Source organism: Lissotriton vulgaris, chromosome 3_1 (assembly GCF_964263255.1).
Source record: "Lissotriton vulgaris chromosome 3_1, aLisVul1.2, whole genome shotgun sequence".
Classification (NCBI taxonomy): domain Eukaryota; kingdom Metazoa; phylum Chordata; class Amphibia; order Caudata; family Salamandridae; genus Lissotriton; species Lissotriton vulgaris.
The window spans coordinates 1,049,434,306-1,049,578,484 of NC_141689.1; positions in this window are offsets into that span (position 1 = coordinate 1,049,434,306).

Genomic DNA, 144,179 nt, shown 5'->3' on the forward strand with positions numbered 1-144,179 from the left:
ATAGTCAGCAGGTCGTGCACTATTTTCATTATAAATCTGCTAGAAAAGAGCATTGGCAAGTGAAGAGTTTGAAGAATGCAGCTTTTGCCGAAGGTGTGGGAAAAAATAGTGAAAGAAAATGATTACTTTGGCAAGCTGTAGTCAAACTTGGTGGCTAATAAATGCGGATTAGAGATTGGCGTGTGCGGGAGGATCCCACTTTAGGATACATCTCCTCTGGTCATGTGTGGAACATGTCTGCAAGAGGAAGGCAAAATGATGAACCACAATCCTAAGCAGGCACCATTTCAAGAGTGGGATGGAGAAACCTGCACGTGGACCTGAGCAAGCTCCTTCCTCCTTTTCTGCTTCGGTGCCTAGCAGGACCACATAACAAGATCACCTGATCCTTATAGGTTGGGTTTAAAACTGGTGTAAAATTACTGAACTGTGAACTGCGAACCCTTTATATATGGGGTGTCCAGGGATGCCGTGGAGCTTTGTGGCGTTCTTGCTTTTAAGGAAACTCCCACATAAAAATATGGCAGCTTAATACCTTGGCATAAGCCAGTAGGAACAATCCCCTATACGGCTACGCCAGGAATGAGAAAATAGCCAAGAAAGAACATTTGGTCACTCTTCAGTTACCTGTTAGTGCTGTATCGCACGTGCATCTTTTGATTTGTTTTTTTAATAAAGTGAACAAGGGAGAGGGGGAATTTAAACCTTCTTTCCTAGGATAATAGTTCTACTTCATTTGGCAGACACATTTGCTAACACATGAGACACCTGATAGTTTTACTAAAAGAGAAACAAAACAAATCAACTCTGCTTTGTGTCTCTATATTGCCATGGATTTCCTTGATGACCTGAAATACCTCTGCATGGGGGGCCTTGATCTACCCATCCTGATGTTGTAAAGTGGCCTGACATCCTTTATTTTGGGTCCTATTACTGGAAAGATGACATTCTGACCAATTTACCAATGATCCACCCTCCTTTGGATGCTAAATTTCAGAAAATGAAATTTTTGGGAAGTCCAAATAGTATCACCTTACATTTTCTCATTTTTCTTCCAAACCAGTTATCGCCTGTAGGACCTGTTTTCCAAGTCTTGGCATATTGAGTGCAAACCACATATTTGCATCTCTACTGCATCTAATTGTTCTTTGTTCTCAGATATTTTGCCATGTTTGGTAGTTTGCAATACTAGTTCCTCAGAGCTTGGAACCTTTGAGTATGCAAAGCTTGTACCAGGTCATGTTGTACCAGCCAGTTGGTATTAGCCCCTCTCCAGCTGAGCTCCATGAGTCCATGAAGCTTGCACCCAGTGGTGGCGTATTGGGTAAGCAGTTCTAGCGACTCTGCAGTCAACCTCACTGTGCTTGGCATGCACACTGGCACTTGGTCAAAACTTTCTAGCTCTTTATTTTAAGTTTTTTTTGATCTGTGGATCCAAAATGAGATTCACAAATGTGGGCCTCGCTAGGATCTGCAAATCCAGGGTCTCGGTCCTACTATAATTTTTTCTCTCACTTTGCATAGGGAGGGCAGTGCTTCCTCTACATAAGTCTTGGGGTTAGGGTTTGCTCACCCTGCCCCTTAAATCCTGATCAATATTTTTTCCAAACACGGGAATACAGGCCCCATGTCCTGTAATGGCTGCTGCAACATTTTCTTTTAATGTAGTGGCATCCAATCAGAACGGTGTGGATCCTTGGATACTTCTTGGGATCTTCAGATCCAAAATGGCTGATGGGAGAAAATGCTATCTTGGTCAAAAAGTTCTGTTTATTTTTATCCGTCGATCCTCAATTGTCAAGATATCTTTATTTAAAAAAAAAAATGTAGACCCTTTGCAGACATACTAGGCGTTTCTTTAAATGCTAATTTCTTGAAAAAAAACTGAACAGATTTACTCCAGACCAATAAAAGCACAATCTCTGAGTAACTTGAATAATTTTATGGGAAGTTGTGTGTAATTCCGTCTAGGAGTTTCTTCTGTATCAGTAAGCACAATTTCCTGTAGAAATTAAAAATACAAATCACACTTTTAAGAACTCTTTTTTTCTTTACCCCTGGCAGAGCCACATTTCTTATGAGAACAACAAATGCCTTTCTTATTGAAATTTGGACGAAACCATACCTACACTGGCACTATTGGAATCCAGTGCAATATGAAAGACTTAGAAGTTAGTAATTCAATCATCATAGAACACTCATTTACAGGAAAGTGTTATAGAAAGGTAAGACCAGTGGAGGGGAGACCTTATTTTACCTACATATATAAAGCATGTTTTCCTTTCTGCTAACCAATTTTAGGAAAAGCCAGAAACTCCATTGAGTCTACGATCCTTAGTTCTCAACTTGTCCATTCTTTTTCCAATGTGGACTGTCAGTTGTCCTAACTGAATTAGAGAGACAATCCACTTGCATGTTTTTAAAATAAATTGAATGCCATGATGAAGGATGTTTTGCCTCAGCAAAAAGCTGTATAAGTCCATCAATATCTTGCTCTACTTTCAAAATTTGGGATTCACCCTGAAGGAGTTCCTGTGTCCTTTTTGGCTTTCTTTACTCAGAAGCGTTTTATTCATTATCATGGTATTTTGCGGCCTTCTGAACATAAAGATCTTTAATTCCAGGTTTGAGACAGAGTTTTCAGTTGATAAATGAATGATTGGGTTTAGTGCAGCACTTTCCTTATATTTCAAGTGGTCCAGTTCCCCAGGCCCCATGGCTGCTTTTGCACAGGCTCATGTTCGACGACTTGATCTAAATCGCCCTGTAAGGTGGTAAACCTCTATAGCACAGAAGGCCTAAATTGTTTATTTTTTTGTTAATTCCTGCAAATGTTTATTAACTCACTACAGAACTCCTGTTAAGCATTCATCATTCAAATGGAACGCTGTGAATTACGCTGCATTGCCTTAGTCTAGATTTATGTGGCAACCCAAAGCCACGCATGGTGACCAATAATCTTTCACCAAGAAAGAATAGAAAAAAGAGATTAACAGTACAGAACTGTTTCAAATGGACTCAATCTGATCTGGTATTCTGTGAAATAGCAGCAGTCACAAAAGCAAAACACTCTAAAAGGATCAATTTACAACAGCATTGGAGGTGATGGGATCTGATAAAGATGGAATGTGCACAAGAAGTGTCTAGCTATGACATCAGGCTCCAAACACAAAGGCAATACTAAAGTAATTATTAAGTAAACACAGAAACACTCGCGCTGAAGGGAAATTGTTTGTGTGCAGATGTGCTACTTATGAGTGAGCAAAATGCAGTCACTCAAAGTGATGTTATCCAGTGGCTTAAGTAACTTAACCGACTGCCTCCTGCCATATGCTGCAGTGAAAGCAAAATGTGAATGACACAACAGACCAATGGCTGAAGGAAGGTGACTGAAAGTCCCTATATATAAGTATACTATACATATTTGAATAAAATCAAAAGGTCTTGTCTAACACCACAACTAAACAAGCATTTGCAATGCAACAGGTCTCGCATTTACGCGAGTTTGAGCTATTCGCATTATAAATGACAATGCCTTTTATTTATGTTTTGGTTTTTGAAACATAAATAAAACGCATTGTCATTTACAATGCCAATAGCTTATGGATATTCATTTGGGCTACCAGCAATGCCAGCCCACCTAAAATTATGCAATATTGACAGCTTATGAGGAACATCAAGACCTTCTAGTCTGCTACCATAATCTTGAGCACTTCAACCATCAATCACCACTCGTAAGCATTTTAGTAATGCTACAGATTCTCAAACACTACTCCTGCCGGAAGGAGATTCAATTTACCCCTTTTTGCACACAGTTAGTACTACCAAGCTTTCTTCATTACAACCTTGCCCCCCCTCACACACCCACCCAACATGGCTCATGATACTCATTTGATTTTTGCATTATACAAATTGATCAGGACCAGGGTTACTATAGCCTAAAATGCATACCTAAAGGCCAGGGAGAAGCCCATGTGTAAAATCCCAGCCACAACAGCAGATCCACAAATCAAAATCTCATCTACGAGGTAGCTTTTTCGGGGTTCAAATGGCAGAACTGAGTTTTGCAACAGACATGAAGTTATGGGACAGCTTCACCTTGCCGAGCCCCCTCAAAACCTGGCTACGCACTGCCACCACTTCATAAATTAACCAGTGCAGCACGGACCACCTCAGGATTCCCATGTGAGATCTTGCACGCTTCCACCATCCTCGGACTTAACTCAACGCAGTGATACAAAGGGCTGATTTTCCAGAAAACAGTAATGCAATATGCTCACAGTGTGCCTGTTCATGTTTGTTACAATAGAACGATGGTCAAAACAGCTCAAGAACACAACCTTTTGGCACAAAATAGGCCATCCCACACATAAGCCTACCAACTACTGATTTCGGCTGTGACCAGTTCCCAAATAACACAATAATACCCAACTGACAGCTGCCCACCCATGATATAAATAATAAATAACAGATGTTTAATTTCTTCCCTCTTTTCAGAATGCCCAGACAGCTTTCGGCTGAAAATCCGGCTCCCATAACTAGTTATGGGAGTAAAGTGTTAAGGAGTATTAAGTGATACCCTAATAATGAGTTGGAGAGTAAATAGCAATTCTTATTAAACCTCAGCATTACACCCCAGTGTCAACGCCCTATCTCGTCACAGTTTGTACCCTTGCGATTCTAGAACTGCAAGCTTGGATATACGTAACAGCCTTGAGTAACCCATACCAAACACTAATCTCAAATCACGTACTGCCCCACGGAGTTTCTGCCGGCCATTTGTCAATTCCTTTAAAAATTTCAACCATATTTCTTTTACCTGTCCACACATCAACTGCAAAGATGATCAAAAGTTCTAAGCAACACAATGATGCTGATAAAAGCATTCAGGAGTGTCACTACTTTTGTCCCATGTGGTTCATTTGTGCTAGTGGGTCCAAGTGGTGCATTCCTGCACTCACTTTGGGGAACAGACATTTTCATTGCAAAGCTCAGACCCAGAGCACGAGACAAATTATGCAAGTGGAAGATAAAGGTAATAAAAAACAGCGTCAAATGGAGAAAGCATGAAAGAAAAAATCATGGAGAGGCATTGCTATTCTACTGCAAACCGGTGGATTGCGTTATCCTGCGTACCTCCTTGCGTGAAAAAGGGACAGTATCTGTATACGCCAGGTTTTAATTACTCGAAAACCAACACTTTTAAACGCCATGAAGTTGGGTTAGTTCGCTGTTGTAAAACACGACAAAAATCAGCGATTAACTTTAAAGCTGATCTTGTAAACCATATAATTGTGTAGGCGTAAAACCAGCAAACAAAATAGTTTAAGGCCCACCATTTTCCATATAGGACGAGGCAATATTGGGCGGCAGCTCACTAGCCCTGCAAGAAAACCACTTTGGTCTCGTTTCCATAAAGAGAAGGCATGTCACTTCACACTGTATGATTTACCCCGACTTAGTAATTATGCTAGCCTCTTTCCTGCATTGTGGCTAAGACAAGACTGTAAAAACACGAACAATAACCATCAGCTGATTAAAAGAGTACAAGATCAAGCATTGCATATCAGCAGCAAAAGAAATTCAGAGGGGGGCCATCCGAGGTCACACAATATGTCAAGACAGGAACCTCATGTTAGCCCATCACCGAGTGCAGAAGCTGCAAAACATCTACTTGAACAGGCGGGCTCTGCATCGAGCCTGCTGCCATTATGGCGGTCCCGCTGACCTCCTGGTAGTCAGGGAAGGAAGGGGTTGGCGGCTGCGCACAACAGTGACGCGGCCGCTGACCTCCCCCAGGGGGTCACCCAATTCGCCTACGTGGCGGCCTGACCCGGAAGCAATTGAAAGGGCTTGCGGGTCGGTCGCAGCTTCACAACGCAGGGGGCAGACCGGTCTAAACTGGCTCAGGTCTCAGGCGTTAAAAGGGGGAGCGGAGCAGAGAGGCTTTCTCTTTGCACCGCTGCCTTTTTGCTGCAGGACATACACCTGTTTTTTGTTTGGTCCAGGCCATGGGGGAGGCCAGTTTTTATTATTTTTTTGTTTCCTTTTTCAGGTGACGAGATCGACGCTTTTGGAGAGAAGCGGCTGGTGTTGTGTCCCCCATGCAGGTTGGGCGTTGTGTCGGGACAGTGAACAGCACGAGTGCAGCGCGGGAAGAACTAGCGGCGGAGCAACAATGACCCATGAGCTGCTGTGGGTATTTGGCCCAGGTGGACGCTACAGTGGAGCCCGCATCGTGAGTAGGTGGCACTACGAGGGGTAACAGGACCACGGGCAACGGGTGCTGTTCCGAGACTGGAGCTTGGGCATGGGCATTCCTAGCGAGGAATGCGCATGCGCAGGCTCCCGCGCATGCGCAGCTCCAAGATGAAGGCTAGAGGGACAAGGATGACCCCGCGGTAAGGTACGTATTATTTAAATCATATTTTAGGCTTTTTAATCTTATTTAATATTGCGGGCAGGAGGCGGGCGGGAGGCGGGCAGGCATCGCATAACGGAAATATGCAGAGAGGCACGGAGATTGATTCAATCTCCGTGCCTCTCCGCGTAAGTCCCTTACGCGACTTTTACCCACCCCTACCCGTCACCTGTCCCATCCTTGGTGCCAGTCACACCCAATGATAATACTCTACCGCAGCCCGCCCCTGTCCCCCAAGGGGTAAATCCTGATGGGGTCAGCCCAGCCCAAACAGAGAAGGTGGCCAATTTGGCGGCATTACTCCCATGGTTGGAAAAAGTGGGGAACTGGGCTCCTGCTGCGGGAATTTCTGGGAGTGAAGGGGATGCGACTGAGAGAGCCAGAAGAATAATTGCGGAGCTCACCAAGGCTAAGCCAAGTGAAGGGCCGGCAGCACCGGCGGGGGTGGAGTTCCAGGGAGTGCAACCCCAGTGGGGAATGGTGGAGTTTCTCCAACTGTGACCCTGCCCACGGATCCCGGATCATCACAGTCAGAGGAGGTGACTCCATTAGGTAATTGAAAGTCCTTGCTACCACTGGGTTTGGGGGAAATACGGTCATCTAGGGAACACCTGGGGGGCATGTTTCACAAGAAACAAAGGAGAAAATTTGGAAGGGTGCTTATGTTAACATATTTTCGCTGTTGATAGACGAGGCTGAAAGGGAGGAGGCCAAGCGAAACAAAGAATGGACTCATCCCAGGGAATGGTCAAACATATTGTTAAAGTACAGGGTGGAAGAAAATCTGGTGAACTGGATAATGGGTTTTCTACCAATATGGCAGTTATGTGTGAGCGTTTTCCACAACGTGGTTCTGAGATGGCATGTTACCAGAAAAGGATCACGTGCGCCCATGATAAATATGGGGGTCAGGGGTGGAAAGGCTATGAGAAAGAGTTTAAGAGAGCTAAGGCTTCAGATTCCTCCTTGTGTTTGAACCAGCAGGACATGATAATTCACCTGAACCACGTCCAGGCCCGCAGAAAAACACACAGGGAAATTCACAGGACACATTTCGGGGGAAGTCCTTCTGGCAAGCCCACAGGGACAGACAGGGGGCGGAGACAGAAGGTGGGGGCTTGTTGGGACTTTAACAAATGCCCATTTAACAGGCCGGCAGGGACATGTAAATTCAGACCTGCATGTGTGTTCTGTGGGAACTCCTCCCACCCTGAAACAAAATGTTTCAAGAAGACAAGAGAGAAAGGGGGCAGGAAGCAGGGCTGAAAGCTTGTCTCTTACCAAGGCCAGATCTCCCGTGATAATGAGTGCCATGATACCCTGGCCAAGCAAATACCACTGGTCAGACATGGCAAAAACTCTTAGGGAAGGTTTGATGGAGTGTTTTTACGATCCCTGCTCCTGGGTACGCCGGGTGTCACACTGCAGGAACCAAGTATCAGTTAGGGACAACGAGGGAGTGGCAGCTTCATAAATTGAGAAGGAAGTAAGGCTGAGGAGGGTGGCTGGCCCATTCAAAGACCCACCAATGCACAATTGTGTCTGCTCCCCACTGGGAGTAGTCCCCAAAAAAGAACAGGGAGAGTATAGGTTGATTTATAATCTCTCGGCCCCCAGGGGGCAGTCCCTGAATGATTCCATTGACGGTGCCTTATGCAGTGTAATGTACTCCTCTTTTGACCAGGCGGTTGAGATCCTAAGGGATTTAGGACTGGGCTCACTATTGGCTAAATCTGACATTGAATCTGACATTGAATCAGTTTTCCGTTTGTTGCTAGTTCATCCCCTAGACTTCCATCTTTTAGGTTTTCAATTCAGAGGGGAGTATTATGTAACCAAGTGCATTCCCATGGGCTGCTCAGTGGCATGTGATACTTTGAAGAGTTTAGTACCTTTTTGGAGTGGGTTTTCAAATAAGCAACGGGGCACACCAAGGTGCTGCACTACCTAGATGACTTTCTGTTCCTGGGCCCACCAGACTCTAATACCTGCAGGGGGGCATTGCTATAGTTTTGTGCACTCATGCAGGAACTGGGAGTACCACTAGCAAAGTACAAAATGGTGGGGCCAAGCACAACACTAGAATTTCTGGGTATAGAATTGGACTCAGTACAAAGGGTGTCACGGCTGCCAGTGGGGAAGGTGGAGGCATTTGTGAAAGCATTATAGCTTTGCTTAAGAAAGGAGAAGGGCACTAGAGACATGTTTAATGAACACCTTGTACCTATCCATGTATTGGACTTTCTGCGTACTTGTATATATTGTAAATAATCATCATTTGTGAATGTTATTAATTTTGTAATAAATACGGCCGGGGTGTACGACCCCTAATCCAAAGGAGTTGTGGTGTCTAAAGTATGTAACATTTGGGGTGACAGGAATGGGAGGGTCCCCACCACACGTGGATTCTTGGGCAGATTGCGGGAGGGGGGGTTAGGCAGTACAGGCAGTAACCGTTCATATGCCTCTAGTGGGATTTAATGCAGTTTCCTCATTTGACAAAACAGGGTGACTTGCCCAAGATCACACATGCCCTTTGCCACTGTTTCCTTGGGAACGCTTAAAAATAGACTAGGCCATGCATCAAACACTACTGGTTGTTAACAGTTCGCACCACGGTTGTGTTTGAAAGTCCATCTGTTAAGGTAATGCAGGAAGCTTTAAATTAGTTTTACAAAATAAAAATAAACAGAGCGCGGTGGCCCGGAAGCGGGTGCCACACTAATCAAAGTTTTAAAAAAAACATGTAAGCTGAGTACGGTCTTCCTACAGCGGACGCCGTGCTCAGCACACAATTTAGAGCGCATAGCGCTGTAACAGGTTGACTCCCCCAAGATCACACACTCCCTTTGCCACTGTTTCCTTGGGAACACTTAAATAGACCAGGCCATGCATCAAACAGTACTGGTTGTTAACAAGTTGCACCACAGTTGTGTCTGAAAGCGCAACTCTTAACGTAATGCAGGAAGCTTTAAATTAGTTTGACAAAATAAAAAACCAGAAGGAACATTGCGACATAGGTGCCAACTCCGCATCTGGCCTTCATGTAATCCCCAAGATGATGGCTGGGGTCGGGAAGCTCAGTCTGGTCACGCGTCGGAGGCGGGAAGGGTCTCTGATGGGAGAGTCAGTTTGTGGACTCTGAGCATTTGACACAAACACAACCCGTCCGGAGTCCGTCTGCGGCACAAGTTCCCTTCAGTCTCTCTGAGCGCTTCACTTCAGGCTACCAGAGCGCTTCACTTCCCCTTTCCTCTTTCAGAAACATAGCCACTTCCTTGTGTGGGCTGACGGAGGCTGCAGACGGCCCTCTGGCAGCTGGCCACCGATGGGGGAAGCAGCGGCGCTGCTAAGCAGTGTGCGCCTGAAAAAAAATAGTGCTCACTGCCTACACATTGGAGGACCGTGTAACTCCGCAAGTAAACGATCCAGTCCGGATGGGCCGTCCCAAAAGGAGACAGGGCGGTAACAAGGAGGGACTAAGAAGCCTCATTTACAATCAGAGGCCAGCTTTTATCATAGAAGATGACACCAGCCAATGGAAAAGAGGGGCGGGGCTTCCACCCCACTTCTAAAACCTACCCAATACCAATATGCCTCGCAGAGCGAGCAGCGCATGCGCACGCGCACTGCAAAGCTAGGTCTGAGACCAAAAAAGGAATAGGGTGTTTGACTTTCCATCTTATATTGGTCTGGCCCCACACTGCTACAGCTCAGACAGTCTCCCCCCAAGTAGGTGGGCAGGGATATTGTCGCCCAATCTACCTTATCCATGGAGCAGAAAGCACCGCTAGACATTACACATTTATAAAATATGATGTAGTGAGCCCTCCTGTATTAACATTGGGCTGCACCTCGCCTTCCAGGGGCCAAGACTTTCTGCTCCCCTGTGAGGCAGATTGAGGAGTTTAGCCATACTCTTTCTCCCAGAGGAACAGAAAGGCCCCCAGATATCAGAGTTTACTTGATTTAATATTTTTACTATATTGAGGTGGGAGGCTGGCCTATACTGGCATCAGGCTACCACCCACATAAAATAGTCCCCTGATAGGCAGGTTAGAGGTTTACCTCTATCCTGCTCTGTGATATGTGGGTGAAGGGTCATAAAGCGAATTTAAACACCAGCGTAACAATTTCTTAAAATGTGTCTGTGGAGTTGGCTTTTCCTGGCATTGGACTACCCCACACTAATGGGTCCTAGGCAGACTTTCTGCCCACTGGGGTGAGGCAGAATGATAATTTACCAGCAAAAATGTCAAACCTACACCCAAAGAAATCACACTTGCCGGAGGTCTGATTGCAGTATTTTGCACTTAAGGTCAGCTGCTACGCAGGGAACCTTACCAACCCTGTCCATTTCTGAAAACTAGAGACCTAGGCAAACTTAGGGGGCAGTGACTTGTATGGGTCCTAGCATTTTATCTCACAGAAAAAGCTCTGAGAACGTCAAAACTATGCCTAAATGCACCTAATTTCCTATCTTTCCATGGGTGATGGCTGCCACATTTGGGCCAGCGTATAATCAGAGACCCCTAACAACTCTGGGCACTCCTCAGAACTAGAGACCCATGGAAATCCAGGTTTGCATTGCTTGCATGCCAGCTTATTGCCTTACCTGAAATGTCCTACAAGTGGTACAATTGTGATTAAAAGTACCTAATTTCCACTAACTTGTCATGGGAAGTTGCTGCAGTATTTGAACAGTGGGTCAACCAGCTCCAGGGGAACCCTACTAACCCTGACCATTTCTGAAGCTTAGAGACGCAGGGAAATCCAGGATGGTGTGGCTTGCATGGATTCAATAATATTGTGTTATGCAGAATGCCCTGCAAGGCTCAAAATACATAAAACACAGAATTTCCTCTCTCTTTGCATAGCAGAAGGCAGCGACATTTGGACATAGAGTCAGCTGACACCCTGGGAAAGATCTCACGGCTTTCAGCCAGTGGCAAAAGTCCTACTATCCTGTATTTCCATAAGTATCCTGAGAAGAACGATACCCCACATGTGTGGTTGGGCCTAACATATGGTACGAATAGGCCAAAACTCTATCCATCTGAAGACCACATTGATACCACATTGACTTCGCAGGGTCCAATTTAAGCTGGTTACTATCAGGTACGATTGGCCCATCCGCAAATATAGGGAGATGTCTTTATTAGTAGAAGTGCAGCAAATTAGGAAAGTAGAACTCATTCCATTGGCTGCAAGTTTTGGTACTTTGTGTTACATAAATACCAGGAGCATGGTATTTTGTCACCCATATTTTCAAATTCACTGAGTATTCTGGATAAGCGAAAATGGTGGAACTCATGTGAACTCCCGTTCCAGTTTCTAGTTTTCAGAAATGTGTGGGGTTAATAGGTTTCCTAGAGTGCTGGTCCAAAACTGTAGACAGCCCTATTGACAGTGAGAGGAATCTGGGAAATTTTCAGTTTTTTTTTTTTTTTGCAAAGGTATTCTAGGTAAGAAAAAGTAGTAGAATCCATACAACCACACACTCTGGACTCTTCATCCTGTCTAAATTTCAGAAATGTCTGAAGTTAGTACTGGGTGTCGGCCCAAATCTAGCAGCTTTAAATTTAAAGTAAAAATCTTGAAATCTCAATATTGAATTTTGAGGTCTTTCCTGGACCGAGCAAAAGTGTTCACCCTCACCAGTGGGGTACCGTTTTATGAGGTAAGGTTGGGGAATGCAGGGTGATAGGACTTTTGTCGAGCACAGAAACGTGAGGAAATTCTGTGGTTTTAGCCAATGTTTGACGTGTGCAGGGCATTTTGAGTAAGAAAAGTTAGCAGGAACCATGCGGCACACCACTCTGGAATTCTGCAGGTGTCTAGTTCTCAGATACGTCTAAAGTTGGTAGGTTTCCCTGGATGCCTGTCGATCCTGGCTCCAAATATCCACATTATTTATTTATTCATTATGCGATTTATACTGCGCAAACTAAACCCGAAGGTGTCAAGGCGCCCACGTCTCCATAAAGACAGAAATTGGAAGGCAAAATCTTTATGGTTCTGCATTGCATTATGCAGTTTTTTGTCTTGTGTGAAAGAAGTCTACCCACACAAGTGCTGCATTCATTTTATCGAGACAAGTGAGGGAATGCGGCATTGTATGACATTTGTCTATCCCAGCACATTCTGGAATTTTCAGTCTCACCAATATAAGGAAAATGTGTTATTTGACTTGAAGATGGATGTTTGCAGGGCAATCTGTGTAGACAAAGCTAACGTGATCCAAACAAACCACACTATAGTGGACACCCCTGGGTGTCTAAATTTCTGAAATGTCTGTGTTTGATAGGTTTGATAGGTTTCCGAGTGTCAGCTGACCCCGGGCCCAAATACCACATCTACCTATATCCCCAGAATAATTAAAATCAAAGGAAGAATTCTGATTTTTCCATGTTGCATTTTTGGGCTTTCCTGTTCCCTGCTATACACCCATCCATGGAAGGAGGGCATCATGTTTCTGGTGAGAGAAATTTTGGGTGGTTGGACTTTTATGGCTCTCATCAGATTCCAGAATATTACCATATAGAAATGTGAGGAGGAACATCTCTGATTTTAGCCTGTGTATGACATTTGCAAGGCATTCTAGGTAGGAAAAAGTAATTCATTCAAGCCAAAGCTGCTGGTACTGCCCCAGGTGTCCAGTTTTAGAAAATTGTCTGGAGTTGGCAGGTGACTTAGAGTCCCAGACAATGCCAGGCCAAAATACTACAGCTACCCCACCATAAAAATGTACGTAATTCAAATGAATATCTTCCCATTGCTGCCATGGCCCATGTGGTAGGCCCCCACACACATGTGGGGTTTAGTTTTTATTAGGACAAGTGTAGGAACACAGAAGAAGAACATCTGTTCTACATTTATCTATGTTTTAGTCTTCCAAACTTAAGTCAGTGTGCACAAAAACATTTTTGTAAAACGCTCTAAAAATCATCAGCTAATATGGGTAACTCAGAGTAGTATGAAAACCGCCTATTCCTAAACTCGGATTCTTGGGCACATTTAAAAATACATAGCTTTCCTTCATAACCATTTTTCTTTCATTAGATTTTACCTTATGAATAGATGCAAGTGGAAACATGATGAAAAGTCAATATGAGGGGAGGTTTGCTTGTTTTTGGAACACCAACTTAGTAATGAAAAAGGGCAAACGAAGCATGGCAAGTTTTTATTTATGACATTTTTAGAATAAAAGCATACACTTTCTTCCACAGCACCTTTTCAATTTTTTTTTAAAATGCAACATTTCTGCTATTTTCTTAGTTTCCTCTGGGGGAAACCATAAGCCATAGAACCTTTTGAATCCTCAACATATGAGGGAAAAGGATATACTTTTGTCAAGGATATCTTTTGTAGAAAAAATTTATCAAGGCTTCAAAGTGAACTGTACCAACTTGCCATATGCCCATAAAAGGACAGAACTTCAAGGGTTATGGTATAACCCATAACATTTAAGTGGTCAGGATGATATGTTTGTAATGTCTTTTTTACTGAATGTGGGAGGAGGCGCTAGAGGGCGCACAGCGGATGGCTGCCTGAAACGACAGCTCCGCCGGGCAGACCGACGGGATAACAATCACGAAACAAACGCCAAACAGCGGACAATGTGCACCGGAGGGCATGGAAATGTAGAAAGTAGCTGAGGAGCGCTTCTGCCGTGTTGCTGGTGAGCGCGGAACGAAGATATTTGCGGATCGGCGGAACACGGTCGGCAGCGCAAAATGGCGGCTCGTGACGAGCTAGGATGTCACGGGCGGACACACGAGTAAACGCAGGCAGCGCAAGTGGCGACGGAGTGCTCTAGTGGCGAGGTACATGAAATAAGAGAGGGAACAGATGTGATGCTTGCATGAGAGATCACAAACCCATTACCATAGATGCAACGGGGGTCGGCGATCGCCGGGCAGTGAGAGACTTAAGATGGCGGCGCCCAAGACCGGTACCAGGTTGCTCAACCCAGCGCGGTGAGAGGACTGAAAGACATCGGATGATTGTGGATGTGCCCTGTGTGTGCTTGGACTGCACTGGACCTACAAATCAGCCATATCTCTGAATATATGAGCACTTCAGGCGCAATACACTTGGCGCTGTGGATATGAAAGTGGAAGGGTGACAAAAATGGCACGAAGAGACTCCCTATTGCCGATTGTGGCGTGAACCTGTGAAGTACTGCTGCCTATCTGACAGCGCAATTTTTTTCCAATTCCACCAGTTGGCTGCCCAATTGCGTGACAGGATGGACATGACACATACTATCCCTGAAAAACTATGTGCAGTATTATAACCTTGCTTTACACAGAAAATACATGTTGCAAGTAGTGCAAGAAGCTTCACCTCCGGGCTAAGTGCCCGGAGGTGTTATTGGCTTACTACTAATGGGCTGATATCAATCATTGCACATGTTAGCCTTTCCGAAAACTGCATCTATATGGCTATGAAGGGTCTGCCCCCATCCATTAAGTTGGGTGGTGTAGTGCACCCTCGGTGGACCTCCACATGGGTTATCCCCATTACGGATACGATATCTAGGGATGTTAAGTGGGGGATATGGCTTTGGCAGGATTGGGTTGCTGAAGTGGGTGGGGGTGGGTGGGGTTGGGGAGCTGTTCTAGTTCAAAGACCAACACATTTGAGATGCATTGCTGAAATTCATGATGTGCTAAACTGTTGTATTGAGGGTACTGTGCCAACGATGGTCAAAGTAGTCACTGGGAGCGGACACTACTGCTGTGAGATTGTTATGGAATTGTTTAATAGTGTATGATGCCTAATAGTGAGAAGCGTTTAGGTAAAACGAGTTTGAACCTCCTAACATGGAATGTTCGAGGTTTCACAAACCCAAAGAAAATAAGACAGATATTTTTCCATGTCTGGATCGGTGGGGAATAGACATAGCTTTATTGCAAGAGACCCACATAGCCCCGAACACGCACAAAAATGTAGCTACTAGATGGGCGGAAACGATACACGCCTCTAACTACTCCTCATACTCAAGGAGAGTCATGACACTGGTGAGGAAAGGAGTGAATTTTAAAGTGAGTCGTGCGATACTGGACCCGAATGGGAGGTTTGTTATACTCACAGGAACATTGCGAGGACAGAGATTGACACTGGCTAATATATATGGTCCCAATGTGGATGCACCTGAACTGTACCAAGAAATAAGGAATCATATGCATGAATTCCCGGATACACAAATATTATGGGGTGGGGATTTTAATATAGCTTTAAATGATCGAATAGACAGGTCGGGGGCCTCCACAGAATCACATAGGAAAGCGCGTGCGAAAGTGCTGGATTTAATGGCTGATTTACGCATGAGGAATCTCTGGAGGGAGAGACACCCAGAACTGGCAGGGGCTACACACATTAATGCGGCACATGGAAGCTGGTCACGCATAGATTATTAGTTGGGATCAGAGAACATATTGCTGTGGACAAGGGAATTGGGAACACTGCCCAGAACCCTCTCAGATCACAATCCTGTCCGATTATCCATCCAGATACCGCAGTATTAACCCCCTCCATTTAGCTGGAGATTTAATGCTAAAACACTTACAGACACATTATATGCAGATACCATAGCCAAGGCAATAAAGGATTATTTTCAATTAAATGTGTCCACAGTTACAGAATCGGCCATTCTGTGGGAGGCTTTTAAAGCCACCCTGAGAGGGGTTTACATCAGCACGACGGCAGGGATATTAAGAGACATTAGACAACAGATCGCACGCTGTGAAGCCAGGATGAAAGAGCTGGAGACACAATACGAGACTACACAGAATCCAGCCTTATTAGGGGACTTACGGCAGATACACAAAGAACATCAATCTTTCATCGAGGACAAGCTCAAATATATCTTCAAAAGGTCCACTGCTAGGCAATTTGGTGAAGGTGGAAGACCAGGTAGAGTTCTGGCATCTACGATATGTGAAGGGAAGGGTCTTCAAACGATTTTACAAATACGGGCGGAGGATGGTGAGTTGATCACACACCCGGAGGGTCTTCTACAGGGATTTGTGAGTAACTATAGCAAGTTGTATACATCCCAATCTACAGCACAGCCCACGGAAATCTTGAATTATCTGGAAGATGTGGCCATTGCATGGCTCTAGGGCAATCAAAGGGAGTACCTCTCGCAACCAATAACTGTGGAGGAAGTCACGGAAATCATAAAATCATTGCCAAATGGAAAAGCACCTGGCCCGGATAGGTTCACTTGCGAATTCTACAAACAATATGTAGATATATTGGCCCCACATCTGGTAGCTATGTATGGATGTGCTTTCGATCAGGCAGTACTCCCCCCAACGCTAAGGGAGGCGGTGATAGGGGCCCTTCTGAAACCAGCTAAGGATCCTGAAGTGTGTGAATCATACAGACCTTTATCGTTGATTAATTTCGACTTTTTTACTGAATGTGTGATTATACTGGATACTTGAATTTCATAATGATAGGTGCATGAATATTTTAATGTTGTTTATGGTTTTGTGACTTAACCCTAATAAATAAACAATTGATTGATTGGTTGATTGATATGGGGAAACAAAATGAGAAAAATAGAAATGTACCTTTTATTTAATTATGATATATGGGAGCCTGCCATCCCTGTATAAAAGTCTGTCTCTAATATTCTTATTACTGTTGAGCTGTGATGCCTTCCTTCACCTGTGGGAGAAAGTGCATCTTTTGACATGGTTAGCCCCATACTTTTTACATGGAAATAATGTGGTTTTGTGAGTGCACAGGGTCCCTGCCAAACAGGTTCCTTGTGCCTGAGCTCCTTCCCTAAAACTGTACCATGATTGGCACTTCAGACCCCCCTGTATGTCCCGAGTGAATGGTACCCTGGTGCCTAGTGTCTTGGGATTGAGATGGTCCCCTAGGGACGCCTCACCAAGGCCTTGCAAACTGCTACTGGATACTGCATGTCTTGGTGCAGACAGAAATGACAAAGTCTGTATGGTGCACTGCCTGTGCGGCATGCAAAGCAGCACTGCCTAAGGTATAGGTAAGTCACCCCTCTTGCAGGCCTCACAAGCCCTAAGCATTATATCTCAGGTGTGGGCACATCTGCATGAGAAGAAATGCTCCTACAATATTTGTGTATATTCTTAATATTGTAGGTGTCAGTGAAGCCATAGAGAGTACATGGGCTGGAAACTTGACAACTCAAGTTCCCCAGCACCATGATGGCTTAACAGAACCCGGTAGTGTTTGGTACCGAACAACTCCTCTCAATAAACCCACAGTGTTGCCAGTGCGGGATTTATTGAAAAATGTACCCAGAGGGCACCTCAGAGGTGCCCCTTCAAACCTATTAACCCTGGTGTGGTCTCTGACTAGCTATAGGCAGCGTGCCACTACCAGACATGTTCTGGACCCTTCGGTCGAGAGCCCCAGCACTCTGAGACCAGAAACAAAGAACATCCTGGGCGGAGGTGTCACACCTCCTCCCTTAGGATGAGCACAGTGCCTGAGAGGGAAACTTCAAAGGCCTTGCCACCTCTGTAATGCAACCCCAGCCTCTGCTGCTTGCTGTAGATTGCAGCCCCTGGTTCAATCCCTCCACTTTTGGTTGGCGAGAACGCTTAGTAAGAGTAGGACGTGAGCCCTCCTTCGCCAACTCCACCCTTCAGGTGCAGGAGGTGAAGTGAAGGTCATTTTTCAGTGCCCACCATCTTGGAGATGGTGGGACTTATCTAATCAGGGCTAGGGCTATGTCCCCGTCCCACAGGAGTGTGGCATAATAGTGGGTGTAGACATCCCAGGTAAGAGACCCATTGGTCCATACCTGTCAGTCCGCTGTGATGCTCCTAAATCTAGTATTTAGGTGCCACACCCAGACCCTGAAATCAGATTCTTGATGACTTACGAAGAGCCAGACACTACAGCATCGCACCAGTAGAGAACACTACTACACCACCTGACTTGACCCCAGCCCTACCGGTCTGTCTGCAGCCTTCAATGATCCTGTTCCAAAAGACGATCTGTCCTGTAGCCCAGAAACCTCCATAGCCTTGGGAGGACTGCCTGCCTTCGACAAAGACCAAGATCTCTTGTGAACAGCAACCTGACCGGAAGAAGCCAACTTCAAAGAACAAAGACCTGTGCCCTGACCCACCTCTACACCTGACGCCATTGTCCGAGTCCAAGTGGCCCACCAGACCTGTGAAAGTTCCCCAGTGCTTCTAAGCAAGAGTCCACCGTGGACTGATCCCTGCCGGACTCCACCTCGATGCTTGCAGCCTCCACTCGAACACTCCCCCTGACCACGACCTGCCAAGTAACACTTTCCTGACGCCTAAGGACACCTCTGCACCCGAAGCCCCTGGGCCTTGAGGAGCTTGCCCAACGATGTCCCTACGTCCTCTAGCATCTCTACTTACCTGGGCAGCTGTGGGCTTTGTTCGTCTGGCCTCCTGTCCTGAGCATGCAGCTTTCTTCAAGACCGATCTCCCCCATTGAATTGAATCAGGCGCCCGACACTGTGTTGGCACTCTGCAGCCAGCTGCTCCTGTTCTGCTGCGGGTGAAAGTTTGGTGTTGCCTTGTGGCCCCCTACTTACCTTAACTCCAGGAGATCGACCCCTGACACTGCTTTACTCACCTGTTACAGTGTGACTTCGATTACCCCTTGTCTCCATTGATTAACATTAGGTGCCTGACCCCGAATTTGACCTCTGCAACTGGCCGCCCCTGTGCCGCTGGTGGTGCAGTCTTGGTGCTGATTTGAATCTTGCCAGGTGTTGTCCCTAGAACCCGGAGACTGAATGTGTACATCGAGTACTTACCTACAAAACTACATTCTTGTTTTCCTACCATAGGTGAACATTGCAAAGACTGAAAATTGCAGTGTCCACTTTTTAAAGTGTAAAGTATTTTTCCTGAAAAACGTACCTACCTTTTTGTGTACATAGTCATCTTAAATTAAAACTTGAGAGAAGCTTATTTTTCTAAAATTGGTGTAGATCTCCTTTTTGACTTGTGAGTCATTTATTGGCCAATGTTTGTATAGCAAATGTCTTACACTCCTCTGTGTTATGACTAAGGCTGCTCTACCACACTAGCACAAATAAAGCACATTGGTTTTACATTGAGCCCTATACACTTCTGGGGAATCTCTGGACTCTTTGCACTATATAACCACCTAGTAGTGTATGATATAAAGAGGCAACTTCCTACAACCTGTAATAACAAAATGATATAGGTGCTCATCTGTAATAACTAATAACAGTTGAGTTGTGACGTCATAATGCCTGCTGTCAGTAGCCAAAGTGCAAGTCAGATTACAGAAGATAATTACAGTTGCAGTCTAAACATTGATATGTTTTTCTAAAATGAATGTGATCAGCAGAAAGCAAATATTTATGGAAACATATAGTTCATTACCGGAGAGATAGAGTTTCTCTGATTTCTGAGCACCATTTTTTAATTTGACTTAAATTCATTCTAATATATTTTATAACAAATTACTAACTGCTTTTCGGTATGTTTAATTTTGCACCAAAGATTTAGCTTTTATTCCTCATACATCAAACCATATCTCTTTGAAATGAAAGAGCAAGACACCAAGGGGCTCATTTATGGGAAAGTCACACTGTGTAGCGCCCCAAGTCACCTTGCTGTGCTGCACAGCATGACAGGAAAAGGGCAGAAATGTCCCATATCTAAGACAATATGGTGCATTTTGGCAGCCTAGTGCCAAAGGAGGCACCCTTGCACCATAGTGCAAGAGGGCCTGCATTTCATGCAGGATTGATTGTGTGAGGGAAAGGATGCCTTCCTGCACAAAAACTATCCTGGGAGGCATATTCCTCTTTCTATGTGTGCTGCAGAATGAAGCACACATAACAAGAGTGAGAAATAGAGATATTTCTCCTTGTTACGTCTCCCGTGGTAAGGTGTAAGATTTTAGTGCATCCACAGGTTTACAAGTGCTTGTAAATTTGGGGATGTGTCAAAATTCATGGGAGTTGCATGGAAGCACCCACGCAACACCCATGGAATGCCTTCCCAGGGCATATTAATACAACGCAGCAATTTGCACTGTGTTATGTTAGTCCAGATTTTTGGAATGTGATGCAAGCTGCCTCATAAATAGGCTTCTAAGAATTTAAGCAGTTAGGGGCAGATATACGAAGCATTTCACCACTCACAAATGGCCCATATGGCCATTTACGACTGCTAAGCTTTTTGGCATGTAGCAACCCTATTTTGCAGGTCTGCAACCTATTATCGACTCGCAAAATAGGGTTTGCGAGTCACTATTAGGATGGGGCATGTTAAGGGAGTCCCATCCTAATAGCTAGACCACAGACCACTGCCTACTTTTAAAAACTGAAAAGGTAACTTTTCATTTTTATTTTTAAAAATGCATTCCCTTTTTCATTAAGGAAAATGGGCTGCATTACAAAAACAAATAGCTTTATTTAAAAAGCAATCACAGACATGGTGGTCTGCTGACCCCAGCAGGCCACCATCCCTCTGAGTGCAGGTCATTCCCAATAGGTCTCTAAGCGAGACCTACCTCATGAATATCAATGAGGTAGGTCTATTTGTTACCCACTGGGAATTGCAAAATGTGTCGAAGACACATGTGTACATGGTTGTTTGAGATTTCCTAATTGCGAGTCGCAAAAATGTTCAATTAGGAAATCGCAAACTGACTTTTTTGTACATCTGGCCCAAAGTGGAAAGAGCAATGGTGTGACCATAAGGAATAAAGGAATAAGGAATAAAGGGTAAATGTAGGAAGGCTATTACCAGTCGGTAACGGCCGAAATGAACAGATTTCGGCCGTTACCGACCGGTAATAGGCTTTTGTGACGTAGGCGGCCTATTTACAGATTCGGTAAATACCGAATCGGTATTTACCGAATCATCATTTACCGATTCGGTATTTCCGAATCTGTAAATGACATGTAGGAAGCACTTTGAAGAGTGCTTCTGTGCTTTAAGGATTCGTTATTTACCACTAACTATTAGTTGGTGGTAAATAAGGAATACCTCTGTAAATGCAAATCTGTGCATTTACACCAGTGCCATGTGGCAGACATACATGCCCTTAGGGCATGTATGTGTGCCACATGTGCAAACAAGCACTATTCAGGGGTGCAACAGGGTGTCAAAGTGCCACCCTGCCACCTTTGACTCTTTCCCTATTTTACCGAATCGGTATTTACCGATTTCGTAATTTACATTCATTCCTATGGGCCTCCAGGCCCATAGGAATGAATGGCAATTACCGAATCGGTAAATACCGATTCCGTAAATACCGAATCTTAACGATTAGGTAATTTTTACAAATTTTTCATCTGCATAGCAGTTACCGATTCGAAAATACCGAATCGGTAAAATTTGGTATTTTTGAATCGGTAAATGCTATTTAACTACATCTGGCCAAATTACTTTCTCAGCCCTCAGACTTCCATCACCGTGTAATTGAACTGGTCAACAGTACTCCTCTGTGCCTTGCAATATCCTTCTAATCTATGATGGGGTACTTTATATCATATACTTTGCAGTTTTATATAATGCTTCTTCGCGATGAGGCATTAGAGAGGTTTGCATAGAAATCATGCAATAGATATGTCCCTGTCAAGCAAAGCAAGAGGGTTCGTTCGGATCAGCTCTCAAAAGTGAGGAAGTTACAAAGAGTTGAAGAGGCAGCAACAAATAATTGTTTGAGATCTTGAGGTTTTCAATGTTGATGTTGTCCAATTTTCTAGTGAAGGACAAGAGAGTAGTGGTGGCGTGTATAAGTGCTTGGATGGGGGCTAGAGAGGATTTCGGGGTGCCAGCTGGCGAAATTTTACAAGAGTCTATCTAGGTGAGATAGAATTAAATAAAAAACGATGACAGCAATGAAAATTATTTCTCATTGAAAACTTGCCTGAATAAAAGAAATGAACATAAACAGATGAGATTAGTGTGCTCTCAAAATGCAAAAGAACATAAAAATTCTCTATAATGAGCGGGTTCACTTGCACTATTAGAAAGAATCTTTTCTTTTTTTCTATCCAACCTTAAACATTAATACCCAAAGATGGTTAATGTAAGTGCTACTGCCTGCAATTAAGATATGTTAATATTGGTTACACAAGATGCTCTAATACGGACGAAGCATAAGTCCAAAGCACTTACAGGCATGAAATACAAAACACTATCGCAAGATTTTGCAATTTCCTAATTGAGACTTTTTGCGACTCTCAATTAGGAAGTCACAAACCGCGATGTACAACAGTGTCTCAGACACTGTTTACAATTCCCAATGAGGTCGCAATTGACCTGCCTCATTTATATTCATGAGGCACGTCACAGTTTGCGACCCATTGGCAATGGCCTGTAAACACAAGGGTGGTGGCCTGCTGGGGTCAGGAGACCACCATGTCTGTGACTAATTTTTAAATAAATCCTTTTTTTGTAATGCAGTCTATTTTCCTTAAACGAAAAAGAACTGCATTAAAAAAGAAAAATGGAAAGTTTCCTTTTCATTCCTGAAGAGTAGCAGTGGTCAGTGGGCCCACCCCCTGCTCTTAACAAACGTTTTTGCTGCCATTCACAAAGTGGAAGGGGTCCCCTAGGGGACCCCTTTTAATTTGGGACTAGCTTCTCACCTACATGAAGTAGGCGGTCAACTGTGCTTGTTTTGCGACTGCATTCTGGTTGCAAAACAATCGCACATGTCCCTGCGACTCGCTATTATGGAGGGATGTCCTTGGCACGCCCCTTCTTAATAGAGACTCGCAAACCCTATTTTGTGGCTCGGTAATTGGCTGTTGCCTCAAAAAATAGGGTTGGTACATGGCAAAAGTCATTTTAGCAGTCACAAACGCGCTAAGTCTCCGTTTGCAAGCACCAACAACGGTCGTACATGTGTCCCTTAATCTTTTGTAAGATGTTGTAGCCACGTTAAGCAATATAGACAAGGTATATCCAAAAAGACTGATGCTGAACATCTGCCTGGATGTTGCCTGCTGCCGCGTACCACTCATTGCATACAGTTGGTTGAAGGGGCTGGGTCCGATGCACCTGCATCTTGTGGCGACGAAGACCCATTAAACATTTCATAGGCCCAGGGAGGACTGTACTATACGAGGTACCATGCTGGCTTGCTAACTGCTGATGACTGAGAATGTTTAATGGGGTGTGAGTAACAGAAGGCAGATCCCCCCCGCTCGTCGCTTGTCTCAGGAGACCGGGGTTCAAATCCCGTCCTGGGCAAGGGCCAGGTCTGAAGGCCTGGTGGGCTTAACGTGGTCCCTTCTGGGCATTCCTTCACACCCACAAAAGTACTGACTTCTTTCAACAAGGTCACTCGTCTCAGCTGCGAGGTGGCGCGAGGCTAGATTGCCGCTGGGAAGGTGATGGGGTTCAGGGCTCTGGGACGTTGGACCCTTCACGAAATGTCTGCTTCAACAAGTGCTCCCAGTCCAACCCATACATAATCATAAAAGAAATCCTTCATTTATGGATTCACGTGTCTCAGTCAATTAAGGCACTTTGCTGAACCAGAAACATAACATTTAATGACAGATAAAAACCGTTTGGCCTTTGCGAGCAGCTCGTTTCCCTACTTACTTTCTGACACATTAGACATTGAGGGTTTCCAGGCTCAATATTGCCCAACACATTTGTGAATGTGTGGAGCTCACGTCAAGGTGTGGGGGGCAGCCATTTTGATCAACAGTTTTCCCTTGGTTACTCTATGTTTGTATTTGGTTCCACAGCTCTGCTAGAATCCACCTCAAGGGCACAGAATGGTGCAATAAAAGCGTGCACGTGATACATTATTATATAGTACAGTGCGTCTGATTGGCTTCATTTCTTGTGAGATAATATGTATTCCATAATTACACTTAAAGCAATATGAAATCTTTGATATAATTATTCTTGCACTAAGTATAATTTCACTCATGCACTCAATCTGCGAAATTATTTTACCATACATATTGTAACTCGAACCTGTTGGAACAAGTTGAATATTAGATCCATTTTATGTGAAAGTTCATTGTGGTTGGCACAAGAGATTTTCCTAATAAAAGTTAATCATTTGAGGAACGTCACATTGACAGTTGTTTTGCTCTGATGACTTGTTCTGTCTCTCTGTAAATTTTTGCTTTATCGTTTCAGGTATCATCTCGATGACGAGGTTATGGTGCTTACTTTAGAAATGGTTCCATCCGTTTGAATTCCCTCTGCCCGTGATCAATCATTCAATCAATGAATCATTTGTAAAGCGCACTACATACCCGCAAGGGTTTCGAGGCGTTGGGGGGGGGGGCGCTACTGCTCCCTCGGCCAGGTCTTGAGTATCCTCCTGAAGGTCAGCAGGTCTTGGGTCTGCCATAGGCTCAGTGAGAGGGTGTTCCCTGTCTTGGCGGCGAGGTGGGAGAAGGATCTCCCACCGGTGGTTGTTCTTCGGATGCGCGGGATGTTGGCGAGTGAGAGGTAGGTGGAGCATAGCTGCAAGTTGGGGATGTAGAAAGAGAGCCGTCTGTTGAGGTAGGCTGGGCCAGTCTTGTGGAGTGCCTTGTGTGCGTGGGTGAGGAGCTTGAAGGATATCCTAACTTCAAAAGTAATTTCCCCCGTAAAAACATTTCTTTTTTTTAATAGAGTTTTGTATAGCGCAAACTCGACCTGAAGATATCAGAGCGCTTTACATGAGCACCAGTTTCATTACACACAGGCACATTCATTTTTGTGTAGGCAGGGGGGGGATAAAGCGATTTGCCCAGAATCATAGGCTGTTGAGCGTCAAGTGGCATCTCGCCGAGAGAGTGCTGCGGGGCGGTGGGGTGGGGGAGGGGCAGGGTGGGCGGGTATTGGAGTCTGACATATACGACAGACAGGAGTAAGGTAAGTAATTAAATAAATACAATAATTTACCTTGCGCGTGCTGCATCGCAGAGTTGGTGGCAGAGTTGGTCCGGCCGAGCCCAGGGGCCAAAATCCCTGCCAGTTGGAGGTCCCAACAAAGGATTAGGTACTCTGCAGATGAGTTACACAATTTATCACAGCCTTTTTCAAAACTCTGTAAACAGAGATAGAAAGCCACTAAAATATGGGCTTTGCAACAAGAACTTAGCACCCACAATCGTTACTATGAAGCAGGCAGGAAATTTGCGACTGCTTCTACTAAACTGTAGGTCACTGACCAAACATAAATACAAGATTTGTGATATACTGAGGGAAAAAATGCCCGATGCCCTGTTCCTGAGACGTGGCTTAACGAGAGCTCTACCCCAGATGTTCTGGATGTGCTCCCAGAAGGCTATAATATGTTAAGACAAGACCGTCTGGGACAAAGAGGTGGTGGAATTGCAATTATTTACAAATCCATAATGAAGTGCAGCATAAAAGAGGCAAACGTAGAAAATTGCGAGGCATTCCTATTTAAACGCTCAGCAGTAGAAGACAATGCCATAGCAGGTTTCTTAATTTACCTCCCACCAGGTCAAGCAGCTCCATTTATGGCTAGTCTGGGGGAGAAAGTGATTCAACCAGCCTTAAGGCATAAAAACTTCTTTATCCTGGGTGACCTGAACATACATTTTGATAATAAACAGAATCCGGAAGCGCAATTGATATGCAAGGATCTTTTGACACTCAATCTAGTGCAAAAAGTGGGAACGCCAACGCATCAAGGGAGTCCTATTCTAGACCCATACTTACCAACTCAATGGAGACAGAGGTGGGGATACCATGGCCAGTTCCCTGGTCAGACCATCACTTAGCCCCTTTGACCATACCCTCTCACAGAGCGGCAGCAGAGAAGCCGACGCAGAAAGGCATTATCAGGAAATGGACCAGTTTCAATCCAAACGTATTTACACAGGCATTGCTGAAAAACAACCTTACATTAGAGAAGGATGTAAACTTAGCCAACAGCCAACTTGAGACATGGATTACGGATGCATTAGATGAGATAGCATCTTGGAGCACCAGGAGACATAAACCATCAGCACCTTGGTTTAATGGAGCACTGATGAGAGCCAAAAAAGAGTGTCAACAACATTCAACGAGCATAGCGTAAGGACTACTGTAGCGAGGCCAAAGAGAGCTATAAAAGAGAATTAAAAAAGTACCATGCACTAATCAAGAAAATAAGGTGTGAGTTTTACACGGAAAAGATAGAAAGTGCGAGTAACTCCTCTAAAGAAATGTTCTCCGTACTGAAGTCTCTTAAATTATGCGCAAATTTAAATAACAAAGCAATCTCCTCAAGGGAGAGCTGCAAAAAAGTGTTCGAATACTTTGCAGATAAAGTGGCGAAAATATATGACACCTTCCCAGCGGAAGCACACCAGGGGAAGAGCACAGCAGGCAGGTCAGACACTACATATGTAGGTGAGACCCTAAATGAATTTAAGGGATCACTGACATAATATAGAATGCCAAAACATCGACCTACCAAAATATCGAGGTAAAAATATAGAATGCCACAATATCAACCTCCTATCTCCAAACAGGTAAGCACAAAAATAACGAATCAAAAATATCGATGTAAAAAATATAGTTAGTCAAAATATCGAATTTTTAAAAATGCTTTAAATTAATTACAAATTAATGAAATAATAAATATAATGAACTTAAACATACTAAAAATATTTAAATAACCTTAAAATTAATAAATAATTAATGTAACAAAAAAAACATACAAATTGATTTGTTAATACATATATATATATAAAAGTAATATTAATAAAAAAATTACAATATTTTTACCGTAGGATAGCGGAAAGGGTAAAATTTAATATTACCACTCCAGTGAGTGCAACAGTAGGGAAAGCGTTGGATAGCGTAGGGGTAAAAATTACTATTCCCACTCCAGAGAGTGCAACAGTAGGGAAAGCATTGGATAGGATAGGGGTAAAAAATACTATTCCAACTCCAGAGAGTGCAGCAGTAGGGAAAGCGCTGGATAGCGTAGGGGTAAAAATTACTATTCCCACTCCAGAGAGTGCAACAGTAGGGAAAGTGTTGGATAGCGTAGTGGTAAAAATTACTATTCCCACTCCAGAGAGTGCAACAGTAGGGAAAGCGTTGGATAGCGTAGGGGTAAAAATTAATATTCCAACTCCAGACACTGCAACAGTAGGGAAAGCATTGGATAGCATAGGGATAAAAGTTACTATTCCAACTCCAGAGAGTGCAACAGTAGGGAAAGTGCTGGATAGCGTAGGGGTAAAAATTACTATTCCCACTCCAGCGAGTGCAACAGTAGGGAAAGTGTTGGATAGTGTAGGGGTAAAAATTACTATTCCCACTCCAGAGAGTGCAACAGTAGAGAAAGCGTTGGATAGCGTAGGGATAAAAATTACTATTCCAACTCCAGAGAGTGGAAAAGTAGGGAAAGCGTTGGATAGCGTAGGGGTAAAAATGACTATTCCCACTCCAGTGAGTGCAACAGTAGGGAAAGCATTGGATAGCAGGAGGGTAAAAATTACTATTCCCACTCCAGTGAGTGCAACAGTAGGGAAAGTAAATACTTCATGTATAAATAAAAATTAAATAAATAATAATACCAATTACAAATTAATTAAAATACTTAACAATTTTATATAATATATTAATCAATTAAAAATGCAAATAAAAATTAATTAATAAAAATAATTACCTACTAATACAAATTATTTACCAATTAACAATAAATTAATTAACAATTAGAAAATGATAAAAAATTTAATTAAAACAAATAGAATTACTTACAATTAAATTACTCCCCACCCTATTCCCCTATAAACCCACAACCAACTACATAAACTAAATTAATAAAATTAACATGATTATCAATTAATAAATTAATTAAAATTAATTACCCATTATATTTAAATTAATTACCAATTAATCATTAATTAACTATTATTTCACAATAAATACAAATAAATAAACATATTTAATTATTTATAATTAAATAACTTCCCACCCTATTCCCCTATAAACCCACAACCCGCTACTGAAAATAAATTACTAAAATTAACATATGTATCAAATAATCTATTAATTTTAATTAATTACCAATTATATTTTAATTAATTACCAAATCACAATTAATAATTAATTAATTCAATATAAATTCCCAAAAATAAATTAACATATTTAATTAATTATAATTAAATTACTTCCCACCCTATTCCCCTATAAACCCACAACCCGCTACAGAAAATAAATTACTAAAATTAACATAATTATCAATTAATCAATTAAATAAAAATAATTACCAATTATATTTTAATTAATTACCAATTAATAATTAATCAACAATTAATTCAGAATAAATACCAATAAATAAATTAACATATTTAATTAATTATAATTAAATTACTTCCCACCCTATTCCCCTATAAACCCACAACCCGCTACAGAATTATATTACGCAAAAATTAAATACCATAAAAATGATTAATTAATATAAATAATAAAATAAATATACACTTTTCAAACATATACTAACATAAAAAACACTTTATAAATTAACATTAACTCACCTCAAATTCGATATTTTTGTAGTCTATATTCTTTCCATTCTATATTTTTGTAGTCTATATTCTGTCCATTCTATATTTTTGTAGTCTATATTCTGTCCAGTCGATATTATGTCCATTCTATATTTTTTAATTTGATATTAATGCTATCCTATTCGATATTTTTGTAGTCTATATTCTGTCCAGTCTATATTCCGTCCATTCTATATTTTTTAATCGACATTAATGCAAATTGATAATAAAAACTTGATATCTTGACTGTATAGCGAATTTAAGATACAGGAGTTAGGGGGGGCCTGACCGAGCCGGTGGCGAAGATGGCCGCCAGTGAGTGAAGCTCCGGGACACAGCCGGCCTATGAAACAATTTCCCCCGGATTAGCACCCTCATTCTGCCCCCAAAATGGCTCACCAGACAGCGGATGCGAGGCTGCATGCGGCGACCTGTAGGCTGGGTGCCGGCATCCATTGGGAGCTGAGATCCGTCAACCATGTGGTGATATGGGTAGGGCGGCCTTGCCGTGACTAGCGTACCCGGGCTCAGTGTGCAACATCCGTCCAACGCTACTGGAGTTCTTTGTGGGACCGTGACTCTTCAGGAGGGGTGAGTCGGGCCCATGCTGGTGCGTTTCTACCCCCTCCCCTGCTGTTCTAGTCTGCTGCGGCTGCTGGGCTGGCTGCTCTGCCCCCGCCGCTTTGTTTCCCTGAGACCGTGAGGGGTCAGGGCCCTTCGGCTGCATCTGCTGGGGGTCGGGCGCTGTTCTGGTGCTGTGGCAGCCATGGCGGGGACAGGTCCGGGTGTGCGCGCGGCGGCCACCCGATACACAGCAGCGGCCTCATCTGCCTGCGGGGACTCCTGGGGATGCCTGGAGGACCATCGTGGCAGTCACCTGCATAAAAATAAAGCGTCCCGCCTGCATTGTGAGATCATGGCTAATCTGCCTGGAGTGAACAAAGGAGGCCTATTACACTGTGTGACCCCACCATCTACATGAGTGCCTTTTGCATTTACACCCCGCCTGCACTGAGTCGCCCTCATTCTGCAGCTGCGGCCTCCGTACCACCAGGGAGCAGTGCTGCCATTTTCCCTTGCCCTACCTATGGAGCTGCGCTCATATCCAGGATGTGAATTGGCTACGCACTGCTCCACTGAGCTTTGTGAAGCCTGTTGCCTACATAAATAGACCTCCATACCACTGACTGTGTGTATCACATCACTGCTCATTCGCATGAGTGACCTTCTCATTTGCGCCCCGCCTACACCGAGACACCCTCTGACTGCAGCTGCAGTCTCTGTGTCACCTGGGGGCGGTGCCGCCATTTTCCCTTGCCCTAACCTGTGGAGCTACGCTTATATCCAGGATTTGCATTGGCAACGTCCTGCTCCACTGCGCTCTGTGGGGCCTGTTGCCTGCATAAATAGAATTTATACGAAAAAGGGGTGACCTTGTGTCCCTCAGAACCTGGGTAAGTATATAGATATAGCAAGAATGGTTTTGCGTGTTACAGTGCCGGACGCTGTTTCCTAGCAACTTTCCAACGTGCGCGCGTCCACGTGGCTACTTTGGTCATTGTTCTTAACCGGGCACACAATACTGGCCTCCAACCTGACTTTATGCAGGACCTGGATGGGATGCCAGCCCTCCTTCTGATCATCTGGATTCATCACGTAATTCAAGGTAGGCGAACCCCTGGGGAAGCTGACCGCCACACCACCCACCACCCTTTTATAAAGCGCTACTAGCAACAAGAAATCGTAACACTGGTAACCTCCACAGAATGCCAATACTCAGGCCATAAGCCATCTGCATTCGTCGGCATAACCTCTAATAGCGGTAATCTTGTCCCACTTTTCATAGCACCGGCGGTTTTTATCTTCTAGCGCGGCTCTTTTCACCGGCACCACGTCTGCGGACATAAGCCCCTATCCACACTCACCCGCCTTTTAAATATCACAAAGCGGCACCTTTCACTAACGGTTACCACATCCTCTATGCCCGCAGTTGATATATAACTTCTCGCACAGCTTTTTCACCAGCACAAACTATTGCGGCCCCCGGGGGAATGCAGGTCGGTAGACTAGTCTTCCCCCGGGGTGTTCGCGCGAGGACACAGCAGGCGGAAGTTAGGTCAGGGGTTTAGGTCAGGGGTGGGAGGGGTTAGGTAGGAGGCTATTTTAGGGGGGACAGGAGAGGAACAACTTCCTTTTCCTGTCCCCGGTGCCTCAGGGAAGAGTTAGGTTTTGGGAGCTTAGGCGGAGTGCTATTTTAGGTAGGTGGTGTGTGAATTAGTGTTTGGTTCGTCGTTTTGGTGTCCCAGGACGACGATTAGGCTAGTTTATACGGCGCAATTAGGTTGGGTGTGATTTAGCAATTATCTACTTATATCGGAGCGGGAGCTCCGGGCGGCGAGCGAAGGGTGCTAAACGTCACGCATCTCGCGGACGTTATGAGCGGGTGCCGATCCTCACGCATCTCGCGGAGGGCAATTTTGTCGATTTTCACATGGCTGTCCCTGACGCTGAGGCGGTGAGGGCTGCATTGCTAGTACTTGGCCGGGCTGGGAGGGCAGAACTCCTCCAGCCCGGTGTCCTGGACCAGGCTTGGGTCGGCATGACCCGCCCGACCAGGTCTGCGTCAGCAGGGGTGGCGGCAGCTGTGGCTGCATGCAAGGATGAGCCCTCTGGGTCACGGGATGGGGGGCCCAGGAAGGGGAAAGCCAAGAAGACGCAGGAGCCCCCCAAGAAGGGGGGGAGGAGGTTGAGTCTCCCTGCCAAGGTGGGGGCAGGGGGGGAGGTGGTCCCGGAGGAGGATGGGGGGGCCGTGGGTGGGGGGCCTGAGGGCCCCGAGCTGGCAATTGAGGAGCACGTGCAGGGCCAGGCTCCACTGGCGTCACAGGCCAGACTGTCCAGGAGCTTGAGCCAGTTGGCGGGGTACGGGGAGAGCAGCGATGGTAGTGGGGGGGAGGACTCTGATGAGTGGGAGGTGGCGGCTGGGGAGGATTTTGCCCTCATGCTGTCGGGGAGGAGTCTGGGGGGGAGGCTAGTTTCACCGCCATTGAGCAGCCGGTCGACCTGTCTGGGGGCCGGAAGGGGGTGGTGAAGTCCCAGGGTTCCAAGGGCAAGGGCCCCATGAAGGCACAGCAGCGTGGAGGGGCAGGGCAGGGGGCGGGAGGTGATGCGGCACCCTTGCCCGGGAAAGGGGCCCCGGGGGGGCCTGGGCAGTCATCGATGTTCGACCAGTGGACGGCGGCGCTGCTTGGCGTATTTTCTTGTCATGCCTTGGTACTAATATCTTTTTCTTCGTAGGTTGTGTTCGTGGACCGGGGGCCAAGACGGTCACTTGGGTCGTGGGGCACTCTTTTGTGCATTGGCTTCGAAGTATGCTGACAGGCAGGTGTACGGTCGTAGCCTGGGCCTGAGGAGCAGCCATCATGAGGTTCAATGGTGGGGTAAGAGCGGAATGAGATGGGGTGAACTGTTGCCATGGCTGACAAAGAAAGTGTCGCAGCTGGGCTGCCCGGACATGATCATCGTCCACCTGGGGGAAAATGACTTAGTGAAGCAATCGGGGGTGTCACTGTTGCACTTGATGCAGAGGGACTTGGAGGTGATGAAGAACAATCTGGCTGGCGCCTGCATTGAATGGACTGAGTTTGTACCAAGGAGGATTTGGAGGGGTGCACTTAAGCCTGCGGCCGTGGAAAGGGCCCGCAGGAAACTGAACAGGGCTATGAGACTCTTTTGCGCGGATCGGGGGATTAAAGTGCTGGCTCATGTCGGGCTCCAGCTGGAACAACCTCTTCTTTTCAGGGACGCCAGCGTGCACCTTTCTCACATGGGAAATGCATTTTACCTCATGGAGCTGCGGGACTTGATTAGTTGTCTGTGGAACGAGTCAATTTGGTGTAGGCGAGTCTGAGTTCGAAAGGTGCACGCTTGGTGGGGCAGGTAACCGCCCTCCGGGGGTTCCCTGGGTGGCGGGAACTGGGAGGGGTGGGGAGTCCATGACGGGCAGAATCACCCTTACAGGGAGGGGGTTACAGGCGCAGGATGGGAGAGAGTGGTAGACGGGAGTGCGATGGATGGAAATGACCGAGGAGTCGGAAAGTGGAAAGGGGAAGTGAATGGGATGCAAAGAGGTTGTGGTGTGATTTGGGAATGGCTGGTGGAGCACGTGAGTGGATGACGGTTGAAAGGCAGGATGTTGGGGGGATTGTTAAAGTTGATAATGCTATGTTTTGTAAGCTGTCATGCCTGTCCTAATAAATGGCCTTTTACGCAAACTGATGCGTGGAGTGGTTATTGCGCGATGCGGCCCCCGGGGGAATGCAGGTCGGCAGACTAGTCTTCCCCCAGGGTGTTCGCGCGAGGACACGGCAGGCGGAAGTTAGGTCAGGGGTTTAGGTCAGGGGTGGGAGGGGTTAGGTAGGAGGCTATTTTAGGGGGGACAGGAGAGGAACAACTTCCTTTTCCTGTCCCCGGTGCCTCAGGGAAGAGTTAGGTTTTGCCACCCGCCCACCCTACATGAAAAGGGAGTTTTGGTGCGGTGTTGTTGTGGTTGCCATGTTGGGCAACATGCCAGTTTAGGACAGGATGGCAAGGGGGGATACGTTCCGGGAACTGGGAGGGGTGGGGAGTCCATGACGGGCAGAATCACCCTTACAGGGAGGGGGTTACAGGCGCAGGATGGGAGAGAGTTGTAGACGGGAGTGCGATGGATGGAAATGACCGAGGAGTCGGAAAGTGGAAAGGGGAAGTGAATGGGATGCAAAGAGGTTGTGGTGTGATTTGGGAATGGCTGGTGGAGCACGTGAGTGGATGACAGTTGAAAGGCAGGATGTTGGGGGGATTGTTAAAGTTGATAATGTTATGTTTTGTAAGCTGTCATGCCTGTCCTAATAAATGGCCTTTTACGCAAACTGATGCGTGGAGTGGTTATTGCGCGATCACCCTGATACACTTCGTTCGGTTTGCTCCGCTTTTAAAACAGTATTAGCTTCAATGGCATTGCGCTTCGGGCTTCGCAGTTTAACAGCACCAGGCATTTTGGCAGCCTCTTAAACTTCTCACGCAGCTTTATCACTCGCTCCTTGGTTCACCTTGACACTTTGATTGGAGGTCTCGGTGTTCACCTCTTTTTACTAAACCTTTACAGCACAAGGCGTTTGAAGTTGTTTCGCCTTCTATAGTCACGTTCACTCGATGACTCGGTGCATGCTATGACCAAAACGCCCCTTTAACAAGTACCCTTGACTCCTCAAGCTTCAGCAACTAATTTAGGAACCCTCCTCCTCCACAGATAATGGGCCATTGCGCCTTATTGTCTACTTCACCAGGCTGATTACCCGGCCTCCAGCAGGGTGAGTGATTCAATAAGTCCACAGGTGCATCTTTCTTTTAAATGCACCAAGCGCCTCTGTGACACACACTTTCCATTTGATTTTCAGACTGTCTTCCCTAAACAACCACTCCCTGACCTGTCTTGAGAAAGACCCGCCGTGACCACCCATTGGGGCACCATAGGGTCGAAACGTCGACGCTTTACTCTAGGTCCAGCATCAACAGGATTCTATACTGAAATAGATAGAAATCTTTGTTTTGAAAACAAGTCATCTGGCCTATCCTCATTATCACTTGAATATATGTATATGACTGCATTGTATATAATTAGGCTGTCCTGTTTTCAGTTTCTATTTTTGGTAAATTCTGGTGGGGTTTTTTCAGTGTTTTCAATATCTTAAAAAACAGTTGTTATCAGTGGTTACACATTTTCACGCCACTAAAAACAAAAGAAAAAGTGTTTTTCCGGTCTTTATGGAACTTTTTGCTTTTATCATTGCTTGATTTCTGCACTGAAAGAACATGGTATATAGACAGTGTACGTATAGTATATGAGGTCCAAAGAGATTTTTGCAAATTAATCTTATTGTAGTACACCATTCAATACTTCTTCAGTGAGTCTTTGGTCATGTGCGCTCGCGCTTTCCTTCCCATGTAAACTTCTGTGAAAAGGCCCTCTCAGCATTCATAGCCCCTTGGGCTGAGAACCGTCAGCTAAGGGACAAAGTGGGATGACTCTTTCTTTGATGCCACATAAAGCACGAAATGATAGATTTAGTTCCTGGGCATAAGAAAACAGTGCGCCAGAATGGACTAAAAAGTCAATAGCATCCCTCATTAACTCAGAATATTGTAAAGATGCTTTCAGCATACTATCTAACAAGTGGCAAGGATCTCCTACAGGGAATCACTTCAGCTTGGGTATCAATTTTGACAGGTCATCACACAAATTTTTTGTATACGTAGCTGAATCACTACAAATACAAGCAATATCACTCCAATCTTTGTTGAACTTGGAAATAACCTTTTTTTGCAGAGCATAACAAGTGACACTGCATTCCATGTTTTCCAAAAGTCTGGTGTCACGTTTTCACCACTATCCCAGATGCTTGGTGATATATATATTTGTCACTATACCTTGAATTTAACGTTTAAAGCCTGAGGTGTTGGCAATTCACCTACTATCAATACTGACCCACTAGAAACTATGGTCTGATGTATTAAGGGTTTTTACCCATTCTCTGTGGGTAAATGTGATGACACATGTTAGGAATGATTTTTATGAAACTAGCCATTTTACCGATCAGTGAAAGAATCAAATGCAGCCAAAATATCATATGTGAGTTTGATATGTCCTGATTCTCTACAGTTTATAAAATAATTAAACTAAACCTAAAACGTGAAACTAAACTTTGCATCTATAGACCAAGGCCATAAAACTGAAAAAAGTAAAAGGAAGAAGAAACAATATTCTAGTGGCATCCCTAAAGAACAAAACTCAAGCAGAATAATGTTAGCCAGTCTTTCTTACTGCTAGCTTGTATAACAAAGTTACACTTTATTGACCCTTTGGGTAAGAACAAAATGACTCTTTCACTTTCTTTTTCCTTTCTTTGAATGGCATTTAGTTTGTGGTTGTGCAGGTGTTTTTTCAGTGTTTATATGTTCTCACCGGTGAGGGCTATTTTTCTTTCAGTGGGGTTTTATCAGTTATTATAGGTTTAAACCTAAAACCCCACAGCCTATGTATAATGTTCACCACCTAAACACCTTGCACATATGTCACACCCCTTTGTTGTGTATCGATTTTGACAGTCCACAGTATTATACTGTATATATCATTGAATTAAGTAATTCTGATATAAATCTTCTTGTCCAAGCAATTGTTTTTTCCATGCCTTCTTCATTAATTATTATTGTTGTGTGTCAGAGGACCGCGGGGCATATTACCAAGGGCATTATCGCCGCTTTAGCGGGAATTTTTCCCGCTAAAGCGGCGATAATTTTATCGCCCTATTACCTAGCTGTCGCTAACACCAGTTAGCGACAGCTAGTAGGAGATAGCGGGCATTTAGGTGCCCACTTTGCATGTCAGCGATAATTATCGCTAATGACATGCAAAGTGGGCGTGCCAAGATGTTAGCGACTGGAAACAGTCGCTAACATCTTTATCTCCTATTACCAACTTTTGGAAATAATCACGCTAAGCGCGATTATCTCCAAAAGCTAACGCCTGGCCTGAGCTGTTCTTAGCCATGTTATCCAATGGTAGGTGGATAACATGGCTAAGAGCATTTGCTCGGTAATGCATGAATATCGCTGATTTTACAGCGATATTCATGCATTTCGGCCGATTTTTATCGGTTAGGAGATAAACCTTGATAATATCAAGGCTCCTAAGCGATAAAAATAGGCGAAGCTTGGCGATAATTTTTTGCCCGCTAACCAAGCTTAGCGATAATTATCGCTATAGCTTGGTAATATGCCCCCTAATTTTTCAGAAAGCCTTAATAGCAGCCTGCATAAATAGACCTCCATATCACTGATTGTGTGCACCACATTACTGCCTTGATCCCCCCTTCGCTCCCCGCTCCCTATTCACGGTATGGGAGGCAGGGACCCCAAACAGTGTACCTTGCCTTTTGAACCTGTGGGCATCAACAGTACATCACACGGTGCGAGCATGGCTTGTGAAGGGTCCTGTCACGGCGCCCCCCGAGGCCCCCGAGACCTCCGTCACCTCCTTGCTGCTGGAAATGAAAGCAGGTTTTAAGGCGCTAGACTCACAATTTGACTCTCTAGACCAGACAATCGCATCATTGGGCACCAAAGTGCAGGGTCACAACAGACGCCTAGACGTTGCAGAGGCACGTGTTTCCGACCTAGAGGATGGGACAGCGCAATCACTGAAGCGGTTGGAGAGGGAGGAACATCTACTCAAAGAAGTGGATATAAAAAATGAGTCCTTGGAGGTGCGTGTAAGTCGCAACAACGTCCGCATATTTGGGGTTTCAGAGACAACATCAGCAGGCCCAATGGACCTCTTTTTGTTGAGAAGCTACTCACGGATTTGTTCGTAAGTGAAGCATTTACACCGGACTTTGTTGTTGAGCGGGCCCACAGATCCTTGGGTCCTCTGCCAAATCTGGCCCTCCCCCCTAGGCCCATCATAGTGTGCCTCCTGAATTTTAGAGACCGAGACACGGCACTCCAGCTGACGCGAGAACGCGGCATGATTGAATGGCAGGGGTTTAAACTGGCATTCTACCCAGGCTTCACTCCAATGGTGCAAGAGGCACAGTGCAAATTCTTGGGAGTCAAGGCTACGTTGCGGAATCTTGGACTAAAATATAGCATGCTATACCCCGCAAGACTGAAAGTGGATGTGGGCGGCAGATCGAGGATATTTGACACCCCTACAGAGGACCAGGAATTTTGCTGCATGCACAAGTCAGGAAGCTCACAGAACTCGGTGGGAAGTGCACTTGCTTCCCGCAACATAGTGGCTCTGATGCTAGCGCTGACCTGTTTTCAAACACTGGCGCTGAATGAGGGTACCTTGCATTGTCATATGTGATTTACATTGTCTAATTGGGAAATTGTGTTGTTTGATTTGATGTTTCATATTGTTACGGCATAAGGCCGGCTAGATTCTGGGATGCCACCCCCCTCTGGAGTATCCGCATAGTTGTCCCTACGGCCCTAAAGCGCTTGGATGCCTGGTTTCACCTTGGGGGTGCCCAGTAGGGAGCATCTCACAGGGAAAGCCAGGACTGGTTCCACAGCGGTATACAGCGCCAAGATGCCTGTCAGATGATAGTGCGCTTTACAAGTATACACACATTTACATTTACATTTACATTTGGTTTCTTTTCATTTGAGGCCCACTTACTGGACCTCTACCAGTTGCCTGGCGATCGTTATGATTCCCTAATGGGTTATCTTGATAGGGGTGGGCCACCTTAGGGCTGATAGGTGGCTCGGTGGGGGCGGTGGGATCTGGGTGAGTTCACGTATCACAAATGTTCTAACTTACGCTTTACTTTCACATTGCTTGCTGAATTGATGTCACATTGCAGCTATGACAGGGCTATGTTCTCAAAGATTTTAGATGTCTCGATTAGGTAATGTGCAGGGGCCTTCAGCCCTTACCCTTATGACTTGGAATGTCCGGGGCATTAACAATACCCGCAAACTGTGTCAGGTAATTCATTATCTTCTCCGACACAAGGTCAACATAATATATCTGCAGGAGACTCACCTCCCCCCCCCACATACCCGGCTCAATTTGTGCTATATTGATACACAGGAGAATCCCTTTCACTCTTATTGACGTGACCCATGACCCTGTGGGTAGGTTTGTAATAGTCACGGGGACCCTGTACCGCCATTAAGTTACCCTGGTTAATATATACGCCCCTAACGTGAACGACCCAGACTTCTTTCATGACCTGAATGCCCGGATTGCGAAACATAATCCCCAGGCATTACTTCTATGGGGGGCCCGCATTTATTAATGGACCCGACTCTAGATAGTTCATTCAACGCCCCAGATGCTAAACCACGGGCGAGGCGAGCCCTCAAGGCTCTCGGCGCACATTACTCACTGCTTGACATTTGGCGACAGAGCAATCCCACTCTTACCAACTACACTCATTTCTCTGGCCCACATGGCACCTGGTCAAGTATAGATTACTGGCTCCTCTCCCCCTGCGTTATAGACTGGTACAGTTCCCTCACCACTCTCCCCAGCACTTATTCTGACCCCTCCCCAGTGACCCTGCACGTATTGCTCCCACGTCCTGAAGGTATTTGAAAGACAATGGTGGTTCCCCGGTAGGGCTCTCTTGGACGAAGTCATTAAGGCGGAGGTGCGTGAGGCGATAGAGGATTATTTCTAAATAAACACTGGCTCGGTGGACACAGGGGTTGTACTTTGGGAGGGCTTCAAAGCAGTCATTAGGGGGGTATGCATCTCTAAACAGGCCGGACTACTCCGAGATCTCCGTAACACATTGGCCCGCATTGAACAAGATATTTCAAGACTGGACGCGCGTCTCTCTTCCCTCCCGAATCCAAAAGACCAGGCGGGAAGATTCGCCCTTCTGACGGAATACAGAGACACAGCAGAAAGGGAGATACTATACATGAGGAAACACCAGGTAGCGCGTAGGTACGGCGAGGGCAAACTTCCTGGCACAAATGCTGAGACCACCCTACAGCAAGTCCTATATTACTGAATTATACTCGGCCTCCGGAGCCACGCTGTCCACTACCTTGGCCATTCGTGATGAGTTTCTGGACTACTACACCACATTATACTCCTCACGTGCAGATTCTGATGGTGCTGCCCAGACAGCTTATTTAGATGAGGTTACGCTGGTATTCCTGGAAAATTGCATCCTTGACTTCATGGCAGAGCCCATATCAGTCACGGATGTAGAGCTGGCCATTGACACCCTGCGTAGATCCTCTGCCCCCGGGCTTGATGGCTTTACTGGGGATTTCTATAAAGAATTTAAAGACATATTGGCCCCTAAATTAATCAAGGTTTATGCGGAAGCACTGGAGAAGCAAGTTCTCCCCCCACGTTGCGGGAAGCCGTAATCATACTCCTCCCGAAACACGGCAAAGACCACAAACAAGGCAGTTCCTATTGTCCGCTGTCCCTATTAAACCATGACTACAAAATCCTAGCCAAGGTACTAGCCAATATACTTTCACAACTAATGGAATATATAATTTCTCCAATGCAGTCTGGTTTCGTTCCCCTATGTTCCACATCCCTGAACCTCCGCACGTTGTTCGCCGTTCTGCACAGAATTCAACCTGAGGTCCCTGCGGCCGCGGTGTCATTGGATGCCAAAAAGGCCTTTGATTCTTTAGAGTGGCCTTTTCTCGTGACGGTGATGCAACGCATGGGCCTGCCTTATGGCTTCATCTCCACGGTAACCTTGTTATACAGTCAGCCATCGGCACGTCTTCGCCTCAACGGCAATCTGTCCAGGCCATTTCGGCTGTATCGTGGGACTAGACAGGGCTGCCCCCTTGTCCCTGCTTTTGTTCATCCTAGCCATGGACCCCCTGGTCAGACATCTCCAGGAACGCTATTTACATAGGGGTCTTCAGATCAATACGGGTCCCTTACTCACCTCTTTATATGCTGACGACACCATACTTTACGTCCGGGAGCCACACATCAACCTGTCCCCTCTTATCCGGGAAATCATCCGTTTTGGTCAGTTTTCGGGTCTTGGTATAAATTGGCACAAATCAATTATATTCCCACTTACATCAAGCACTACCCAATGGGAATGTGCCAGGATTCGGTAAAATATCGTGGTATACATATGCACCTATACACCACTCAAATCATTAGATTGAATTACGGGCAGACTTTTCAAAAATTGGAGGAACAGGTCGAATGATGGCTGCGGTTGCCATTGTCGCTGGCTGGCTGGGTAGCCATATTGAAAATGGTGGTGCTTCCCAAATTATTATACCTTTTCAATAACAACCCGATCCCCCTCTCTGAAGGATTCTTCCGCACCTTGCAGACACTCATGACCAGGCTGGTGTGGGGCGGGAGGAAACCGCGTGTCCGCTGGACTATAATGACATTACCATATACATGGGTGGGTTCAATGTGCGGGACTTTCATCTCTATTACCTGGTTGCGCAATGTCACTATGCGTTCGCTTGATTCCACCCTGATGCACGTATACCTTTCCTAAGACCAGAGGCAGACCTGGTACTCCCTGACAAATTATGCGAGGTACTTCCCATGGGCTTTCCGCGTGACAAACACGCCATACAGACGGTGTTCACAACTGCCTGGGCGTGGAGTAAGCTGAAAAAACGTACAGGCGGCCCATATTTATACTCCTCTGCCTTGCCGTTACCTAATGCCAGATGGTTCCCAATCACGGGGGAGAGAGTTGTACAGAACACGTTGACCACGTTAGATATTACAAAAAAGGGTGATTTATTCACAGGGGGCCATGTGTTCTCACTAGACGAGGACGCCCGGCTCACCGATTGCAACTTCATGACAAGATTCCTGCTGAGCCGCATGAAGTCTTCCCTGCGCGCTTCTTTCCCCACATACCCGACTGAGCCTGACTCTTTCCCCCCGCTTACACTGGTGTTGGAGAGCCCAGGCGGAACACACCTTATCTCTAAAATGTACAAGGCCTGCGCCAAAATTCGACCAGCGGACGACTCAAGCCTCAGATAGGCCTGGGAAGTGGACACGGGGTGCACCATCACGGATGAGCAGTGGGCCAAATGCTGCATGGCCACCAAGGAAATTTCACTTAATAGTTGCCATAAGCTGTTACATTTTAAATGTCTCCATCGCGCTTACTTTACCCCAGCTTTGGCACACAGGATAGACGCCGAACGCCCACACACTTGCATGAAATGCAATGCACCACACGCTGATTTTATACATTTGGCATGGTCGTGCCCCTGCTTGAAATCCTATTGGTTGGAGGTGCACATGACCCTGGGGAGGATAATCCGGCTTCCAATGGCTCCCATTCCTGAGGTGGCTCTGTTGGGGTACACTGTACAGATTCCGAAGAAAGCCAGGAAGCTTGCATCATTGGAGATGCTGGTAGCCAAGCGGGAGGTGGCCTTGCACTGGGGCAGGAAGTCTATTCCTAAACTGCAGGATTGGCTGAAAAGCCTGACACACTGCAACACCAACGCTGAAATGTACGCTGGTCTTATGCCGGCTACGTCGCGGCCATGTGACATGTGGGGGCCACTGAGGTCCTACTTTGAGAAGGCCAGACAGGCCTCGGCCTCACAGGTGGAGGTAGGGGTGGTACCTGAGGGGGTGGGCTGAGGGGATGGTATTTCCTTTATTTATGTCATGACTTCACTTCAGACTCCCTGGTTTTGCTTGTGTCATGTTACATTGCTACATATGGAAAGTGCCGCTAGTTTGGATTCTTATTCTGAGACGGTTGACAAAGGGTGGGGTGTAGAGGGTGGGGCTGGATTACCCCAACAACTGATTTGGACCATGATGCAGAGCCCTATAATGTCAACACTGTGTGTGTACCTGTCAGGCACGACTTGATTAATATGTAAGATGACTGTTTGCAATGGAATGTGACTATTCTTCTATATTTGCAAAATAAAGATTAAAAAAACGATACAGGAGTTAGAAGTACTAAAGATCACAGCAAAAGGAATTAAATCAGGTTCTCCATTAGATTCAGCACACCCTGAGATATTAATGTAGGGAGGTAATCTCATTATGCAATATGTCTTGGAGTTAATCACATGCTACTTTCAGAAGAGAGAAGGCTCATTAAAATGAAAGCAAGCGATAATACGGCCATTAAAAAAAAAACTGTCAATAGATCAAGCAGTACTAGAAAACCTACGCCCCATCTCATTACTACAGTTTGTGGCGAAGATAGCAGAGAAAGTAACAAACAAGCAGCTAATGGACCATATCAATAAGAATGATTTACTACACACTTCACAATCAGGTTTTAGAGCTGCCCACTCTACGGAGTCAGCACTACTCCTGACCACGGAAACAATGAGAGAATATGCGGATGAAGGGCAGACGGCTACAGCGATCCTGCTGGATCTCAGCACAGCTTTTGATACCGTCTCCCGCGGTCTACTCCTTCATAGACTAGAGGCATGTTGTATAAGGTGTAATGCTCTGCGCTGGACGAATCCTTTCTATCCGTGCGAAGCTTTCAAGTCTTACCTATTCAAGAGTATTCCCATACCTCAGCGTGTCCCACAGGGATCAATTCTGAGTCCCACCTTATTTAATCTGTATGTAGGTCCGCTGGCTGAGAGAGTGGAAGATCATAATGTAACCATAGTGTCATACGCTGACGACACTCAGCTGATTGTGATGCTTTCCCAAAACAGTGAACAGACAGCAACCCAATTCTCCAAGTGTCTGGAGGAGGTTTCAGCATGGATGTTCAATCACTACCTGAAGCTAAATGGAAACAAAACTGAGGTGATGATTGTGGACAAGGCCCCAGCCATCTTGTCATCAGCATGGTGGCCTGAGACGTTGGGCCAACTACCTACCCGGAAAACAGAAGTCAAAAACCTCGGAATGTGGTTTGACTCCAAACTGGCATTTGACAGCCAAACTCGGGAAGTAGCAGGGAAATGCTTCGGGACCCTGAAAATCCTGAGATAACTCCTCAACCTGCTAACACCTAATGCTAGGAAAACCATAGTACATGCCTTGGTAAACTCCCAACTGGACTATGGCAATGTCCTATATCTAGGTGCTTAAAAAAAAAGGGCTGACTAAGCTTCAGGCGGTGCAAAACGCGGCAGCCCAGCTGGTGCTGAGCCTCAACAGGAAAAACTCCACAAAGAAAGCACTGGCAGAACTGCACTGGCTGCCGGTGGAGAGGAGAATCCTGTTCAAGGCAATGTGCTACTGTCACATAATCCTATCAGAAAAAGGTCCACGGCATCTACAACCTCTTAATTATAGCACAATACACACCAAGCTGGAACCTAAAATCCAAAGGTAGGGCACTGGTGATTGAGCCGAGGGTATTCAAAGCTAGAACGGGTGCCCGCTCATTTAGATATCTTCCAGCCAAAACGTGGAACACACTACAGATGGACCTAAGAACAGATCCTTGCGAATCTAGTTTTTGCAAACATTTGAAAACATGGTTATTCTCAACAGCACACCAGAGTTAATATTAGGGAGCATGGGCTGCGAATTAAGATTTGTTCTTCGCTTCATTTCAGAGTATCTGCTTTTAGAGCGGGGACAAACCGGTGGTGTAACCATGATCTCTATAAATGGATAAATAAATAAATGACATGAAAGAGGTTAAAGGTACAAAACGATAACGGCAATATTTATCAAAGATATTGTATCTGATTCCAATAACATATCTGGAATGGATATATTAAAATAGATTAGGGTGCTCCAAACGCTATAACCACACAGAATATTGCCCCATTCGACTAATGATCAGAGGGATGTGTCTAACTGTTTCCTCTAGCTGTGGTAATTCAAGTACATTAGCTGTCCAATAATATCAATATGTAGATGCCTGACCACATTCAGTAAACTAACAGGATCATCATCAGGGCTTGTTTCAAAAGACCATGGGGCCGATTAGGTTGGCGGTGAATCCACATCCTCCGGGCCGGCGGAAGCCGCCACCGGCCTGGAGGATGCGGATTCACCGCCGCGGACATTGAAAACACGGCAAGTCCGTCCGCCGCAGATCCGCGGTGTATGCAAGCAAATATGATGGCGGTGTCTGCAAGACACAGCCAGCCATATTAGGATGCAGGCAGAAACATGCTTTTCCACTGCGGTTTTTCCGCTGTGGAAAAGCATGTGGTCGTTTGTGTTTGGGGGCCCGTTGCGGGCCTCTAGGGTGTTGGGGGGTGGGGGTTGCACATGGGTACCCCCCTGCTTTGGCACGCAAAAGGTGGTAGGCACCACGCTGTGCCTGGCAAGTTGTGCATGCCAAAGTTAAACATGCATATTTTACATTGCGGCGGGTGCTGCTCAAAGCAGCACTCGCCGCAATGTAAAATATACGGGATGTGACCTCCAGGGTGGCGGTCACATCCTAATTGCTACAGAGGGACCGCTGCTGCCCCTGTGTCGGTCCCTCTACCTCGGGGTGGCGGACGGACGCAAGTCCGTCCGCCATCCTAATCGATCACCATGTTAGGAGCAACCCTAATCCAAGATAAGTCTCTATACGGCACATATCCGTCCATGGTTGCCTTCTTGTAAGTAATATTATGATAAACTCTTCATTACTAGGAGACTTGTGCCCGGGGATGACAGTAATTCAGCCTTCGACCACATCCTATTTAGTAGGCTGTCCAGTTAGCTTTCTGCTGCTTCCTGGTGACCACATACCTGTCGTTTGACACATTGTTCTTCTCATCAGACGTATTCTCCATAAATCCTTGGTTAGAGTATATCCCTTTCTCCTTACTCCGCTACCAGTTAGGCCATCTGCCTTAAGGATTCTAATTTATGAATAAGGGTTACTTCACCACTCTCTTAACTACAGTCTCTCCGGTCGTCACACTTATGAGTTTGTGGATGTTCACTGCATTTTGCAAGGCCGCCCTCGAGAACACCCTTATTTCTGCCCCTAAACCTCAATTTGCAAGTATTGCAATTGCATCAAACTGGTGTTTCATTCATAAGTGCATTTACAGGTGCATATTTTACATTGTAAGTTTCACTTAGGTGGGCAACTCATTTGTGGATAAAGCCCAGCCAGAGGGAAGAGGAAACCCAGAGAATATCATGGTAGACATACCTCAAAGGGCTGTTTCAATGAGAGGTCATGCCAAACACAAAAGTAAAAAGAATCAGAAACCCAATTTAGAACACCAAATAAAATATACCCAGTATAATACTCAACCCTAAAAACAGGAAGGAAATCTATCAGGCATTCCTAAACCTTGATATGGTGTTTTCCTGTGCAGGTCCCAAGCAAATTTGACTGAACATGGGGCAGCAATAAGTACAATACAAAATGACATAACAGGGACTTCTGGGGACCTCAGAATGGTTCTAGGAGTTGCTAGATGAAGTATACTATCTTGTCCTGGAGGCAGGAGCCAACCATTGGCATCATGCTGTGCAGTTGCTTTTATCCTGTGTCCGTACAAGGCTTTTGCAGACTTTCAGACTTCATCCTGAAGCCACTCCAAGTACAACGTTTAAATAATTCTGAGTATTATCCAATTCGTTGAAGAATCTTGCACAGAGTTCAGAAAGTCAATGATCCTGAACAACAAAATGTTAAGTTGCTGAATCCTCAAATTCTAAGTTGAAGAATAAAGAGCTCAAGGGGTATCTGTCCTTCACACACTGATTTTTGCAGGCCATCTTGGAACTTTCTCAATAAGGTAGGCTGCAGGTATCAGACCTGACAGTATTCAAAAACGGACATTGAAATGGGTCCTTATTGGTTTCAATATTCTAGTCCTTAACTTTAATGGCAAAAACACGGAGTCATTTCGGAACAACAAATGTAAAAATCTTTAGGGCAATCTCTGTCAGTGATTTAGTTCCTCTTTGAATTTCACATGTTTTATTTAATCTTGCATTCCCTAAGAGTGTTAGCTATTTCCAAGATGTTGTGTTTATGTATTTTGTGTGTGTGGCATATTACTCTTGAATAGTGCATACTTTGAACTGAGTCACCTTCATGTGTTTACAATGGCCACGATTAAGAACTCTGGAGTTGAGGCTAAAGGCAGAGTGAGTTTCTCACAGTGCCTGTAAGTGGGTCTAAAAGGTGTTCAGAGTGCATGGCCATTCAGTCCTTGGGGTCTTTGCGGAGCACACAGAGCAATAGTCACCAATTGTAGTTGAAATTTCGAATCTATCCAAATATGTGCAATGGAGGTACACAGCTGTCAAAATATTGACAAGGCAAAAGTAAATGAAAATGCAGTTCTTACAAGTAAGTTGGTGTGTTGGGTATTTTGGGGGTGGTGCAGTGATGGAGATGTGAGGAAGTGCATTCAAGAAAGAGTGAAAAGAGTGTGCTGTAGAGGTATGTTGATTGGCAACATGTGGAGAGAAAAAGGACTAACATGTTTAATATAGAGTGAACCTCACAGAAGTGATTTGTACAATATGAAGACTCCTACCCTTTCCACAGTCTTCAATAATGTTCAATTCAATGTCTTACATTGTCAGTATTGATACAGTTTCAATATAAAGGGGCCCATTATGATGTCAGGCCGATTGCCTCCGCCAAGCTGGCGGTGGCCACCGCCGGCCTGGCGGAGGCAATCCTACCGACATGCATGTCCTGATTCCCCCCGCCAGATTAGGATGGCGGAGGGAACAGCGGCGGACGGAAAGACCGTCCGCCGCTTTACCTCCGCAGTCGCCCTTAGACCGCGGTGGTGATAGATTAATATGGTGGCGGTGTCCAATGGACACCGCCAGCCAGATTACGATGGCAAAATTTAGGGGCCTTTCCGCGGCGGCAATGCCGCCACGGAAAGGCAGGTGGTGATTGCTGTGGGGGCCCCCCGCGGGGCCCCCAGGTGATGCCAGTGTTGGGGGTGCACATCCACTGTGGTGGGCACATCCTAATTCCCCCTACGGGACCCCCGCCCTTATGGCAGGCGGTCCCGTTCTCCGTTAGGGTGGCGGGTGGACAAAGTCCGCCCGCCATCCTAATGTGCCCCAAAGTATTTACAATGTAATTATTGTTGTTTCTCGTTGACCTTAGGGTGACAAAAACAAAAGTCAAAAAAGTATGGACGGAATGCTGAACAATGCAAAATTCACCTTCAGTCACAAAGACCTGGGTTTAATTCATCGTAGTTTTGCTCACCATGCCACCCCAGTTTGGACCAGCCATATGCAGTTCTGTCTTGACCCTGTTCCTCATGGGATTAGTCTAGCCTGAACTGCTAAGCCAGGTCGTCCTTGGACCAGAAACAAGCATCCTGGGACAATTTTGGGGGCATCATACCTCATCAGCCAAGCTAGCTTGAATCCAATGACCCAGTGAGCATGGGACCTACGTCTGGGTATACTCTTCCAACTTAGGGCGACAAAAGCAAAAGTAACAAATGATGAATGGCATGCTGAACGATGCAAGCATTCACCCCCAGTCAAGGGAATGCCTAGACGTGGATGAGTGGCAAAACCCCGAAACCGGTCCTAGTATGCTGTATCTTAACACCCGGTCTATGGTGAAACACCAGCTTGAAATGTTTCATCTACTAGATGACAGTGCCGTGGATATCCTACTTCTATCTGAAACTTGGCTGACCGAGGATTCAGTTCCTGACATCCTCGCCGCTATTCCTACTAGTTACTATATTCTACAATCTAACCGTCCAGTGGGACAAGCTGGTGTGGGGGCTTCAGCTATCATCCGCACAGAGCACACCTTTTCCACCTTGGCCTGTACTGCGATCCCCAATACACAAATTCTTGTAATCAAATTCACCTCCATTAGATCTTCTTTCATCTGTGTTCTTGTGTACAGACCCCCTGATTACATGCCCTCCTTTCCACAACAGGTCGGTGTCCTTATCTCCCAACTAATCATTAATAATGCTAAAGTTATTATTATTGGTGACTTTAACTATTGGCCCTCCGACCCCCGGGAAAGTCGCTTATCAGAGGAATTCTCGGACCTCCTCTTAAGCATGAACTGTCGTCAATTCATCAAGACACCCACTCACTGTAAGGGTCACATTCTGGACCAGGTCTGGACGGCGAACCTTGAAATCTCGCCTCCCCTAGTGACTCCTTGCTCCTGGTCAGACCATTTTTTCATTTCTTTTTCTTTTGATTTATCTACCCCCTGTCGTCCCCCTCCTTCAACTAACGTTCTAGCCCGTAACTGGAAGAAAGCTAACTTGACCGAACTTCACTCCATGTTGGCATGTACAGCTCCCTTGCTCACCGGCTCAATTACTTATCAGGCCTCTGTCCTTGAACAATGGCTGCTGTCTGCATGTAACTCAGTAGCCCCATTGAAAACTATAAAATCTATGCGCCCTCATGACGTCCAGCGGTGATTCACCGATCAATTAAAGCTTGATAAACTTGCTCTTCGCCAGGCCGAGCGTCGATGGCGTCGCAACTATGATCCTCAACTTAAGTCTGAATTTGTGACCCGCCTAAAAACTTACAAATCTTCCATCCTCTCGGCCAAGACAACCTATTTTTCTCATAAAATAATGGAGTCTGCCTCTAAGGCAAAAGACATATTTTCCATAGTGAACGAGCTCTCCCTTCCAGACCGGGTCACCCCTCCCCCCTTGCCTACTCAGGCTCTATGTGACTCATTAAATACTTACTTTCTGGATAAAATCACCACTATTAAAAACAATATCCCTCTGCCCCCATCCCCTCTTCCGCCTCCCTTACCACCCAATAATCCACAGCATCTGGACGCTTTCCCCCCTATTTCTATTACTGAGTTTCATAGATTACTGCATAAAGTTAGTTCCGGTTCCCCTAACGACTGCTGCCCTCCCCGGATTCTCAAAGAAATCTTCTTGGCCTGTCCTGACCCTGCCCTGGCACTCCTTAACAACTCGTTGGCCACTGGAGTAGTTCCCGACTCCTTTAAACAGGCAGTGGTGATACCAATCTTAAAGAAATCTAATGCTGACCTCACGGTCCTAAGTAATTACAGGCCCATATCTACCCTACCTAGGAAAGATCTTGGAGACTCATGTCACGCGCTGTCTGAGCGCCTTCATCGAGAGCTCGTCCTTTTTAGATCCCCAGCAGGCCGGCTTCCGCCCTCTTCACTCTACTGAGGCGGTCATTGTGGCTGTCATGGACACTCTAAGAACAGGTGCTGATAATAACATCTCTCAAGCCCTCGTCCTGTTGGATTTGTCGGCGGCTTTTGACACGGTCGATCATTCTATATTGATCGACCGTGTCACTAACGCCGGCATTCAGGGCGTTGCCCTCGATTGGGTCAGATCTTTCCTTGACAAGCGCTCCCAAGCCGTACATCTCTCCACTTTCTCTGCTCCTCTCTCTTCTCTCTCTTGCGGAGTCCCCCAGGGCTCCGCTCTATCCCCTTTGCTTTTCAATCTGTATATGCAGCCCCTTATAGTTTCTCTTCGCAAATCCCCTGCAACAATTTTCAACTACGCGGATGATTTGCAGCTGATTTTCCCTATAGACACCTCTCCTTCCTCCCGCATTGGTTTTCAAACCACCATGTTAGACATCTTAGACTGGATGGCTCACAGCCAGCTCAAATTAAACCCTACAAACACTGAGCTTGTGCTGGTGGGTGGATCTGCCAACCCATGGAATGACAGCTTCTGGCCCCACTCACTCGGGATCCCCACTCGCCCTGTTGACTCTGTGAAAAGCCTCCGTGTAGTCATCTCTGGTGACCTCTCTATGAAGCCTCAGATTAGTGCTGTAACATCATCCTGCTTCTTCCACCTATGTAGGATACGCAAATTCTGTAGATTTCTCACCAGAGATGCACTTATCCTTGTCATCTTGGCCCTTGTAATGTCCAGAGTTGACTTCACTAACACCCTATATGCTGGGATCTCCGCCTACCAGCTCCCTAGGCTGCAGCTGATACAAAACCAGGCTGCTCGCTTAGTATATCATCAACCTAAGCACCAGCACGTTTCGCCGCTATTACGGAGCCTGCATTGGCTCCCAGTGGCCAAACGTTGCACTTTCAAACTTGGCTGCACAATATTCAAAGCCCTCTCCAATCTCGCGCCTGCTTTTAGTTCTTCCAGCTTGAAGCGGTATACACCCACGAGAAACCTTCGCTCTTCCGCTGATAACATCCTGCTCACTCCCCAAATCCGTCGCAAGAAACATGGTGGCCTCCGCTTCTCTTTTTTAGCCCCTAAATTTTGGAACTCCCTTCCTTCCTCTTTTCGCCACTGCTCTTCCTATGAGTGTTTTCGCAGGACACTGAAGACTTTTCTTTTTAAGTTGCCATTTGAATAAACCTCTGCCCTTGCCCTCCGCATCTGTTATGAGCGCCAAGAAACCGTTTCGGTGAACGTGCGCGGTATAAAACTCTTTAACATAACATAACATATGCTTGTTTCTGGTCCAGGGAGGACCTGGACTGGTAGTTTGGGCTGGACTAGACAGGGCTGGCCCCTGTCCCCGCTTTTGTTCAGAGGAACAGAGTAAAGACTGATTTGCATATGGCTGGGTCCAAACCGGGGTGGCATAGTGAGCATAAGAACAACTGTTTAAACCCAGATCTGTGACAGAGGGTAAGTGGTTGAAAAGTTTCAGCACTCAGTCCATCAGTTTGTTGATCTTATACAGCTATCATCCACTGACCAAGCCAGTAGTCCTTGCTAGTGTTATACGTCTGGATGCAATAACAGAAAGCCCAGAGAGGAACCAAAATACGGGTTGGTTGGCACAATATGGAAATAGTTTATGTGCTTAAGAAGCACCCTTAAATACACAGTCCACAGTGCTTTTGGAAACCCCCCACTTTTTAAATCTCATATAATACCCGATTAGACTGCCATTAGAATAATGAGTCGTGAGGTATAATATACATCTTTTCTCGGCTCAGGTGCTTATTTCTGCACAGATTTGAGTTGGGTCAGTGATTTGAGCTTTCCTCAGAAGGGTGCACTGTGCACAAGCTTACTTTCCTCAATAGGCCATGGAATATCCCCACACAGAAAGAAGTATGGCCATCAATTGTCAAAACACCAAGATTACTGATTTGTGACTGCTGCTGCCTCAGTCTTCATGACGCCTCAGACCAGGGGAAGCAAGGGCAGTACCAGGGATAACAAAAGACGAACGGGATGGCATTTATTGACTCTTCCTACCCCGAATTGACATTCATGAGAGGAAATACATATCACAATTATAATTTTACAAGCTCACAGATAAGTGTGATTCATACTTGCCAGACAACATGCATCAAGGGGTTCTTTTATATGCACAAAAATGTACTTTTCTTGAAATATTAGTAGTTCCTGGCCAGAACTCACCTTTAGATGAAAGACCTTTCAGTTTTTTTAAATGCTGCACTCCTGTAAGACAAGGTATTGATCAGGGAGTTTCTCAGCTGTGGCTTGTCCATAGGGGTGAGGGACACCTCACCTTTTGCCCCTCAAGAAAAGTGTCTGTCAGGCTGAGCAAAGGTCGGCCTGACAGTCAGTCTTCATTTTCAGGTCAGGCAGCCAGTAGCTAGACACGCACTAAATGCGCAGGCTCCTGGCTGCCTGAGCTGAACTTTGCTGGGTTGAGGATGTCACAACTCCTGAGGGCGTGACTGCCTCAGAGCCGCAAAGGTCCCTGGGACCCTCCCCTCAGTAACAAGGGGTAGCGTCACTGATTGCCTTGGACCTGGGCGCTTCAGCTTTAAGCCCTGAAGTGCCCAGGTCTCTATCAATGAATGACACCCTGTCACAGAGTGGGGTGGAGTCAGCAGTCTCACTGACCCCATCCAACTCTGTGATGAGGTTGGGGCTGCTGCCTTCTCTCATTGGTTGATCGGCAGGCAGCAGTCCAAAACCTCCTGGAACCTTCAAGGCAAAGCTACAGATGAGTGTGATTTTTAAAAAAATAATAATGTATCCAGAACTATTGTTCCAAAGCCTCCTCATTGCAAAGTCCTGCACTGCCGCTGCTAAGCGTGTTCATATATCAGAAAAGTAAGCTTAGCCTGCCTTTGTGTTAGATTCATGACGAGGCAGGTAGGCCAGTCCGCCAGTCAATGGCACCACTGGAAAATGAATTATCTGCTGCGCACATAAAAAAACAACACTCCTCTCAATAAAACTGTCAGTAGTTAATCTTGTTCAGCCTCATTTGACCCGTCTATCTCTCCACCTCTCATCACTCCTCTTCTTTCCAGTTTATTTGCCTCCGAGTTGTCATCACAGCCATGAGAATGTGACCACCGTGCTAACTCCCGGCTTATTTCTCCATACCTCCCAGGTGTGTGCGGAGCTCGAATAAGTGACGCACCCTAACGCATGACCTACTTCCGGAAGCGTGTGTGCGCGAGAACGTAAGTTGGCGTTTCAGTGCAGACGCAGTGGCATAGCCAGTTTAATGCCAGGCGGATGCAGCATGCTCTTTGAGAACGGTAAATTAAAAATTTGCAAACATTCGTGACAAGAATTTTCAATTCTATTAAGGACTAGGAGGCGAGGATTATGCTTAGTCTCATTTCTTTACTGACACATAGCAGCCAATCACATTACAGTAAAGAAAAACAGAAATAGGGCAACCATAGAGTACACCCATAGTATATAAACAGTCTCAGAGGTAACCACTTCCTCTTTCTTTGTCCAAAATCCAGTAGGAAGAACTAATTAAACATCAGAAACCAAGGAAAACATCATTCGAAAGGACCAAAATCCGAACGTGGAGGCGGAGGAACTTCCAAAAGCCACAGGAACAGAAGCAGGCCAACGAGGAGAAGAAACTCGCAGCAGAACGTCCACAAGGGCGGAGCCGGAGGAACCTCACTTGGGATCAGAGCCTGAAAAGAGACACAAAGCCGTAATACACATCCTGTGTAATCATGAGTAAATAAAGGGTGGGTAAAGAAAAAACCAAAGCATTCATCACATTTCATTAGGAAAGATCCATGAAGTATTGCATAGTAACAATATAATAGATACATGCATATACAACGGGTGGGATAATCCTCGCCTCCTAGTCCTTAATAGAATTGAAAATTCTTGTCACGAATGTTTGCAAATTTTTAATTCTATGTCAGGACAGGAGGCTCCGATTATGCTTTTTTAAAGCTGATCTACCACCACAGAAGCAACACTATCGATAGGCTTAAAGTAAAAAGTTTTAAACACAGAAGCAGATGACCAATCTGCAGCCTTCATGATATCAAACAGAGTAACACCCATGGAATAAGCTTTGGACGCCATCGCTCCACGTGCAGAGTGTGCGCCAAACACAGAAACATCAATTCCAGCTTCAGACATAAGCCCCCGCACCCAGCGCGCCAAGGTAGCTGGAGAAACAGGGCGAAAAGGCTTTTGTAATGCAATCAGCAGTTGACCCTGCTTGTCTGAGCGCAAAGAAGCAGTACTCACCTCATAATCCTTCAGGCATTGAACCACACAAAGGTTGGGGTGAGAAGGGAAAGAAGGATAAGAAATAGAAGGCGTATTAGATTTGGTACGTCTGGAGAGACGAAAGGAAACTCCTTCAGGAGTGAAGCTGCGACCCGCCAGATCCAAAGCGTGCACATCCGACACGCGCTTACAAGAGACCAAACATAGCAACATAGTCAGTTTTGCAGAAAGCTGCTTGCGAGATAAGGAAGCATTGGAAGGCCAGGCCTCCAAAAATCTGAGGACAACAGAAACATCCCACAAGGTAACATATTTAGGGGTGGGAGGTTTTGCAAAACGAACTCCTTTAAGCAACCTGGAAACAAAAGGATGTTCACCCGCGGGTTTCCCATCTATGTGGGCATGACCCGCCGAGATAGCAGACCGGAAACCGTTGATAGTCGAATAAGCCAGACCAGAGGTGGCTAAGGAGGCCAAGAAATTAACAATCATGCTGATATCTGCTGAAACGGGATCAACTTGTTGTTGTGAACACCAATCACACCAACGCTTCCAAGACCCCTTATACCGTTTGTGAGTATTGGGAGCCCAAGCTTCACTAAGGAGCTTGGAAGCGTCGCTTGAAAGGCCTGGGAGCGACCAGCGATCCCCGAGATCCTCCACGCGAGAAGAGGGAGGGAGCCTGAGAGGATCAGGGGATGAGGACCTCCGAGAGGGTCCAACAGGAGATTCCACAATGGGGGAAGGAGAAACGGTGGGGCCGAACACATTTCTAGAAGGACCGGAAACCACGCTTGAGCCCTCCAGAGAGGGGCAATCAGAATCAGATCCGTCTGAAATCGTTTGGAGTAGGCCAATACCCTGGGAATCATTAGAAATGGAGGGAAGGCATAACAGAGGGTCGATGGCCACTGCTGGAGAAAGGCATCCGTGGCCAGAGCCTGAGGGTCCGGCCTCCAACTGTAAAAATGCGGAAGTTGCGCATTGAGGCGTGAGGCAAAGAGATCTAGTTGGCAAGGACCCCAACGCCGATGGAGAGCACGGAAGACCCGGGGATGCAGCCTCCAATCGCTGTAATCCCGAAGGTGCCTGGAGTGCCAGTCCGCTATCTGATTGCGGCATCCCGGAAGGTACTCCGCAATAACAGTGATCTTGTTCTGCAGACAGAAGTGCCAAAAATCTTTGGCGATCTCCGCCAGGATTCTGGACCTGGTCCCGCCCAGTTTGTTCACATAGCGGACTGCCGAGATATTGTCCATCCGGAGAAGGACACAACAACTGGTCTGTAGGGGAGAAAAACATTTGATCGCAAAGGAACCCGCTAGGAGCTCCAGACAGTTGATATGAAGTTTCAATTCCTGAGGGGACCAACGACCCCCGGTCGAGACCGAGCCGCAACGGGCTCCCCAGCCCCACCGACTGGCATCGGATTCGATCACCAGATCCGGAGACACACCGAAGAGGGCTCGGCCGTTCCAGGCCTCCATGTGGTCCAACCACCACTGCATCTCCCACCGGACCTCCTCCGTAAGAGGAATCTGATCGGAATATCCGAGGCCTTTCCGGAGATGAAGAATTTTCAGGCGCTGCATTGCCCTGTAATGTAGGGGACCCGGAAAAATCGCCTGAATGGATGACGCCAGCAGACCGACTACACGCGCCAACGACCTCAACGACACAGTCGGTCTGGAAATAACAGACGTCAACTCTCTCTTGATATAACGCATCTTTTGGTTGGGCAAGAGAAGTTGACAAGTAACCGAGTCGATCTGAAAGCCCAGGAAATCGATACGCTGGGCTGGAACCAAAACCGATTTCTAGACATTGATTAGAAACCCCAGAGACTGTAAAAGAGTGATGGATAATTCCAGATGCTGAAGAAGTTTGAGAGGACAATCCGCCATAAGGAGAATATCGTCCAGATAAATAATCAACCTGACACCCAGTGACCGAAGATGTTCCACAACTGGTCTCAACAGCTTCGTGAAGCACCATGGTGCTGACGAAAGACCGAACGGGAGAACCTGATACTCGTACCAGACTCCCTGCCAGAGAAACTGGAGAAAACGGCGATGAGGTTTGTAAATCGGAACCGAAAGATAAGCATCCTTGAGGTCCAGTCTGACCATCCAATCCCCTTCTCGAAGGAGATCCCTCAACAGATGGATGCCCTCCATCTTGAAATGACGATAGACGACTCCGCCGTTGAAGTCTTTCAGGTTGAGAACAAGACGAGCACCGCCCCCTTTTTTCTCGACCAGAAAGACAGAACTGGCAAACCCCTTCGGATGACGGGTGGTTGGAATCACCGCCCCTTTTTTCAGAAGAGAGTCTATCTCCTCGGAGAGACAAACCTGATCCTGAAGAGAAAAACGCAGACAAGGAGGGGGACAAGTCTGATGCATCGGGTGATAGAATTCTATTCTGAACCCCTGAACAGTTTGTAGCACCCAAGCATCGCCGGAGAGCATGCGCCAATTCTGCAGGAAAAATTGAATGCGACCCCCCAACATCACATCGCATGCATGAATCAGGCTCACCTGTAGGGTGGGAATCTTGGTATTGTCCCTGATGACCACCGGAACGTCCTTTGCCATACTGGCCTTTTCCTTTTCTGGAAGGATAAAAGTTTGCGCGGGTGGAGTAGCCAGAGTCGTATTGGCCACCACGATGCTGCGATCCACCCCTCTGGGACTGTTGCTGAGATCCACGGCCGAACGACCGTCCCCTTTGTCGTCCGGCCTTGGTGAAAACCGGACGCATGGCCCGGCGCAAGGAAGCTTGTGCCTTATCAATGCCGCTAAAGGCAGAGACAAACTTAGTCAACTCCTTTAGAAAAGGCTGGCCAAAAAGAAGACCCTGCGCCTCTGGACCTGCCTCAGAGGTGGCCAGCTCCGCCAACTTTGGATCCAGTTTCAGGAGAATGGATCGACGACGTTCTGCTGAAATGGCACAATTAACGTTCCCAAACATGCATACGGCTCTCTGTGCCCATTCGATTAGCTCGTCAGGGTTAACTGTCGCCGAGGCTTCCTTGGCCTTGAAACCTAGGTCCAGGATCTTGGATAGGGGACCCAACATGTCCATTAGCTTGTCTTGACAAGACCGCCAGGAGCGGTCCAGGCCTTTCTTGGGGTCTTTAGAATATTTTTTAAGGTAGGTGACCATCATAGGGTCCACCTCCGGGGTTTCAGCAATATGGTCTGCCAGGTCAGGCCTCGGGCACTCAGAGCGAAGCCGAGCCCGGACAGGCGCCTCAAAGGGTTGGCGAACATGCGCCTCCAGGTAAGCTGCCACCGCTGGAGCGGGCAGCCATGACGTGGAATTTGGATGGACTATGTCCTCAGGTTCGAAATTGAGAAGGGGGGGACGCTCAAAGGCGTCAACAAAATGCTCCTTGCGGAGACGCTTTTTAGGAGGAGAGTCATGACCTGAAGAGGCTTGACCATGGTCTGACTCCTCCGCATAAAGAGACGCAGAAGACTTGGGTTTGTCTGAAGATAAAACCTTCGCCAGTCTCTGAAAATCTAATTTGTGAGGGTTACCAGGAGACTTTGCGGATTTTTGTGAAGGAGGCAACCAGCCCTGTTGAATGGCATATTCATTAAGATGGCGTTTAAGGGGATTAATGGCCCTTACCAGTGCCTTGTTAACTGAAAGTTGAACACCTTTATCCAACTCCTCCACTAAGTCATATTCAAGAGAAGTATCTTCCTCCTCATCATAATAACAGTCTTCATCCTCTTCATAATACTCAGCCATTGCAACAATATGCAAAAGTCAATGCCCACAAGACTGTAGTAATATATGGAGTATCTTAGATACCAGTAATGGGGGAGTGTGAACCCCAAAGCAGGCTTAAACCGAGGTAAAACTCGATGCAAAAAACAATTTGAATGTGGAGGGAGAAAGCCTGCCGTCAAAAAACACTCTAGGCAGAGCCTATGCACAATGAAATACAACCGAAGCTCTTTCCTGAGCTCCGGCGTCAAGCGGGGTCAAAAGTTCAGGGCTGTGGGCTTGAGCGCAGATTAACAGCGGTCCTTCACTCAACCGGCAGGAGGGCGTGTGAAGAAAAAATGCCTCGAGCCGGAAATAAAGCAGCGCGCATGCGCGACGCTGAAATGCCACTGAACAACACCGGCTCGAGAGCGCTCGCGCTCCCAATGCGAACCGCGGACCCCTGCTCCCGCTCCACCGAAAGCGACCGGCACAAACGGCCAGGCACTGGGAGGCGAGCAACGCGCTCCCAACAAACGCGCCGAAAACGGACGCGAAAACAGTACTAGCACACCGAAAGGCGGACCACAAAGCATACACAAGCCGCGCGCAGGTATCAGAAAGCAGCGCAAGATAAGGCAAGTGCACAAACAATCATAACAATAAGATTTACAACAGCAATATAAGCATTAGAAGGTAAATAGACTTAACTGGCTGCGGAGCAGCAAAGAAAGAGGAAGTGGTTACCTCTGAGACTGTTTATATACTATGGGTGTACTCTATGGTTGCCCTATTTCTGTTTTTCTTTACTGTAATGTGATTGGCTGCTATGTGTCAGTAAAGAAATGAGACTAAGCATAATCGGAGCCTCCTGTCCTGACATAGAATTTCCAGCGCTCTCGCACCATGTTCGCTAGCTCACTCCCTTTGAAATATAGACAGAATCTAATCAAATATTTTTAAACATACATTGGCAAAGCTAATAGGTCACACCTTCGGTACCTAACGGCTGTGCCACTACCTTTAGCCTGCTGCACAGCATCCGAGATGTTGTGCAGTATGGTTAAATTAGGAAAAAAATAGCCCTTCGTGCCATTTTATGCACCACACATGCACGAGTCTGCAAAATGACGTAACCGCACTTTTTTCTTTTTATATGCAGACTGAACTCAGATCAGGAAATAAAAATACAAATAAACGTTCACAAATATTTTGGGCGGAAAGTGGGTGGGAGAAGCAACATGGGGTCAAAGTGGAAGCGGGGAAGCAACACAGAGGGGGTGGTTGGGGCCAGAAGAAACACGGAGGGTCCAAGTGAGAGGAAGCAATTCTGAGGTAGCGGGGTTGGGCAATTCTGTATTTAATGGCAAGAAATTAACTCGCCAGCATTTTCAGTGTAATTTCCAAGTTGTCATTTTCTTCCTACAGTGTTTAGCAACAGTGCTTTATTTTGAAAAAATAAGTGCCAGGGCGCTCGTCAGCAGGTCACTGCACCTTGTGCCACGCATTGCCCCTGCCAGTCCTGCCAATGAAAGTAACAACCCAAGTGCTAATATTCACATTCCTACAAGTGTGACAATCTGGACTATTTCAGGTCCCCAATGCTATAAGAATGGCATGGGTGGCAGATAATATTAATTTTTTAATGTATATTGAGTTAATAATTAACTGGTGTGGTCATCTCTAAATTAGCCATACAGCGCCACCTCGTGGCAGACAGTCACAGGCCCTGGTGCTGACAATTAAGGGTGAGTGCTGAGCACAGGCTCAAATTAAGCACTGTTTAGCAATGATAATAGCCTTTCCGTTTTATCTAAAGGATCGAGATAAACACATTCATGGACATTTGACAATCAGAGTTTTAGGGATATTGTTCACCTATCCTAGGTCAATCATATTGTCCACTAGGTAGAAACATTGCTAGATTAAATATATGGCTAATACGTCCATTTACCTTACCTCATTAGGTCTGGTTTGACAGAGAAGTGTGATCAACAAAAAAGAGATTTCAGAAGCACTATTGACAAAAGAGCTTAAAACCCCCATATGGGGTGGTAAGTGCTACATAAATGTAAATGCAGTTACAATACCATCAAAGGGTCTTGGGTCCACCCACATGTTGATTACATTGCATATGGTATTTGATCGGGCAGAAGGTGGGTGCTTCCACTGAAAAAGAGTGCTTGTATTGCACTTTTTGCCTTGTGAAAAAGATGGTGATCAATACTGCAGGACTGGGTTGATAATGGTGACTAGCCAAGGATCGAGAGTATAGACCTGATCTGCTTGTTTTAAGAAGATACGTCAAAGGCAGTAGGCCTGACATGTTTGTTGTGAAAAGCATAAATTAAAGCCAATAGTTAGTTAAGGACAGGCTGTTATAACACTGTTTTTGGAATCTCATAGATTACGGTTGAAGGTAAGACATTTGGTGTTGGTTACCTTTCTTTGACAAACCTATGAGGTTAAAGATCTGCAGCTTGATAATCCTTGCTAGGCCCTTTGGGCAATGGTGCATATTCTTTTGGCACCTGCAATCTTGTCCATATTTGTAATGTTGTGACTGTATGTCTGATTGTTATCGGCGGATGCACAGTAGGCCCGATAAAACCATGGTAACAAGCCAGTGATAAAGGTTATTGGCTTGACTGGTTCATTGGGAACAGTTATGTCAGATGCTGTAGGCCCGATCTATTTAATAAGACAAGTTATGACAAAGGCAGTAGGCCTGGTATATTAATTGTTAAAACCATATTATAAACAAACCACTAGTTTTTTAAGAGTGGATTGCTTATACCATATTAAGCCTGTGGACAAGCATATTGTTGCATGGAATGCCATAGATTACTGTAGTGGGCGTGGTTTTGGAAATGGTCAGCTCCTCTGACAGACCACAGGAATACAAGAACATCACTGGGAGAACCCTCGCATTGCCATAAAGGAGGGGCTGTGTATTGTTTTGCTAACTTTAATTTTGTACATATTTGAAATGTTTTGATTGTGTTCCTGATGGTTTCTTTGTGGGAAACATATGCTTAATACAGTAGGCCTGAGGTGTTTAGAGTTGCAGGTCAATGATGACGATTATAGACCTGACTGATTCGTTTGGAAAAGTGATATCAGCTGCGAGAGGTCTGATCTGTTTATTATGAAAACTGATGACATGGGATGTTGGACAAACATATGTCACTGCCAATAAGTCTTTAAGGATGGCTTTTTATTTAAATGGGTTAAAACAGATGGTCATGGGTTTTAATGCATACATTCTCACACATTACCATAGTTAGCAAGGAGTTTAATGTCGGTGAGTTCTTCAACAACTCCCAGGGTAGAACATTTGCACTATGAGAATCTTTGTATATCCTCTTTGGAGGTGCTGTGTATTGTTTGCCAACTGACATTCTTTTATTTATTCATACATTTCTGACTATATACCTGATAGTTGCCAATGTGCGCTCAATACCTAAGTCCTAGGCCTGACTTGGGCATAGTAATAAGCAAATAATTAAGGCTACATGCATGATTGGGTAATTGGGAAGTTAGGTCAGATCCCATAGGCCTGGTCTGTTTATTCTGAAAAGTTATGACAAAGCAGAAAGTTTTATCTAATAATTTTGAAAAGCATATGTTAATAGGTAATAGGCTTTTAACGCCTTAACCGCGGTGGCAATTTCGCCGCGGTGCGGGCGTTCTAAAGAGTGGGCGGGGCTGCGACGGCCGTTGGCCATTCGCAGCACCAGGGAGGGAGTGCTCCCTTCGGCCGTTTGCTGACGGGAGCACGGAACAGGTTAAGGGTTGATCATTATTACTGTCAAGCCAAAACTTCCAAGCCAGGTCCTCTTTGAAGCAATATCAGGATGCCTGGACCATTATAGCTACGATCATCCATCATTTTGTTTTGAACCATACCTGAGGTTCCTCTACAGAAAAGTAGATTCCTTTAGGTTTACCGTAAGGTATTTTAGAGTTGAAATGGGTCCCACCTTTATCCACTTGGTTTATTATCTAAAAACATGCTCACACTGGGGTTGAGTCTGCCCTGGTAGTATCATATTACCGGGGTGGGTTGAGGAAGATGATGAACAAGCATGCCACATGATGAGGGTCAGCCCCCATCATCCAATATACTGTGATATATATGCCTTTTGATGTTTCAAACCTATGATGATGTTTCGACCGTAACTATTTTAAGTCACTGTATCTTATATAGATTGTATGAATACCTCTCTGAACCAGAACACAAGCAACTCAAGACCAGTTTAAGCCTAGTTCAGCCTTTTCAATTCTGTCCATCTGGGTCCAGGTGGTGTAAATACACCCTGCAGGCTACATATAACATTAAACTTCCATGCCACTGGTGCAATTTCAAAGTCTATTATGGCCTTACAAGAAGGTTAAACGTACAAACTGAGTGAAACACATTTTACCACTTAAATCACATAGCCAACTGATTGAACAGGGGTTGTTTGGAACTATATCCAATTCCCCCTTGATAGTAGGATGTCAGAGGTACTCTCTGCTTGATAGTTTCCTTCTGATGGGGTATCCAAAGATTTTGGAGTAGACGCCTCTCTCATTTATCATGACATGCTTCATCACTGGCGCCTATCCGCACCCGGTCAGATGATACTGTCAGGGCGGACTCGACCATAGTTGGTAATGGGAGTTCTTAGATAAAGGAAAACTGGATATGCAGGGACCCAGATAGGTGATATGTTAAAAGTACCTCAAGGTATACCCTAATTACTATTTTATTCTGTGGGTACTTGGGGTAGAAGTTAAAACCGAATATATATTGAGGGTTCTTTTGAAAGGCTATTGTTCAATCATACCCTCACTTTTGTGCCAACATGCTTCGACCCTCACCAAGAGCTGAATCGGGTCTGGGGCCTTCGTCAGGGCTGCCTAGCAAATGTCCTTGCCTGTTACTCAAGCACACACTATGTACAAAATATGAGGTCTGGTGCTCTCACCTCTCTTTCTACTTTTGTTTCCTTATTCAGAGTATTTTCCTTTGAGATGTTTAATTTAGGGTCATGCAGTACGTGTGGGCTGGTGCCGTCTTATAGTCACACATTTGTCAAAGATCTGACTCCTCCGCTCTGCCTTCGTCCTGCCGCTATGTTCGCCGCCTGTCTTTTAGAACTACCATTTTAGGGCCAAAACACTCACACTTTGGCACTGTACAGTGTTGACACAGTGGCCCTGATTTAGAGTTTGGACAAAATGTAACAAAGTACCCTGCCAACCAAACGCTCAGTCATCATTTAGAGATTGGCAGACCTTAAGTATTCCATTGATAGAGCTTCTGCTGGCTCTGTCAGTGGAATACTTCCTCTTTCAGAAGGTGAGTGAAAGGATTCCAAGAATGATGTTGAGATTATATGAAACGAACAGTCTTATGCCTTAATTATTGTACTTTACCTATGACAGGATGGAGCCAGATCATTGGCCTAGCTACGTACTCCCGTTGCTGGCTCATGTCTCAGAGAAAGCCCACTGGGGGGGCCACAAATTTCGGAATCTTCGCTTGGCAAGAGTCAGTAGCGGCTGCTACTGACCGGGGCTGGTGGCGCGGGGGTGGGGGGGTTACTTAACAATAAAACACTTACCCTGGAATGATGGGCAGTTGCCTCCCCCGCTTCCTCTTCCTACTTCCTTTCTTTAGTCCGGCCAGCAGCAGGAAGCACCCATCACACAGGTTTCCTGAGCCAAATACAACCTGAGTGCCGTAGTTTGGCACTCAGACGGGAACAGGGAGCCTATTCATGTTCCTCACCAAGCTGTGTGATGCAGCCTGGTGGGGAACATGCAAAGTGCGCTTGAACTGTTTGGTCAGCCCACGAGGGTTGGCCAAACAGTTCATGTGCTCTTTGGGGATGCAAACTACTCTTCCTCTGCCCTGGCCAGCCCCGCCCCCATTCACCCACACTACACATAGGCCCCTGACTGCATGCATTAGGAAAAATAAAATGATATTAACAATACTTTATTGTCATTTTATTATTCCTTTTTGCACAGTGGGGCCACACTCCTCTGTAGTAGCCGATATTCTCAAAATTACGAGAATTACACCAACATAATTTAAATTTTGGCAGGCCTAATGACAGTTGATAGTGGAGCTACTGCTATGATAACAACTTTAAAATAGTTTTGTACATAATTAACACTTGCTAGTACCGTATCTGCAGTGTTGTGAGAAAGGATGAGTCTGGCTTTGCGAGTAGGGATCAGAATGGGGTAGAATTTCTTTGAATAGAGATTGTTCATTAAATTAATCTTCTAGGGCCCTGATTCAAAGTTATTCAAAATGTATCCGTAAAAGTCACCCAGAAAAAGATAAAAGAAACAAAATTGTGGCCAGATGTATGCCCCTATTTTGCATACACAAACGGGTTTGCGACCCATTTGCGCATGCAAAATACAAATGCACCATGTACTAACCCTATTTATAAAGTCACAATTATTTTGGGATTCGCTAAATAGGATTAGCGACTTGCTATTAGGAAGGGGCGTGCCAAGGATGTCTCTTCCTTAGAGCGAGCCTGAACCCTGTGTAAGACTGTTTTGTTACTGCGATTTCGGTCGCAAAACAGTCGCAGTTTACCACCCTTCTCAGAAGGGTCGTAAAGCACTCGCAAACGGGAAGGGGTCCCCAGGGGACCCATTCCCCTTTGTGAATGCGAGGAAAAATATTTTTAGGGCAGGATGTGTTCCCAGGGACCACTACATGCCCTTAATTAATTAAACGAAAACATTTTTTTTTTTAATGCATCCTGCTTTCCTTTAAGGAAAACGGGCTGCATTAAAAAAAAACTGCTTTATTTAAAAGCAGTCCCAGACATGGAGGTCTGCTGAGCCCAGCAGGCCACCATACCTGGGAGGGCCAGCCATAACCAATGGAGTCTCAAATTGCGAGTGCCTCATTAATATTCATGAGGCATGCAATTAGCTACCCCATTGGGTGTCTTAGGGCCATATGTATCAAGGCCAAATGGGTTCGCAAACGTCGAAATTCGCAGAATTTCGGTGTTTGCGAACCCATTTTCGCAAAATGTTATGTATCAAACAATTTGGGCGCAAAATAAGGAATCGCAAAATTTGCCATTCCTTACTTTGCGATTGCATTTAAGGAATCGCAAATTTTGCGATTCCATAAATGCAATGTATCAAGGAAAAAAAAATTCAAAAATGCCCTTAAGGAATCGCAAATTACCGCAACTTCTAGTTGGTGGTAAGTTGCGAATTCTTTAAAAAAAGCATTTTTTTTAAATCCAATGGTGCCATGTGACGCTCATACATGCCCTTGGGGCATGAATGTGCACCACATGTGCACCCATGCAGATTTCAGGGGTGCGACACCCCTGCACCCTTGAAGATATTCTCAATTTGCGATTAGCAAATTTCGAATCGCAAATTTCCCCTTCATTCCTATGGGCCTCCTGGCCCATAGAAATGAATGGGAAATTATTCCTTAATTGCGAATAGCAATTTGCTAATCGCAATTAAGGAATTTTAAGGAATCGCTAAAAAGATGCGAATTTCTACATACATACCATTTTGCAATTTCTAAATAGCGATTCCTTAAAAATCGCTATTTAGAAATCACAAAACGGGATGTTGATACATATGGCCCTTAGACACTGTTGTACATTGTGATTTGCGACTTGTAATGTATCAGTCACAATTTGTGAGTCATAAATCACAATGGTCGCGCATCTGGCCCTTGGAGTGTTAAAACAGAATCTGCATGGATTGTCTAATTTTTCCTCTTGATAAATTGGAAAACGAGATATTTACACACCAGGAAAAAACTTCACCACTGGGTATTGGAATTTATCGGGTGTGCTAGATACTACACCCTATTCCACTCAACTTGTAATGATAGGCTATCCGAACAAAACTGCAAGGGTATAAAAATGATGACACAACTACTAATTTCGAACCATATGCAAACTCGTGTTTGCACTGGAAGCAAACTATAGCCCTGAACTTCTTCTCAGGCCCGAGAGTTTTTCCTGCACATCCTGATTCAACCAAACAAGAGTTTTGCATTGGTAATTTCTTAACCCTCTGCTCGCTAACAATGCATATTTCGTTTTATTTACTGGTTTCTTACTTGGCCTGAATTTCTGAAAAGAAAATTGTCTTTTTCCTAAACGTGATTTGAATGCCAGTACATGTAAGGATGAAGCTGCAAAGGTTCTGAATTGTTTCACCATTTACTATGTGAAATCACAGCCCTTCATCATCTTCGAAGCCTAATGTGAACTACAGATGAGGTTCCACCCAGGGGCAATAAGGAATTATATGAAAACACCCTAACTTTTGAAGCCTCACTATCAGTTGCAAAGGACTTCTCAAGGACAAGTTAATTGCCCGTGGCTTCGGTTCTTCTTAAGTTTTCTTTCCCTCCAGCACTAAAACTAAACTATCTTGAAACGTTTTAAATTAGAAAAAATAATCCTCAGCGGATCTCGCATGTGGCTGCCAGCAGCTTTGAAAAATTCTACTTCCCAGATCCCTTTCCTGTATCTTTAAAACATAACTTCATTAAAAAACGTTGAAGAAATCACTGGTTTATCTGGGTAATCTGTAGTCATTTGTAAAAAAAAAAAAAAAAAGACGATGCCTAGGGAAGCAATAATTTGTTTAAAAAGCATACCCCCAGGGCAAAAAAGTAAATGTGCTATCATACAGTCAATTAAATCCACATGGAAACTCCATTCATGGCTAATAAAATAAGCACAACTATGGCTGAGTGACCTGTCAATCTCTCCTATGTTTCACACAGATGCCTAAGTCTCCATTAATGACTATAGCAAATGCTGCCTTAACCAGGAAATAAAGATCAAACGAATGCAAACTTTGAGCACAAACTCTGGGATAACATTTTTGCAGGTCAGTCTGCTGAGTTTGCACCTGGCCCATAGAGCTTATTGGAAACCTATGTAGAGGACTGCTCTATGGGGTCATTAACCGAGAAGGATATTTATTCTGAGTTTTCAAGTCACCCGCCTGCTTAGAGTCTTCGTAAACCTAAGGAAGCCAAGATGAATGATGACTGAAGCGACATTGCAGAGTTATCGCTCGTATCACCCATACTACTATAAAATGTCAGCCCTGCATCACCAAATATAAGTCAGGATCACTGCAATATATGCATCTAGGTGCTTTCAAAGTCATTATGATTAACACACCTTTGTCTTCTTCACTGTTCTGTCCTTGTTGCTGGGTCTCATCTTGCTCCAGCTCCTGATTCCTAGATTATGCCTACTGCTGCTGCTTTCTGGCTCCTGATTCCAAATCATCAGGCGTGGAGTCATGTGTCTTCAAGCTTCTCCCCTCCCTTGGCATGTAACTCCAGCTCCTATTCTTCTGCCACCTGTGGTGGTAGATGCAGATAGTGTGGCTTCACGAGAAGGTTGTCCCTTTATTTGTTTCTCCAAAATTTTCTCCAAGATTTCTATTAATCATTCCACAGCATGTTATAGGCGGGGCCTGTCGCGCTCACCTCACAACATAGAATCCCAAGATGGCTTTACCAATTATGAGCCCAGTGGCTTTAAGCCTACCCAAGGTGGGACCCTCTGACCTTCTCCCAGGACAGAGGAGGGTGTCCAACAAAGCAATGCATTTGGAAAGTTGTTACCTATCCGGCACTACTTGAGCCTCAAGGAGTGCAGGCGAAGGACAATAGAAAAACCAAAGGGGATGATGGACGGGCGTTGACAATACAAGCACTCGCCCCCAGTCAACTGATCTGGGTTTAATCCATCACCGTTCTTTAGCTCACTCCGCCACCAGAGTTCAGACAGTCGAAGGACAATAGGGCATGTGAAAGGAACCTCCAGTGCCCTTGTTGGTCTTGCATACAGAACACCTCTGCAGCTGTCTTAGTCCTACATCATGTCATTCCTATGAGGGTGAAGTACAAGAGAGCCAACAGCTCCACCAGCACCCTTTTCTCAACTGCAAACTTGACACCTGGGCAGCTGTTAGGCGGCCCACTTGTCTGTGCCCGCAGTCTTTGTCAGACAAGGAGCTCCCAAGCTGTCATCTGTGCCAGTTATACTTCATTCCTAGGAAGAACAGAAACAAACATTCTTTTCAGATACCCTGGGAGGAGTGTGTACCCCATACAAGAATGGATCACCACTTCTCATTGTAAAATGTCTCTGGTCTTCCCCTTTAAAAGACATTTCCAGAATAGGAAACATTAAAAGGGCCATTCATGATCATTACAGCATGAGACCATTCTTTATTGCCTCGGTTGACCCACTTTCCTAACAACTTAGGAAACTTTGGGGCTTTGAAAGGTATTGCTACACTGAGACAAATTAATGCTCACTAATAAGCTTGCTATCCTTTCTCATACTCATCGGACCATTGATGTTCATTAATGCATCAAGTCAGTGGGATGGCAGTCATCCAGCTTTCACTTCCCCAAGCAAATCCTTTATCTGGGCTGGTGCACAGAGCTTTAACATAAAGTCAAAGATGAGCACCAAGCTCACAGGCCCAGCTCACATGCACAAACGTGGGCAGTGTAAAGCAAGCTCAAACACATATTTGATCAAGTACAATTCACTCATATAGTAATGAAGATCCCATGGACGTTAATTCACCAAAACTCCAGGAGTAGTGGAAGTGACATCACATACCATGTGACGTTAATGGCATCACATCACCGGACTGAAACCAGAGAAGCAGGCAGTTCTCTTCGGCCGAATAGTGAAACGATTGTTTCCGCCGGGAGGACAAGACGAAAGCGCCCCTGGTTTCCACTTCTTTTAAAACAGAAAAAGACGCTCCTTGACGAGCAATATTGCCAAGCGCATCACGTTTATCTGCAGGATTTTTAAACCGATAAACTGAAGCCAGTCATATAAAAGTGTGAAGGAAAACGGATGTCAACCCACTTATCCTTAAGCGCACATTCCCACAACTAAACGTACAGGGAGTTTATCCAAAGAAGAATCTAAAGGGTGATCGTTTTTGACCCCAAATACACGACAGACAAAAGATAGAGTCTTGATAAAGGTGGTCCAATACTATTTCAACCACCGAAACGCGTTGACGCACTTTCAAGTACAATTCCTAGACTCGGATACCTGTGTTGATACAATATAAAAACTGTGCACAGCACATGGGTATCACATTGAGTTTGAATGTACACCTAGTACTGTAACAATTGGATGTCGTACTGTTGTCTGTTCCCCTTTCCTTGTATCAATATTGCTGGTCGATAATGTGAAGTGAAGTGAAGTGAAGTGAAGTGAAGTGAAGTGAAGGCGCTTTGTAAAGCACGCCCGCTGCCCGAAGGCGTCCAAGCGCTTGTGGTGGAAAAGAAACAGATTCTGAGGAAGGGGAGGAGCGGGGGGGATTAGTTTCTGAATAGGAGTGTTTTAAGTTCTTTGCGGAAGTGTAGAAGGGTAGGGATGGCTCTAAGTGAGAAGGGGAGCGAGTTCCAGAGTTTGGCAGCGTTCAGAGAAAATGACCTGCTTCCTGCTCTGGCTTTTTTAATTCTTGGGACTACTGCGAGAAGTGCATTCGTAGAGCGCAGGGATTTTCCGGGGCAGTAGGGGGAGAGAAGTGAATGGTTAATTTCCGGGCTTGCTCTGTGAAATGCTTGATGTGATACGCAGAGCGCCTTGAATTTTATTCTCTCTCTGACAGGGAGCCAGTGAAGAGATCTGATTCCTGCCTTGACTGACTCTCTGCGAGGGATCTGTAGGAGAGTGCGGGCGGCACAGTTCTGTGTTCTTTGCAGTTTTTCCAGCACATACTCTGGGGCTCCTAAGTATAGAGCATTGTTAAAGTCCAGCCTAGATTGTACCAGGCCCTGAATGACCACTTGCCTGGCTTCGAAGGGTAGTAGTGGCAGGATTTTTTTCAACATTCGGATAATCCCGAAACAGGTTGCAGCTGTTATGGTTGCTTGAGTGATTAATGTGAGTTTGTTATCTAGCCACACTCCAAGGCTCTTTATATTTTCCTTGGGGGTTGGCATTGGTCCCAAGCTTGAGGGCCACAGCTGGTGGTAGGTGGTGGGAGGAGAGGGGCCGAGGATCATAATCTCGGTCTTATCACCTTTGAGTTTTAAGGATGACATTGTCATCCATCTTTTGACTTCCTCCATGCATGCTGCCAGGTTGGGTTGGGGGAGCATGCTGCCTTTCTGTGTCAGGGAGACCACCAGCTGGGTGTCGTCCGCGTACGATATGATTTTGATACCGTATTTTTGGACGACACCCGCCAGTGGCCTCATGTACACGTTAAACAGCGTGGGGCTCAGTGAGGAGCCCTGAGGCACAGCGCAATCTAGGGGTCGGTTTTTGGAGTAAGAGTCGCCATCGAAGACCTGGAAGGTTCTGTTGCTGAGGAACGAACTCAGCCAGTCTAGGGCGATTCCTGATATGCCAAGATCGAAGAGTTGAGCTAGTAGAGTTTTGTGGCATACCGTGTCGAATGCTGCGCTTAGATCGAGGCGGACCACTGCCACTGTCCCTCCTCGATCCAAGATCTTCCTATCTTCCTCTGTGACGGCTAACAGCGCCGTCTCAGGGACGTGTATGGGGCAGAACCCTGTTTGGGAGGCGTCCAGTAGGAGGTTCTCCTCGAGGTAGTTAGTGAGATGGAGGTTGATATGCTTCTCCAGGATTTTGCTTGCCCATGGTAGCAGGGAAATTGGGCGGTAGTTATTAGGGTCTGCTGGGTTGAGATTCGTTTTTTTTATTAGTGCTTTCACCATTGCTTGTTTCCAGGCGGGGGGGACCACCCCTGAAGAGATTGAACTATTGAATAGATCCAGGAGAGTGGGAAGAATGATTGGGTTGACCATATTCATCATCTTTGGGGGCGCAGGGTCGAGGGGGGAGCCAGATTTTACCTGAAGTGCAAGGAGTTTGAGTGATTCCAGGTCTAATAATGGAAAATCATTCAGGTGAGTTTGCGCGGGGTGTTCAGTCGCGCATGTAAGTTGTGGTAAAACAGTTTGAGGGTTGGGGTTTGTGAATGAAGAGTATATTTTATTTATTTTTTGGAAGAAGAATTCGGCTAATTCGTTGCAACGAGAGATGGAATCAAGGGTTGTGATTGTGGGTGGGGGAATTTTGGAAAGAGTTTTAACTACCTGATAAATTTCTTTAGGTTTAGACCTGGCTGCCATGATTTTCTCATTGTAGTAGATAGATTGAGCGGTGTTTATTTCCATTTTGTAGGCTCTGATACTTTCTCTGTACCTTTCTTTGTCGGTTAGGGCGTATCCCAGGCGCCACTTTCTCTCCATTTTCCTACAGTATCGTTTTAACTCCCTGAGTTTATCCGAGTACCAAGGGGCGGATTCTCTGGCTCTTTTTAGTTTGGTTTTTTTTGCGGGGAGGATGGTGTCAATGGAGTTCTCTAACCATTTGTTAAATGTTATGCTATTTTGTTCCGGGTTTTTGGAAAGGATAGGTTTGGAGTTAGAGAGAAGGCCAGACCATGCCTCTAGCGGAAGTTTCGACCAATTTCTCATCTTCCGAGTTATGGGAGGGGGGGCGGGGTGGCGATTTCTATAGACCAGTTAAGAAGGATTAGATGGTGGTCCGTCCAAGGTAGGGGAGTAATGGAGCAGACTGTTAGTGTGGGACAGTTGGTAAAGACTGGGTCAAGCAGGTGACCTTTGTCGTGGGTAGGCGCCTTTACCAGTTGTAGTAATTGGATTGCAGCTAAACTAGAGGTGAGCTCGCTGGCGGTGCAGTCGGTGCTGTCATCAAAATCAATATTGAGGTCGCCCAACAGCGTGAAGTTCGAGGAGAGCAAGGCAGTTTCTGCAGCGATCGAAGGTAAAGAGGAGGGAAAATTGTTCAGCGGGCCTGGAGAGCGGTAAATTAGCGCACCTGTTAGGCAATCGTTAGGAGTGAGCTTGAGGCAGAAGGACAGGCTTTCACAGTCCGAGATGGGGTCGCAGGTGCAAGGGCATTGATAGATAGACTTATAGATTATGGCGAGGCCTCCTCCTTTCCCGCATGGGCGGTCCCTGCGTTCGATGTGATAGTCCGATGGTAAGGCTTGAATTATATCTGGGTCGCAGTCTGGGGTTAACCAGGTTTCGGTCAGAAAGAGGACATCAGGGGATCGTTCGTCTAGAAGCAGTGAGATTTCTGTTTTGTGTTTCGACATAGACCTGCAATTTAAAAGCAATAGGGTGAAGTTTTGCTGTGACTGCTTGGGTTGAGTCGTTTTTAAGTCGGCATTACAAAGTTGGCAGAAGGTGGGAAGGTTAAGGGGATGATATTGGTGGAGGCAGTATTCCTTCAAAGGGGGTCTCAATGTGAGAAGAGTGGCAGAGTTATATTGCGTCCTGTGGAAAGGGTCAAAGGGGGTGGCCCCTGTCCCCGGCCTGACACGGTGTTGGATTCCACGGGCCCGGACACTGCAGGAACGAGGTATGCCCAAATCCACTACCCTGACTCAAATGCCTCCCATGAGATAGACAAACATGAGAGGACACCCGCGCCCAGGGCAGGGGACAGGAAATCAAATGAAAGGGACGTCAGAAAAGGCTTCACCCCTGAATTGGACTGGACAATGAGACTCGACCACCACCTCCACGCCTCTGTACCTGTGAAATAATGTACACACAATTACTTCTGTGTCCAACTTCAATAGTTACCCCCTTATCCCCATAGCCACACTCCACCATACAATGATAAGACCCCTCCTTACTTGTGAAATATACAGGATTAGCCTCGGGAGGTCTTTGGCAGCTGGGATGATGAATATTCCACTAATGTAGGAGCATCCAGTTTCAGGTAAGGGTATGAAAATAAAGGAATTACACTCGAGGAAGCTTCCTGCCAAAACGGGACTTCTAAGGGGAAAAGGCCATTTAAACTCGGCATAAAAACCCCCCAGCTACTGTCCTTCCGAGTGTTTATAGTTTTTTAAACAAGAAGGGAGAGACAACAAACAAACGTATCCCTCTTCCGGGATCTGCAGCTCCTCTGTCGTCCCAGCGCGACTAAAAGCGCCCAAGCTGCACACAATGAGGCGGACCGCCTCACACAATGCGGAAGTAGAGGACGCTGCTTGGAATCCACGCAGCTAACACGCCAGCTGGCGTCTTTTGGAATCGTTACTAACTGTCCTTCCGAAGAGCCGGTATCCGAGGAGACTGGAGCCCCAGCAATCCTCGAATGACAACAAAAACACAACAGCTCAATATTCCAGAAACGAAGGAACAGTGGAAAGGTGAGGGAGGGGAGGGTGGGGATGGGATTCAAACTTCTCCTAAACTGCACTAACTAAAAGGGAAAAAACGGAATGACCAAGGAAAGGAAAGGGCAAGTCAAAAATAAATCTAAAGATACAGAGGGGATCCAAATGTAAAGGAACACGAGCCCGTGAACCTATCTCTCTCACAACGTAGATACCACAACCCAGCACCTGGAACCCAAACTAAAAGATGCCAAGCACTGGAAGAAAGAAGGGGCGGTTCTTTTATCCCCTCAAGGCCGATCATGTGATGGTGAAGTATGGCCATAGAGGACAGACTAGCCCTTTTTCCTAACAGTATCTCCCCCCAATGGTCCTCCCCACCGGACGGGGTTTAGAGGGGTGTTGTCTATGGAACAAACGAACCAACCGTGGCGCATGCACACTACCCGCTGGTTCCCATGTCCGATCTTCAGGTGTATACCCCTTCCAATCCACAAGGTAGAAAAGGCGTCCTCTCCTCCGCCTAGAATCCATAATAGCCTGAACCTCAAACTCCTCTTCCCCATCGATTAACAAGGGAGGGGGTGGTGGCAGAACCTGTGTTGTTGGTATATAGGGCTTCAACAGTGACGTATGAAACACCGGATGGACCTTGTATTCATCAGGCAAAACAAGCTTCATGGCCACAGGATTAATCACCTGTGTTATAGCAAATGGTCCCACAAACCGAGGCTGCAATTTACGAGACCCCTGCAACCTAAGGTTGCGTGAAGATAGCCACACCTGATCACCCACCTTATAAGATGGAGCGGGGACTCTATGTTTATCTGCCTGAGCCTTCATGGTGACTTTAGTTGCCTGTAACTGTTCACGAGCTCTGTCCCATATTCCACCCAAGGACCTGCAAATATCGTCTATGGCTGGCACATGCCCAGTAGGCTGGATGGCTAAAGCCCTAGGATGGTAACCCATGAACAAAAGAAAGGAGTCATACCCACTGCGGAATGCAGACTATTATTATAGGCAAACTCCGCAATAGGAAGAGCCACCATCCAATCACAAGACAATGACGCAACAAGACACCTCAAATGTTGCTCCATGGTCTGGTTCGTCCGTTCAGTCTGACCATCTGACTGTGGGTGGTACGCTGATGACAATCGTACATCTATCTTCAGCACAGAACACAGTTCCGTCCAAAAATGAGACACAAATTGTGCTCCCCTGTCAGAAACAATCGCAGATGGTAACCCATGGATCCTGACTATGGACGACATAAATACCAAAGCCATCTCCCTGGCAGTAGGAACCTTAAGTAACGGGATGAAGTGTGCCATCTTTGTGAACAGATCTACTACCACCAATATGGCGGTATGTCCCGACACAGGAGGTAAATCCGTCACAAAATCCATACTAATGGTGTGCCAAGGAGCAGGAGGGACCTCTAAGGGCTGTAACAGACCCGACGGCATGCTATGGGTAGGTTTGCTAGTGGCACAAATGGGACAAGCAGCCACATAACACTGTATATCCTTAATCAATGAATCCCACCAAAACCACCGCAAACACATCTCCCTCGTCTTTTGTATTCCTGGATGTGCTACCAGCGAGGAGGAATGACACCACTCTAAGACCATCTTTCTCAAGGCAGGAGGGACAAACAAACGGTTCCCATGATACAACAGCCCATCCTGCATCAAAACCTGGGGCAAAGTCATCCAAGGGGCCAAATCCAATTGTCGTAATTGCCCCTTGAGAAGTGAGGGAAAATCCTCAGTGTGTGCCACCCCTACAATCTTCTCTTCACTGATCATAGGTCTGTCTTCTTTCACTCGTCCCTCCTCCTTCCCTTCCACATGTATCCTAGAAAGGGCGTCAGATTTTATCTGCTGTGCGGCGGGTCGATAAGTAATGACAAAGTCATACTCGGTAAAAAACAAGACCCACCGCATCTGGCGAGGTGTTAACGCCCGAGCAGACCGAAAGAATTCAAGATTCTTATGATCGGTATAGATCGTGACTGTGTGTCGAGCGCCCCAGAGATAATGACGCCACTCCTCAAAAGACAATTTCACCGCCAGCAGTTCCCTCTCAGCCACTGTGTAATTACGCTCGGCAGGCAACAGGGTCTTAGAAAAAAAGGCAATGGGGTGCATCTGACCCGTTTCAGCATCCCTTTGGGACAACACCCCTCCCACTGCACACAATGAGGCATACGTTTCCAAATAAAACGGTAAGGCAGTATCGGGATGCACCAAAACAGGAGCAGATGTAAAGGATCGCAGCAGAAGTTGAAAAGCATCCTGGACTTCAGTGGACCAGACAAAGGGAACCCCCTTCCTTAGTAATCGGGTCAGTGGGGATACTACATCAGAGAAGTGGGAGATGAAACGCCGATAGAAATTGGCGAACCCCAGAAGGGCCTGGATCTGCTTGACAGTAGATGGTATGGGCCAGGTAACAATAGCCTCTATCTTTCTAGGGTCCATTCGAATGCCCTCAGCTGTGATGACAAACCCTAGGAATTCTACCTTCTGTGTGTCGAACTGGCATTTCTCCAATTTGGCGTACAGATGATGGTCCTGTAACTTCTGTAACACCTTGGATACATGTTCATGGTGTTCTGCCACCGTCTCTGAGAAAATCAATATGTCGTCCAAATAGACGATGACACTTCTGTCCAGATATTCCCGGAGAACCTCATTGATGAAGTATTGGAAGGCCGCCGGCGCGTTGCACAAGCCAAACGGCACCACACAATACTCGAATAGGCCAAATTTGGTCTTGAACGCCGTCTTCCATTCATCCCCGGGTCGGACTCGAATGAGATGGTAAGCACCCCGCAAATCCAGTTTGGTAAAGATGGTTGCTTTGCGGAGCTGGTCCAACAACACGGGGATGAGAGGAAGAGGGTACCTATTCTTCACGGCGGCCTTATTAAGAGACCTGTAGTCCACACATGCCCTCAACGTCCCTTCCTTCTTCGGAATGAAAAAGATCGCCGATGACACAGGCGAACAAGAGGGACGAATGAATCCCATCCCCAACATCTCCTCTAGGTACTCTTTCAGATGTAACTCCTCGGGTTCAGAGAGCGCGTATATGCGACAAGAAGGCAAAGGGACGCCAGGTATCAAATCGATTTTACAGTCAAAAGACCTGTGAGGAGGGAGACCCTGTGCCTTAACCTTATCAAAAACACCCCGAAAGGCGGAATACTGAGAGGGAACCGATATCACCTCCACCCCTGCACAAGACAAGGGATGAATCCGTTCGATAGCCTCCCTGTAGCAATGTGTAAGGCAATGCTTGGAATCCAGAGTCACCAAACGTTGCACCCAGTCGATCTTGGGGTTATGTTCCTGAAGCCAGGGAACTCCTAACACTAACCCAAAAGAGGGGGCGTCAATAAGGTCAAAGACCACTGACTCTGAGTGCCCATTCTCACACAACAATGTCACTGGTTCTGTCTGGCCTGTAATGGACCCCGAGGTTAGTTCAGTCCCATCGATGGCTCTCACAGGTTCTGGTTGTCTCTTGTATTGACATGGGATTTCTAGCTTTTCCGCCAATGAGATGTCAATGAAATTCCCAGTCGCCCCGGAGTCCAACAAAACAGACACTGGTTCAGCCTACTCCCCGACATCAAGAGTTGTGCCGGAATAATGAAATGTCTTGGCACCTGATCGATCACACCCAGCACCTGATAGGTCTTCCCTACTCCACTGTTCATGGCTTGACTACGATCCACCTGTACACATGCCACCTTTTTATGGAATGCCTGTCCGGAGGGTTTAACAGGACACTCTCGGGCAAAGTGCCCCCCTTGTCCGCAATACAAACATAAATTCAATTCCCTCCTCCTTCTTTTCTCTTCCATGGTTAATGGGCCTCTCACCCCTCCTATCTCCATGGGTTCGGGAGCAGGCTTATTATCCCCAGTGGGTCTTGTTTCCGGTTTCGTGTAACTCCTCCAGGGTCCCTGAACCCAACTACGATCACCACGCCTCTCAGTCAACCTGTGGTTTAACTTCACCACCAGATCTATAAAGGCAGCACAGTCATCTGAAGGATCAACCACCTGAGATACCACATCTTTTAGGTCGTCGCATGAACCCTGATAAAACAAGGAGGTTCTCTTGTCGGTGGGCCAATGTGTTTCTGACATTAACCTATTAAATGTTGACACATAGGTTAGCAAATCCTGCCTGCCCTGTCTTAACTTGAGGAGCTCCGCATCACTCGCCTGCATAAAAGCATGCTTAGCAAATAGGCCCCTCATTAATTCTTTAAAGGCCAGGTAATCGTGCAATATCGGAGCATCACTTTCCACAAGAGGGATAGCCCACTGTGCCGCAGTGCCAGCCAAATACGATATTGTAAACGCCACCTTAGTCGTATCATCCGGAAAAGCGGTCGGCCTGCACATAAAGTGCAGTTGACATTGAGTCATAAAGGTCCCATATTTGTTGCTGTCTCCCATGAACCTCTCAGGGGGGGCCAATGGAACAGGAACAGGCGTTGTAACAGTAACTGCTACAGGGGCTCCCCCCTCTGCTCTCTGACCCATCCCGCCTCCGTACTGAAAGGTAGCTGGTTGGATAATGGGAGCCTGTGTCCTATTTCTCTGCTGTTCCCTGGCCTTCACAGCCCCCAGTTCCTGTTTAAGTCCTAGGTTCTCTTGTTGTAAGTCCTGTACCTGAGCCTGGAGGGCCGCCACCGCCCCCACTATGTCCTGTGTAGGTGCCCGCTCGGCTCCCCCATGGGACCACCCAAGTCCTCATCCATACCTCGTCCGGGCAGTGTATTTTATCGTGGGCTTGGTATTCTGTTGGATTCCACGGGCCCGGACACTGCAGGAACGAGGTATGCCCAAATCCACTACCCTGACTCAAATGCCTCCCATGAGATAGACAAACATGAGAGGACACCCGCGCCCAGGGCAGGGGACAGGAAATCAAATGAAAGGGACGTCAGAAAAGGCTTCACCCCTGAATTGGACTGGACAATGAGACTCGACCACCACCTCCACGCCTCTGTACCTGTGAAATAATGTACACACAATTACTTCTGTGTCCAACTTCAATAGTTACCCCCTTATCCCCATAGCCACACTCCACCATACAATGATAAGACCCCTCCTTACTTGTGAAATATACAGGATTAGCCTCGGGAGGTCTTTGGGAGCAGGGATGATGAATATTCCACTAATGTAGGAGCATCCAGTTCCAGGTAAGGGTATGAAAATAAAGGAATTACACTCGAGGAAGCTTCCTGCCAAAACGGGACTTCTGAGGGGAAAAAGCCATTTAAACTCGGCATAAAAAACCCCCAGCTACTGTCCTTCCGAGTGTTTATAGTTTTTTAAACAAGAAGGGAGAGACAACAAACAAACGTATCCCTCTTCCGGGATCTGCAGCTCCTCTGTCGTCCCAGCGCGAATAAAAGCGCCCAAGCTGCACACAATGAGGCGGACCGCCTCACACAACGCGGAAGTAGAGGACGCTGCTTGGAATCCACGCAGCTAACACGCCAGCTGGCGTCTTTCGGAATCGTTACTAACTGTTCTTCCGAAGAGCCGGTATCCGAGGAGACTGGAGCCCCAGCAATCCTCGAATGACAACAAAAACACAACAGCTCAATATTCCAGAAACGAAGGAACAGTGGAAAGGTGAGGGAGGGGAGGGCGGGGATGGGATTCAAACTTCTCCTAAACTGCACTAACTAAAAGGGAAAAAACGGAATGACCAAGGAAAGGAAAGGGCAAGTCAAAAATAAATCTAAAGACACAGAGGGGATCCAAATGTAAAGGAACACGAGCCCGTGAACCAATCTCTCTCACAACGTAGATACCACAACCCAGCACCTGGAACCCAAACTAAAAGATACCAAGCACTGGAAGAAAGAAGGGGCGGTTCTTTTATCCCCTCAAGGCCGATCATGTGATGGTGAAGTATGGCCATAGAAAACAGACTAGCCCTTTTTCCTAACACGCGGACGGGCGCAGACGGGCTTGCCTTAGGCGCTCCCGCTGCGCTCGTCCGCTGCGCTTCCGGTAGATGCACATTTTATTGCGGAGAAGAGGGGGCGTGGCCTCGAAGGGGCGTGGCCAGGGTGCACGCCTGCGATGGCGGCAGCTCGGGTTTGTTTTCCTTCAGGTCGCAACAGCGTTTATATCGGCTGTGCGGGTGAGTGAAGTTCGGGCTTCTGCCCCAAAAGTGCTTTGAGTGGTGTGAGTTTTAAAAACACAGATAAATCAAGTGACAATTCAATTTTTAAAAATAAAGCGAGACAGCTACTGCTCCCGGCTTCCGCCTCAGGAGTGAGTCTTTTCCAATTAGGCGCTAGTTGTCAGCAGCCTTTTAACTGGGCGGGAGGGGGCCTGGCCTTGAAGGGGCGTGGCTAAGGTGCACGCCTGCGATGGCGGCAGCTCGGGTTTGTTTTCCTTCAGGTCGCAACAGCGTTTATATCGGCTGTGCGGGTGAGTGAAGTTTGGGCTTCTGCCCCAAAAGTGCTTTGAGTGGTGTGAGTTTTAAAAACACAGATAAATCAAGTGACAGTTCAATTTTTAAAAATAAAGCGAAACAGCTACTGCTCCCGGCTTCCGCCTCAGGAGTGAGTCTTTTCTAATTAGGCGCTAGTTGTCAGCAGCCTTTTAACTGGGCGGGAGGGGGCGTGGCCTCAAAGGGGCATGACCAGGGTGCACGCCTGCAATGGCGGCAGCTCGGGTTTGTTTTCCTTCAGGTCACAACAGCGTTTATATCGGCTGTGCGGGTGAGTGAAGTTCGGGCTTCTGCCCCAAAAGTGCTTTGAGTGGTGTGAGTTTTAAAAACAAAGATAAATCAAGTGACGATTAAATTTTTAAAAATAAAGCGAGACAGCTACTGCTCCAGGCTTCCGCCTCAGGAGTGAGTCTTTTCAAATTAGGCGCTAGTTGTCAGCAGCCTTTTAACTGGGCGGGAGGGGGCGTGGCCTCGAAGGGGCGTGGCCAGGGGGCACGCCTGCGATGGCGGCAGCTCAAGTTTGTTTTTCTTCAGGTCGCAACAGCGTTTATATCGGCTGTGCGGGTGAGTGAAGTTCGGGCTTCTGCCCCAAAAGTGCTTTGAGTGGTGTGAGTTTTGAAAAACACAGATAAATCAAGTGACAATTCAATTTTTTTAAAATAAAGCGAGACAGCTACTGCTCCCGGCTTCCGCCTCAGGAGTGAGTCTTTTCCAATAAGGCGCTAGTTGTCAGCAGCCTTTTGACTGGGAGGGGGTGTGGCCTCGAAGGGGCGTGGCCAGGGTGCACGCCAGTGATGGCGGCAGCTCGGGTTTGCTTTCCTTCAGGTCGCAACAGCGTTTATATCGGCTGTGCGGGTGAGTGAAGTTCGGGCTTCTGCCCCAAAAGTGCTTTGAGTGGTGTGAGTTTTAAAAACAAAGATAAATCAAGTGACAATTAAATTTTTAAAAATAAAGCGAGACAGCTACTGCTCCAGGCTTCTGCCTCAGGAGTGAGTCTTTTCAAATTAGGCGCTAGTTGTCAGCAGCCTTTTAACTGGGCGGGAGGGGGCGTGGCCTCAAAGGGGCATGACCAGGGTGCACGCCTGCGATGGCGGCAGCTCGGGTTTGTTTTCCTTCAGGTCACAACAGCGTTTATATCGGCTGTGCGGGTGAGTGAAGTTCGGGCTTCTGCCCCAAAAGTGCTTTGAGTGGTGTGAGTTTTAAAAACAAAGATAAATCAAGTGACAATTAAATTTTTAAAAATAAAGCGAGACAGCTACTGCTCCAGGCTTCCGCCTCAGGAGTGAGTCTTTTCAAATTAGGCGCTAGTTGTCAGCAGCCTTTTAACTGGGCGGGAGGGGGCGTGGCCTCGAAGGGGCGTGGCCAGGGTGCACGCCTGCGATGGCGGCAGCTCGAGTTTGTTTTCCTTCAGGTCGCAACAGCGTTTATATCGGCTGTGCGGGTGAGTGAAGTTCGGGCTTCTGCCCCAAAAGTGCTTTGAGTGGTGTGAGTTTTGAAAAACACAGATAAATCAAGTGACAATTCAATTTTTTTAAAATAAAGCGAGACAGCTACTGCTCCCGGCTTCCGCCTCAGGAGTGAGTCTTTTCCAATAAGGCGCTAGTTGTCAGCAGCCTTTTGACTGGGAGGGGGTGTGGCCTCGAAGGGGCGTGGCCAGGGTGCACGCCAGTGATGGCGGCAGCTCGGGTTTGCTTTCCTTCAGGTCGCAACAGCGTTTATATCGGCTGTGTGGGTGAGTGAATTTCGGGCTTCTGCCCCAAAAGTGCTTTGAGTGGTGTGAGTTTTAAAAACACAGATAAATCAAGTGACAATTCAATTTTTAAAAATAACGCGAGACAGCTACTGCTCCCGGCTTCCGCCTCAGGAGTGAGTCTTTTCCAATTAGGCGCTATTTGTCAGCAGCCTTTTAACTGGGCGGGAGGGGGCGTGGCCTTGAAGGGGCGTGGCCAGGGTGCGCGCCTGTGATGGCGGCAGCTCGGGTTTGTTTTCCTTCAGGTCGCAACAGCGTTTATATCGGCTGTGCGGGTGAGTGAAGTTTGGGCTTCTGACCCAAAAGTGCTTTGAGTGGTGTGAGTTTTAAAACCACAGATAAATCAAGTGACAATTAAATTTTTAAAAATAAAGCGAGACAGCTTCTGCTCCCGGCTTCCGCCTCAGGAGTGAGTCTTTGGCATTGCTGAAGTTTTATATTAACTGCATGATTAATTTAACAACACAACCCAGACAAATTCCTATTTCAAGATACCACCAATATTAGGGTGCTTACACAATTTCAGCAAGTGGTGGGGTGTAATACTTTCCCTGATTTGTAGCAAACAATCAAAGTGAGTGAGTTAAACTTCTTCTAGCAGGGCACCTAAATGTTCTCCTTCTTGAGTATATATATATATATATATATATATATATATATAAAAAATCTGGTTATCTATGCATTTTAAACCACAATTTCCACATATATTTGGTAAAAGGTCATACGCTCTTAAAGGGCACTCACTACATGCTCTAATCCTTTCACAGTGTTCCAAGCCAATGAAGCCTGGTGCTTCTCAGGAGTTGACCCCATTATTTCATACATGTGCTCTGGTTGCCCACATATGCCACATGCCAGGGCCAGCATTTGTCATAGGCACCCCTTATGCCAAAAAATACATGCAATATGCCCGTGGCTTGAATTTGCTGTTAATGTTGTTCATATGCCAAGAACGACGCTTATGCAACAAATGACTTTTAGTATGTCATGTCAGGGCCAGCGTTTTGTCATAGTTGCCTCTCTTCCATATGCCATGGTTGTCCTCCCTTATTACCTCCAATGTGCCAGCACCAGTATTTTTTAATGGGTGCCCCATATACCTTCAACTGCCTCTAGTATGTCAGTACCACTATTTTACTATTGGTGTCCATTATGCCAAGAGCTACCACCAGTATACCAGTGCCAGTTTGTTGTCACTGCGCCTCTCATGCTAATAATTGCCTTAAGTACTTTGACTCACTCATTCTCCCCATTCACTCACACACACTAGCATTCATTCTTACACTCGCATAATCATTCTTTTTTCTCACTAACTTCGATTCAGGTATTCTCACTTGCAGTTACGCACACTCACTGTGTCTCACTTTCATTATTCTCACCAACACTCTCTAAGACTGCCTCACACTAATTCTCACTCATTCATTCTCATGAATGCACTCTAACTCACTTACAGTCACTTTTACTGTAACTCATTCTCACTCACTCTGACTTGTACTTACTCACTGTCACGTGCTCTCACTCATTCTCACTTAATATCGGTCACTGACTCTCACGCCCTCCCTTTCTCTCTCTCACACACACACATACTAACAGAGACACACACACTCAGAGCATACTGTAAGACACTGGATTATTATTTGGGGTTGGGCGACTTCCCGCCTCAAGAGATAATTACAACCCTTGATAGAGTGAACCCGCAAAGTCACAAAGTGCCTTTTACTGCTCCACTGATGATTTTGTTGATATAAACCTGGCAAAGGTCAATTGGGCAACAAAGCACATTAAGTAAAGAAGGAAAGTATTGGTCAGAGTAATTGGAATGAGTGGGTCAATGTATATTCTAGACAGGGTAAATTTATACCTGGATATCACCGTTTATAGGCCAGGTCAGGGTAGTGTTTGTTGCACCTTGGTTATTTACTTGTGAGAAAAGTTTTTTCCATCCAACAGAAATTGCTTTATGCAGAAACAGCCCCGGAAGATATGCTATACAATTCTTGAATAAAAGGTACACACATTTTATTTGTTTACCGATGATGACGCTTAACACATTTAGCCTCATGAGGTAAAGATCATGAAATGGCAACCCACCTTCTGGTCTACATGCACACTAGGGAACTTTAAGCCTGAGGTGTGTCAATACCTTAATAATTCCCCAAATGCTCTACAAGCCTACATATGCATGCATTTACACATACACACAGATCACACAATTTCTCACCCTGGTGCTTGAGAAGGCTCCAGTGACTAGAGACTACACAGATTTATCAGGAAGGATTAATAGGCAGCCTCATTACCTTCGGATGTACTTGAAAAGTCCAGCACTCTACGACTATCTATCAGCTACCACCAACAGCTAGTTTTGCCATAATCTGGACAGTCAAGTACTCTACGTGCCCCACACTCTTATACAACACCTGCCTGGGAACTTGTTGAATGGATCTGACATACAGTAAAACACACCTGCCCCGTCTGAAATTTTGAAATAAGGAACAGAGCAGCATATGGATTCTGCACCATGGACCATTGATTCTACAGGAAGGCACAACAGGGATTGGAAAGTACACCCAGATCAGGTAGACACTTGGTGGTCATTTTTGATTGGCAGCCACGCATTCCAAGCTTGTAACACTTTGTTGCTATCTTTAAATGATCACAATCATTTGCTGGCTGTTGAGAACGTGTCCATGGATACTTCAAGGAAATGGTTAAGCTGCAGATAATTCAAGATTGCAGTGAAGAATCTTAATCTTTGAATACATTGGGAATATTAAAGATTGCCATTGTGGTTCATTGACCACATTTTGACAGCCGCGAATGTTGATTATTTTTTGTGATTTCTTTTTTAAAGGACCAGCCTCAGTGCCAATATTGGAACTGAGGAAAGAAGTGATAAGTGCAATTCATGGTCAAAGGCGAAGCCCTGCACCCAGAGTGTTCTGTGTATGACCAAAGGCCATCAGCAGCAGATTAACCGCATCGCTGCGGCAGCTTTTCCCGCTGTGTGCGGCAATTTACGAAAAGCCTCGTTACATGACGAGCTGAGAGCTCGTCATCCGCACACGACTACCGTGGCTGATGACGAGCTGAGCTCGTCATCAGCAGCGAAGCGGTTATGGAATGGAGTACATGCCCGAACGACCTATGTGCCCCGACCCTCTGCTAAGGAATCTTTCCCCAAGTTCCTCTGAATCTGACCTCCAGAAGGACCCGATAGGTTCTGGGTGCAGTCCACTGGTACAATCAAAAGCCAGGCCCAGTCCTTCTATGAAGTTCTGAAATGAGTTTATCTTTCCAGAGACCACTGGACTTGTCCTTTTCTATGACAAGCAGCCAAAGGCCAGACCCTCAGTTCAGCCAACTTGCCCAGAAAATGGATACAGGGATTCCATCAATTATGCCAATGGTATTGAGATATATGACATAACTAGTAATTTCATCAATGATGTAGTTTGTGATTTCATCTATGTGTTAGGTCATATGCAGTATATTAACTTAATTTTGGAGCACAACAGATGTTAATGGGCATTTCTATTAATTTTGTACGATAGATATTATATCCTCAATAAAGTAAAGAACCATTTTTTTGCTTTAACACATTTTTCACCGTAATTGAGTAAAGTCAAGTTTTGTGTAATGTCAAGAGTAGGGTTGTCTTGCGCCCAGGTATTTTAAGGAATGTACTTCACTTGTCTATTCTGACAGCCGGGTTCTTTTTATGCTTAATTACTTTAAAAGAAATGGATCAGAGCGTCTGGGATTACAGTGCATCATCAATCATTGTCAGGTGCACGAAAATATCAACTCACAGCATCAGGTTCCACATGAGAGAGCTGCCTGTGACCTGCATCTACTGCCCTTCTAGTGCTAAGGAATGCTTACCTTGGGCTCTGACAAAATAGTCTTCTGGAAAGCAAAACACAAGGAATATTGCTTAATGAACCTTCCTCTGAGTGACTGAGATTACATCTCACAAATGGTAAATTAATTAGAAGGCAAGAGTCAACAATGTCTTATAGATTAATTTGCCAGCCTAACACTGAATATTTGCACCATTCAAAGGGAGATGTTTACAATTTTCAATACCTACTTCATCTAAGTAAGTTTTGAAGGACTCAGGTTACAATTTCTGACAGCATTCACCCCTCTTCATTGGATACACCAGCTGTCTGTCATACATTTATCGCCCCGCCCACCGTCCCATAACTCTATGCTTGCACAGTATTCCTTTCTATGTCACATTAGCTGTGCTACTATGTGCTTATTATATAAAACAAAAGACCATGAAATAATAAAAGAGAACAACATCTGCCTGAATTATTGGCATATAACTATTAGTTGTCAGTCCTGCACCAGTCATCTCACGCCACATTTGAAGCTACTGTCCCCACAGGGCCTGGATGGTGTGCATTTACCGCTATTGGCACGTGTGAGATTCCCGCAGGGAATCCTATATAATGATATCACACTGATACACACCATATTCCGTTCTCAGAAGCAATGACGGCCAGGGTACTTCTTCTTAATTTTTTGAAACACTGTTTTCAGTAATTCCCATTTTTAATTCCCATTTGTAGGACAGATGTTATTCAGTCCTTATAAATCTAGTATACAGTTTTGCTGAGGTGGATGCAGTGCTTGATTTGTAAAAGAATGAGTACCAGAGCCTGCAGCTTTGTACAGAATCCTGTGGCCAGTGCAATTAAATGCCAGTGCATCGCATACACAGGCTGCATGGCCTTGAATCTGCCTCCTGCCTCTTTAAGCCACTATCAGACCATCCATGCCCTTTTATCTTACTCTTTTAGACTCCTGCTTTATCCCTTTATAATGGTTTTTGCATTTTTCCTTCCCCCCGTCCTTCCACTTTGTGTGTTTTTCCCAATGGCTTATCTTTAGGGGGGGTGTTACACCACCCCTAATAAATATATTCTGTATAGTTGGGTATGGGTGCTTTAAGTTGGGTAAGGTGCTGTGTTTGTCGGATTACATTTGGGATTTTTACATACTCTTGCAGACAAAGAAGAGCACACACATGAACTCTTGTCTCAGTTTCAAACGTCTTAAAAAAGGGTTATTTAAAAAAATGGAGTTATAAGTAAACCTCACAATCCGCACTCCTCTCCTCTCCTACCTTAAGGCCCCCCTCCTGCTCTGCTTCTTGTATAATGTATTTTTACCAGTGTGGTTGCTGAAAAATCTGAAGCTCACACTCCCCCAGTCTTACTGACCAAGCCACGCCCTTGGTTTTTCCATCTCATGGTGTCGGGAGATGTTTAATGCAGAGAAATAAGTGCCAGTCTCCAAAAATATGTGACAGTGGCTCCCACCCACAACCACTGGCTCAAATTAAGTATAGGGTGGCAGCTCTAAATATCTGATAAGGCCTGTTTGTTTTGACAGACTGTTGCCCCTTGTGAAGTTACTAAGGACAGTACTATATTTGCATTCACCCTTTCCATCTTATCTGCTTTCTCCTCACTTTGATTCAATTCAAATTGGCTTTATGCAACACTCCCCAAAGAAGTAGGCCATTGTTCTCTAAAGATCCATCCATATCTAGTAATAGACTATATAGGGCCCAATGACGATGAGGCTCGGACAGCTTTCTGAGCCTCTTTGTGGTTTCAGTACCATCCGCCGCATTTCAATGCAGGCAGGTGAAACTGAAACCGGCCGGTCATTCCAGCTGGATTCAGAAGGCCTCTAGGAGCCTGCCAGCCAGTTGGAGACCGGCACGTACTCACAATGGACGGCGTTTCAGCCGTGGGGATTACAATGTCAGTTTCTGGTTGGCTTTCCATGTTGGGCTTTCCAACATGGAAAGTCTGTCAGAAAGCGACATTGGCAGGGCCCCCTTCACCCTGCGGCCTCCGGTTATGGCCGAGGGGGCACCTAGGGTGCCTGCGACACGGTGCAGGGATTCACACAAACTCCCATTTCTCTATGGGAGCTTGTGCTACAACCGGTTTAGGGCAGCAGCACAAGTTCCCATAGTGAAATGGGAGTTTGCGACCACACCATGTGCTGTTGCATTGTAATTAGGTATGTGGAGCCACCGACCAACATTCGGGCGGTTCCCATACCGATAAGGTGTTGGGCGGACGCAAGTCTGTCTGACATTATAATAAGGCCCATAGTGCCCAACTTTATAGAACTTGAAACTCTCTGCAAACTGCAGACACACCTCGAAATAGCACCCTGGCACCATTTTAGGAATGTAATATTTTTGTTACAAAGTTGAGGCTGCAAGGTGCCTTAAAGTCTTCCACCAATATTGTAGCATTAAAGCTTGGAACACAGACCGACTCATAGAAAGCTCAGCAGAAATGGGTGAAATGTACAGTAATCACATTACTACACAATGCTATCCTTCTGTTGATTTTTACTAATGTGGTAACACCGCACTACATCAGTACAAACAAGAATTGGCAAAGCCAACGCGTCCTGCCTTGGCAAACTGGTGTGAGAGTCATTTTTAAAAAAATGATTGCAAGCATATGCCATAAAAAGTCATTAAAAAAACCCTGAAAATTAATTTGCGTACCATATGCTTGCATGTAATCGTTTAAATTTCAAAATCATTCACTGGTGTGCCCGTTTTACCAGTGATGTTTTTTAAACAGCAAGCCTTTCAGTTGTGACATGCATTTTACTATTTGTGAAGAAGAAAAGAATATATCACCACCTAACCAAGCACCCAAATTGCAGGCTGTTAAAATGAACAATGTGACTTTAACACTCTAACAGCAACTTTAAAAAGTTGATGGAAAATAAATCATCTTTAAACTGGGCATGAGGTATGCAGGCAAAATAAATACCTAGGGGCTTATTTATAAGCTCCTTGCGCCCCCGGTGCTCCACTTTTAATATGGGAAAAAGTGATGTACTGGCGGCGCAAGGGGCTTGTAAATATGCTCCTAGTACTTATAGCTAATATAAAACATCATTAAATAGGCACAAGTCGAACAAGCTTGGTACTGAAGAAAAAGGACCTATTTTTAGGCTTATGAGAACAATGTGTACAGGCCTTGCACAGTCAGTCAATGAGAAAGGACCTATGGGCACAGTGGACTAAACCATTGTTCCCTGCTGAATGCTGTGGTGGGCGGAAGGAAAATGTGAAAGTCAATTTATTAGGACATTGAAATGGTGGGAGATCTGTATTAGACCATGGAGTAGCTTCGGCCTTATAATGGCCGGTAGAAGCCTGGAGCCACAACATTTCAATGTTGCAGTTTACAGCTGTTGCTGAGAGCACAGGCGTCACAGAACCCAAGGGGATTTCAATCCCCTCTGGCTCCATGAGGCCTTTGTTTTATTTGTAAGAACATTCTGCCCTTTAGTAGCGGAATGTTCTAATAGCCTTATAGCTTTCCGTGGCTGGGCTAAAACGGCATTAAAGTCCAGCTCCCTGCTTCCGCGGGCCTTTAATGGCCGGTATAGCCCACTATGGCGAGAAATATGGCTATAGTAGACTAACGGGTCAAGCTCACGGATCAAAAGTCCCTTTATGTATGTATATTATGTATGATTGTTGTGGAGAAACAATTCTCTGAGAAGAGAATGAAATCTTTCTCAAATGGCAGACTTAAAGTTGTAGAAAAACACAGCATAGTTCAGAACAGCGCATCTACTATACCACACACGTTGCAACCTTTTCTTGCATCGGTGCTCTAAATTATGAGGTCTGCGGTTACGCCTCATGGGCATGTAATTACCAACGCCGGGATTTTGAGCAGAATTTGGTAGCATGATGTAAATCAGGGTCATGTGGGCCATTAGTACAGTCACAAGCAGCCGAGGCCCGTGCAGGTAAGAGTGGTAGGGCGATGGGGCCCGTTGGGGGATGCATTTCGACAGACGATGAAGAGGGAACATTAATTATTTATTTAATTTTCCCTCATGGTTGTCTGTCGACTTCTAGCACTGGTGACTCCACATAGTGGGGTTGCCACCTAGTGGCTGTAACAGGTATACATGAGGGGCTGAAGGTTTGCACTGTAGATGGGTCTCAGAGGGGTATCCAGCACCATGGAGAGGAGGTGAATAATGGGATGAGGATAGTAGTCTGTGTAGAGAAGGCCATTAGGCCAAGCATCCGGTGAGAGGCAGATCCTCATTCACTATGGTTTGGTATGCTAATCCAACAGTCCTGGCAGCAGAAGATTGCCATCAATATTTTAAATGTTTCCTATTATTTAAGCATATAGACATCACATGTTTAAATACTTGCTTTCTACTTTGCATCTTTCTTACATTGTCAGAATGAGCATACATTTTGTTTTTCCTTCTTTAAGTAGATAGCATGTTGTGCTGTGGTCTTAAACGCGGCTCTGTACATATGAGGTTCTGTTAGTTAATATGGGAATAAAAAAAAACCCCCGCTGTAAATGTCTTTTTTTGTCCAAATTCTCCAGGATTTCTTGTGGAGAGAAACCATAAGACCCCTTCTGTTAAGTGACTGGACTTTTCGTTCTGCCTTGACACTCAGTGCAATATAGGACAAGTATGACAAAATCGACCTGGGCTACTTTGGGTCTCCAGTCTAGCCTTTGTGATGAACTGAGCACACCCCACACATGCAATGCCCAAAGCGTCTAAACTAAATAACAAAACTATAGCCGACTGGGAGGCAGTGGCAGGGAAAGTGCTCAGTGAGGAGGAAAGAGCAGACCTCTGGTCTTCATCATCAAGAAGGAAGGTGACAACGACGCTAGACCAGACAAAATTCTGGCTGTTACACAAAGCCTTCTGGACCCCAGCACGCCTGGCCTCCATGGGAATCAGAGAGAATGATTCCTGCTGGAATTGCAACGAGCAAAAGGGGGACCTGGCACACCTACTCTTCCACTGCACTAAGACCAGGAAATTCTGGGACGCAATAAACACTCTAATCAATGACGTAACAGGCGCCACACTAACACTGGACTTTCACTATCTAGTACTGGGGTACACGGACCCATCCATAACATCTGGGAATGACAGGGACCTGATTGACCTCCTGCTCACAGCGGCGGTCAAGATGGTGTTGACCAACTGGAAAGACACAGCAAAGGCAACTTTTAAAGCCTGGTTCAACTGGGTCACTTTCCTACGGGCAGCCAACACCATAACAACCAACAGCCTACCGAACTCAGGAAAAAAAAGCGAGATGTGGATGTTGCTAGACAACTACCTGTCCTCCCATAAGCCTCCCTGAATGTCCAGACTAGGCAACACTGCACAATCCACATGCATCACCTACTCAGCGACACAATTGCTCTCTGCACTCTCTATATCTCTACATCTCTCTCCTTTCTCTCGGCGCCCACAGGGGGTAGGAAGATAATCAGACAGCGCGCAAGGGATGTGGGGGAAGCCTAAAGGATTATGAGAAGAAGATGAAGCCAGCGTGAGAACATGGACTATGCTATGAACTTACAGGCACAGGCCAATAGAGACAATGTTTGCATGGCTTCCCCCCCCATCTACCCCCGGGGCGATTTTTCCTATCTTTATTTTTCCCATCCCCCATGTGTTTTACTCTGTACCTTGTATATATGTCTTATTTTCAATAAAAAATTACTGAACTAAAAAAAAAAAGAAATCCCCAGAATTATTGAGGGCAACACTAAGAAGCCTATGGCATTTCCAACAATAAGGCGTTAGCGTTGTACACCTCCTAACCTTTACCAGTTGTGTGAATTTGTTTACAGTGCTTTAGGCACTTTTCTGTAAAACCTTTTTTTTACCGACAGGGAAAACCACTGCGCAACATCCTATAGCCACATGTTGTTGTTTGTTTTGCAGAAGAAATATTGCACGTCTTCCAGGTTGGAAAAGGTCTTGGAAGATTTTTGCCAGTGAGTTAAAAGTTACAGATTTTTGTGGCATCTGCAAGTGTTTGCAAGCCATCATAAGAAATCTTGGGGTCTGGTGTTCAGTTTATGTAATGGGCAGTTCCCCATGTCATGTGCAAATGTAGCTAGCTGAAAGAATGCAGATGTTAACTACAACATTAGCATAGCTTGGTAGGCCCCTGCCTACTGCTGTACCAATTGTAAAATGCTCTCTCGGAATCTATTCTCGTTATATCCTGGCACTCCCTTGTCTTCAAAGGAGTGTCCTGCATTACAATGTCCTGTGAAAAATTTTAAGTGTGGAATTTGGGGACCTTTATTGAAATGGAAGGGGGTTAGAAAAGCTGGTATAGGGCATAGGCACTGGAAGTAGGGGTGCTTGGGGTGCTGCAGCACCCCCAAAATAACCAAGCTCCATTGAAGTGAATGAATAAGAAAGATGCCTTTACATTTTGTTTTTATCTTGTTACATTTGCTGTGTTCAAAGACAAAGGTCAAACATCAGGCTATGCTTTATCACAAATTGATGTATATTTTTTAACATGGAGACTGCTGGTTACTTTTCAGTTACTTTTCTGTCTGTACCTGCAGAGTTAGAGGATTTAGTAAAGTCAACTATCTTACAATCTTGCTGGGGTTCAGAGAGTGTGAAAGAAAATATTGTAGATGGACAGTTTTTTCTAAAACACAACAACATTTAAATACCTGTAAAATTACTGTACAAATATAACATAATATATCAGCAGTTAGGAAAGCACAAAGGAAACAGATTTGTATTGTAATTATATCGTGTGATGGAAACAAAGATTTTAATGGAATCAAAACAAGACACTTTACTTAGGGCCTTATTCCAAGTTTGGCGGTCTGCCACTGCTGCTTTGACTGGAGGACTGCCAAGCCCTTTGATCGCCCGCTCGCCAGATTACAACTGTAATCCATGGCTGGTGGGCGGTGTTGCAGCGATGTCATGGCGGAGGCTGTATACGGCTCATAGGTGAGCCTTAACTACAGACGTCACTATGACAGTGCCTGCAGCATGTTCCTGCATGGCATGGCATGCACGCCACACCTTGCAGGAACTGTGGTGCAATTCCAGGGGGCAAATACAGGGGGGCACAACCTGTGCCCGCCACATGCACCCCCATGCCCAGAAGCAGCCGGTTAGGTCCCCCTTAGTTACCTCTAAGCCACTCTTTTCAAAGTGGGTTCACCGTCATGAAAGGGGTGGTGGACAGTCAACTGGCAATATTCATGGTGGTGCGCAGTGAACCACCAGTATGTTGCTGCCCCCTTCCGCTGTGCAACTGCCACGGGATTCTGGATCCGTTCCCGATGCGGCGGTCTTATGGCGGTCTGACCGCTATGAAGGACCGGGTTTTTAGAACCCAGCGGCGTCAGGGAGAACGCCTGAAACCTTCGAGTTCCCCTGTCTTGGCAAACAGAGACACTGGATACTTCTTGCTGACGTCAAAGACCAAAGTTTATTGGTTGCAACCAGGGACAGAGATCTACAAAGTACACACGGGTAGTTCGTCAGAGACTGCACGCTTTCGATAAACGGAGCTCAGTCTTTTATGCCGAAAATCATGCCTCAGGCAGCATTACAATTTACATTTGGTGCATATAAACTGACCAATGACAATGTAGCATTTCAAAAGAAGCAAATGACGACAGTCAAAGACAATCCCATTTTCCGTTGTCCATTCCACCAGAAACGATCACACACATGCTCGGTTTCCTGTTCGATCAGGCCGGACAAACCCATCGTAAACCCTTCAACCCAGATCGATGATCATGTCGTAAAGGAAAGGCAGAAACAGATGGAGAGGAGATAGAGAGGTGGGAACGGTGTACCATAAACTCGGGCACGTCCTGCCCTTTGATCTTTATCAGACCAGCTGCTGAACAAGGAACTGGCTCAGCGGGAACCAGAAGTCAGCTAAGACGTACGTGTCCTAAGGATTTTCTCGGCCGCAGTCATCGGGCCTATGTTAGGGCAACCACACAAAATGGCTGCCACATACAAAATGGAACCCGGAGGTTCAGACTAAATCCTTGAATATAGAGTGTTCTCCTATATCGATTCATACGAAAACACTCAGACACGTTACACTCGCCATTTGCGGTCTGCTGAGACCAAAATCGTCCATTTCCGACGATCTTTATAAATCGGGTTCGGAACTATCGAACCTAATTCGGAACCACGGAACCACAGACCCTCCTTTTGCCCTATCATAGGCAATGAACCCAAACCCATTTTAATCCGAATCCGGATCTATATTCATCAGGTCATCGATATGCTGCTGTAGCATCATCCTATTACTAAGCATCTCTCTCTGGACAGGTCTCCGTACACACAAAGTAGCACAAAGGCCACAAATAGCAGGAGCACACTGTACACAGAGACAGAACATGAACAGGATTGCTAAGACCATCCCAATAACCATCAAAATCTTCCAACCCCAAGTGGATATCAATTCCCATAACCATCCCATCAAAGACCAATCTCCTTTGTCCAAATGGACAGAATCGGAGATTTTATGCAATTTGGAAATGGCCTGGAAGACTGATGGAGCGTTGTCTGGAATGAAAACGCAGCAGCTTGATTGAATCAGCTTACAAACTCCACCTTGATCTGCTAGAATAACGTCTAGGGCAACTCTATTCTGAAGTGTCATAAGTCTATCCGACTGGAGCTCAGCAGTCAAGTTACCAAGGGCATCGGCAGTCTCAACTATGGTGGACTCAACCACTCTCGTTAGCTGACGAATATTCCTACTGTTAGCCATAGGTCCCTAAAACGGCAGAAAACCCTTAAAGAAATCTCCCAATTCTTGTCCTGCAGTGTCTTCTTGGCTAAAGACACCTCTAGCAACTCTCGTCTTGTGGTAATCTGCCGCAGCTGTAAAAGTGGGAGGTAACGGAAAGGAAACAAAACATGTGCCCGAGAAGTCGGGGGGCAACCATGTGTACGCTTTGTCATAGCAAACAAAGTAGGTACCCTTAGCAGCTAAGAACGCTGGGGAAGACTGAGACGCAAACACGTAAGTCTCAGCGCAAACACTCTTCCCTAACTGAGCCTTCGGATTCTTACCGTTGCCCTGCAGACAATAGTAGCCCTTATGGGGCACTATCCAGATCGGTGCAGGACTTTTTGCTCGCTGGTTAACACTCAGACTAACTCCATATCCAGTGACGTTCCAACCACTGTATGGTTGCCTCTCATCTTTCGGAATAGTCTCAACTGCATTAGTCCCTTTAATCATGTCGACTATGCCTTTAGCTAAAGCACTATTCTTCGGATTGTCTTTCGGTGAACGTAGGGGGTAGACACTATGGGCATAGATAAACATGGTTCTGTAAGCCCGAATCGAACCATTTAAACTAAAAGGCAATACTAAATAAGGAATACCTTTATCGGTTGTATGAGGCATCAATCCACAAATCCAGCAGTTCGTTGTATTGATCACTAACTGGTGCTGGTGCAAAAGTTGAATGAAGGAATTATTAGAAAATTCCAAACGTCTGACTACCTCATGTTCGGGCAAAGGATGACAAGAATGAGAAGAAATAGTAGGTGAAGGTGTAGGTTGCACAGTGGAATTTGACGTCACTTTAAAAACAAATGCTACATAACCAGCTATGAATATTACGAAACTCAATAGCAAAAACAAACATGGTATCAAAAAGCATTTCTTCGACATTATTTTGCATATTCTTTTTCTAAAAGTCAATGTCTGTACAGGTCTCTCCAACTCAAAGAAATCCATCCTAAACTAAATGTGCTGCCCGCGGTGGTTGGTTGATTCTGCTTGAGAGTGCCTCTGCTGAACCCAGGAAGGCTGCCTCAGGCCAACAGAACCCTCGACCTAGTGTCTCAGGCTTGCACTCCCAAGACTGGTAGCAACCGCGACCCTAGCAGCGAGAACCGGATGGCAGTTCAAGAAAAACAAAAATGAGTAGATCCTTGGTGGAGAGTTAACCTGCAAACAGTAAAAAAATCAACTTTATTAATATTTTATTTGTCCATAATTCTCGATCTTAGAGTGTAGCGATCTTTTCCGGATCGTTCTTGATCAGTGAACAAAAGGTGAGGCTCTGTAGTGTCCAATCGCTCTGCAGGAGGTACTGATGCCTGTAAAATTTGATCGCTCTCTTTCTCTGAGCTAGTTCCAGTCAGCCGAGCATCGCTGAACGGTACAAATCGTGGCACTACTTCTGTCTCAGAGTCCGCAAGACCCTCTTGGACCCACTTGTCGTAAGGCAAAGGCAAAGGTGCCTTTTTGGTGTGCGAGCCGTGGATCCAGTTTCGTTTCCCTCGCACTCGGACCGCAGATCTCGTAGACAAAAGCACCTGGTAGGGCCCAGTCCAGCGGGGCTGCTCGTTCTTCATCCGCTGAAAATTCCGAACAAAGACCCAAGAGCCAGGTTCGATGGAGTGCCCTGGATCCTCTGTAGCTTGTGGAAGACTGTCATGTACCTGTTGGCGTAAAACACTCATTTTAGTTGTCAGTTCATGCAAATAATCAAGCAAAACCGGATACTCGAGGTCACTGAACCTCGTCGGTCTTGGTACGCCCCAAATATTCGCCGGGCGACCAAACACAACCTCATACGGACTCAAACCCATTCGTGAATGCACAGTCATTCGGGTGGACAAAAGTGCTAATGGCAGGGCATCTGGCCATTGCAAACCAGTGCTTTCTTGAATTTTGGCCAATTTCAACTTAAGGGTGCCATTGTAGCACTCGACTAAACCAGCTGATTGGGGGTGGTTTGCAGCATGGAACTTCTGCCTAATCCCGAGGCCCTCACACACTCTCTTCATAACTTGACCCACAAATTCACTTCCGTTATCACTCCAAATAATTCTCGGCATTCCAAACCTCGGGAAAAATTCCTTTATCAAAACTTTCGCTGTGGACAAAGCAGTATTGTCCTTAAGGGGGTAAGCTTCCACCCATCTAGAAAAGGAGCAAACAACCACTAACACATATTTCAAGTTGTTGCATCTCTCCATATGGATAAAATCTAGCTGCAAGGCCTCGAACGGATACGTAGGAGGAGCAAAATGACCAGCTGGTGTTGGGGTTCCCTTACCAGGGTTATGCATCAAACACACCATACAGTTCTTAACTAAATTCTCTGCGCATCTGGGGATTCCTACATTCTGCCAAACCGGAGCCAACAACTTGCAAATCCCTTTCACACTAATGTGTGCCATTCCATGAGCCATTGTAACAACTGGAAGCACATACGCGTTAGGCAACAACCATCTCTGATGTTCAGACAAATCAGTCCAACACCCATTCGAGTCCAATCTACCCTTACTCTCTCTCCATTCATCCAACTCTTTCTCTGTGGCCTCCCTCTGAATAGTTTTCACGCTCTCAATGGTGTCTTCACACATACTCTTCTCTGGAACCCATCTCGCCGGACCCGCAACATACATTCGACTCATCATGTTTCTAGCAGTTTCTTTCGCAACTTCATCCGCAAACGCATTACCACGACCAACGTCATCCGTAACCTTTTTATGGGCACTGCATTTCATGATCGCTACTTGCAAAGGTAACATAAGAGATTCAAGGAGTTCATTCACCAGTTGTCCATCTTGGATCTTCATCCCATGCGATGTCAAAAACCCATGTTCACGCCACAATCATCCAAAACTATGAGCCACACCAAACGCATACTGACTATCTGTATACACATTCACTCGTTTCCCTTTTGCCAACACACATGCTCTCGTAAGTGCAATCAATTCAGCTGCTTGTGCAGAGTTATGTGGGATACGTGCAGCTTCAACAACCGTATGCAAAGTCTTCACAGCATATGCTGCTGTTGTATCACCATTTGGTAATTTAAAACACGACCATCAACCCACAAAGCATCATCACAGTCAGGAAGAGGAGTATCTCTCAAGTCTATTCTCCCTTTCGTCTCTTCTTCGGTTCTTAGAAAACAATTGTGTTGCTCTTCACTATCATCATCTGTCTCAAGCGAAATCGGCAACAACGTAGCCGGGTTCAAGGTATTACACCTCTTGATGTGCACATGGCTCGCTAACAACGTAAGCTCATACCCTGACAACCGAGCACTAGTTAAGTGCTGTGTCTTTGTACGATTTAACAAGGTATCCACTGCATGTGGAACCATGACCACTAACTCATTGTCCATAACCAAACCCGCAGATTGTCGAATCGAAACAGCCGCTGCCGCTCTCAAGCAACTCGGCAACACTCTGGCTACAGGATCTAAAGTCGACAAAAAGTACGCACATGGGCGTTGCTTCTCGCCAAACTGCTGAGTCAAAACCGATAATGCACATCCCTCTCTCTCGTGGACATACAATGTGAAAGGCTTACTGTAGTCGGGAGTACCCAACACAGGAGCCGAACACAACGCATTTCGTAATTCAGAGAAACTCTTTTAACATTCGTCAGTCCAAGGAATAGGATTTGGAGTATACTTAACCGTAAGAGCTATCAAAGGCTTCGCTAGCAGAGAAAAATTAGGGATCCACTGTCTACAGTACGACGTAATACCCAAAAACGCACGTACTTCTCTCTGTGTCGTAGGGACACTCATTTTCGCAATGGCTTGAATTCTTTCTGGGGGCAGTCTCCTTCCCTCCTTTGATAAGAGGTGACCTAGGTAGGTAACTTCTTGTCGACAGAATTGTAAATTCGAGAGAGAAACTTTATGATGGCAATCAGATAAATGGGACAACAAGGACACAGTGGCATCCTTACAGACATCTTCGGTATCAGCAGCGACCAATAAATCGTCGACATACTGAATAAGGGCTGCACCGTCAGGAAAAGCTAACAAGTCAAGTTGTGTCTTCAGAGCTTGACTGTAAATCGATGGACTCTCACAATAGCCTTGAGGAGCACGCTTAAAACGGAAACTTCATCCTCCTAAAGAGAATCCAAAGATATCTCTACTCTCCACGGCGATCGGAATGCTGAAGAAAGCATTCTTCAAGTCGATCACCGAAAACCAGGTGGCAGAAGCTGGAATCAATGTCAATAATGCAGTAATGTCCGGTACAACAGGAAATTGTGGAACAACAATCTTGTTCACTTCACGGAGGTCGATAACAAACCTATAAACAGGAGGCTGTGAAGGATCAGTTCTCTTTAAGACAGGCAAAACAGGACTATTACACACATTACCTCGTGTCTCTTCAATAAAGCCCTTGTCAATCAGATCATAAATGATCGCTAAAAGTGCACGCTCACCATCGCTTGAAATACGATATTGTGGAATGCACGGTAACTTAGCATTCGCCTTCAGTGTCACAACATATGGGAGAATGTCTAACAGGCCCACATCATTTGGACCCGTAGCCCACAATGAGTCTGGTAACGAAGACAATTCCAATGGAAGACAATCTTTCGATATATATATTGGAGAGATCACATTCTCACCCAAAGTAAGATGTACTACTGACGGAGAACAGTACAAAGTCGCATACAATCTCTTCAACAAGTCCAGACCTAGCAAGTTCTCATTACAACCTGTAGTCAAAAGAAGGGGTGCTTCAAACCTACGAGGACCAACAGAAAGAGGCAATGGAACGGAAATCGGATTCGTAACGGGGGCGCCAGAAAAACCTATAGAAACATTATTAAAGCCAGACAAAGGTGCGCCAGGGAGTTTAGAACGCATAATAGAACTCTTCGTAGCACCAGTGTCTAGCAGAAAAGGCTCTGACACACCTGATGCAATCACTTCAACGTAGGGTCCACTCTGATCTACTGGAACTGAAACAACTCCCTCTCTTTGTCTATGGCTGTCCTAACAATCATTACCTGCTCTTCGTCGCCTTCAGCATAGTAATCATCCACGTAGTATTGTGTAGTCCTACCAGACGAATTCTGCTGTTGGTCAAAACTATTCATTGAATTCTGCGGAGGCAAAGGGCGCCCAGTCTGTCCGCGACCTCTACCTCTAGGCGCTTGCTGAGCACCTCTACCTCTCACACCAGGAGAACTATTTGCACGTTGCAACAGGACCGGACAACTATTCTTATAATGGCCCTCTTCTCTACAATACGCACACTGATTAGGCCCATACGGAATAGGCTGTTGAGGAGTCTCGTCTCTTTGCGAGTTCCTCGAATATTGTTGAGGCTGTTGATAATCACGCTGATTATTAACACGGGGTGGATAAGCTTGTTGTAGAAGAACTTTAGTCTTCTTATCCGCTTTCTCTAACTCATCCTTACGCCTATTCTCATAGTTTTGAGCCGTAGCCAGAATCTGCGCCGATGTAGAGACAGGCCAAGCACTCTCGGAATCCTTCAACTTGGTACATAACTCAGGAAGAAGATTGTGCACAAATTTATCAACGAATAATCTCTGGCCACCCTCGGTAGCCATATCCTGACCACTATGATCAACAAAAGTTTCTTCGAAACGCGAGAAGAAGTCCGACATAGACTCATCTTTCTTCTGCTTACACGCAGACAACTTGTCCCAATTCACACGTACTTCAGGCATCAAAGTCTTCATAAAAGTAATATTTCTACCAGGAAGTTCAGTAATAATATTTTCAGGCTTAGCACCTCCAACTTGTCTATCATTTGCAGCAACAAGATTCACCCACGAATCACCCAATTCATTATCATGATCCGTATGTCGAATGACATTCCAGATGGGCTGTGGAACAACATTCCCAAACAACATGTCTATGTCTGCCAAATTCATGACGCACGAACTCACAGTCTGCGTAAGCTCTTTATAATATCCCGCCGGATTCTTCCGCGGATCAGGTAAAGTCTGCTTAAGCGCTAAGACTTCTGCACACTTCCATGGAACATGTAACCATACTCTTTGAAAGTGCGCAACAACAGGTGGCTGAGCATTCGCATCAGCAGGTCTCCATACCTGAGGAACCTCTCGCATCGGATATTGACGCGCATGTCTCCTAACTGACGAATCTGGCTCAAACAGCCGTTCAGTAGGGACATTACTTCGAAGTGACAATAACGACGACACCGCTCTCTCGATGTCGTGTAGACTCACAATCGTTCCTTTTGCAAACTCGGAACGCAATCGGAACAATTCTTCAGGAGCTTTACCCACTTCGTCCGTCCATTGTTCCTGGAGGAACGCACACATAAGCTCGAAAACATAACGTTGCTTCGGTGCTTCCCATTGCCGGAAAACATCCATAATACCCTCAAGATCATACTGGGACTTGTACGTCACCCATCTACGTGCCATATGATCCAGAACCACTCGCTCATCTGTATCAAGCAACTGACTACGCAGCTGTCTACGCTCACTCACAGGAGACATACCTAATTGTCCCAACCAAGGAGTCAGGTAACCAGAAAAAGCAGCAGTCATCCGCTGTCTAGGAGAAGGAGTAGTCGGAAGGACAAGAGGAGACGAACCAGTAGTAGAAGAATCCATAGTCGGAACAGGCATAGAAGCAGTAGTTGCAGGAAGAGACAAAGTTGGCGGCCCCTGAGGAGGCTGCGCCAAAGGGACAGTAGCCAACGAAGGAGCTGGCTGTGGAGGAATTACAGGAGGCAAAACAACCGGCAGTTGCACAGCCACGACTGGTGGCGGTGGTGCCGTAGCATTCTGCACATAAGGTGGCGGTGAATTTAACAAATGCGACATTAAGGGATCTTTTGCAAGATCCTTCTCATCTTTCTGCTCTTTAGACGGCAGAACTGGGTAGCATCTGTCCACCGCTAACTTCCTCACTCTAAGCATCTGTTCACTTTCTTGCTCTTCTTCATTATCTCTGTATGCAATGGCAGCTTGCACCATGGACATACCCTTCTTATTCTTCTTCAATAACTTTATTTCTTTCTGTTTGGCTTCTTTGCGCCATATGCGGAAAGAGTCAAACATGGCCGGCCGGGCTTTCTTCTTGAACAACTTCACTTCGAGGTTATCCAAGATTTCTGTCTCAAAACTACCATAACGGGGCCACTGTAGGACACCGTCATTCTTCGTGTATTTAACCCAAATCTCATTATAGCTAATAGGACCCACGCCATGCTTCACATACAGTTCGTATGTAGGAGTTCCTATCGGAGGAACCGGACACAAATCCTCTAACCGGGAATCCCTCAAAGTACCACAACTAAACAATTTTCTAAGACTGCTAAAACCAAGCATCTTGCACACTAGTCTAGCTTCAAACAACAAGGGGAATCTGAAAACGATAGTCTCGTGAATACACGAATCCCTTGGCTTTGGGGCCTGCAGGTACCAAATCAAAGCTATCCACTAAAGGATATAAACAAACTAAGGACTAGGAGACGCTCCGTTTATACTTAACTGAGATGTTGATGGCGTCACCAGAAGACCCGTCAATCGTCTCGCTCTACAAACGTCTAAGGCTCCAAAACAGGGCGACAGTCAGGGCAGCAGTCCTTCATAGCCGTCGGAAAGCGGGAAACCTCGCAGCAAAGACTTTTGGACCACGACGACATACAGGGGTCGATGAAGTGGCTGGACTTCCTCCAGAATTTTCTCACAAAGCTTCTCACAAACCTCTGGCTTGGACCGGTACCGCTGAAGTCGCCCAACGTTGGGCGCCAACTGAAGGACCGGGTTTTTAGCACCCAGCGGCGTCAGGGAGAACGCCTGAAACCTTCGAGTTCCCCTGTCTTGGCAAACAGAGACACGGGATACTTCTTGATGACGTCAAAGACCAAAGTTTATTGGTTGCAACCATGGACAGAGATCTACGAAGTACACACGGGTAGTTCGTCAGAGACTGCACGCTTTCGATAAACGGAGCTCGGTCTTTTATGCCGAAAATCATGCCTCAGGCAGCATTACAATTTACGTTTGGTGCATATAAACTGACCAATGACAATGTAGCATTTCAAAAGAAGCAAATGACGACAGTCAAAGACAATCCCATTTTCCGTTGTCCAGCCCACCAGAAACGATCATGCACATGCTCGGTTTCCTGTTCGATCAGGCCGGACAAACCCATCGTAAACCCTTCAGCCCAGATCGATGATCATGTCGTAAAGGAAAGGCAGAAACAGATGGAGAGGAGATAGAGAGGTGGGAACGGTGTACCATAAACTCGGGCACGTCCTGCCCTTTGATCTTTATCAGACCAGCTGCTGAACAAGGAACTGGCTCAGCGGGATCCGCCCCAGGCAAGGAGTCAGTTCGGCCAGGTCAACCAGAAGTCAGCTAAGACGTACGTGTCCCAAGGATTTTCCCGGCCGCAGTCATCGGGCCTATGTTAGGGCAACCACACAAAATGGCTGCCGCATACAAAATGGAACCCAGAGGTTCAGACTAAATCCTTGAATATAGAGTGTTCTCCTATATCAATTCATACGAAAACACTCAGACACGTTACACTCGCCATTTGCGGTCTGCTGAGACCAAAATCGTCCATTTCCGATGATCTTTATAAATCGGGTTCGGAACTAATGAACCTAATTCCGGAACCACAGAACCACAGCTACACTCTGAATACTACGGACTGACCCGCAGTGGTGGTGGTGATCCGCCCACCAAAAGTCACCACCTGCCTACCTTCCCCCCCCCCCCTCTGCCACATTACGATGGCGGGGGGACCCCGGCAGACGGGAAGATCATCTGTCGGTTTTCTACTTGTAGGTAATCCGCCCGATTGCCTACCGGGCGGAAAAGCCCAGCAATATGTTGGAGGGGAAGTGTCTTTCCATGGTGGAGATTCTGCCATGGAAAGACATGCAGTTTTTACACTGGGGGCCTGTTGCAGGCCCCAAGGGTGTTGGGGGGGTTGGGTGCACTTATTTGAATGCACAAGGTGGTAGGCACCGCGTGGTGCCTGTCAAAAATTCAAATGCTGGGGGCGGGGCCAAGCGCGGACAGAGATGGCTGCATAGCGAATGAGCTCTGCAGTCAGTGAGCCCGCTCGACGACCCTGCCCAGCTATCCTGTGATCCAGTGTACCTCCCCGGGTGACGGAGGAAAGCGGTACCGGGTCCGCCCGCCTAGGAGTTGTTAGACTCCAACCGGCCCAAGCACTGCAGGAACGTAGCATGCACCAGTCCCCTTCTCCTGCCCACTGGACACCCACAGGAAAAAACACTGTGGGTGCACCTATGGACCAGAAAAGAGGGTGGCTATGTTGAGGAGACACCAAGTCTACCACCCTTGTAGGTAACAGGACACTGCTCCCTCTGTCTTTATGCTTCTGCACCTGCAGCACAAGTAGGAAAAACAACACCTTTCATATGCACTGGACATCAATATCACCAACCCCCAATGACCATGCCTAGTCCACCATAAAACCCTTCTCACCTGTGGCTCTTGCAGGCTTTGCCTCGTAAAGATGCGGAGTACAGCAACAAAGGAAACGTTGTACTCTGTATCTGCACTACAGACTTTAGCAGATTCGAGGAGGGAGCTTCGCAGTATGTCACTTGTACCAAAATAATAATAATATGCGGGGAAAAAGGTCAGGGGTGGCTCGCAGCCACTACCAAAAAACCCTGTTACAAAAATAAATGAAACCGAAGGGGCAAAGATCAGAGAAACCCTCCGTTGCGCTATACACACAGCGCGAATGAAAACAAACCCGCCGCGGAATGACCCAAAACGTCACTTCCACAAATAACAAGGCGGATCGTACAAGCTAGGACGCGCTAGTACTAGCGGCAAGCCTCAGGACTTCAGCGTTAGGGAATCACACACGCTGGAGTGAACGGGAGCCCCCGGTTCACCCAGAAACAAAAGCCTAAAAACCCCGGGACCTAAAAAGGAACGAAGGAAAAAGGGAGGGGTTACCTGGATACCGCTAACTAGGCTACCAAAAGGAAAGAAAAACGGGGAAGGGACAAAAGTAATGCTGAAAGAAACACGAACCCTCTTCACGAGCCCGTGAGAGGGGATAGGTCAGCAACCAGGGAATAGACAACAGAGGAGGGGAATCAGCTCTGCAGTTTTCAGCAACCAACAAGGAAGGGAATCCAAACACTGGCAATATCGAGCAATGAGCTAGAGGTAGGACTGGCTTTTATCTACCTTTCCATGGTCATGTGATGGTAAGGCATGGTCACTAAGATAGGACTAGCTCAATTCCTAACAGTACCCCCCCAACAATCCTCCCCACCGGTCTGGGCTTGGAGGGGTGTGATCTATGGAATGATCGAACCAACCGCGGGGCGTGAACCCCCCCAGCCGGCTCCCAGGTTCTGTCATCCTTTGTGTACCCCTTCCAGTCCACCAAGTAAAAAAGCCGTCCCCTGACTCGTTTCGAATAAAGGATAGCCTGGACCTCAAATTCCTCCTGTCCATCAATCAGGATAGAAGGAGGGGGCGGCAGCACCTGGTCAGTTGGCACATAGGGTTTGAGCAGTGAGGTATGGAAAACAGGGTGCACACTATACTCCTGCGGTAACTTAAGCTTCATTGCTACCGGATTGATAACCTGGAGGATGGGATATGGACCCACAAACCTGGGCTGCAGTTTACGTGGTCCCTGTAACCTCAAGTTGCGTGAAGACAGCAACACAAGATCCCCAGTGTTGTAGGTAGGAGCAGGGACACGATGTTTATCCGCTTGTGCCTTCATAGCCTCCTTTGCCTCCAGAAGACTCTTTCTAGCCAAGGCCCAGACTTCCCCTAATTGCTTACATATACTGTCAATGGCTGGCACGCGACCCGTGGGTTGTATAGCCATCGCCCTTGGATGGTACCCCAGGGAACAGAAAAAAGGAGTCATGCCCACGGCGGAATGCACACTGTTGTTATAGGCAAACTCCGCTATGGGCAGGGCAGTTACCCAATCACAAGACAAGGACGCTATCAGACACCTTAAGTATTGCTCCATCGTCTGGTTAGTGCGCTCAGTCTGACCGTCAGACTGGGGGTGGTAAGCCGAAGAGAGACAGATTTTGGTTTTAAGCACCTGACATAACTCAGTCCAAAAGTGTGAAACGAACTGTGCACCTCTATCGGATACAATCACCTCTGGTAACCCATGCAAACGCACAATCGAAGACATGAACACCACTGCCATCTCTTTTGCGGTAGGAATCTTGGGATACGGGATAAAGTGGGCCATCTTGGTGAATAAATCTACCACCACCAATACTGCGGTGAGACCTGTGACGGAAGGTAGATCGGTTACAAAATCCATGCTCAAAGAATGCCACGGACCAGGTGGAACTGCCAAAGGCTGTAAAAGTCCCGAGGGTTTACAATGCGAGGGCTTGCTTGTGACACACACCGGACAAGCACCTACATACCCCTGAACATCCCTTGACATGGACTCCCACCAAAACCACCTCATACACAGGTCCTTGGTCTTTCTTATACCTGGATGAGCTGCCAGGGCAGAGGAATGACACCACTCCAACACCTCATCCCTCAACCCGGGGGGAATAAACAACTTATCCTCCTTATACAAAAGACCATCCTGCAACACTACCTGAGGCAGAGATAACCAAGGGGCCAGATCCAAATGACTTAATCGATCTTTCACCAGAGCAGGAAAGTCGTCCACTGTCAATGCTCCTATGATTCTTTCATTATCAATCATTGCCCTACTCAAGCTCAAAGAACCTTCGTCCTTTGTATCTACATGTATTCTTGAGAGCGCATCAGATTTCACCTGTTGAGCTGCAGGCCGGTAGGTTATAATGAAGTCGTATTCATTAAAGAATAAAACCCATCTCATCTGCCGCGGTGTTAATGCCCTAGCAGAACGAAAGAATTCAAGATTCCTATGATCAGTGTAGATGGTAATTACGTGACGGGCACCCCATAAGTAGTGACGCCATTCCTCAAACGCTAGTTTGACCGCCAGCAGTTCTCTCTCTGCCACCGTATAATTGCGTTCAGCCGGCAATAGAGTTTTAGAAAAGAACGCAATGGGATGCATATGGCCAGTGGTGTCATCTCTCTGTGACAAAACACCTCCTACAGCGCACGAGGAAGCATCTGTTTCTACGAAATATGGCAAGGCAGGATCAGGATGCACCAATACTGGGGCAGACACAAACTGTCTCAACAACATGCGAAAGGCGTCTTGAGTCTCATTGGTCCAATCAAAAGGGACACCCTTTCTCAAGAGGCGAGTCATTGGGGCCACTATCTCAGAGAAATGTAGAATAAATCACCGATAAAAATTAGCGAAACCAAGGAGCATCTGTATTTGTTTCACATTCGTAGGCACTGGCCAGGTCACAATAGCCTGAATCTTCTTGGGATCCATACGAATGCCTGCAGCAGAAATCACAAACCCCAGGAACTCCACTTCAGAAGTACCAAAGTGGCATTTTTCCAACTTAGCATATAAAGGATGCTCCTGTAACGTCTGCAACACCTGCGATACATGCTTGGTATGCTCAAGCCCCTTCTCCGAATAAATGAGGATGTCATCCAAATATACTATCACTGTCTGATCCAAATATCTGCCAAGAACCTCATTTATGAAAAACTGAAACGCCGCAGGCGCGTTACACAAGCCAAACGGCATTACGGTATATTCATATAGTCCATACTTTGTTTTAAACGCCGTCTTCCACTCATCCCCTGGCCGGACCCTTATAAGATGGTATGCTCCTCGCAAGTCCAACTTGGTGAAAACTGTAGCCTTGCGGAGCTGGTCCAGCAACACGGAGATGAGCGGAAGAGGGTACCGGTTCTTAACTGTGGCGGAATTCAAAGTGCGATAATCAACACACGCCTTTAAAGACCCCTCCTTCTTCGGTATAAAAAAGATAGCCGATGACACTGGCGAAGAAGAAGGACGTATGTACCCCAATGACAGCATCTCATCAATGTATGTCTTCAGATGAGCCTCTTCAGGTTCAGACAGTGCGTAAACCCGACTACATGGCAATGGGGCTCCCGGTATAAGGTCGATCATACAATCATACGACCTGTGAGGAGGGAGACCTTGGGCACACTCTTTGTCAAACACATCCTTATAAGCCGCATACTGTGGAGGGATCCTACATGTCTCGGTCACGGCACAGGACAAAGGATTGATCTGCTCCGCCGCCACGACATAACAATTCTTTAAACAGTGTACCGAGTCCAATGTAACCAGTCTTTGTACCCAGTCAATCCTGGGGTTATGTGTTTGTAACCACGGAACCCCCAGAACCAGGCCAAACGAGGGGGCATCGATCAAATCAAACACCACAGATTCCACATGCCCGTTGTCACACACTAAACCTAATGGTTCCGTCTGTCGGGTAATACACCCCGAAGTTAACTCAGTTCCGTCAATAGCCCTTACTGGCTCTGGTTGTTCCTTTAGATGACAAGGAACCATCAGCTTATCCGCCATCGAGATATCCATAAAGTTCCCAGTGGCCCCGGAATCCAGTAACACAGACACCTATCTCCATAGGCTCAGGAACGTTTTTACTCTCTCCTCCCGCTTTTACCTCTGGTCTCACATAACTACCTCTTGAGGACTGAAACCAGCTACGTTCTCCTCGCCGTTCTGTCACCCTATGATTCAGTTTCACCACCAAGTCTATGAACGCCGCACAATCCTCCGGCGGATCCACCACTTGTGACACTATATCCTTCAATTCTTCGTTTAAACCCTGATAGAATAGGGATGTCCTTTTCTCAGTCGGCCAATGCGTCTCAGAAACCAATCGGTTGAAGTTGGCTATGTAAGACAACAGGTCCTGCCTGCCCTGCCGTAATTTCAACAGTTCGGAATCGCTGGCCTGCATGAACGCATGTTTGGCAAATAGGCTATGCATCAAAACCTTAAACGCCTGATAGTTGTACAACACCCGGTCGTTATTTTCCACTAACGGAATTGCCCATTGGGCCGCGTTGCCAGCCAAATATGACAATATAAACGCAATCTTAGCAGAGTCGTCAGGGAAGGCATTGGTTCTGCACATAAAGTGTAGTTGACACTGGTTCATAAAGGTTCCGAATTTATCACTCTCTCCTGTAAATCTCTCAGGGGGGGCCAAGGGCACTGCCACAGGAGATGAAACTGTTACTGCTATGGGTGAACCACTGCTTGCACTACTAGCTCCCGCCCCTCCGGTGTACTGGAAGGTAGCTGGCTGTATCACGGGAGTAGTTCCCCTATGCTGTGACTGTTCTCGGGCCCTCACAGCTACTAATTCCTGCTTTAGCCCCACATTCTCCTGCTGCAACTCTTGCACTTGTGCCTGCAGGGTGTGGACAGCTCCCATGATATCCTGCATTGAGGGACCCCCCGTACCCCCACCCATCGGGTTCCCTTCCTCATCCATGCTAGTCCGGGCAGTGCTATGTTAACGTGGGCTCGATATTCTGTTAGACTCCAACCGGCCCAAGCACTGCAGGAACGTAGCATGCACCAGTCCCCTTCTCCTGCCCACTGGACACCCACAGGAAAAAACACTGTGGGTGCACCTATGGACCAGAAAAGAGGGTGGCTATGTTGAGGAGACACCAAGTCTACCACCCTTGTAGGTAACAGGACACTGCTCCCTCTGTCTTTACGCTTCTGCACCTGCAGCACAAGTAGGGAAAAACAACGCCTTTCATATGCACTGGACATCAATATCACCAACCCCCAATAACCATGCCTTGTCCACCATACAACCCTTCTCACCTGTGGCTCTTGCAGGCTTTGCCTCGTAAAGATGCGGAGTACAGCAACAAAGGAAACGTTGTACTCTGTATCTGCACTACAGACTTTAGCAGATTCGAGGAGGGAGCTTCGCAGTATGTCACTTGTACCAAAATAATAATAATATGCGGGGAAAAAGGTCAGGGGTGGCTCGCAGCCACTACCAAAAAACCCCGTTACAAAAATAAATGAAACCGAAGGGGCAAAGATCAGAGAAACCCTCCGTTGCGCTATACACACAGCGCGAATGAAAACAAACCCGCCGCGGAATGACCCAAAACGTCACTTCCGCAAATAACAAGGCGGATCGTACAAGCTAGGACGCACTAGTACTAGCGGCAAGCCTCAGGACTTCAGCGTTAGGGAATCACACACGCTGGAGTGAACGGGAGCCCCCGGTTCACCCAGAAACAAAAGCCTAAAAACCCCGGGACCTAAAAAGGAACGAAGGAAAAAGGGAGGGGTTACCTGGATACCGCTAACTAGGCTACCAAAAGGAAAGAAAAACGGGGAAGGGACAAAAGTAATGCTGAAAGAAACGCGAACCCTCTTCACGAGCCCGTGAGAGGGGATAGGTCAGCAACCAGGGAATAGACAACAGAGGAGGGGAATCAGCTCTGCAGTTTTCAGCAACCAACAACCAGGAAGGGAATCCAAACACTGGCAATATCGAGCAATGAGCTAGAGGTAGGACTGGCTTTTATCTACCTTTCCATGGTCATGTGATGGTAAGGCATGGTCACTAAGATAGGACTAGCTCAATTCCTAACAGGAGTCTCTGGCGGTCTCCATCGTGACGCGGGGTCCGGTCCTGCAGGTGGGCCTCGACTGGGCCTTCAGCCGGGACCCACAGTGAGGAGTGGTGTCCGGGTGCCTGCACTTCCGTCTGGCTCTTAGAGGCTGCGGCCGCGGTGGTCGCCTGAGTGACGGCGGGAGCGAGGCTCCGCTCGTGGATGCAGGGACCTGCGCTCCGCTATCGCATGGGAGCGCAGGCTACGGAGGGCGGCTGCTAATGAGGAACTTTGCTGGCTCCGATGGCGGCGAACTGCTGCTGCCCGTGAGACTGCGGGACCCAGAGGGGCGGTCAGTGGCGCCTTGCGATCGACAGAGCATCCGTCCACCCCCCCTCCTCATCGGCCCTTGGGATGTCAGCTCGCTCGTGAGTAGAGTCACAGTGCATTTTAATGGGCACGAAGGAGGCAGTGGTGAAGAGCTGCCATTGGCTGGGAGAGAGTGAGGCCTTCAGAGGTGAATCACTTTATACCTGCAATAAAGACTTGCAGCTCTCAATGACGCTGAGGCTGAGGGACATGATCCTTATATCTGGCCAGTGAGAAGGTGTGGTGATAGGCCCCCGCCTCCTCTCTGTATTTCTTGCCTCTGTCCCAGGGGCTAGCGCTGACAGACTTGTGAACCTTTGGAGATGTGCAGGTGGGGACCCCCCCCCCCCCCCCCTCCCCCCGAGTAGCTGCCTGTTGGCATTTCAGGACGCTCTTTGGTGGTTCGAACTTTGGAGTACGTTGCTGGGTGTCCTAGTGGTCTGGCTCCGGTGACTGGCCCCCGTCAGGGTGCTGCAGCTTGAAGGATGGAACGGGTGAAAGGAGCTGGGGCCAAGGGCCCAAAATCGGTGCAGGCAAATAAATTGGATCCATACACGATCTCTAAGGATACGCAAAAGGGGAGGCTTTCTGAAGACTCGGCGAAGGGGACCCTGCCTGGGGAAGAACATGAGCTTTCCCTAAAAGATGTCATGGACGCAATAACGGGGGTCAAAGCCTTGCTCAAACATAAGATGGACTCCATGGCTATTGATATCACTTTGATTCGTGCGGACATGGGGAAGCTGAATGAGAAGATGAAGCAGGTTGAGCTCACTACTTCCAGCCTGGTGGATGATGTCTCCCAGCTGCAAATGGAGGTTAAGGAATTGCGAGACTCCCGGGCGGACACCTGCCTCAAACTGGATGACTATGAAGGCCGTAACAATTTACGCATCTTAGGTGTGCCGGAAAAGTCGGAGGGGCAGGCCACTGACCTCTTTGTGGAGGATCTTATCCTCAACCACCTGAAACCGAAGGGCCTCAGTAAGTTCTTTGTTGTTGAACGGGCACACAGGGTCCCGGGCGGCCGTCCCAGACTGGGCGCTCCCCCGCGGCCTATGTTGGCCCGGGTCCTTAACTACCGAGACAGACATGCTGTCCTCCAGAGCTTGAGGGCCAGCGCCCATCTCAAATAAGAGAACGCCGCCAACTCTGTCTTCCCGGACTTTACGCAACGAGTTCAGAAGCAAAGGAAAACCTTTTTGTCCGTGAAGCGAGACCTACGGGAGAGGGGCATGAAGTACTCAATGCTGTTCCCTGCCCATCTCAGGGTTGAGGCGGAGGGCCGAGCATGGCTTTTCGAGCAGCCGGAGGCGGAGCTAGAGTAGCTCGAGTTCCAGAGCTCTCAGGCCCCAACAGATGGAGGAGATGGCGGTGGAGCGGACTCTCAGCCTTCCTGAACAAACGGACAGTGGAGTGTTTGAGGGTTTCTTGGGGGGTGGCGGGTGGGGTGTGTGTGGGGGGGGTGAGATGTCACTGATATGATTGATGGGTGCCGTGGACTATATTTCTACAAGAGTGGACAGAACTCCGGACATGTTTGGTATTAGATAGGGCACTGACCAGGCCTCATGGACTTCAACCCCCTAAGTAAAATGTTGTTGTTCTTTCTTTTGAATGTTCAGGGCGACAGGCACTCTGCAGGTTTCAATGGGCAGTTCTAAGCCTAATGGGCAGGGCAGCAGGGTGGGGGGGTTTTGCGAGGGACATTTTGTCTCATTTGTTGGGTGGTTTGTTAATTAGTCAGCACATTGCATTTGATTGTTAAACAGATTACAGAGGATTGTCGGAGATTCTATCAACATGATGGGGGGTAGGGAAATCAAGCTTTTGAGTAGGAACGTGAATGGGTTGGGGGACAAGATTAAGCGTGGTGTTGTCCCTCAACATCTTAAAGGGATGCCAGACGTGGCGTTACTCCAGGAGATACATTTAGTGGGAAACTCATGCAAAGCCCTGCATAGGATGGGGTATGAGCTAATGGCGCATTCAGGTTTCACTTTGGGCTTCAGAGGGGTAGGCATCCTGATTCGCAGAATGTTCCCCTTGGCAATTACTTCCATATGGGAGGATGACAGGGGTAGATATGTTGGGGTCACGGGCAAGTGGGAAGGACAAGACATTACTCTCCTGTCGATTTATGTCCCACCGGGGCTCTAAGGCGCCATATTCGCAGATCTGGGGAAGCTCTTGCTTATACTCCCGGAGGGACTACTGATATTGGGGGCGACTTTAATGCGGTCGTCTCTGGAGTTCTTGATAGGCATCCTCCACGGAACATGGGGGAGCTATGCGGTGGTTGCCTGATTTTATGGAAGCATTGGGTCTGGTCGATGGTTGGAGACTACTTCATTCCTAATCAACAGCAATAAACATTTCACTCGGGGGCACACAATAGCCTTTCCAGACTTGATTACTGTTTAGTTCCTGCTTCACAAGCTTTCTATCTAACTGCTGTCATACACTTGGTTAGGGGGATTTCGGATCACTCACCACTGGGGGTCCACATGACAATCACTCGGGGTACGGCTGGTAAAGTCGCCCCCATTAATCCTTGGTATTTGCGCAACCCCATAATACGTAAGGACCTCATTAAAGCGTTAGATGACTATTTCCTGCATAATGTAGGGTCAGTATCCTCCTCGTTGTTCCTCTGGGAGGCCTTCAAAAAAGTTATTAGGGGTCAGGCCCTTTCACTTATAGCGGGCTCAAAGTAAAAAAGGAACAGGGAGTTGGTGGCTCTTGAGACTGAGATTGGTTTGCTTGAGGGGAAATTGGAAGTAGGAGTTACACAGGCCACACTACATCTTCTGAGCCTTAAGCAGCATGATTATAAGGCATTGGCAACATATAGGGCTAAGACGCTAGGCAGGGAACAGCAAGGTAGGCTTTATGACCTGGGTGATAAAGCGGGGAAACTTATCGCCTGGTTGGACAAAAAGGACTGGGCTAGTTGCCTGGTCCCTGAACTCATCACGGAGGAGGGAATTTCACTTACAGACCCACAGGATATAGTAGATAGGTTTGCGGCCCATTTTCAGACTGTTTATACTTCTGTCTCGGCCCGGTCAGAGGATGATTCGCATCTGCTGCTTTGGGATATTCTGCTCCCGTGTCTCTCCTCGGAGGATCGGGACTTCATGGATAGTGCCCTATCCTCTGATGAGATTGCGCAAGCTATTCGTTCCCTAAATTCCGGAAAGGCACAGGGCCCAAACGGACTCCCAATTGAACTCTACAAGCTCAAGCCAGATAAACTAGCTCCCTATCTGAAAGATATGTATGTTGAGTCACAGGACAGGGGGATTTTGCCTAGGGACCAAAGGGTGGCATCGGTGGTGGTAATCCAAAAGGAGGGTAAAGTCAAAACTAACTGTGCCTCATATGGGTCTATCTCCTTACTTAATGCCAAACTGAAGATTTTGGCCAAGTTTTGTCTAACAGGCTGGTAAAAGTGGTGACCAGCCTGATTCATCCGAATCAGTCGGGCTTCATGCCCCACAGAAACACAGCTCTTAATTTGCGCAGGCTACATGGGGTACTGGCTAGAGCCCATACTCTGAGTGAGTCAGCCGTGATTGCTTCACTCGATGCAACCATGGCCTTCGATACTATTGAATGGCCTTATTTGTGGGCGGTTCTGACTAAATTTGGGTTCGGCCCGAGTTTATCAGATGGGTGCGGCTGCTATACACTAAACCGATGGCGCAAATAGTTGTAAACAACAGGGTTTCGGCACCATTTCTGCTCGGTCGGGGCACCCGGCAGGGATGCCGCCTGTCCCCCCTCCTTTTTGCACTTGCCCTGGAGCCGCTTGCGGCATGGCTGCATTGGGAACCATCTATCTGGGGGTTGTGATGGTCCTTGTTGTGGGAGGATCGAATATTCTTATACGCGGATGATATTCTGCTTTATCTGACCTCGCCTCGGACGTCCCTGATTGTCGTCTTTGATGTCTTGGCCTCTTTTGGCAAACATTCGGGGCTCTCCATTAACTGGGGGAAGTCCTTATTGTTTGTATTGAAAGGTGACCCTCCGGTTCCTCCCGTAACTGTCCAATAAACATCAATGCAGAGGGATTCAAATACTTGGGTATTTATATTTCCTTGGACCCCGCAGTGCGGTATGCCCGAAACCTTCTTCCCCCTTTGCAGAGGCTGAGGAGTGATGTTGCTAATTGGAAGAAACTTCCACTTTCTCTGCTGGGTCAGGCGGCCCTCTTCAAAATGATGGCTCTGCCTCGCTTCCTATATGCCCTTTAGAATACCTTAGAGGTTGTGCCGGCTAGTTATTTTCGCGAAGTTGAGGGGCTGCAGCGTAGCTTATTATGGGAGGGTAGACCTCGGATTGCGTTGACTAAGCTGAATCTTCCCTGGTACGATGGAGGCATAGCCCTCCCTGACATCAAAAGGTATTATTGGGTCTCCCAACTGGCAGCGATCAACCACTGTACGTATGGTCAGGTGGGTGATCCGGCCTACCCTATGGATAAATGGCTTCTTCCTGGGGGGGTATAGCAGGGCGTTGTACTTGAGAACGGCGAAACCTGGTCTGACGGGGCCAACCAAGCATGCTGTTCAGATTTGGTTTGATGCTAACAGTTCCTTGGGTTGGAGAGGTAGACTGACTTTGGCCACCCCACTCTTTGACTCTGAGAAGCTGGGCAACCTTTGGAGGGCAAAAGGGTTCGATAAATGGGATCTAATCGGGATCTCCACCATTGGAGATGTCTGGGGAAAGGGTAGGATCAAATCGTTCGCAGATATGCAGATGGAATATAGATTGACAAACTCTGAATATTTTCATTATGCACAAGTCCGGCATTCGCTCCAGACTGCACTCCCCAGGGACGTGGAGCCCCCTGAGGCCTCGCGGCTTGAAGACAGAATCCTTGACGGTCACCTCCCCGAAAAGACGATATCCTTAATTTACAAAAAATTAATTAATCATAGAGCTTACCCCCTCGAAGTGCTGAGAGCTAAGTGGGTCCAAGATGGTATAGTATTAGACGATGAAGATTGGTAGATGGCAGTGTCCTCCCCAATAGTGGTTGCTATTCCGGCTCGGATGAGACTGGTTCAATTAAAGGTATTGCATAGGGTCTATATCTCGGAACCCCGGCTGGTGCATATGGGCTTGTCGGAATCTGATCAGTGTAGACGTCATTGTGGCCTAAACGGCTCATTTCTTCATATTATTTGGGAATGTACGCATATCTCCGAATACTGGCGCAAAATTCATGATATTATGTATAAGGTGTTGGGGATCTCTTTGATTCCGGAGGCAAGGAGGTGCCTCCTGAATATATGGGAGCCGACCGACCTAAACTCAGCACAGACACAGTGGGCTACTTTGGGGTTCATAATTGCGAAAAGGAACATTGCCCAGCTACGGGGAGCCACGCAACCTTCCACCGTGGAAGTATGGGAAAACAACTTGGACTGGTGTATGTTTCGAGAGAATACTGTCTATCTAGCGAGGGGACGCCCTTTGAAATGGTCATTGGTATGGGAAACCTGGAATCATTACAGAGGAGAGATTTGTGTGCCACCCAGAACTGTTGATTTTGATGTGCCCTCCTCCCCATAACGTCGATAATCATGTGATCACGTATTCTTCTTTTACCCCCTGATGCTCTATTGGTATTATGATATTACCTCTGTACCATGATTTTTGCTGACTTTCTTGGTTTAAAAAAAAGAATTATAAAAAAAAAAAAAATTCAAATGCTCATCATGAATTTCTTGCATTACGGCTGGTGCTGCTTGCAGCACCGCCCGGCGCAATATGACAAATGAGAGATGCGCCCGCCACTTGGCGGACGCATCTTAATGCCACTGGCGGGACCGCCGCAACAATGGCGATTGGTCCAGTTTCCCGGTACAGTGGCGGGCAGACAATGTCCACCCGCAATCGTAATAGACCCCTAAGATCTAACACATTTCTGAAACAGATTTCACCATACCACACATAAATTAAAACAACACTCTCTTTTGACAGGCAGCCAAAATAACAATGGAGTCGCCAATATTATATAATCGTACTCCACAAAAAACACCTGTCTTAGCAGGGAACCTTTCTAACTCACCCGAATTTCCTTCTCCTAATATTATGCAATCTCTCAATGGACAAACTCTGGTGTCTGATTCTTTATTCACTCTTCAAAGAATCTTGGAATCAGTACTATCGATTTTAGGGAATATAATGGAAAACTCTGACCAGATGTTGGACACACAAATAGGCATGCTGCAATACTTAGATGAAAAAAAAGGGAAACAACAATTCATACTACAATTATTACTATAAAAAGGAGAAGAAAATGTTGTTGAAAAACATCATACAAAACGCACAAGATGATGGACGGAATGTTGCACATTAGCAAAATATTCACCCCAGTCACAGATCTGGGTTTAATCCATCGTTATTTTGCTCACCACGCCACCCCAGTTCAGACATGGCCATATGCAAATCAGTCTTGACCCTGTGCCTCATGGGAACAGTCGAGCCAGAACTGCCAAGCCATGTCTTCCCTATACCGGAATCAAGCATCCAAGGACCGGTTTCTGGCTATCAGCCGTCTTCAGCCAGGATAGCTTGACTCCAGTGGCGCAGTGAGCACGGGACCCACGTCTGTGCATACCCTTCCTACATAAAGTGAACAGCAAAACAAACAAGATGATGGACGGAATATTGCACAATGGCAAAAAGTAGTGTGGCTCACTGGTTAGAGGCGGCAGACCCGAGAGCAGAGGACGGCCCGGGACCAGGGTTCGATTCCCGGCGCGGCAGGTTTCTGGACCAGGGTCAGCGGACTCGATAATTCTCTCGCCTCGGTGCCCACTCTGATCAGCGATCACACTCGGCAACTCTGGGCATTAGCTTGCCTCATCTTCACTAACGGCCCCACCAGACCGCCGGGGATGCCTGGTCTCACCCTGGAGATACCCATTAAGGGACCATCTCTCAGGGAAGCCAGGAAGGGTTTTGCAGCGGTCGAAGCGCCTTGGGACCCTACGGGTAAGTAGTGCGCTATATAAATGCCAATACACAATACATACAATACACCCACAGTCACAGATCTGGGTTTAATCCATCGTTATTTTGCTCACCACACCACCCCAGTTCAGACATGGCCATATGCAAATCAGTCTTGACCCTGTGCCTCATGGGAACAGTCCAGCCCGAACTGCCAAGCCATGCCCTTCCTGGACCAGAATCAAGCATCCTAGGACCGGTTTCTGGCTATCAGCTGTCATCAGCCAGGATAGACTATTGCTTTTATGAAAAATAATGGAAAACTCCGACCAGATGTTGGACAGACAATTAGGCATGCAGCAATACTTAGATGACAAAAAAAGGAAACATCATTTCAAACAATATTACCATCAAAAGGAGAAGAAAATGTTGTTGAAAAACATCATATACCTAAATAATCGATGATTTACTTCCACCAAAGAAGCAAATGGCGACCCAAATGGGTCGGAATTTACAAAAAGGAACAAAGAAAAAGTTTGAGAATAAAAAAAAAATTCCCTTAGAAATCTATTTAAAGAACCAAACAACAACAAAGATCAATATAAGGTTATTCCTATTATCCAATCTTTAACCAGTGTAGACCTATTGAACCACTTAACAATTATCTTACAAGTAAAAAAGAAACACCAAAAATTGAAACCTCAGTTACAGCCCCGCTTGACCCAGTCACACTAAGAAAGGAAAAGAGAGATAACAATATAAAGCGGAAAAGGACTAAGAATAGAGCAATAAGAACATTCTCGAAACGGAAGGCCCAGAAGTAAAAATTTCCGAATCTCTTATCTCTCGAACATAAAACCCCAGAAAAAGAGTAAACTTTAAAAATTTTAACAAATTCACATACCAATGGGCATTGTCACTCAATAACTAAAGAGAGAATTATAAACAACTAAATCCTCTGGCTCCAAGCTTTTCCACAGCTTTGAATGACAATGAGCCACCTGTACTGTCTCTCGTACAATTGACTTAGCAGATCTCTGGGGCTACAAATCTACAGGAACAGCAGATACAAACAATTTTTTTTAAATGACAGACTTATCCCCCTCAGTTGATGATCCATTAAACCGAGGGAGAATAACGAACATCATCCGTAAGATCCATCAGCTATAGTCATTAACAAGCTCGGAAATAAAACTAGTAGCTTTCCCAATTAGGTCTAAAATCACGGTGGCCACTGTCGAATTTTGGTCTCACGTGATACCGGCAATAATTGTAAAAGAAAGTGAGATCCTTCATAAAAATGGATATGACGTTGCAGTCGAAAACAAAAAAGAAAATCAAATGCATGAAATATCCAAGGAAAATAACATAATGAAAACCCATCACTTTGACCGAACATCCAGGGGCATTAAAAAATCCTGTCAGCGTTCCCAACGAAAATATAACTATCTCGATTAAGAATGGAGAGAGAAAGATCTGGAATAAAAATGTACTTAAAAAGGAGATTACACCAAAAGAAAATCACTGGTCTTGGATCTTGGCGAATCTAAAACGCCACAAAAAGGGAAGGGAAAACAAAGTCCCTTTTAAACAGAAGTTTGAGTATTGTGTCTTGGAATATAGCAGGGAAAAATCCAGAGAAACATGCACTAATTCTAGAAGACACTCCGGCGATGATGGCTTTACAAGAAACCTGGACAACAAAAACCTTTGAATAAAATATAACTTTGTATGTGACATCCCAGCAGAACCTTTTAGCCGGAGTCACACTAAAGGTGGACTTGCAATCCTTTTACACGAGGATTTCTTTTGGGATCAAGAAATCACCCCAATGTGTCTAATGCATGTACAATGTATTAAGATCAAGCACTGGAACGAACATATAGATATTTCGTATGATCTAATCATTTTTAACATCTACATCCCTCCAGGCTCCAAAAAGGATGCTCTTATGATTGAAATATTTCAGGAAATATAAAAGGTGGTGAAAGGAAAAGGATTCCCTCAGTTTCTCTAACAGGAGATTTTAACATTTCTAACATTCTCTTAGAAAAATGGGAAAATGGGGAAGTATTAGTTTATTATAATTCATTTTTAATTTGTTATTAAATATTTAATTGATAATTATGTGAATCGTGTAAATATTATGGGGGTCATTAGGATGGCGGGCGGACTTTGCTCGCCCGCCATCCTTATGGTAATCAGGACCGCCCGCCATAAAGGTGGGGGTCCAGTGGGGAGTATTAGGATGTGCCCGCCACAGTGGCGGGCACATCCTGTATTTTTAGCATTGTTGCGGGCGGTGCTCTCTGCACCGCCCGCCACAGTGCTAAAAAAGCATTTCCGCATTTGCATAATCAAAGCAGCAGGCACCGCGCGGTGCCTGCCGCTTTGATTATGCAAATGCAGGGGGGTACCACAGATACCCCCCGTGTGCACACCTGTACTCTCTTTCACTCTGGAGGCCTGCAGGGGGCCCCCAGAGTGAAGACCGCATGCCTCGATGCCGCCACGGAAAGGCATCTGTTTTGGCCCATTGTATTATGGCTGGCGGTGTCTAATAGACACTGCCACCATATGAAACATTTTCCGCCCCAGCTGCAAGGTAACCGGGGCGGAAAAGTGGCTGGCGGGGTTTTTCTCCGCTGCGGTCCCCCCCCCGCCATTGTAATATGGCGGGGGGGAATTCAGGGAAGGATGTCGGGCGGATTGCCCCTGCCAGGCTGGCGGTGGCTACCGCCAGCCTGGCGGGGGCAATCCGCCCGACATCCTAATGGGCCCCTATATTTTTAAGCTATGTGTATGAGATGTGTTTGTAGGGGTATAAGGTGGGAAGTTCATTATGTAAATATTAAATACCAATTAATTATTAATTTTAATTGAAAAAATATAATTAATTTATATTTATGTAAATTGTTCAATAAATATATTTTTGTTATGTTAAATAATAGGTGTGGGTTGTTGTATGTTTGGGGGATAGGGTGAGAAGTTCTGTAAGTCATAATTAATTAACACTTATTTATTTATTTATTATTCATTATTTGATTTATTACTTAATATTTTAATTGTGTTATACTTTTTTTCCATTACATTTTAATTGTGGGCTCCTAGGTATGTGGGAGTATAGCATGGGAATTTGTTTAAGTAATAAATTAATACAAACATTATAATAATAATTTCCAATTTTATAATTAGGTTACTAGTTTAATTATTTTTCAAATGTACATATATTTTTGTTCAATTAATACACTTGTTAAAATATAGTATGTGTCTGAAGTGAAGTACTTTCCCTACTGTTGCACAGAAAGGAGTGGCAATAGGAAATGTTACCCCTCCTGAGTCCAACGCTTTCCCTACTGTTGCACTGATTGGAGTGCGAATAGTAAAGTCTAACCCTCTACAGTCCTGCACTTTGCCTACCGTTGAACAGGCTGGAGTGGGAACAGTACATTTTACCGCTCTTGAGTCCAACACTTTCCCTAATCTTGCATCAACTGGAGTGGGAACAGTAAATATTACACCTCCACAGTCCAACGTTTACCGACTGTTGCACAGACTGGAGTGGGAATAGTAAATTTTACTCCTCCGGCATGCAATTCTATCCCCACTGTTGCAGAGACCAGAGTTATTATTCCTAGAATTAAATAATTTTGTTAATATTGTTTAAATACATAGTATTATGGGTTTATGTATTAAATCTATTTTTTTTATATATAGACATTTTTGTAGTTTGTAAAATATTGTTAGTAAACATTTTTTTCCATGGTTTTCTTTTTTATGTATAATTATTTAGCAATTTAAAATGAATTTTGTATTTTATTTGTTACATTTTTTCGAAAATTTTCATGTTTATATATATGTGTGTGTGTGTATATATATATATATATATATATATATATATATATATATATATATATATATATATGTACAATCCACAATTCTGCCAATGAGTAAGGTCGCGCACTCAAGGGGATTCAGTCAAAAAGTATTTATTCACCGGAATTCCGGTGAATAAATACTTTTTGACTGAATCCCCTTGAGTGCGCGACCTTGCTCATTGGCAGAATTGTGGATTGTACATTGAATCTTTCGGCTTTGGGTTTGCCGAATTTCGCGCCACCTGACGACGGGAGGAGGTACCCAGCAAGACCCAGTGCGCTTGGAATATATATATATATATATATATATATATATATATATATATATATATATATATATATATATATATATATATATGTATATATACACTTGGTATATTATTACATTTAAAAACATTGAAAGTCATAATATAAATGTAACTGAATATTTGTAATAATGGTTATATATGTGTGTGTTTTTTTGATAAGTACATATTTATATATAGCTTTAAATATTATTTAAAATTATTTCATTTGCAGTGTATTAATGTTACATGTTGACATATTTAATATTTACTATTTTTATTATATATATATATATATATATATATATATATATATATATATATATATATATATATATAATATATATAATATATATATATATATATATATATATATTCAATATTAGTGTAAAAAGATATTTTTTCGATATTATCGTACATACCTTTATAAGTATAGGGAGATCATATTTTTAATATCGATATTTTGGAATCAATATTTTTGAGGGTCGATATTTGTGGTTTAGATATTATGCCAAAGAGCCATATGCTGCAGGCTTTGTTTGTTTGTGATTCAACTTTTTGCTTCTCAGAATCTGAATTTTTACAGGACATTTGTAAATGTTTCAGTGATGCGACATTTTTAACCTCTGGAGTCATACAGCAATTTGGAAAGGTAATCCATCTCTGCTAGGGACTTCAGTTGCATGAGTCCATAAGAAGTGTTGCAGTACCCCTGGAGACCGAGGGCATGGACCATTTGAATAAAGACATTTCCATAATGCAGATTAGCAATGTAATTCAGAAGCTTCCCCACTGCAGGGGCATGGGAGGTCAAAAGGTCAGTAGTTCTACCTCATCACCTATTTGAGGCTGCAAACTACCCATGGTTTTAATCTAATTCTAACCTCCCCATAATATTACCTACCCCAAAACTCTACCATTACCCTTACCTTTTTATACCACCACCTGTTGTACAGATTATACTTTCTCAGTGAAAACTGTGTGTTTTTTTGGACAACATAAATGTCGAAACTGTGCAAGATTGATTCTACGCACTCCATCAGGATATGATGGCCTTAGTCCTGCTAGCTCATAGAGCACCAACTGTATCCCTAACCAGGAAAGGCGACAGGTGGAATATGCAACGTCAATACATGACAACCCTGACTCCACGAGGAAATAGTGCTATCAGATCTAGAACCTTTTCGCTAGGTAACTCATGCACACCTAAAGCGTTATATAAGAAGTACACAACATGACATTTTAAAATGTATTGAAGCATTATCATTCCTGTATAAAATATGTTTCCTGCAATAATCAATAGAAGGAAACAGAATAGTTTGATCAGCAATACAAAAAATGGTTAAGAAGATTAATAATTCAATCATTGTGCTTTTCACAGAGAAAATATGCAAGCATATGAATCCTGTTATATTTTGGTCCTACCCAGCGCTACCAACTCGAGTCTGCCTAGGGTGGGTAAATCTGCCAGAATCTCTGTATGGTGACCTAAATCCCCCATTACCTGTGGATAAGTGTCATCAGAAAGCCCGCTTTGGTGGAGAGCTGGGCTTCATCCCTCGCATGAGGTAAACAGGAATCAGCTGGGCTGGAACTCCGGCATGGGTCGACCTCATAATGCCAGCGAAATGCTCCTCTAACTAAACAAGGGAGTGCTATTGTTTATATATTAACTCATGCTGCCATGCCAATGTCCCAGTCAGGTTGCCATTATTGATTCTACCCTGACAAAGCTGTCGCTGAGTGAACAATAATAAACAACAACATTTTGTGCAGTGAACTTTAATTTTCTTACAGACTTTTCAAGGCTTCTGATTATGTGCCTACATAGATGTGCAACAATATCCATACAAGCATGCAAGCAAAAGTTTGTCAAATGTCAACGTTCAAAGAAGTTTAAATGTGGGTATGTAAAATGGTGGTGTTCCTGCCTGTGCCTAAAGGTAACCACATGACATGCCCACTTCCAAACCCTAAAATTACCCTTATCTCACTTTACAACTCCCCACTCTTAAGCCCTATAATGACCCTTACCTCTTTTTACCACTACGTACCAATAAATCCTAAAATTACTCTTATCTCCCATTACCACTGCCTACCTACACCTTTTGTTTTTTTTGTTTTAAATAACATAATATTTACTTTTTTTTTTTTTAAATGCTTATCTAGTGGCAAAGGCATGCATGAAAAAAAGTAGAAAGACTTACCAGCATTGTAAAGGCATTGCATGGTAAAGGCTGTTTCCTAAAATAATACTGGTTTACTTGTTTAGTATATAAAGTGTGGAGAATTCAGTGTTTACTAAACTGAGACAGCCTTACAGCCTTAAATGTAAGGCAGAGTGCCTTAGGAGTACCTCATTATCAAACTTAGATGCAGATTTTATAATTGCAAGTATGTTCAGAAAATGGTAAGTGTTGTGGAAAATTTATTTCATCCACTGCACAATTGCTTTTTATCAAATTCACCCAAGTTCGCCCATGCCGGATCTTCAGGTTATCTTCATAGATCATTTTACTTGCAATGGATACAAATTGAACTTATTGAAATAATCAGATGATATCCTTAAACCCTGTCTAGAGACAACCTTCTCAGGTTTACTTTGGGCTTTAGAGTGTACTAGAAATGGAGCAAGATCTTGAAATACACTTTTATTTATTTCTTTTTTAAAAACAAGATAGCTGAGAATGTTTTGGGTGGAAAAAAACATTTCACCTAGTACTGACAACCATTGGATTCATATTTTTTAAAGGCTTATCCGTTTTACTCAACTACCAAAATATCAGTGACATTGTTCCAAATATTTCATGCACACTCCATTCAAGAAATCAGTCTATTTCTTACAAAGAGTGTGACTTTTTTACTGCTACCTTAGCAAGTTTATTACTCTAATCCAAAATGTTAAGTTTACCCATCCAGTTGTGCAAAATAGGCTTTATAGCCCCAATTAATACTTTTTCCATCTGTATTGTTGTTGAAGAGTCCAATGAAGAGATATCATTGAAGATAGTTGTCTTATTGTTTACATGCAGTTCCTCTCCACATATTAAACTAATTATTTCTATCACCAGTTTCCAAACGGGTGGTACTCTGTTCCAGGAGATTAAAATGTTTGTAACAGCACCTTTCATTGAGACATCGCCAGCATCTCTCTGATTCCAGTACTGCTTTTTCAAATTTTAAGATCCTGAGAATCTTACAACAATTACATCACTGGGTGCATCAATAGCTTTAGATTCAGTAAAATAGTGTTTCGTTGTAAAGGGTGTAAAATGAGGCACATTCTTTTCTCGAATTGCCAAATCAATTCACACAATTCACACAATTTATAAGCTTCTGAGAATCAGTGCTTAAATCCGCTCTTGAATATTTTGGGGTTTTTTACTGATTTTATCTCTTTCTCGTGTTTGTCACTTTTTCAGCCAATGGCGGAACTGAAAGTGCTGCAGTTGCCTAGGGGCCATGAGGATATTTATGATGCAATTACTCATTGCAACATTAAAGAGCAGTGGTAATTCAAAAGAGGTACTTGGGTTGTAGGTGGCTATTATAAAGAGGATCAGAGTGTCAGCATATCACAGGTCAGCTTTCCAGATTTAGAGCATCAGGTAGACAAATTACCTGAATTGTGTGGGATGCATCAAGGCATTATGGAGGCAGTAAGGCAGTACCTTGTTTGTGCCTCGTCAGACAATACATGGTTTTGTATAGGAGGTAGCCGAGCAATGTGTAGGCTAGAAAGGTGTAAGGTCATGGATGGATTTGACCCAATGGTGAGTGAAGATGTAGAACCTTTCTTCTGGAAGCTTCTCAAAACATTTTTTCTTCTGGAAGCTTCTTAAAAGTTTTGCAAACCTATGCACAGTTTATAAAAATGAGGACATTTGTCAAATAATATTTTAGGCATGAGAACAAAGGGCCCGATTACAATTGTCACCAACTTCCCTGTCGGCCACTTTTGGATAGCGGTCGGCTGTGTGTCAGACGGAAACACTGACCGACACGGATTTGATGGGCTCAAGGAGTGTAAAGTAGAGGTGGAGGCAAAGGTTCTGTCTGTAATTCTTTTATTTGGAATAAATGGTGGCGAACAGGTGGTGCCAGGAAGCACAACCACACAGCAATATAGTCAGCCTTCAACTGAAACACAGAGTGAGAACACAAAATGATGTAAAAGCATTCCATAGATAGGCTCGCTCTTAACACAAGCCTTAAAGTAACATACTATATAATAATAATAATAAGCACAACATAACACCCCCCCCCTCACAAAGAAACCAAAGGAAAAAACAAGGAAGGAAAGGGAAAGAAAAGAGAAGGGGAAAAAGAACAATAAAATCCTGGGTGACCTACCTAACATAATCTTTTAGCCAACTAGGCAAAACTCTTTTACTTTTGGAAACTTCTGCAGCAGGCAAACAGGGCACAGAAACTGCGTCACTATCAGCGGAAGGAGAACTCTCACTACCACCCTTGCACCCTACGTCAACTTGACATGGATCATGAAAAGACCTACTAACCTGACAGTCAGGAGCACTAACCACCACTTCCCCTTCCCTTAATTAAGGAAGCGATTCGCCAGGCGCAAGCTGAGATTGTAACTCACTATTTTCAAAATAGTCTTCAACCCAATCAAAATCCGCTGGTCTCCTCCTCACAAATCTCTCCTCATCATGATTTTGACAAATATCCAAAGCAACATCCTTTAGGTTCCAAACTTTACCATCACTTAATCTAACCGAGTTCCTAAGAACATCAACGACCTTCTTAGGCGGATCAAATTTATTTTCACCTTTCAAAACTTTGTAAGGTTTCTTGAACCTTACCCAATCTCCAGCTTTTAGAACGATATCCTTTGCACCATGTCGTTTATCATAGTACACCTTACTTCTGCAATGAACTAACTCTAAATTTTTCTTTACCTCCTCAGGTGACCATTCCTGAACACTGTCTTTGAATAACCAACCTGGATTAAATTTGCACCTGGGTAATCTACCTCTCATCATTACAAAAGGGGAAACACCCGTACAATTGTTCAACGTCACTTTATAAGACCAAACAGCTTTCTGTATTTCCAATTTCCAATTTAAACCCTTGTTGTTAGCGGCCTGCAAAATGCCTTTAATCACCCTATTAAAGCGTTCTACAGTTCCATTTCCGCTAGGATTGTACAACAAGGTTGTTTTATGTGTGATGCCACACTTCTCAAAATATTCTTTAGCAGCTTTGGACAAAAATTGTACTCCATTGTCCGTAAGAATATTCACTGGTAACCCTTCTACTATGAAAATCGTATCCAAGAATTTCAACACCACCTGAGTGTCCACTTTATCCACAAATTTAACTACAGGCCACTTGGTGAAAAGATCAATAGCAACCAATCCATATTCCTTTGCATCACCAATTGGACCAAAAAGGTCCACAGCGATAGTTTCCCAAGGCAGACTCGGAATGAGTCCCTCACTCATCGCTGGTCTCAAAGTCCTCAAGGATTTATCTGCGGAACTACAAACAGAACATCCCTTAACAAAGGTTTCTACTTCTTTATCAACCTTCGGCCACCAAAACAAATTTTTGACAGACATCTTAGTCCTTACTATACCAAAATGTCCCTCATGACACAACTGTAAAATCTTTTTCCTTAACACAGCAGGTGGAACAATCCTGTCCCCCCTCATCAAAACCTCTTTCTCAAATGACAACTCAGACCGTACCTCCCAAAACGGTTTCAAACTGCCTGACAACATTTTTTCTTTGGGCCAACCCTGACAAATAAACTTTGAGACTTCCACTAACTCCTTGTCCACATCATGCTCTCCTAACCAATCCTCCCTGCTGATGGCTGGAACACCAGAATCGTGTACAAACGCCACACTAAAGTTCCCCCAAGGGTCATCAACACATTCTTCTAGCGGGGAAGGTAGTCTTGATAAACAATCAGCTACAACATTGTCTTTCCCTGGTACATAAGTGATACTGTATATGTACTCCTTCATATGCATAGAGATCCTTGCCAACCTAGCAGAAGCGGTTGCAGTGCCATCAGTAGATAAAATGTTGACTAACGGTTTATGATCAGTCCTGATGTTTACCATCTTACCCCAAACAAATGCACGAAAATGCTCTAATGCCCATGCACAGGCTAAAGCTTCCCTTTCTATAATAGGGTATCTGCTTTCTGCCGGTGACAAAGCTCTAGACGCAAACAAAATAATCCTTTCTTTTCCATTTTCTCCAACTTGCGACAATACTGCGCCTAAGCCTTTATCGCTTGCATCAGTTGTCAAAAGACAATCCAAATTAGGATCAAAACTTGATAAGGCGTTTACTTTTTGCAGTTCCCATTTAATCTCAGTAAACTCTCTTTCACACTCCTTAGTCCATTCAAACTTTACATTTTTCTTTAACAAGGACCTGATATTATATACCTTAGAAGCAAAATCCTTGATGAATTTGGCACAGTACTCAGCCATTCCCAAAAAGGATTTGATTTCCTCTTTAGATTCAGGTGCAGGCGAAGCAACAATGCTTTCTATAAGCTACACCTTCGGCCTGACACCCTCCTCACTAATGATATGGCCAAGGTATGAGACACTTCTTTCACCAAATTTGCATTTGTATAATTCCACAGGTAAACCTGCTGAATTAAGTGTGTCAAATACCTTCCATAGCTTAGCATCATGATCTTCTTTGTCAGTACCTGCAATTAGAGCATCATCCTGGAAAAAACAAATGCCATCCATATCACCAAACAATTTGTGCATTAAACGCTGAAACACAGCTGCGGCCGATGCAAGGCCAAATGGCATCCTTATGAATTGGAAACAGCCAAACGGCGTAATGAAGGCTGTCAGATGTCTTGACTCTGGTTCCAAAACTACCTGGTGGTAAGCAGCAGAAAGGTCTATCGTAGAGAACCAAGTTGCTCCTCTTAAGGAAGAAACCATCTCGTTAATTTTAGGCAATGGAAACCGCTCAATTAAAATATTTTTGTTAAGATGGCGTAAATCAATACACAAACAAATTTTGCCATTGGATTTCCTTGCTACGACCACTGGACTAATCCACTCCGAAGAATCTACCTCTTCGATAACACCTTTAGCCAAGAGGCCTTGAATTTCTTTCTTAACTTCGTCCCTTATTAACAGGGGAATAGGTCTGACCTTATGCAATTTAGGTTGTGCATCACCCTTGAGCATGATTCTATGCTCAAAACCTTTCAACTTGCCTAACTGTCCACTCACAACATTGGTGAATTTACTTTTTAAGACGTCTTCTATTCTGCTACACTCATCTAAGACTAACACCTTCTCCTTGCTGTTAGGGTCTAAGATGATGTGAAGATTCTTCTGGTCATACCAGCCTAGAACAGATGGTCCCGTTTTGGCTATGTATAACTTGTCTCTAGTTACCCTACCTTTAAAGAGGAAGGTGAGCCATCTGAACCCCAACAAGCCAATTCTTTCCCCTGTGTAACTCACAGAATTAACATCTGAGGCATCAAACTTGTCCCCTATTTTATGTGTAAATTTCTTTCTCCACACCTCCTCATTAACAATCGTATATGGAGATCCAGAATCAGCATACACATTCACTTTAATGCCACCTAAAGATACTTCGCAAATTGGTTTACCTTCCATTGCTTCATCAGTGATATTTAATATATAGTTCCCCCTCACATTTTTCACACAACCATCCTCATCTTCACTACTTTCGCTAGCACACGCATCCTCATTCCAGATACATTTGACATTACTGCGCTTGCGACACATTTTACTAAAATGGCCTATTAGTCCACACACACTACACTTTTTCCGTAGGGCAGGGCATGACTTGTAGTAAGCCATATGTTCTTTGCTACCACAACGGTAACACTTTCTGTCTTCCACTCTGTTGTCTCTTCCTTGATTCCTGAAAGGTTGACTAAAGTTCTTGTTCTGAACTTGCTTATTCTGACTTTTTGTTGCTCCTTGAATCTTGAAAACGGCAGGTGATGCTTTGTCCGATTCCTTAACTGTATCTTTGACAACAGTAGAACATCTCCCTGACATTTCCGATTTCTTCATTATAGCAAGTATGTCATCTAGAGGTGCGTCACCATTTACCCAAAGGCGATCCTGAATCGGTGAATTATCATTGTGCATAACTAGTTGGTCCCGAATGAGGTCATCGTGCAAATTTCCAAACTTACAGTCGATAGCAAGTTTTTTTAAGTCATCAACCCATTCATCAACCAGCTCCTCTTTCTTTTGTTTCCTCTGAAAGAATTTGTGCCTCACTACACCTATACACACCTTAGGTGCAAAATACCTATCCATATCTGCGATGGCATTATCAAATTCACTTAAGTCAGCATTAATTAGTTTTTGCATTCCTGAATACGTTTTTAAGCCTTTAGGTCCCAAAGAATGCAAAAGTATTCTTTTCTTTTGTTCAGGTTTCATTTTTACATTCTCATCAATAGCACAAATTTAGTTGTTAAAATACTCTTTCCATTCCACCCATTTCATGTCTGGTTGGGAACCTGTAGCCCAAAAAGGTTGTGGGGGGCTGATCACAAAACTTTGTTGAGCCATTCCTTCTTTCAAATTTCCCTGGGGTTGATCACCCGTATCCATGCAAGTAAAATACTTAAATATGTGATTTCTTCAATAACGTAAAATCTTCAATAACGTAAAATAATATATATAAAAAATAATGTGCCCCGACAGTCTCGCCTGTTCTCCTTGTAAATTGTTTGTTAGAAATAATGCGTCGTTTAATTGTTTGAACCTGACAGTGCCACTTATTAAAGAAAACAGCGTTCCTTAGTTTGCCTCGGTGAAACTGACAAGAATTGAGGAGTTCGCCGATAAAATCCAAAATGGCCGCTACGCAGGGTCACGCAACGTGACCTTGCGCGAATGCATCACCACGCAAGCAGCACGCAGTACGTAAAGAAACAGAAGCCGTGATAGAAGTTCCAAAGGCTCGTGGCTGAAGGTTCGCGCAGCAGAGTATTGCGCATGGAATCCAACACAGAGTTGAAAGATGCAAGCATGCGCCGCGGCCCAACCGCACCCAGTATTTGACTTCTCGCCTACCTGAAGCACTTAGACGAATAAACAAAATCCAAGGTTAAGTAGACGCTGTAGAAAAGATCCTCATAAGTCTTTGTTATAAATTTCAAATCCAATTGCAGACATCATTTTCTTCTTCCGTGAATGAAAAGAGAAGGAAAAAAAAAAATTATATCCTCACGAATTTGTAAAAAAAAAATCCAGATCCCGATCGTCGCCAATTGTAAAGTAGAGGTGGAGGCAAAGGTTACTTCTGTAATTCTTTTATTTGGAATAAATGGTGGAGAACAGGTGGTGCCAGGAAGCACAACCATACAGCAATATAGTCAGCCTTCAACTGACACACAGAGTGAGAACACAAAATGATGTAAAAGCATTCCATAGATAGGCTCGCTCTTAACACGAGCCTTAAAGTAACATACTATATAATAATAATAATAAGCACAACATAACAAGGAGCCAGTCGGTGCAACGGAGGCAGAGTAATGCATACAATGGTTACGATGTTCCTTTCCGCTGGCCCTTACATGGTGGTGAACCCGCCATGAAAAGGTAGCAGAAAGGTACATTGGGGCCCCTTACCCACTGGCCAATGGACACAGTACATATTCCTGCACTATGTAGCGGGCACTACAAGGGCCTGCAACGTAGTGCAGGGATATGTGTGGGGTGTCTGTTTTGTATTGTGGTGGGACTGCAGAGAACGCAGCATGCGCCGCAATACAAAACATGGGCAATGCAAACGCAATGGTGGCTGTCACATCATAATTAGCCCGGTGGGACCACCGCCTTGTAGGCGGGTGGTTCCAAATGAAAAATGATGGCACACAGACTGAATTCTGTCTGTCATCGTAATCGGGCCCTAGGGCTGTGCTCTGCAGCACCCGCTGCAATACAAAACAGAGACCCCACACATATTTCTGCATTACGCGGCAGGTGCGAGGCCCCCCAGGTCCTGTGTCCATGGGCCAGGCGGTAAGGGGGCTTGCTAGGACCCCAATGACCCTTTCCCCCAACCTTTTCATGGCGGGTTCACCGCCTCAAAAGGGCTGTCGGTAAGGAACTTCATAATGCCTATGGCGGTGCCTGGTAGGCACAGCCACCATTGTAGGCATTACTTTGCCTCCATTGGGAGCCCGTCAGATCCGTGGCGGTCGGTCTTTCCGACCGCTGCCAAGCCTTCTGCCATCCAAATGTGGTGGGCGGAGAAGTTGGTGTAAATGGCGGGTAGACCGCCACTGACAGGATGTCGGTGGCGGTCTCCCCGCCATTGTAATCAGGCCCAAAGTTACAAACATTGGTTTTGAGAGTGAAATATATCACCTAAAAATATTTTTGAAAATTGTTTCTGAGGTGTAAATGTGCATATGTCCATAGCTTCAAAATGTACCTTAATTACAAAAATTATGAACCTGGCCAAATGCTGATGGTGAAATTAAATCTTCAGCCACCTCTAATATGAACACTACTTTGATGAATTTTAAATGGCACCTGAGCATCATTTTTGTAAGAAGCAAGTGGACCTGGGAAATGTAAACTGGATACAGATGACAAATATAAATTGTTTTATAGATGTTGGAGGCTGCAGTAAGGGAAACAGTTACTGGAGGAGCACATTTTCTGAGGAGAATTGCATTATTCAGGGTTTTCTTGGCAGAGTGCAAGGTAAGACAGATAGTTTGTGCAGATGTTGAGCCAATAAAAAGTGAACATGTGAACGTTGAAGGTTATAATGGAGAGACAATTCGTATTATAGAAATTAACACTGAGGTTGCAGGAAGAGAGACATATTTGTTGCCAAGGTCTAAATGATAAAATATAATAGTTGCGTACAACTTCCATTTGACACCTCTTTTGTGAACAAACAGATCAAAATCCGACTATTCACTTCTGTGGTGTAACAATAGTGGGAAAGCAGGTTGTTTCTCACTGTTGCTATGACACAAGGAAAAGCTATTGCATCCTCTGTGTTCCCCATTTCATTCAGATCACAGAGGGGGTCATTATGATGGCGAGAGGATCGCCACCGCCCAACCGATGGGTCGATCCGCACGCCATAACTCCCCACCCGACTGACAATTACCCCCGCCATATTACCATGGCGGGGGGTACCACGGCGGACGAAAGGACCGTCTGCCGCTTTTCTGCCGGCAAGCAACCGTCACGATTGCCTGCCAGGCGGAAACAGCCTACAATATTGTGGTGGTGCTCCATATTATGATGTGTGCGGTGGGCATGCCTTTTCATGGCGGAGACTCCACCATGGAAAGGCATGCAGAGATTGACTTTGGGGGCCCGTGGGGGCCCCTGGGGTGGTAGGGGGTTGGTGGCTGCACTGGGGGTTCCTGTGGTACCCCCTTCATTGCCACACACAAGGTGGCATGCACCACGTGGTGCCTGTCACGTTGTGCATTACAATGCGCAACATGCACCTTTAACATTGCGGCGGGTGCTGTTTACAGCACCGCCCGCTGCAATGTTAAAGGCAAGAATGCGACCGCCAGTGTGGCAGGCGCATGCTAATTTTCCTTGTGGGACCGCCGGACCTCTGGCGGTCGGTCCCATTTTCCGTTACGGTGACTTTGTCTGCCCACCATCATAATGGTCCCTAGAGTCCTCTGCAGAACAGGGACATGATGGTTTCAAGTGTCTTTCTGTCTCCTCTGTCTGTAGGCCGCTGCTGACAGGGGAAACATGCTGCATGCATGTGCAGCTCTCACAGAGCAGATGTCAGTGCAGTGTCAGGTCTTTGCTCTGGTTGGGAGATACAGGGAAGAAACAGAGTTAGTTGGGATGGGTGGCAGGAGGCTGGGTATTTTTATTTTCTGTATGTTTGGATGAAGAGAAGAGGGAAGGATTAAGTGAGGGTAGTATGGGTGGGTGGTAGGACACCAAGTATTTAATTCACTTTAGGTGGTAGGTAAGGTAAATACAGAGGATGCTGACAGTGGGTAGTAGGAGGCCATGTTTTTTACTTTAAATATAGTTATGATGGGTGGGTTAATGAGGGTGGGTGGAAGGACACAATGTATGGATGTTGTTATTGGAATGCTGGGTTTATTACAGAGAGTGAAAGGGGATGAAGGCATGATGCCGCAAGAAGTTTTTTGTATGGGGTTGGGACTGAATGGCAGGGCTCCCCCACAACTCCTCTACCATAAAACTACATAACATAAAACATAGATGACTACAAAGGACAAACACATATTATTTTCACTTCGGGGTTCTGAGTAAAATCATAGACAACTCAAGCTTTACGCTTGTTATTTATCTTATGTCACTCAGAAAACCGAGGTGAAAAACATCCTCATTATTCATAGATAACCATCAATAGTAATGTATATGTTCAGATGCTGTAGTGCTGTGTCGAGGGTGCCACTGTTCTAAAACCCCTATAACCTCTTTGAAAATACTTTGTGTTGGACTTGGCCCTTTCTGTAGGGTCATCCCTAAACATGTTGCCTTCTTCATTCATTTTAGCTGATCCCGGGTTTGCTGGCCCTAGGACTCTGTGCAATTTACCACTGCTAACCAGTGCTAAAGTGCTTGTGCTCACTCCTTAATAGTTGTGACATTGCTTATACTCAACTGGGTTATTTAATTTACTTATGAGTCAATAGTAAGGTGGCATACATGTACCCAGGGCCTGTTAATTAAATGCTACATATGGGCTTGCATCATTTATTCTTCCACTCACTTAAGTTGCCCTTTAAACATGGCTCAGGCCTGCCTTTGCAGCATATGTGTGCAATTTTACACCGCCATTTTGACCTGGCAAAATAACCATATGTCAGGCCCAAACCTTCCTTTTTAATACATATATAGCATTGGAGTTACCTTATTACATTAAATAAGGTGTAGTTTTCAAAAGAGAGAAGGTAAACAGTTCATGTTTAGTGATTTTTAAATTGTTATGAAAAATTCTCTTTTATGGTAAAGTCGGATTTTGAATTACAATTTTGAAAATGCCACTTTTTTAAAGTTGGCATTTTCCTGCATAATTAAACAACAAGAGAGAAAAGGGTCAGTCTGCCACTCTTATACCCCTTAGAGTTAGAATATCAAACAACGAAAGAGTAACCAAATAAACAAAAAGAGAGAGTGAGTAAAAAAATTCAATTACCACAACCAAAATGATAAAGACTGGGTGGAATGACTCAGTACACACTGAGAAAAAGGAACCCTCAGGCACCAATGAAGTCAGTGGCCAGTTTTCATCATTGTGTTCTTGTTACAGGTATGTGCATTAGTACCATATAGTGAAGTCAGTGAATTATAAAAGGAGGTGTAACTGTTCTCTAATATAGATAATTCCTTTTAATAGAGGGACAGTTCATCTCCATTAAAAACGAAGTGAGAAACGGACAAAAGTTGGTTGAGTCAATTTGAACCAAACATGTCCTCAAAATTATTAGAAATTGGTTAACATGTTTCTGCTATCACGAGCCGTGTCAGCTCAGCATTCATCAGGACCATACATACCCCAGCCGGTGTTTGGCGCACGCTAAGGCACAAACTCCAAGATGGGGAGAAAACTAACTTAGTGAACAGACTTACAGAATTCCCGTGTGGGAGCCCTCATAAATGTAGGGTGGATCCAATTGTTTAAATTCGATATGAATACAACGTGGGCTCGTGGCAGGGGAAACCTTCACGCCCAGAATCGTTCTTTCCGAGCGACAACCCGCTGATACACCTACTGCGGTCACATCCATTTAAAAAAAAAAAAAAAAATTCGGGCCGTGGATGTGACCGCAGTAGGTGTATCAGCGGGTTGTCGCCTCAGTGCCAAAAGGCATGTTTCCGACCGCATCCACGACAGTCGGATCCTAATTTGGTGGTTGGGACTGCCGACTACCTTTCAGCAAGTCCCTTTAACGCAACAATGGGAGTCGGACACTCGTCTGACAGGCATTGTAATTAGGGCCTTCGTGTTTTTTGGCACTATTTTCACTGAAATCTTTAAAATTGCATCTATTCGGTTCTACTGATTGCATTTTTTTCATTTTGGTCTTGATTAATTTATTAAAGAGTGATCTATTTATCTAAGTCTCATGTGGGATCCATTTGTGGCGTGTTTTCACTATGTTAGCATTTCAAGTGTTATACAAATAGTTTACACATTGCTGCTAAGTTAAGCTCTGTCAAGCTACCAGGGGGTGGAGCTCAGTTTAATTTACGGTTTGCTTGTGACTTCACTCTGACAAGGATTGTGGTTCTTGCTTGTGTAGGGGTCCACCCCCATCAATCAGCATCCTAATTTCTTACACTTTGGAATCTAGGCATTCCTTTTGCAGTCATTTGTAGGGTTTTTCTCGAGAGTCCATCTCCTACGTACCAAGTGCTATTCAGTGATTTTCTTTGAGTGAGAATTCCTCATTGTTCTTGAGGACTTTTTGCCAATGGTATCTGCACTCGGCTAAAACTGCAATTTCAATATATTCATGTTTTTTAGACATATACCTTGCCATCTTTTCCTAAATGCAAATTAGTTGGGCATTACAGTGAAAAGCTAGGGAGGTGTTCTTTACTCTCTGAAATGCTTCGGGTAAATATGGAGTCAAGCTCAGAGGTGCCCCATGACACCACGTTCTCAGAGTCACATTCTATAATTCTGGTTTGCTTTAGTAGTCCTACAAGCCCCAGTTTGCACAGCAATGTTGGATCAAAAAACAGAACTGCCTGATGGCCTCCAGTGACAGAGAGCCATTTGAAGGAATTGATGAAATGCCAGCAGTGCCCCTGTGCACTGCTTCAGTTCTCACTCTCACAACCCTTTTAGTTCGGTAATGCCATGCTAATGGAAAGGGGCGACCATTCGGTCCCCCCGAACGTATGGTGGAGTACCACGATCCCCCCGGGAAGCCATCTTGGGCGGGAGGCGAGTCTCGGCTGGTATGCCCGAAGCGGCGTAGCCGGGGCGCGCCTTTTTCCCGCCCTAGAGTGGGTTGTCCTAGACACTGACGCGGCCGGCCACGCCCTCGGAGGCAGGCGGGGGCGGGTTTACGCCCGCCCTGAAGACGGATAAAAGGAGCAAAAAGCCAAGAAAGCATCCTCTTGTTCCTGTGCTCTGAAGCTGCACCTCCCCGCTGCACGTGAGCTCGAGACGGAACGAAGAGCCAATTTTGAGCGTTGTAATCTTTCTTTTTGTCTTACAGATATTCCGTCTGAGAATGCCCAAGAAAGTCGGGAAGCGGGTCAGTACCGATCAGATGCTCCGCATGCTCATGAAGGAGGTAGCCGATTTGAAGAAGCAGATGGCGGCTAAGGACGAGGAGGGAGGACCGAAACGGCCTTTGCCGGGAGCAGTCCCCGGTGGGAGAGGCAAGAGGTCCAGAAGGGGGGCACTCGGGGGGGAAACCCCGGTTCCCGATACCCCACTTGAGGAGCCAACCCCGGTGTCGAAAGGGGGGAATCCGATCCCCGTGGTGGTCACCCCCGTGAACGGGGAGGATATGCCTCCCGAGTTAGCGGCACAATTAGCAGCGTGGTTGGGAAAAGATAGCGAGGGCACCACGGCTGACGACGCCCGGGCAGTAATGAGGCAACTGCGGGAATCTAGGGAGGCTGCGAAGGCACCATCTTCTGTTAACGCATCAGGCCCAGGTTCGGTGGCAGATGCAGCGTCTGGTTCAGGTAAGCGGCCATTGCCGATCGCGGGGGAGGGGTCTGTACCTTCACGAAGGGAAAAGGTGGCTCAGCATGTTCCACTGGAAATTAAGGAAAAGATTTGGGCGAATAAGTATGTGAACATTTTTTCTTTGCTTACCGATCATTACGAGATGGAGCATGTAAAGAGCCAAAAGGAGCTCATGCATCCGAGTGTTTGGCGCGCAAAAATGGCCGCCTTTAAGGTTGACGAAAACATTGGTACTTGGGGCAGAGCGTGGGGCATTTTTACCTCCATCATGGGCGAGCGCAGGCCCGAGTTGCTGACCGAGTTGCCAATTTATCAATCACGTATTATGGAGTATTCCGTAGCATATGGGGGCAATCAGTGGTTCTGCTATGACAATCTTTTTAGAAAAGCTAAGGAACACGACCCATTTTTGACTTGGGATTGTTACGACTCCGTGTCATGGCAAAAAATGGAGAGTACAGGAATGTTGAAGGTACCATTGTTAGGGAGTAACGGGGGGGAATCTTCCCGCCAAAACTCTGGGACACCCTTTCGGACGGGTGCAGGTAACGAGTACCACTCGAAGCCGAGTGGCAACACAGGTAAAAGGGGGATCTGTTGGAATTTTAACAGAGGGAAATGTACGAGGCCCCAGGGGTCATGCAAATTCAGACATGAGTGTGGGGGGTGTGGGCAGCCGTCCCATCCTGAGTCCATGTGCAGAGCCAAAACGGGTGATAACGGTGGTAAGGGAGGCGCCAAACAGGTCTGATATAGTCCGAGGGGCGCCTTTACCTACCCCGATTGATACCATGGCAATGATTCCTTGGCTCAACGAATACCCGGATCATGCTTCCGCTGGGGTGTTACGAAACGGGTTTTCATATGGTTTCCGCATCCCAGTGGGGGATTTTCAGGGTGTAGCAAATTGTAAGAATCAACTGTCGGTCTTGCAGCACACGGCGGTGGTACAGGTAAAGATTGGGAAAGAGGTGACTCGAGGTCGCGTCGCCGGTCCATTCGATTTGCCACCGGTTGCTAACTTTGTTTGTTCACCTCTAGGGGTGGTCCCCAAGAAGGACCCGGGTGAGTTTCGGCTGATACATAACTTGTCAGCCCCACGTGGTCTTTCCGTGAATGACGCGATAGACCCGGAAGTGTGTTCGGTGCGGTACGCATCTTTCGATGAGGCCGTTGCCATGTTGAATCGCCTGGGGCCCGGGACGCTGATGGCAAAATCGGACATCGAGTCAGCATTCCGGTTGCTCCCGGTACACCCAGACGATCAGCGTCTCCTTGGTTTTCAGTTTCAGGGTCGCTATTACATGGATAGATGTATGCCAATGGGGTGCTCGATTTCCTGTGCCTATTTCGAGAAGTTCAGTTGTTTTCTGCAATGGGTATTCACAAGGAAGACAGGTTTTCAACATGTTATGCACTATCTCGATGACTTTCTGTTTTTGGGGGCAGCCGGGGATCCTGAGTGTGGACAGGCTTTACATGAATTTCGTGTCTTAATGAATCAATTCGGTGTGCCATTGGCACCAGGTAAGACTGTGGGTCCCTCGACCTTGCTCGAGTTTCTGGGGATCGAGCTCGACTCGGTAGAAGGTTGTTTTCGATTACCCAAGGAAAAAGTGTTAAAATTCAGGTTCTCCCTTGAGACATGTATTCGTGCAACAAAAGTAAACCTGCATCAATTGCAACAGGTGGTGGGTCAGTTGAATTTTGCCCTGAGAGTGATGCCAATGGCGCGCCCCTTTTCCCGCTCGATTGCACAAGCCATGGTCGGCCTGAAGGAAGGCCATCATCGCACGAGGCTCTCGGCAGAGGTTCGCCAGGACATGCGCATTTGGTTGGCATTCCTGGCGGATTTCAATGGTCGAGTTGTCTGGAACAGGCCGGCGGTGTCCTCCGAGGAGCTGGGGCTGTGGACAGATTCGGCGGGGAGTATAGGTTTTGGTGCCATATTTAGTGCACAATGGTCGGCTCAAAAATGGTGGCACGAGTGCGGGTTGACAAGTAACATTGCTTTTCTCGAACTTTTCCCTATTTTGGTGGCACTGAAAACTTGGCCCGAGGGGTTCCGTGATCACTCTGTGGTGTTCTGGTCTGATAACATGACCGTGGTTGAGTGTATCAATAGTCAGGCAGCACGATGCAAATTGATTCTGAGACTGCTCAAGGAAATTGTGTTGTTATGCATGCAACTGAATGTACTGTTTAGGGCAAGACATGTGCCGGGGGTGATGAACCAAGCGGCTGATGCGCTTTCTCGTTTCCGTATGCAGGCCTTCTGGGGTTTTCTGCCTACAGCGGACCCGGTGGCAGCACCCTTTCCCGAAGCTCTCTGGTCTCTCGGTGCCCCGAACTACAAAACCTCGTGGGAGAGAGTTTAGCACCCAGGACGAGGAAGGCATATGAAGGGGCGTTCCGTTCCTATTGGGCCTTTTTGGGTACTGCTAGGGGGGAACTTTGGGGTCAGGAAGAGTTTGTAGTGAGATTTCTGCTCTCTTTACATCAGGCAGGCAAATCAGTAGCTACGGCCCAGAGGCATCGGGCCGCCATTTCCTTTATGGCAAAGGCTCATGGGATCCAGGACCCGACAGCGTCTTTCGTAGTGCAGAAAGCGCTACGTGGGTGGCAACGCCTTGAGGGTCGCAGAGTAGATGAGAGGCACCCGATAGGTCTGGATAGGCTGACCCTGTTATGGTCCGTACTCCCGGCAACGTGTTCATCCCAGTACGAAGCAGTGTTGTTCCGAGCCGCATTTGCACTAGCATTCCATGGGGCTATGCGGGTAAGCGAATTAGTGGCGAAGAACAAGCGGGATACGATGGGGGGACTGTGCCGGGAGCACATTCAGGTCAGGGGGGAGACGATGACGGTCTCGTTTGTTAGGTCCAAATCCGATCAGGGTGCAATCGGGGACTGCGTAATCATTCAGAGGATCCCCGGTTCTTCCATGTGCCCGGTGGTGTGCGTAGAGGAATATTTAGCGCAGAGGGTGGCAGCATGGGGGGGGACCTTGTTGCGACACGCTGACGCCACCCCACTGACGAGGTTTCAGTTCCAGAGGGTGCTTGCGATGTCGATTTCGGCCGCGGGCTTGAACCCCGGCGAGTTCGGGACCCATTCCTTTCGGATAGGGGCTGCTACTGAGGCTACAGCCAAGGGTCTGAGTGTAGAGGAAGTAAAACGTGTGGGGCGTTGGTCCTCGAACTGTTATAAAAGGTATGTGCGGTTGCACATGTTGTGAAGCTGTAATGATATACTCACGCTTCTTGTTTTTGTTTGGTTTTCAGTTGCGCAAGCTTACGAAGCGGGGCAGACTGTGCAGTCGACCCGACACCTGGGGACCAGCGGTCAGAAATCACCGACTGCGAAAAAGGAGGTGTGGGTCGTGGGCCACTCATACGTGAGGCGTGCCGCGGACGTATTCAAAGCAGGTGATATGATTCACGTGGCTGGGGAATACGGGTACAGGGTGTCCTTCTACGGAAAGGGCGGGCTCTGTATTGACCAGTTTCAATCCTTTTTCGAGGGTTTGTTAGGGCGGACAAGGTCACCGCCGTCTATAATCATAGTCCATCTTGGGGGCAACGATTTGGTGGCCACTGGTAGACGACTTCTTCTTGAGGCAATGCTTTCCACAGTAAGTTGGTTGGCAAGAAGAGTTCCAGGGTGCACAATTGCATGGTCCCATATGATCCCACGGAAAGTGTGGCGGGGGGCTATTTCGGTTTCTGCTCTGAATCATTCAGTAAGGAAAATAAATAACAAAGTGAGTAGATTGTTTCGTTCAAGTACACTGCATTCTGTTTCGCATGGTTGTATCAAAGGGGACAGTATGTATTTGGGGGACGGGGTTCATTTGTCCCGGGTGGGGAATGAGTTACTCATAGGAGACCTCATAGCTTGGTTGAAGGGTTTAAAACATGACCTTTAGGCAGGAGTGGGGGGTCTGGATAGCCGGTCAACTATCCGGCCTGTGGCGGTAAGGTCATGATCGGTGAGCAGTAATTGGAAGATCCCTATGGGGGGGCGTCACCCATTACGGATGGGAGCGCTCGGGGGAGGTGGCCATTGGCCCCTCAACGGGGAGGCGGTCCCGTCTAAGGATAGGCCGCCGGAAGGAAAGGAAAGGTGGTCAAGGCCCCTTCCTGGATAGGAGGGGCTACGGGCCCTCCTGGGGAATTTCCCGGGGCCAGGACATCTGCGACGGCAGATGGGTAAGTTGTGTGGGGTGCGGGAGGGGGTTTACGCTACCTTTTAGACACCTCACACGAGTCCTCGGACGACCGTTAAATGGCGTCGAGTTCATTGGGGCCCCCGTCAAGTCCAAGGGAAATTGGTAGATGCACTTGAGGTACGCCTCTGTGCGGTCGCTCCCCTCACAAGTGAGGGTGGTATTTCTGGTTTAGGGATCTGACACCGGTTACGACCTTGCCGTTGGCCCTTAACGTTAGGATGTACAATTTCAAGTCAAATGTTTTGTAGGATGTTAGTTCGGCTAGGAGAACCTTTGTATTAGAGATCTGTTAAGGTTAGCCAAACATCGTAATGTGGAAATGAAATTGTACATAATATGAAACTGTTATTTTAATGTTTTGATTTTGTTTCATATTTTAATAAATACGGCCGGGAAGGGTAACTCCCTTCCCGCCTTCCAAAAGTTCAAGAACTGTTTCCGGTTTCCCAATTCTTGGGGATTGTGTTGAGAGGGGGTGGCGGGTATCTCAGCCATATGGAAAGGGGCGACCATTCGGTCCCCCCGAACGTATGGTGGAGTACCACGATCCCCCCGGGAAGCCATCTTGGGCGGGAGGCGAGTCTCGGCTGGTATGCCCGAAGCGGCGTAGCCGGGGCGCGCCTTTTTCCCGCCCTAGAGTTGGTTGTCCTAGACACTGACGCGGCCGGCCACGCCCTCGGAGGCAGGCGGGGGCGGGTTTACGCCCGCCCTGAAGACGGATAAAAGGAGCAAAAAGCCAAGAAAGCATCCTCTTGTTCCTGTGCTCTGAAGCTGCACCTCCTTGCTGCACGTGAGCTCGAGACGGAACGAAGAGCCAATTTTGACCCACCCACCAGCCCCTGAGGACAGCTAGTTGTTTCTGAATAAAGTTTCGATGTGGTAACTCTGTTTCTTGCAGGTTGTGATGATTGTCGTGAAATTTTTTGAATATGCAATAAAGAATGGTTATTTTCAGTATGTTTTTGCAAATTTTTGCACTAGTGTTGATCAGTATTCATGCTTGTAATAAGTTATGTTTGTTTTGTAATCTTAGTAAGTTAGGTAGAATTGTCGTATTTATTTTGGTCGGGCGGTAAGGTCATGATCGGTGAGCAGTAATTGGAAGATCCCTATGGGGGGGCGTCACCCATTACGGATGGCAGCGCTCGGGGGAGGTGGCCATTGGCCCCTCAACGGGGAGGCGGTCCCGTCTAAGGATAGGCCGCCGGAAGGAAAGGAAAGGTGGTCAAGGCCCCTTCCTGGATAGGAGGGGCTACGGGCCCTCCTGGGGAATTTCCCGGGGCCAGGACATCTGCGACGGCAGATGGGTAAGTTGTGTGGGGTGCGGGAGGGGGTTTACGCTACCTTTTAGACACCTCACACGAGTCCTCGGACGACCGTTAAATGGCGTCGAGTTCATTGGGGCCCCCGTCAAGTCCAAGGGAAATTGGTAGATGCACTTGAGGTACGCCTCTGTGCGGTCGCTCCCCTCACAAGTGAGGGTGGTATTTCTGGTTTAGGGATCTGACACCGGTTACGACCTTGCCGTTGGCCCTTAACGTTAGGATGTACAATTTCAAGTCAAATGTTTTGTAGGATGTTAGTTCGGCTAGGAGAACCTTTGTATTAGAGATCTGTTAAGGTTAGCCAAACATCGTAATGTGGAAATGAAATTGTACATAATATGAAACTGTTATTTTAATGTTTTGATTTTGTTTCATATTTTAATAAATACGGCCGGGAAGGGTAACTCCCTTCCCGCCTTCCAAAAGTTCAAGAACTGTTTCCGGTTTCCCAATTCTTGGGGATTGTGTTGAGAGGGGGTGGCGGGTATCTCAGCCATATGGAAAGGGGCGACCATTCGGTCCCCCCGAACGTATGGTGGAGTACCACGATCCCCCCGGGAAGCCATCTTGGGCGGGAGGCGAGTCTCGGCTGGTATGCCCGAAGCGGCGTAGCCGGGGCGCGCCTAATTCCCGCCCTAGAGTGGGTTGTCCTAGACACTGACGCGGCCGGCCACGCCCTCGGAGGCAGGCGGGGGCGGGTTTACGCCCGCCCTGAAGACGGATAAAAGGAGCAAAAAGCCAAGAAAGAATCCTCTTGTTCCTGTGCTCTGAAGCTGCACCTCCCCGCTGCACGTGAGCTCGAGACGGAACGAAGAGCCAATTTTGACCCACCCACCAGCCCCTGAGGACAGCTAGTTGTTTCTGAATAAAGTTTTGATGTGGTAACTCTGTTTCTTGCAGGTTGTGATGATTGTCGTGAAATTTTTTGAATATGCAATAAAGAATGGTTATTTTCAGTATGTTTTTGCAAATTTTTGCACTAGTGTTGATCAGTATTCATGCTTGTAATAAGTTATGTTTGTTTTGTAATCTTAGTAAGTTAGGTAGAATTGTCGTATTTATTTTGGTCGGGCGGTAAGGTCATGATCGGTGAGCAGTAATTGGAAGATCCCTATGGGGGGGCGTCACCCATTACGGATGGGAGCGCTCGGGGGAGGTGGCCATTGGCCCCTCAACGGGGAGGCGGTCCCGTCTAAGGATAGGCCGCCGGAAGGAAAGGAAAGGTGGTCAAGGCCCCTTCCTGGATAGGAGGGGCTACGGGCCCTCCTGGGGAATTTCCCGGGGCCAGGACATCTGCGACGGCAGATGGGTAAGTTGTGTGGGGTGCGGGAGGGGGTTTACGCTACCTTTTAGACACCTCACACGAGTCCTCGGACGACCGTTAAATGGCGTCGAGTTCATTGGGGCCCCCGTCAAGTCCAAGGGAAATTGGTAGATGCACTTGAGGCACGCCTCTGTGCGGTCGCTCCCCTCACAAGTGAGGGTGGTATTTCTGGTTTAGGGATCTGACACCGGTTACGACCTTGCCGTTGGCCCTTAACGTTAGGATGTACAATTTCAAGTCAAATGTTTTGTAGGATGTTAGTTCGGCTAGGAGAACCTTTGTATTAGAGATCTGTTAAGGTTAGCCAAACATCGTAATGTGGAAATGAAATTGTACATAATATGAAACTGTTATTTTAATGTTTTGATTTTGTTTCATATTTTAATAAATACGGCCGGGAAGGGTAACTCCCTTCCCGCCTTCCAAAAGTTCAAGAACTGTTTCCGGTTTCCCAATTCTTGGGGATTGTGTTGAGAGGGGGTGGCGGGTATCTCAGCCATATGTCATACAGGTGGGATCTCCTCTAATGATTTATGCAATACTTTCACTCCGTCTGGTACCATGAACCTTGAGCATATGACTTCAACGTCCAGTTTTCCAAAGTGAACTATGAAATCAAACTCTCCATGTGTTTTGCAAGACCCACAGAAGGTAATGCAGTGTTTCCATGATGTAGTTTCTCCATCATCCATCTAAATGTCAACTCTTTCATCAGTTGTGCAACACGTAGATCTTTTTGTTCAGCAGTTCCATCTTTTCTTTCAAGTGTTCAATAATCCTCTCTGTCTCTGTATACATAGTGACTGCTGAGGAAGAATTTGAGAAACCTTCCCGAAAGAATAACACATTTTCTTTAGACAACTTTCTGAAGGCTGCCCTGAATTTTGCTATTGGGTTTTTATACCCTATATATCGACGCTG